This window comes from Triturus cristatus, chromosome 4_2 (assembly GCF_964204655.1).
Source record: "Triturus cristatus chromosome 4_2, aTriCri1.1, whole genome shotgun sequence".
NCBI lineage: Eukaryota > Metazoa > Chordata > Amphibia > Caudata > Salamandridae > Triturus > Triturus cristatus.
Window position 1 is genome coordinate 139,392,714 of NC_140586.1, and position 144,179 is coordinate 139,536,892.

Here is a 144,179-nt window from a genome sequence, read left to right on the forward strand (position 1 = left end):
GAGAAAAAGGCTGTAAAAATGGCAATTTTGGTCACATTGGGGCTTTAAAAAGTAGTTATTCAACACGAGGCCCAATCCAATTGACATTTTTGAATCAATTTTTCTACAGTCCAAAAAATCAATTTTCTGATGAAAAACGATGACCCGTGACCTGTCAAACTTTCTCAAGATGGTCAGAAATGGTAATTTTTTAATGTTTTATTTTTTGACTGTAAATGACTACTGCATGTGAATTATCACTTTTGGAACTAAAATAAGTGTGTTTAGAGTCATTTTAATGCCTGAAATTGGTCGAAATAGAAGCCTCTGAGTAGGAGAAAAAGGCTGTAAAAATGGCAATTTTGGTCACATTGGGGCTTTAAAAAGTAGTTATTCAACACGAGGCCCAATCCAATTGACATTTTGAATCAATTTTTCTACAGTCCAAAAAATCGATTTTCTGATGAAAAACGATGACCCGTGACCTGTCGAACTTTCTCCAGATGGTCAGAAATGGTAATTTTTTAATGTTTTATTTTTTGACTGTAAATGACTACTGCATGTGAATTATCACTTTTGGAACTAAAATAAGTGTGTTTAGAGTCATTTTCATGCCTGAAATTGGTCGAAATAGAAGCTTCTGAGTAGTAGAAAAAGGCTGTAAAAATGGCAATTTTGTTCACATTGGGGCTTTAAAAAGTAGTTATTCAACACGAGGCACAATCCAAATGACATTTTGAATCAATTTTTCTACAGTCCATAAAATCAATTTTCTGATGAAAAACGATGACCCGTGACCTGTCGAACTTTCTCCAGATGGTCAGAAATGGTAATTTTTTAATGTTTTATGTTTTGACTGTAAATGACAACTGCATGTGAATTATCACCTTTGGAACTAAGATAAGTGTGTTTAGAGTCATTTTAATGCCTGAAATTGGTCGAAATAGAAGCTTCTGAGTAGGAGAAAAAGGCTGTAAAAATGGCAATTTTGGTCAAATTGAGGCTTTAAAAAGTACTTATTCAACACGAGGCACAATCCAATTGAAATTTTGAATCAATTTTTCTACAGTCCAAAAAATCTATTTTATGATGAAAAACGATGACCCGTGACCTGTCGAACTTTCTCCAGATGGTCAGAAATGGTAATTTTTTAATGTTTTATTTTTTGACTGTAAATGACTACTGCATGTGAATTATCACTTTTGGAACTAAAATAAGTGTGTTTAGAGTAATTTTAATGCCTGAAATTGGTCGAAATAGAAGCTTCTGAGTAGTTGAAAAAGGCTGTAAAAATGGCAATTTTGGTCACATTGAGGCTTTAAAAAGTACTTATTCAACACGAGGCACAATCCAAATAACATTTTGAATCAATTTTTCGACGGTCCAAAAAATCAATTTTCTGATGATAAACGGTGACCCGTGACCTGTTGAACTTTCTCCAGATGGTTAGAAATGTTAATTTTTTAATGTTTTATTTTTTGACTGTAAATGACTACTGCATGTGAATTATCACTTTTGGAACTAAAATAAGTGTGTTTAGAGTCATTTTAATGCCTGAAATTGGTCGAAATAGAAGCTTCTGAGTAGGAGAAAAAGGCTGTAAAAATGGCAATTTTGGTCACATTGAGGCTTTAAAAAGTACTTATTCAACACGAGGCCCAATCCAATTGACATTTTGAATCAATTTTTCTACAGTCTAAAAAATCAATTTTCTGATGTCGAACTTTCTCCAGATGCTCAGAAATGGTAATTTTTTAATGTTTTATTTTTTGACTGTAAATGACTACTGCATGTGAATTATCACTTTTGGAACTAAAATAAGTGTGTTTAGAGTCATTTTAATGCCTGAAATTGGTCAAAATAGAAGCTTCTGAGTAGGAGAAAAAGGCTGTAAAAATGGCAATTTTGGTCACATTGGGGCTTTAAAAAGTAGTTATTCAACACGAGGCCCAATCCAATTGACATTTTTGAAACAATTTTTCTACAGTCCAAAAAATCAATTTTCTGATGAAAAACGATGACCCGTGACCTGTCAAACTTTCTCAAGATGGTCAGAAATGGTAATTTTTTAATGTTTTATTTTTTGACTGTAAGTGACTACTGCATGTGAATTATCACTTTTGGAACTAAAATAAGTGTGTTTAGAGTCATTTTAATGCCTGAAATTGGTCAAAATAGAAGCCTCTGAGTAGGAGAAAAAGGCTGTAAAAATGGCAATTTTGGTCACATTGGGGCTTTAAAAAGTAGTTATTCAACACGAGGCCCAATCCAATTGACATTTTGAATCAATTTTTCTACAGTCCAAAAAATCGATTTTCTGATGAAAAACGATGACCCGTGACCTGTCGAACTTTCTCCAGATGGTCAGAAATGGTAATTTTTTAATGTTTTATTTTTTGACTGTAAATGACTACTGCATGTGAATTATCACTTTTGGAACTAAAATAAGTGTGTTTAGAGTCATTTTAATGCCTGAAATTCGTCGAAATAGCGCTCTGAGTAGTTGAAAAAGGCTGTAAAAATGGCAATTTTGGTCACATTGAGGCTTTAAAAAGTACTTATTCAACACGAGGCACAATCCAAATGACATTTTGAATGAATTTTTCTACAGTCCAAAAAATCAATTTTCTGATGAAAAACGATGACCCGAGACCTGTCGAACTTTCTCAAGATGATCAAAAGTTGTAATTTTTTAATGTTTTATTTTTGGACTGTAAATGACTACTGCATGTGAATTATCACTTTTGGAACTAAAATAAGTGTGTTTAGAGTCATTTTAATGCCTGAAATTGGTCGAAATAGAAGCTTCTGAGTAGGAGAAAAAGGCTGTAAAAATGGCAATTTTGGTCACATTGGGGCTTTAAAAAGTAGTTATTCAACACGAGGCCCAATCCAATTGACATTTTGAATCAATTTTTCTACAGTCCAAAAAATCAATTTTCTGATGAAAAACGATGACCCGTGACCTGTCGAACTTTCTCCAGATGGTCAGAAATGGTAATTTTTTAATGTTTTATTTTTTGACTGTAAATGACTACTGCATGTGAATTATCACTTTTGGAACTAAAATAAGTGTGTTTAGAGTCATTTTAATGCCTGAAATTGGTTGAAATAGAAGCTTCTGAGTAGGAGAAAAAGGCTGTAAAAATGGCAATTTTGGTCACATTGAGGCTTTAAAAAGTACTTATTCAACACGAGGCACAATCCAAATGACATGTTGAATCAATTTTTCTACAGTCCAAAAAATCAATTTTCTGATGAAAAACGATGACCCGTGACCAGTTGAACTTTCTCCAGATGGTCAGAAATGGTAATTTTTTAATGTTTTACTTTTTGACTGTACATGACTACTGCATGTGAATTATCACTTTTGGAACTAAAATAAGTGTGTTTAGAGTCATTTTAATGCCTGAAATTGGTCGAAATAGAAGCTTCTGAGTAGGAGAAAAAGGCTGTAAAAATGGCAATTTTGGTCACATTGAGGCTTTAAAAAGTGCTTATTCAACACGAGGCACAATCCAATTGACATTTTGAATCAATTTTTCTACAGTCCAAAAAATCTATTTTCTGATGAAAAACGATGACCCGTGACCTGTCGAACTTTCTCCAGATGGTCAGAAACGGTAATTTTTTAATGTTTTATTTTTTGACTGTAAATGACTACTGCATGTGAATTATCACTTTTGGAACTAAAATAAGTGTGTTTAGAGTCATTTTAATGCCTGAAATTGGTCGAAATAGAAGCTTCTGAGTAGGAGAAAAAGGCTGTAAAAATGGCAATTTTGGTCACATTGAGGCTTTAAAAAGTACTTATTCAACACGAGGCACAATCCAATTGACATTTTGAATCAATTTTTCTACAGTCCAAAAAATCTATTTTCTGATGAAAAACGATGACCCGTGACCTGTCGAACTTTCTCCAGATGGTCAGAAATGGTAATTTTTAATGTTTTATTTTTTGACTGTAAATGACTACTGCATGTGAATTATCACTTTTGGAACTAAAATAAGTGTGTTTAGAGTCATTTTAATGCCTGAAATTGGTCGAAATAGAAGCTTCTGAGTAGGAGAAAAAGGCTGTAAAAATGGCAATTTTGGTCACATTGAGGCTTTAAAAAGTACTTATTCAACATGAGGCACAATCCAAATGACATTTTGAATGAATTTTTCTACAGTCTAAAAAATCAATTTTCTGATGAAAAACGATGACCCGTGACCTGTCAAACTTTCTCCAGATGGTCAGAAATGGTAATTTTTTAATGTTTTATTTTTTGACTGTAAATGACTACTGCATGTGAATTATCACTTTTGGAACTAAAATAAGTGTGTTTAGAGTCATTTTAATGCCTGAAATTGGTCAAAATAGAAGCTTCTGAGTAGGCGAAAAAGGCTGTAAAAATGGCAATTTTGGTCACATTGGGGCTTTAAAAAGTAGTTATTCAACACGAGGCCCAATCCAATTGACATTTTTGAATCAATTTTTCTACAGTCCAAAAAATCAATTTTCTGATGAAAAATGATGACCCGTGACCTGTCGAACTTTCTCCAGATGGTCAGACAATGGTAATTTTTTAATGTTTTATTTTTTGACTGTAAATGACTACTGCATGTGAATTATCACTGTTGGAACTAAAATAAGTGTGTTTAGAGTCATTTTCATGCCTGAAATTGGTCGAAATAGAAGCTTCTGAGTAGTAGAAAAAGGCTGTAAAAATGGCAATTTTGTTCACATTGGGGCTTTAAAAAGTAGTTATTCAACACGAGGCACAATCCAAATGACATTTTGAATCAATTTTTCTACAGTCCAAAAAATCAATTTTCTGATGAAAAACGATGACCCGTGACCTGTCGAACTTTCTCCAGATGGTCAGAAATGGTAATTTTTTAATGTTTTATTTTTTGACTGTAAATGACTACTGCATGTGAATTATCACTTTTGGAACTAAAATAAGTTGTTTAGAGTCATTTTAATGCCTGAAATTGGTCGAAATAGAAGCTTCTGAGTAGGAGAAAAAGGCTGTAAAAATGGCAATTTTGGTCACATTGAGGCTTTAAAAAGTACTTATTCAACACGAGGCACAATCCAATTGACATTTTGAATCAATTTTTCTACAGTCCAAAAAATCTATTTTCTGATGAAAAACGATGACCCGTGACCTGTCGAACTTTCTCCAGATGGTCAGAAATGGTAATTTTTTAATGTTTTATTTTTTGACTGTAAATGACTACTGCATGTGAATTATCACTTTTGGAACTAAAATAAGTGTGTTTAGAGTCATTTTAATGCCTGAAATTGGTCGAAATAGAAGCTTCTGAGTAGGAGAAAAAGGCTGTAAAAATGGCAATTTTGGTCACATTGAGGCTTTAAAAAGTACTTATTCAACATGAGGCACAATCCAAATGACATTTTGAATGAATTTTTCTACAGTCTAAAAAATCAATTTTCTGATGAAAAACGATGACCCGTGACCTGTCAAACTTTCTCCAGATGGTCAGAAATGGTAATTTTTTAATGTTTTATTTTTTGACTGTAAATGACTACTGCATGTGAATTATCACTTTGGGAACTAAAATAAGTGTGTTTAGAGTCATTTTAATGCCTGAAATTGGTCAAAATAGAAGCTTCTGAGTAGGCGAAAAAGGCTGTAAAAATGGCAATTTTGGTCACATTGGGGCTTTAAAAAGTAGTTATTCAACACGAGGCCCAATCCAATTGACATTTTTGAATCAATTTTTCTACAGTCCAAAAAATCAATTTTCTGATGAAAAATGATGACCCGTGACCTGTCGAACTTTCTCCAGATGGTCAGAAATGGTAATTTTTTAATGTTTTATTTTTTGACTGTAAATGACTACTGCATGTGAATTATCACTGTTGGAACTAAAATAAGTGTGTTTAGAGTCATTTTCATGCCTGAAATTGGTCGAAATAGAAGCTTCTGAGTAGTAGAAAAAGGCTGTAAAAATGGCAATTTTGTTCACATTGGGGCTTTAAAAAGTAGTTATTCAACACGAGGCACAATCCAAATGACATTTTGAATCAATTTTTCTACAGTCCAAAAAATCAATTTTCTGATGAAAAACGATGACCCGTGACCTGTCGAACTTTCTCCAGATGGTCAAAAATTGTAATTTTTTAATGTTTTATTTTTGGACTGTAAATGACTACTGCATGTGAATTATCACTTTTGGAACTAAAATAAGTGTGTTTAGAGTCATTTTAATGCCTGAAATTGGTCGAAATAGAAGCTTCCAGAGTAGGAGAAAAAGGCTGTAAAAATGGCAATTTTGGTCACATTGGGGCTTTAAAAAGTAGTTATTCAACACGAGGCCCAATCCAATTGACATTTTGAATCAATTTTCTACAGTCTAAAAAATCAATTTTCTGATGAAAAACGATGACCCGTGACCTGTCGAACTTTCTCCAGATGCTCAGAAATGGTAATTTTTTAATGTTTTATTTTTTGACTGTAAATGACTACTGCATGTGAATTATCACTTTTGGAACTAAAATAAGTGTGTTTAGAGTCATTTTAATGCCTGAAATTGGTCAAAATAGAAGCTTCTGAGTAGGAGAAAAAGGCTGTAAAAATGGCAATTTTGGTCACATTGGGGTTTAAAAAGTAGTTATTCAACACGAGGCCCAATCCAATTGACATTTTTTAATCAATTTTTCTAGTCCAAAAAATCTATTTTCTGATGAAAAACGATGACCCGTGACCTGTCGAACTTTCTCCAGATGGTCAGAAATGGTAATTTTTTAATGTTTTATTTTTTGACTGTAAATGACTACTGCATGTGAATTATCACTTTTGCAACTAAAATAAGTGTGTTTAGAGTCATTTTAATGCCTGAAATTGGTCAAAATAGAAGCTTCTGAGTAGGAGAAAAAGGCTGTAAAAATGGCAATTTTGGTCACATTGGGGCTTTAAAAAGTAGTTATTCAACACGAGGCCCAATCCAATTGACATTTTTGAATCAATTTTTCTACAGTCCAAAAAATCAATTTTCTGATGAAAAACGATGACCCGTGACCTGTCAAAATTTCTCAAGATGGTCAGAAATGGTAATTTTTTAATGTTTTATTTTTTGACTGTAAATGACTACTGCATGTGAATTATCACTTTTGGAACTAAAATAAGTGTGTTTAGAGTCATTTTAATGCCTGAAATTGGTCGAAATAGAAGCCTCTGAGTAGGAGAAAAAGGCTGTAAAAATGGCAATTTTGGTCACATTGGGGCTTTAAAAAGTAGTTATTCAACACGAGGCCCAATCCAATTGACATTTTGAATCAATTTTTCTACAGTCCAAAAAATCGATTTTCTGATGAAAAACGATGACCCGTGACCTGTCGAACTTTCTCCAGATGGTCAGAAATGGTAATTTTTTAATGTTTTATTTTTTGACTGTAAATGACTACTGCATGTGAATTATCACTTTTGGAACTAAAATAAGTGTGTTTAGAGTCATTTTAATGCCTGAAATTCGTCGAAATAGCGCTCTGAGTAGTTGAAAAAGGCTGTAAAAATGGCAATTTTGGTCACATTGAGGCTTTAAAAAGTACTTATTCAACACGAGGCACAATCCAAATGACATTTTGAATGAATTTTTCTACAGTCCAAAAAATCAATTTTCTGATGAAAAACGATGACCCGTGACCTGTCGAACTTTCTCAAGATGATCAAAAGTTGTAATTTTTTAATGTTTTATTTTTGGACTGTAAATGACTACTGCATGTGAATTATCACTTTTGGAACTAAAATAAGTGTGTTTAGAGTCATTTTAATGCCTGAAATTGGTCGAAATAGAAGCTTCTGAGTAGGAGAAAAAGGCTGTAAAAATGGCAATTTTGGTCACATTGGGGCTTTAAAAAGTAGTTATTCAACACGAGGCCCAATCCAATTGACATTTTGAATCAATTTTTCTACAGTCCAAAAAATCAATTTTCTGATGAAAAACGATGACCCGTGACCTGTCGAACTTTCTCCAGATGGTCAGAAATGGTAATTTTTTAATGTTTTATTTTTTGACTGTAAATGACTACTGCATGTGAATTATCACTTTTGGAACTAAAATAAGTGTGTTTAGAGTCATTTTAATGCCTGAAATTGGTTGAAATAGAAGCTTCTGAGTAGGAGAAAAAGGCTGTAAAAATGGCAATTTTGGTCACATTGAGGCTTTAAAAAGTACTTATTCAACACGAGGCACAATCCAAATGACATTTTGAATCAATTTTTCTACAGTCCAAAAAATCAATTTTCTGATGAAAAACGATGACCCGTGACCAGTTGAACTTTCTCCAGATGGTCAGAAATGGTAATTTTTTAATGTTTTACTTTTTGACTGTAAATGACTACTGCATGTGAATTATCACTTTTGGAACTAAAATAAGTGTGTTTAGAGTCATTTTAATGCCTGAAATTGGTCGAAATAGAAGCTTCTGAGTAGGAGAAAAAGGCTGTAAAAATGGCAATTTTGGTCACATTGAGGCTTTAAAAAGTACTTATTCAACACGAGGCACAATCCAATTGACATTTTGAATCAATTTTTCTACAGTCCAAAAAATCTATTTTCTGATGAAAAACGATGACCCGTGACCTGTCGAACTTTCTCCAGATGGTCAGAAACGGTAATTTTTTAATGTTTTATTTTTTGACTGTAAATGACTACTGCATGTGAATTATCACTTTTGGAACTAAAATAAGTGTGTTTAGAGTCATTTTAATGCCTGAAATTGGTCGAAATAGAAGCTTCTGAGTAGGAGAAAAAGGCTGTAAAAATGGCAATTTTGGTCACATTGAGGCTTTAAAAAGTACTTATTCAACATGAGGCACAATCCAAATGACATTTTGAATGAATTTTTCTACAGTCTAAAAAATCAATTTTCTGATGAAAAACGATGACCCGTGACCAGTTGAACTTTCTCCAGATGGTCAGAAATGGTAATTTTTTAATGTTTTACTTTTTGACTGTAAATGACTACTGCATGTGAATTATCACTTTTGGAACTAAAATAAGTGTGTTTAGAGTCATTTTAATGCCTGAAATTGGTCGAAATAGAAGCTTCTGAGTAGGAGAAAAAGGCTGTAAAAATGGCAATTTTGGTCACATTGAGGCTTTAAAAAGTACTTATTCAACACGAGGCACAATCCAATTGACATTTTGAATCAATTTTTCTACAGTCCAAAAAATCTATTTTCTGATGAAAAACGATGACCCGTGACCTGTCGAACTTTCTCCAGATGGTCAGAAATGGTAATTTTTTAATGTTTTATTTTTTGACTGTAAATGACTACTGCATGTGAATTATCACTTTTGGAACTAAAATAAGTGTGTTTAGAGTCATTTTAATGCCTGAAATTGGTCGAAATAGAAGCTTCTGAGTAGGAGAAAAAGGCTGTAAAAATGGCAATTTTGGTCACATTGAGGCTTTAAAAAGTACTTATTCAACATGAGGCACAATCCAAATGACATTTTGAATGAATTTTTCTACAGTCTAAAAAATCAATTTTCTGATGAAAAACGATGACCCGTGACCTGTCAAACTTTCTCCAGATGGTCAGAAATGGTAATTTTTTAATGTTTTATTTTTGGACTGTAAATGACTACTGCATGTGAATTATCACTTTTGGAACTAAAATAAGTGTGTTTAGAGTCATTTTAATGCCTGAAATTGGTCAAAATAGAAGCTTCTGAGTAGGCGAAAAAGGCTGTAAAAATGGCAATTTTGGTCACATTGGGGCTTTAAAAAGTAGTTATTCAACACGAGGCCCAATCCAATTGACATTTTTGAGTCAATTTTTCTACAGTCCAAAAAATCAATTTTCTGATGAAAAATGATGACCCGTGACCTGTCGAACTTTCTCCAGATGGTCAGAAATGGTAATTTTTTAATGTTTTATTTTTTGACTGTAAATGACTACTGCATGTGAATTATCACTGTTGGAACTAAAATAAGTGTGTTTAGAGTCATTTTCATGCCTGAAATTGGTCGAAATAGAAGCTTCTGAGTAGTAGAAAAAGGCTGTAAAAATGGCAATTTTGTTCACATTGGGGCTTTAAAAAGTAGTTATTCAACACGAGGCACAATCCAAATGACATTTTGAATCAATTTTTCTACAGTCCAAAAAATCAATTTTCTGATGAAAAACGATGACCTGTGACCTGTCGAACTTTCTCCAGATGGTCAGAAATGGTAATTTTTTAATGTTTTATTTTTTGACTGTAAATGACTACTGCATGTGAATTATCACTTTTGGAACTAAAATAAGTGTGTTTAGAGTCATTTTAATGCCTGAAATTGGTCGAAATAGAAGCTTCTGAGTAGGAGAAAAAGGCTGTAAAAATGGCAATTTTGGTCACATTGAGGCTTTAAAAAGTACTTATTCAACACGAGGCACAATCCAAATGACATTTTGAATCAATTTTTCTACAGTCCAAAAAATCAATTTTCTGATGAAAAACGATGACCCGTGACCTGTCGAACTTTCTCCAGATGGTCAAAAATTGTAATTTTTTAATGTTTTATTTTTGGACTGTAAATGACTACTGCATGTGAATTATCACTTTTGGAACTAAAATAAGTGTGTTTAGAGTCATTTTAATGCCTGAAATTGGTCGAAATAGAAGCTTCCAGAGTAGGAGAAAAAGGCTGTAAAAATGGCAATTTTGGTCACATTGGGGCTTTAAAAAGTAGTTATTCAACACGAGGCACAATCCAAATGACATTTTGAATCAATTTTTCTACAGTCCAAAAAATCAATTTTCTGATGAAAAACGATGACCCGTGACCAGTTGAACTTTCTCCAGATGGTCAGAAATGGTAATTTTTTAATGTTTTACTTTTTGACTGTAAATGACTACTGCATGTGAATTATCACTTTTGCAACTAAAATAAGTGTGTTTAGAGTCATTTTAATGCCTGAAATTGGTCAAAATAGAAGCTTCTGAGTAGGAGAAAAAGGCTGTAAAAATGGCAATTTTGGTCACATTGGGGCTTTAAAAAGTAGTTATTCAACACGAGGCCCAATCCAATTGACATTTTTGAATCAATTTTTCTACAGTCCAAAAAATCAATTTTCTGATGAAAAACGATGACCCGTGACCTGTCAAAATTTCTCAAGATGGTCAGAAATGGTAATTTTTTAATGTTTTATTTTTTGACTGTAAATGACTACTGCATGTGAATTATCACTTTTGGAACTAAAATAAGTGTGTTTAGAGTCATTTTAATGCCTGAAATTGGTCGAAATAGAAGCCTCTGAGTAGGAGAAAAAGGCTGTAAAAATGGCAATTTTGGTCACATTGGGGCTTTAAAAAGTAGTTATTCAACACGAGGCCCAATCCAATTGACATTTTGAATCAATTTTTCTACAGTCCAAAAAATCGATTTTCTGATGAAAAACGATGACCCGTGACCTGTCGAACTTTCTCCAGATGGTCAGAAATGGTAATTTTTTAATGTTTTATTTTTTGACTGTAAATGACTACTGCATGTGAATTATCACTTTTGGAACTAAAATAAGTGTGTTTAGAGTCATTTTAATGCCTGAAATTCGTCGAAATAGCACTCTGAGTAGTTGAAAAAGGCTGTAAAAATGGCAATTTTGGTCACATTGAGGCTTTAAAAAGTACTTATTCAACACGAGGCACAATCCAAATGACATTTTGAATGAATTTTTCTACAGTCCAAAAAATCAATTTTCTGATGAAAAACGATGACCCGTGACCTGTCGAACTTTCTCAAGATGATCAAAAGTTGTAATTTTTTAATGTTTTATTTTTGGACTGTAAATGACTACTGCATGTGAATTATCACTTTTGGAACTAAAATAAGTGTGTTTAGAGTCATTTTAATGCCTGAAATTGGTCGAAATGGAAGCTTCTGAGTAGGAGAAAAAGGCTGTAAAAATGGCAATTTTGGTCACATTGGGGCTTTAAAAAGTAGTTATTCAACACGAGGCCCACTCCAATTGACATTTTGAATCAATTTTTCTACAGTCCAAAAAATCCATTTTCTGATGAAAAACGATGACCCGTGACCTGTCGAACTTTCTCCAGATGGTCAGAAATGGTAATTTTTTAATGTTTTATTTTTTGACTGTAAATGACTACTGCATGTGAATTATCACTTTTGGAACTAAAATAAGTGTGTTTAGAGTCATTTTAATGCCTGAAATTGGTTGAAATAGAAGCTTGTGAGTAGGAGAAAAAGGCTGTAAAAATGGCAATTTTGGTCACATTGGGGCTTTAAAAAGTAGTTATTCAACACGAGGCCCAATCCAATTGACATTTTTTAATCAATTTTTCTAGTCCAAAAAATCTATTTTCTGATGAAAAACGATGACCCGTGACCTGTCGAACTTTCTCCAGATGGTCAGAAATGGTAATTTTTTAATGTTTTATTTTTTGACTGTAAATGACTACTGCATGTGAATTATCACTTTTGGAACTAAAATAAGTGTGTTTAGAGTCATTTTAATGCCTGAAATTGGTCGAAATAGAAGCTTCTGAGTAGGAGAAAAAGGCTGTAAAAATGGCAATTTTGGTCACATTGAGGCTTTAAAAAGTACTTATTCAACATGAGGCACAATCCAAATGACATTTTGAATGAATTTTTCTACAGTCTAAAAAATCAATTTTCTGATGAAAAACGATGACCCGTGACCTGTCAAACTTTCTCCAGATGGTCAGAAATGGTAATTTTTTAATGTTTTATTTTTGGACTGTAAATGACTACTGCATGTGAATTATCACTTTTGGAACTAAAATAAGTGTGTTTAGAGTCATTTTAATGCCTGAAATTGGTCAAAATAGAAGCTTCTGAGTAGGCGAAAAAGGCTGTAAAAATGGCAATTTTGGTCACATTGGGGCTTTAAAAAGTAGTTATTCAACACGAGGCCCAATCCAATTGACATTTTTGAATCAATTTTTCTACAGTCCAAAAAATCAATTTTCTGATGAAAAATGATGACCCGTGACCTGTCGAACTTTCTCCAGATGGTCAGAAATGGTAATTTTTTAATGTTTTATTTTTTGACTGTAAATGACTACTGCATGTGAATTATCACTGTTGGAACTAAAATAAGTGTGTTTAGAGTCATTTTCATGCCTGAAATTGGTCGAAATAGAAGCTTCTGAGTAGTAGAAAAAGGCTGTAAAAATGGCAATTTTGTTCACATTGGGGCTTTAAAAAGTAGTTATTCAACACGAGGCACAATCCAAATGACATTTTGAATCAATTTTTCTACAGTCCAAAAAATCAATTTTCTGATGAAAAACGATGACCTGTGACCTGTCGAACTTTCTCCAGATGGTCAGAAATGGTAATTTTTTAATGTTTTATTTTTTGACTGTAAATGACTACTGCATGTGAATTATCACTTTGGAACTAAAATAAGTGTGTTTAGAGTCATTTTAATGCCTGAAATTGGTCGAAATAGAAGCTTCTGAGTAGGAGAAAAAGGCTGTAAAAATGGCAATTTTGGTCACATTGAGGCTTTAAAAAGTACTTATTCAACACGAGGCACAATCCAAATGACATTTTGAATCAATTTTTCTACAGTCCAAAAAATCAATTTTCTGATGAAAAACGATGACCCGTGACCTGTCGAACTTTCTCAAGATGATCAAAAGTTGTAATTTTTTAATGTTTTATTTTTGGACTGTAAATGACTACTGCATGTGAATTATCACTTTTGGAACTAAAATAAGTGTGTTTAGAGTCATTTTAATGCCTGAAATTGGTCGAAATAGAAGCTTCTGAGTAGGAGAAAAAGGCTGTAAAAATGGCAATTTTGGTCACATTGGGGCTTTAAAAAGTAGTTATTCAACACGAGGCCCAATCCAATTGACATTTTGAATCAATTTTTCTACAGTCCAAAAAATCAATTTTCTGATGAAAAACGATGACCCGTGACCTGTCGAACTTTCTCCAGATGGTCAGAAATGGTAATTTTTTAATGTTTTATTTTTTGACTGTAAATGACTACTGCATGTGAATTATCACTTTTGGAACTAAAATAAGTGTGTTTAGAGTCATTTTAATGCCTGAAATTGGTTGAAATAGAAGCTTGTGAGTAGGAGAAAAAGGCTGTAAAAATGGCAATTTTGGTCACATTGGGGCTTTAAAAAGTAGTTATTCAACACGAGGCCCAATCCAATTGACATTTTTTAATCAATTTTTCTAGTCCAAAAAATCTATTTTCTGATGAAAACGATGACCCGTGACCTGTCGAACTTTCTCCAGATGGTCAGAAATGGTAATTTTTTAATGTTTTATTTTTTGACTGTAAATGACTACTGCATGTGAATTATCACTTTTGGAACTAAAATAAGTGTGTTTAGAGTCATTTTAATGCCTGAAATTGGTCGAAATAGAAGCTTCTGAGTAGGAGAAAAAGGCTGTAAAAATGGCAATTTTGGTCACATTGAGGCTTTAAAAAGTACTTATTCAACATGAGGCACAATCCAAATGACATTTTGAATGAATTTTTCTACAGTCTAAAAAATCAATTTTCTGATGAAAAACGATGACCCGTGACCTGTCAAACTTTCTCCAGATGGTCAGAAATGGTAATTTTTTAATGTTTTATTTTGGACTGTAAATGACTACTGCATGTGAATTATCACTTTTGGAACTAAAATAAGTGTGTTTAGAGTCATTTTAATGCCTGAAATTGGTCAAAATAGAAGCTTCTGAGTAGGCGAAAAAGGCTGTAAAAATGGCAATTTGGTCACATTGGGGCTTTAAAAAGTAGTTATTCAACACGAGGCCCAATCCAATTGACATTTTTGAATCAATTTTTCTACAGTCCAAAAAATCAATTTTCTGATGAAAAATGATGACCCGTGACCTGTCGAACTTTCTCCAGATGGTCAGAAATGGTAATTTTTTAATGTTTTATTTTTTGACTGTAAATGACTACTGCATGTGAATTATCACTGTTGGAACTAAAATAAGTGTGTTTAGAGTCATTTTCATGCCTGAAATTGGTCGAAATAGAAGCTTCTGAGTAGTAGAAAAAGGCTGTAAAAATGGCAATTTTGTTCACATTGGGGCTTTAAAAAGTAGTTATTCAACACGAGGCACAATCCAATTGACATTTTGAATCAATTTTTCTACAGTCCAAAAAATCTATTTTATGATGAAAAACGATGACCCGTCGTGACCTGTCGAACTTTCTCCAGATGGTCAGAAATGGTAATTTTTTAATGTTTTATTTTTTGACTGTAAATGACTACTGCATGTGAATTATCACTTTTGGAACTAAAATAAGTGTGTTTAGAGTCATTTTAATGCCTGAAATTGGTTGAAATAGAAGCTTCTGAGTAGGAGAAAAAGGCTGTAAAAATGGCAATTTTGGTCACATTGAGGCTTTAAAAAGTACTTATTCAACACGAGGCACAATCCAAATGACATTTTGAATCAATTTTTCTACAGTCCAAAAAATCTATTTTCTGATGAAAAACGATGACCCGTGACCTGTCGAACTTTCTCCAGATGGTCAGAAATGGTAATTTTTTAATGTTTTATTTTTTGACTGTAAATGACTACTGCATGTGAATTATCACTTTTGGAACTAAAATAAGTGTGTTTAGAGTCATTTTAATGCCTGAAATTGGTCGAAATAGAAGCTTCTGAGTAGGAGAAAAAGGCTGTAAAAATGGCAATTTTGGTCACATTGAGGCTTTAAAAAGTACTTATTCAACATGAGGCACAATCCAAATGACATTTTGAATGAATTTTTCTACAGTCTAAAAAATCAATTTTCTGATGAAAAACGATGACCCGTGACCTGTCAAACTTTCTCCAGATGGTCAGAAATGGTAATTTTTTAATGTTTTATTTTTGGACTGTAAATGACTACTGCATGTGAATTATCACTTTTGGAACTAAAATAAGTGTGTTTAGAGTCATTTTAATGCCTGAAATTGGTCAAAATAGAAGCTTCTGAGTAGGCGAAAAAGGTTGAAAAAATGGCAATTTTGGTCACATTGGGGCTTTAAAAAGTAGTTATTCAACACGAGGCCCAATCCAATTGACATTTTTGAATCAATTTTTCTACAGTCCAAAAAATCAATTTTCTGATGAAAAATGATGACCCGTGACCTGTCGAACTTTCTCCAGATGGTCAGAAATGGTAATTTATTACTGTTTTATTTTTTGACTGTAAATGACTACTGCATGTGAATTATCACTGTTGGAACTAAAATAAGTGTGTTTAGAGTCATTTTCATGCCTGAAATTGGTCGAAATAGAAGCTTCTGAGTAGTAGAAAAAGGCTGTAAAAATGGCAATTTTGTTCACATTGAGGCTTTAAAAAGTACTTATTCAACACGAGGCACAATCCAATTGACATTTTGAATCAATTTTTCTACAGTCCAAAAAATCTATTTTATGATGAAAAACGATGACCCGTGACCTGTCGAACTTTCTCCAGATGGTCAGAAATGGTAATTTTTTAATGTTTTATGTTTTGACTGTAAATGACTACTGCATGTGAATTATCACTTTTGGAACTAAGATAAGTGTGTTTAGAGTCATTTTAATGCCTGAAATTGGTCGAAATAGAAGCTTCTGAGTAGTTGAAAAAGGCAGTAAAAATGGCAATTTTGGTCACATTGAGGCTTTAAAAAGTACTTATTCAACACGAGGCACAATCCAAATAACATTTTGAATCAATTTTTCGACGGTCCAAAAAATCAATTTTCTGATGATAAACGGTGACCCGTGACCTGTTGAACTTTCTCCAGATGGTTAGAAATGTTAATTTTTTAATGTTTTATTTTTTGACTGTAAATGACTACTGCATGTGAATTATCACTTTTGGAACTAAAATAAGTGTGTTTAGAGTAATTTTAATGCCTGAAATTGGTCGAAATACAAGCTTCCAGAGTAGGAGAAAAAGGCTGTAAAAATGGCAATTTTGCTCACATTGGGGCTTTAAAAAGTAGTTATTCAACACGAGGCCCAATCCAATTGACATTTTGAATAAATTTTTCTACAGTCCAAAAAATCAATTTTCTGATGAAAAACGATGACCCGTGACCTGTCGAACTTTCTCCAGATGGTCAGAAATGGTAATTTTTTAATGTTTTATTTTTTGACTGTAAATGACTACTGCATGTGAATTATCACTTTTGGAACTAAAATAAGTGTGTTTAGAGTCATTTTAATGCCTGAAATTGGTCAAAATAGAAGCTTCTGAGTAGGAGAAAAAGGCTGTAAAAATGGCAATTTTGGTCACATTGGGGCTTTAAAAAGTAGTTATTCAACACGAGGCCCAATCCAATTGACATTTTTGAATCAATTTTTCTACAGTCCAAAAAATCAATTTTCTGATGAAAAACGATGACCCGTGACCTGTCAAACTTTCTCAAGATGGTCAGAAATGGTAATTTTTTAATGTTTTATTTTTTGACTGTAAATGACTACTGCATGTGAATTATCACTTTTGGAACTAAAATAAGTGTGTTTAGAGTCATTTTAATGCCTGAAATTGGTCGAAATAGAAGCCTCTGAGTAGGAGAAAAAGGCTGTAAAAATGGCAATTTTGGTCACATTGGGGCTTTAAAAAGTAGTTATTCAACACGAGGCCCAATCCAATTGACATTTTGAATCAATTTTTCTACAGTCCAAAAAATCGATTTTCTGATGAAAAACGATGACCCGTGACCTGTCGAACTTTCTCCAGATGGTCGGAAATGGCAATTTTGTAATGTTTTATTTTTTGATTGTAAATGACTACTGCATGTGAATTATCACTTTTGGAACTAAAATAAGTGTGTTTAGAGTCATTTTAATGCCTGAAATTGGTCGAAATAGAAGCTTCCAGAGTAGGAGAAAAAGGCTGTAAAAATGGCAATTTTGGTCACATTGAGGCTTTAAAAAGTACTTATTCAACACGAGGCCCAATCCAATTGACATTTTGAATCAATTTTTCTACAGTCTAAAAAATCAATTTTCTGATGTCGAACTTTCTCCAGATGCTCAGAAATGGTAATTTTTTAATGTTTTATTTTTTGACTGTAAATGACTACTGCATGTGAATTATCACTTTTGGAACTAAAATAAGTGTGTTTAGAGTCATTTTAATGCCTGAAATTGGTCAAAATAGAAGCTTCTGAGTAGGAGAAAAAGGCTGTAAAAATGGCAATTTTGGTCACATTGGGGCTTTAAAAAGTAGTTATTCAACACGAGGCCCAATCCAATTGACATTTTTTAATCAATTTTTCTAGTCCAAAAAATCTATTTTCTGATGAAAAACGATGACCCGTGACCTGTCGAACTTTCTCCAGATGGTCAGAAATGGTAATTTTTTAATGTTTTATTTTTTGACTGTAAATGACTACTGCATGTGAATTATCACTTTTGGAACTAAAATAAGTGTGTTTAGAGTCATTTTAATGCCTGAAATTGGTCAAAATAGAAGCTTCTGAGTAGGAGAAAAAGGCTGTAAAAATGGCAATTTTGGTCACATTGGGGCTTTAAAAAGTAGTTATTCAACACGAGGCCCAATCCAATTGACATTTTTGAAACAATTTTTCTACAGTCCAAAAAATCAATTTTCTGATGAAAAACGATGACCCGTGACCTGTCAAACTTTCTCAAGATGGTCAGAAATGGTAATTTTTTAATGTTTTATTTTTTGACTGTAAATGACTACTGCATGTGAATTATCACTTTTGGAACTAAAATAAGTGTGTTTAGAGTCATTTTAATGCCTGAAATTGGTCGAAATAGAAGCCTCTGAGTAGGAGAAAAAGGCTGTAAAAATGGCAATTTTGGTCACATTGGGGCTTTAAAAAGTAGTTATTCAACACGAGGCCCAATCCAATTGACATTTTGAATCAATTTTTCTACAGTCCAAAAAATCGATTTTCTGATGAAAAACGATGACCCGTGACCTGTCGAACTTTCTCCAGATGGTCAGAAATGGTAATTTTTTAATGTTTTATTTTTTGACTGTAAATGACTACTGCATGTGAATTATCACTTTTGGAACTAAAATAAGTGTGTTTAGAGTCATTTTAATGCCTGAAATTCGTCGAAATAGCGCTCTGAGTAGTTGAAAAAGGCTGTAAAAATGGCAATTTTGGTCACATTGAGGCTTTAAAAAGTACTTATTCAACACGAGGCACAATCCAAATGACATTTTGAATGAATTTTTCTACAGTCCAAAAAATCAATTTTCTGATGAAAAACGATGACCCGTGACCTGTCGAACTTTCTCAAGATGATCAAAAGTTGTAATTTTTTAATGTTTTATTTTTGGACTGTAAATGACTACTGCATGTGAATTATCACTTTTGGAACTAAAATAAGTGTGTTTAGAGTCATTTTAATGCCTGAAATTGGTCGAAATAGAAGCTTCTGAGTAGGAGAAAAAGGCTGTAAAAATGGCAATTTTGGTCACATTGGGGCTTTAAAAAGTAGTTATTCAACACGAGGCCCAATCCAATTGACATTTTGAATCAATTTTTCTACAGTACAAAAAATCAATTTTCTGATGAAAAACGATGACCCGTGACCTGTCGAACTTTCTCCAGATGGTCAGAAATGGTAATTTTTTAATGTTTTATTTTTTGACTGTAAATGACTACTGCATGTGAATTATCACTTTTGGAACTAAAATAAGTGTGTTTAGAGTCATTTTAATGCCTGAAATTGGTTGAAATAGAAGCTTGTGAGTAGGAGAAAAAGGCTGTAAAAATGGCAATTTTGGTCACATTGGGGCTTTAAAAAGTAGTTATTCAACACGAGGCCCAATCCAATTGACATTTTTTAATCAATTTTTCTAGTCCAAAAAATCTATTTTCTGATGAAAAACGATGACCCGTGACCTGTCGAACTTTCTCCAGATGGTCAGAAATGGTAATTTTTTAATGTTTTATTTTTTGACTGTAAATGACTACTGCATGTGAATTATCACTTTTGGAACTAAAATAAGTGTGTTTAGAGTCATTTTAATGCCTGAAATTGGTCGAAATAGAAGCTTCTGAGTAGGAGAAAAAGGCTGTAAAAATGGCAATTTTGGTCACATTGAGGCTTTAAAAAGTACTTATTCAACATGAGGCACAATCCAAATGACATTTTGAATGAATTTTTCTACAGTCTAAAAAATCAATTTTCTGATGAAAAACGATGACCCGTGACCTGTCAAACTTTCTCCAGATGGTCAGAAATGGTAATTTTTTAATGTTTTATTTTTGGACTGTAAATGACTACTGCATGTGAATTATCACTTTTGGAACTAAAATAAGTGTGTTTAGAGTCATTTTAATGCCTGAAATTGGTCAAAATAGAAGCTTCTGAGTAGGCGAAAAAGGCTGTAAAAATGGCAATTTTGGTCACATTGGGGCTTTAAAAAGTAGTTATTCAACACGAGGCCCAATCCAATTGACATTTTTGAATCAATTTTTCTATAGTCCAAAAAATCAATTTTCTGATGAAAAATGATGACCCGTGACCTGTCGAACTTTCTCCAGATGGTCAGAAATGGTAATTTTTTAATGTTTTATTTTTTGACTGTAAATGACTACTGCATGTGAATTATCACTGTTGGAACTAAAATAAGTGTGTTTAGAGTCATTTTCATGCCTGAAATTGGTCGAAATAGAAGCTTCTGAGTAGTAGAAAAAGGCTGTAAAAATGGCAATTTTGTTCACATTGGGGCTTTAAAAAGTAGTTATTCAACACGAGGCACAATCCAATTGACATTTTGAATCAATTTTTCTACAGTCCAAAAAATCTATTTTATGATGAAAAACGATGACCCGTTGTGACCTGTCGAACTTTCTCCAGATGGTCAGAAATGGTAATTTTTTAATGTTTTATTTTTTGACTGTAAATGACTACTGCATGTGAATTATCACTTTTGGAACTAAAATAAGTGTGTTTAGAGTAATTTTAATGCCTGAAATTGGTCGAAATAGAAGCTTCTGAGTAGTTGAAAAAGGCTGTAAAAATGACAATTTTGGTCACATTGAGGCTTTAAAAAGTACTTATTCAACACGAGGCACAATCCAAATAACATTTTGAATCAATTTTTCGACGGTCCAAAAAATCAATTTTCTGATGATAAACGGTGACCCGTGACCTGTTGAACTTTCTCCAGATGGTTAGAAATGTTAATTTTTTAATGTTTTATTTTTTGACTGTAAATGACTACTGCATGTGAATTATCACTGTTGGAACTAAAATAAGTGTGTTTAGAGTCATTTTCATGCCTGAAATTGGTCGAAATAGAAGCTTCTGAGTAGTAGAAAAAGGCTGTAAAAAAGGCAATTTTGGTCACATTGGGGCTTTAAAAAGTAGTTATTCAACACGAGGCCCAATCCAATTGACATTTTTTAATCAATTTTTCTACAGTCCAAAAAATCAATTTTCTGATGAAAAACAATGACCCGTGACCTGTCGAACTTTCTCCAGATGGTCAGAAATGGTAATTTTTTAATGTTTTATTTTTTGACTGTAAATGACTACTGCATGTGAATTATCACTGTTGGAACTAAAATAAGTGTGTTTAGAGTCATTTTCATGCCTGAAATTGGTCGAAATAGAAGCTTCTGAGTAGTAGAAAAAGGCTGTAAAAATGGCAATTTTGTTCACATTGGGGCTTTAAAAAGTAGTTATTCAACACGAGGCACAATCCAAATGACATTTTGAATCAATTTTTCTACAGTCCAAAAAATCAATTTTCTGATGAAAAACGATGACCCGTGACCTGTCGAACTTTCTCCAGATGGTCAAAAATTGTAATTTTTTAATGTTTTATTTTTGGACTGTAAATGACTACTGCATGTGAATTATCACTTTTGGAACTAAAATAAGTGTGTTTAGAGTCATTTTAATGCCTGAAATTGGTCGAAATAGAAGCTTCCAGAGTAGGAGAAAAAGGCTGTAAAAATGGCAATTTTGGTCACATTGGGGCTATAAAAAGTAGTTATTCAACACGAGGCCCAATCCAATTGACATTTTGAATCAATTTTCTACAGTCTAAAAAATCAATTTTCTGATGAAAAACGATGACCCGTGACCTGTCGAACTTTCTCCAGATGCTCAGAAATGGTAATTTTTTAATGTTTTATTTTTTGACTGTAAATGACTACTGCATGTGAATTATCACTTTTGGAACTAAAATAAGTGTGTTTAGAGTCATTTTAATGCCTGAAATTGGTCAAAATAGAAGCTTCTGAGTAGGAGAAAAAGGCTGTAAAAATGGCAATTTTGGTCACATTGGGGCTTTAAAAAGTAGTTATTCAACACGAGGCCCAATCCAATTGACATTTTTTAATCAATTTTTCTAGTCCAAAAAATCTATTTTCTGATGAAAAACGATGACCCGTGACCTGTCGAACTTTCTCCAGATGGTCAGAAATGGTAATTTTTTAATGTTTTATTTTTTGACTGTAAATGACTACTGCATGTGAATTATCACTTTTGCAACTAAAATAAGTGTGTTTAGAGTCATTTTAATGCCTGAAATTGGTCAAAATAGAAGCTTCTGAGTAGGAGAAAAAGGCTGTAAAAATGGCAATTTTGGTCACATTGGGGCTTTAAAAAGTAGTTATTCAACACGAGGCCCAATCCAATTGACATTTTTGAATCAATTTTTCTACAGTCCAAAAAATCAATTTTCTGATGAAAAACGATGACCCGTGACCTGTCAAAATTTCTCAAGATGGTCAGAAATGGTAATTTTTTAATGTTTTATTTTTTGACTGTAAATGACTACTGCATGTGAATTATCACTTTTGGAACTAAAATAAGTGTGTTTAGAGTCATTTTAATGCCTGAAATTGGTCGAAATAGAAGCCTCTGAGTAGGAGAAAAAGGCTGTAAAAATGGCAATTTTGGTCACATTGGGGCTTTAAAAAGTAGTTATTCAACACGAGGCCCAATCCAATTGACATTTTGAATCAATTTTTCTACAGTCCAAAAAATCGATTTTCTGATGAAAAACGATGACCCGTGACCTGTCGAACTTTCTCCAGATGGTCAGAAATGGTAATTTTTTAATGTTTTATTTTTTGACTGTAAATGACTACTGCATGTGAATTATCACTTTTGGAACTAAAATAAGTGTGTTTAGAGTCATTTTAATGCCTGAAATTCGTCGAAATAGCGCTCTGAGTAGTTGAAAAAGGCTGTAAAAATGGCAATTTTGGTCACATTGAGGCTTTAAAAAGTACTTATTCAACACGAGGCACAATCCAAATGACATTTTGAATGAATTTTTCTACAGTCCAAAAAATCAATTTTCTGATGAAAAACGATGACCCGTGACCTGTCGAACTTTCTCAAGATGATCAAAAGTTGTAATTTTTTAATGTTTTATTTTTGGACTGTAAATGACTACTGCATGTGAATTATCACTTTTGGAACTAAAATAAGTGTGTTTAGAGTCATTTTAATGCCTGAAATTGGTCGAAATAGAAGCTTCTGAGTAGGAGAAAAAGGCTGTAAAAATGGCAATTTTGGTCACATTGGGGCTTTAAAAAGTAGTTATTCAACACGAGGCCCAATCCAATTGACATTTTGAATCAATTTTTCTAGTCCAAAAAATCTATTTTCTGATGAAAAACGATGACCCGTGACCTGTCGAACTTTCTCCAGATGGTCAGAAATGGTAATTTTTTAATGTTTTATTTTTTGACTGTAAATGACTACTGCATGTGAATTATCACTTTTGCAACTAAAATAAGTGTGTTTAGAGTCATTTTAATGCCTGAAATTGGTCAAAATAGAAGCTTCTGAGTAGGAGAAAAAGGCTGTAAAAATGGCAATTTTGGTCACATTGGGGCTTTAAAAAGTAGTTATTCAACACGAGGCCCAATCCAATTGACATTTTTGAATCAATTTTTCTACAGTCCAAAAAATCAATTTTCTGATGAAAAACGATGACCCGTGACCTGTCAAAATTTCTCAAGATGGTCAGAAATGGTAATTTTTTAATGTTTTATTTTTTGACTGTAAATGACTACTGCATGTGAATTATCACTTTTGGAACTAAAATAAGTGTGTTTAGAGTCATTTTAATGCCTGAAATTGGTCGAAATAGAAGCCTCTGAGTAGGAGAAAAAGGCTGTAAAAATGGCAATTTTGGTCACATTGGGGCTTTAAAAAGTAGTTATTCAACACGAGGCCCAATCCAATTGACATTTTGAATCAATTTTTCTACAGTCCAAAAAATCGATTTTCTGATGAAAAACGATGACCCGTGACCTGTCGAACTTTCTCCAGATGGTCAGAAATGGTAATTTTTTAATGTTTTATTTTTTGACTGTAAATGACTACTGCATGTGAATTATCACTTTTGGAACTAAAATAAGTGTGTTTAGAGTCATTTTAATGCCTGAAATTCGTCGAAATAGCGCTCTGAGTAGTTGAAAAAGGCTGTAAAAATGGCAATTTTGGTCACATTGAGGCTTTAAAAAGTACTTATTCAACACGAGGCACAATCCAAATGACATTTTGAATGAATTTTTCTACAGTCCAAAAAATCAATTTTCTGATGAAAAACGATGACCCGTGACCTGTCGAACTTTCTCAAGATGATCAAAAGTTGTAATTTTTTAATGTTTTATTTTTGGACTGTAAATGACTACTGCATGTGAATTATCACTTTTGGAACTAAAATAAGTGTGTTTAGAGTCATTTTAATGCCTGAAATTGGTCGAAATAGAAGCTTCTGAGTAGGAGAAAAAGGCTGTAAAAATGGCAATTTTGGTCACATTGGGGCTTTAAAAAGTAGTTATTCAACACGAGGCCCAATCCAATTGACATTTTGAATCAATTTTTCTACAGTCCAAAAAATCAATTTTCTGATGAAAAACGATGACCCGTGACCTGTCGAACTTTCTCCAGATGGTCAGAAATGGTAATTTTTTAATGTTTTATTTTTTGACTGTAAATGACTACTGCATGTGAATTATCACTTTTGGAACTAAAATAAGTGTGTTTAGAGTCATTTTAATGCCTGAAATTGGTTGAAATAGAAGCTTCTGAGTAGGAGAAAAAGGCTGTAAAAATGGCAATTTTGGTCACATTGAGGCTTTAAAAAGTACTTATTCAACACGAGGCACAATCCAAATGACATTTTGAATCAATTTTTCTACAGTCCAAAAAATCTATTTTCTGATGAAAAACGATGACCCGTGACCTGTCGAACTTTCTCCAGATGGTCAGAAACGGTAATTTTTTAATGTTTTATTTTTTGACTGTAAATGACTACTGCATGTGAATTATCACTTTTGGAACTAAAATAAGTGTGTTTAGAGTCATTTTAATGCCTGAAATTGGTCGAAATAGAAGCTTCTGAGTAGGAGAAAAAGGCTGTAAAAATGGCAATTTTGGTCACATTGAGGCTTTAAAAAGTACTTATTCAACATGAGGCACAATCCAAATGACATTTTGAATGAATTTTTCTACAGTCTAAAAAATCAATTTTCTGATGAAAAACGATGACCCGTGACCAGTTGAACTTTCTCCAGATGGTCAGAAATGGTAATTTTTTAATGTTTTACTTTTTGACTGTAAATGACTACTGCATGTGAATTATCATTTTTGGAACTAAAATAAGTGTGTTTAGAGTCATTTTAATGCCTGAAATTGGTCGAAATAGAAGCTTCTGAGTAGGAGAAAAAGGCTGTAAAAATGGCAATTTTGGTCACATTGAGGCTTTAAAAAGTACTTATTCAACACGAGGCACAATCCAATTGACATTTTGAATCAATTTTTCTACAGTCCAAAAAATCTATTTTCTGATGAAAAACGATGACCCGTGACCTGTCGAACTTTCTCCAGATGGTCAGAAATGGTAATTTTTTAATGTTTTATTTTTTGACTGTAAATGACTACTGCATGTGAATTATCACTTTTGGAACTAAAATAAGTGTGTTTAGAGTCATTTTAATGCCTGAAATTGGTCGAAATAGAAGCTTCTGAGTAGGAGAAAAAGGCTGTAAAAATGGCAATTTTGGTCACATTGAGGCTTTAAAAAGTACTTATTCAACATGAGGCACAATCCAAATGACATTTTGAATGAATTTTTCTACAGTCTAAAAAATCAATTTTCTGATGAAAAACGATGACCCGTGACCTGTCAAACTTTCTCCAGATGGTCAGAAATGGTAATTTTTTAATGTTTTATTTTTGGACTGTAAATGACTACTGCATGTGAATTATCACTTTTGGAACTAAAATAAGTGTGTTTAGAGTCATTTTAATGCCTGAAATTGGTCAAAATAGAAGCTTCTGAGTAGGCGAAAAAGGCTGTAAAAATGGCAATTTTGGTCACATTGGGGCTTTAAAAAGTAGTTATTCAACACGAGGCCCAATCCAATTGACATTTTTGAGTCAATTTTTCTACAGTCCAAAAAATCAATTTTCTGATGAAAAATGATGACCCGTGACCTGTCGAACTTTCTCCAGATGGTCAGAAATGGTAATTTTTTAATGTTTTATTTTTTGACTGTAAATGACTACTGCATGTGAATTATCACTGTTGGAACTAAAATAAGTGTGTTTAGAGTCATTTTCATGCCTGAAATTGGTCGAAATAGAAGCTTCTGAGTAGTAGAAAAAGGCTGTAAAAATGGCAATTTTGTTCACATTGGGGCTTTAAAAAGTAGTTATTCAACACGAGGCACAATCCAAATGACATTTTGAATCAATTTTTCTACAGTCCAAAAAATCAATTTTCTGATGAAAAACGATGACCTGTGACCTGTCGAACTTTCTCCAGATGGTCAGAAATGGTAATTTTTTAATGTTTTATTTTTTGACTGTAAATGACTACTGCATGTGAATTATCACTTTTGGAACTAAAATAAGTGTGTTTAGAGTCATTTTAATGCCTGAAATTGGTCGAAATAGAAGCTTCTGAGTAGGAGAAAAAGGCTGTAAAAATGGCAATTTTGGTCACATTGAGGCTTTAAAAAGTACTTATTCAACACGAGGCACAATCCAAATGACATTTTGAATCAATTTTTCTACAGTCCAAAAAATCAATTTTCTGATGAAAAACGATGACCCGTGACCTGTCGAACTTTCTCCAGATGGTCAAAAATTGTAATTTTTTAATGTTTTATTTTTGGACTGTAAATGACTACTGCATGTGAATTATCACTTTTGGAACTAAAATAAGTGTGTTTAGAGTCATTTTAATGCCTGAAATTGGTCGAAATAGAAGCTTCCAGAGTAGGAGAAAAAGGCTGTAAAAATGGCAATTTTGGTCACATTGGGGCTTTAAAAAGTAGTTATTCAACACGAGGCACAATCCAAATGACATTTTGAATCAATTTTTCTACAGTCCAAAAAATCAATTTTCTGATGAAAAACGATGACCCGTGACCAGTTGAACTTTCTCCAGATGGTCAGAAATGGTAATTTTTTAATGTTTTACTTTTTGACTGTAAATGACTACTGCATGTGAATTATCACTTTTGGAACTAAAATAAGTGTGTTTAGAGTCATTTTAATGCCTGCAATTGGTCGAAATAGAAGCTTCTGAGTAGGAGAAAAAGGCTGTAAAAATGGCAATTTTGGTCACATTGAGGCTTTAAAAAGTACTTATTCAACACGAGGCACAATCCAATTGACATTTTGAATCAATTTTTCTACAGTCCAAAAAATCTATTTTCTGATGAAAAACGATGACCCGTGACCTGTCGAACTTTCTCCAGATGGTCAGAAATGGTAATTTTTTAATGTTTTATTTTTTGACTGTAAATGACTACTGCATGTGAATTATCACTTTTGCAACTAAAATAAGTGTGTTTAGAGTCATTTTAATGCCTGAAATTGGTCAAAATAGAAGCTTCTGAGTAGGAGAAAAAGGCTGTAAAAATGGCAATTTTGGTCACATTGGGGCTTTAAAAATTAGTTATTCAACACGAGGCCCAATCCAATTGACATTTTTGAATCAATTTTTCTACAGTCCAAAAAATCAATTTTCTGATGAAAAACGATGACCCGTGACCTGTCAAAATTTCTCAAGATGGTCAGAAATGGTAATTTTTTAATGTTTTATTTTTTGACTGTAAATGACTACTGCATGTGAATTATCACTTTTGGAACTAAAATAAGTGTGTTTAGAGTCATTTTAATGCCTGAAATTGGTCGAAATAGAAGCCTCTGAGTAGGAGAAAAAGGCTGTAAAAATGGCAATTTTGGTCACATTGGGGCTTTAAAAAGTAGTTATTCAACACGAGGCCCAATCCAATTGACATTTTGAATCAATTTTTCTACAGTCCAAAAAATCGATTTTCTGATGAAAAACGATGACCCGTGACCTGTCGAACTTTCTCCAGATGGTCAGAAATGGTAATTTTTTAATGTTTTATTTTTTGACTGTAAATGACTACTGCATGTGAATTATCACTTTTGGAACTAAAATAAGTGTGTTTAGAGTCATTTTAATGCCTGAAATTGGTCGAAATAGAAGCTTCTGAGTAGGAGAAAAAGGCTGTAAAAATGGCAATTTTGGTCACATTGAGGCTTTAAAAAGTACTTATTCAACATGAGGCACAATCCAAATGACATTTTGAATGAATTTTTCTACAGTCTAAAAAATCAATTTTCTGATGAAAAACGATGACCCGTGACCAGTTGAACTTTCTCCAGATGGTCAGAAATGGTAATTTTTTAATGTTTTACTTTTTGACTGTAAATGACTACTGCATGTGAATTATCATTTTTGGAACTAAAATAAGTGTGTTTAGAGTCATTTTAATGCCTGAAATTGGTCGAAATAGAAGCTTCTGAGTAGGAGAAAAAGGCTGTAAAAATGGCAATTTTGGTCACATTGAGGCTTTAAAAAGTACTTATTCAACACGAGGCACAATCCAATTGACATTTTGAATCAATTTTTCTACAGTCCAAAAAATCTATTTTCTGATGAAAAACGATGACCCGTGACCTGTCGAACTTTCTCCAGATGGTCAGAAATGGTAATTTTTTAATGTTTTATTTTTTGACTGTAAATGACTACTGCATGTGAATTATCACTTTTGGAACTAAAATAAGTGTGTTTAGAGTCATTTTAATGCCTGAAATTGGTCGAAATAGAAGCTTCTGAGTAGGAGAAAAAGGCTGTAAAAATGGCAATTTTGGTCACATTGAGGCTTTAAAAAGTACTTATTCAACATGAGGCACAATCCAAATGACATTTTGAATGAATTTTTCTACAGTCTAAAAAATCAATTTTCTGATGAAAAACGATGACCCGTGACCTGTCAAACTTTCTCCAGATGGTCAGAAATGGTAATTTTTTAATGTTTTATTTTTGGACTGTAAATGACTACTGCATGTGAATTATCACTTTTGGAACTAAAATAAGTGTGTTTAGAGTCATTTTAATGCCTGAAATTGGTCAAAATAGAAGCTTCTGAGTAGGCGAAAAAGGCTGTAAAAATGGCAATTTTGGTCACATTGGGGCTTTAAAAAGTAGTTATTCAACACGAGGCCCAATCCAATTGACATTTTTGAGTCAATTTTTCTACAGTCCAAAAAATCAATTTTCTGATGAAAAATGATGACCCGTGACCTGTCGAACTTTCTCCAGATGGTCAGAAATGGTAATTTTTTAATGTTTTATTTTTTGACTGTAAATGACTACTGCATGTGAATTATCACTGTTGGAACTAAAATAAGTGTGTTTAGAGTCATTTTCATGCCTGAAATTGGTCGAAATAGAAGCTTCTGAGTAGTAGAAAAAGGCTGTAAAAATGGCAATTTTGTTCACATTGGGGCTTTAAAAAGTAGTTATTCAACACGAGGCACAATCCAAATGACATTTTGAATCAATTTTTCTACAGTCCAAAAAATCAATTTTCTGATGAAAAACGATGACCTGTGACCTGTCGAACTTTCTCCAGATGGTCAGAAATGGTAATTTTTTAATGTTTTATTTTTTGACTGTAAATGACTACTGCATGTGAATTATCACTTTTGGAACTAAAATAAGTGTGTTTAGAGTCATTTTAATGCCTGAAATTGGTCGAAATAGAAGCTTCTGAGTAGGAGAAAAAGGCTGTAAAAATGGCAATTTTGGTCACATTGAGGCTTTAAAAAGTACTTATTCAACACGAGGCACAATCCAAATGACATTTTGAATCAATTTTTCTACAGTCCAAAAAATCAATTTTCTGATGAAAAACGATGACCCGTGACCTGTCGAACTTTCTCCAGATGGTCAAAAATTGTAATTTTTTAATGTTTTATTTTTGGACTGTAAATGACTACTGCATGTGAATTATCACTTTTGGAACTAAAATAAGTGTGTTTAGAGTCATTTTAATGCCTGAAATTGGTCGAAATAGAAGCTTCCAGAGTAGGAGAAAAAGGCTGTAAAAATGGCAATTTTGGTCACATTGGGGCTTTAAAAAGTAGTTATTCAACACGAGGCACAATCCAAATGACATTTTGAATCAATTTTTCTACAGTCCAAAAAATCAATTTTCTGATGAAAAACGATGACCCGTGACCAGTTGAACTTTCTCCAGATGGTCAGAAATGGTAATTTTTTAATGTTTTACTTTTTGACTGTAAATGACTACTGCATGTGAATTATCACTTTTGGAACTAAAATAAGTGTGTTTAGAGTCATTTTAATGCCTGCAATTGGTCGAAATAGAAGCTTCTGAGTAGGAGAAAAAGGCTGTAAAAATGGCAATTTTGGTCACATTGAGGCTTTAAAAAGTACTTATTCAACACGAGGCACAATCCAATTGACATTTTGAATCAATTTTTCTACAGTCCAAAAAATCTATTTTCTGATGAAAAACGATGACCCGTGACCTGTCGAACTTTCTCCAGATGGTCAGAAATGGTAATTTTTTAATGTTTTATTTTTTGACTGTAAATGACTACTGCATGTGAATTATCACTTTTGCAACTAAAATAAGTGTGTTTAGAGTCATTTTAATGCCTGAAATTGGTCAAAATAGAAGCTTCTGAGTAGGAGAAAAAGGCTGTAAAAATGGCAATTTTGGTCACATTGGGGCTTTAAAAATTAGTTATTCAACACGAGGCCCAATCCAATTGACATTTTTGAATCAATTTTTCTACAGTCCAAAAAATCAATTTTCTGATGAAAAACGATGACCCGTGACCTGTCAAAATTTCTCAAGATGGTCAGAAATGGTAATTTTTTAATGTTTTATTTTTTGACTGTAAATGACTACTGCATGTGAATTATCACTTTTGGAACTAAAATAAGTGTGTTTAGAGTCATTTTAATGCCTGAAATTGGTCGAAATAGAAGCCTCTGAGTAGGAGAAAAAGGCTGTAAAAATGGCAATTTTGGTCACATTGGGGCTTTAAAAAGTAGTTATTCAACACGAGGCCCAATCCAATTGACATTTTGAATCAATTTTTCTACAGTCCAAAAAATCGATTTTCTGATGAAAAACGATGACCCGTGACCTGTCGAACTTTCTCCAGATGGTCAGAAATGGTAATTTTTTAATGTTTTATTTTTTGACTGTAAATGACTACTGCATGTGAATTATCACTTTTGGAACTAAAATAAGTGTGTTTAGAGTCATTTTAATGCCTGAAATTCGTCGAAATAGCACTCTGAGTAGTTGAAAAAGGCTGTAAAAATGGCAATTTTGGTCACATTGAGGCTTTAAAAAGTACTTATTCAACACGAGGCACAATCCAAATGACATTTTGAATGAATTTTTCTACAGTCCAAAAAATCAATTTTCTGATGAAAAACGATGACCCGTGACCTGTCGAACTTTCTCAAGATGATCAAAAGTTGTAATTTTTTAATGTTTTATTTTTGGACTGTAAATGACTACTGCATGTGAATTATCACTTTTGGAACTAAAATAAGTGTGTTTAGAGTCATTTTAATGCCTGAAATTGGTCGAAATAGAAGCTTCTGAGTAGGAGAAAAAGGCTGTAAAAATGGCAATTTTGGTCACATTGGGGCTTTAAAAAGTAGTTATTCAACACGAGGCCCAATCCAATTGACATTTTGAATCAATTTTTCTACAGTCCAAAAAATCAATTTTCTGATGAAAAACGATGACCCGTGACCTGTCGAACTTTCTCCAGATGGTCAGAAATGGTAATTTTTTAATGTTTTATTTTTTGACTGTAAATGACTACTGCATGTGAATTATCACTTTTGGAACTAAAATAAGTGTGTTTAGAGTCATTTTAATGCCTGAAATTGGTCGAAATAGAAGCTTCTGAGTAGGAGAAAAAGGCTGTAAAAATGGCAATTTTGGTCACATTGAGGCTTTAAAAAGTACTTATTCAACATGAGGCACAATCCAAATGACATTTTGAATGAATTTTTCTACAGTCTAAAAAATCAATTTTCTGATGAAAAACGATGACCCGTGACCTGTCAAACTTTCTCCAGATGGTCAGAAATGGTAATTTTTTAATGTTTTATTTTTGGACTGTAAATGACTACTGCATGTGAATTATCACTTTTGGAACTAAAATAAGTGTGTTTAGAGTCATTTTAATGCCTGAAATTGGTCAAAATAGAAGCTTCTGAGTAGTAGAAAAAGGCTGTAAAAATGGCAATTTTGTTCACATTGGGGCTTTAAAAAGTAGTTATTCAACACGAGGCACAATCCAATTGACATTTTGAATCAATTTTTCTACAGTCCAAAAAATCTATTTTATGATGAAAAACGATGACCCGTCGTGACCTGTCGAACTTTCTCCAGATGGTCAGAAATGGTAATTTTTTAATGTTTTATTTTTTGACTGTAAATGACTACTGCATGTGAATTATCACTTTTGGAACTAAAATAAGTGTGTTTAGAGTAATTTTAATGCCTGAAATTGGTCGAAATAGAAGCTTCTGAGTAGTTGAAAAAGGCTGTAAAAATGGCAATTTTGGTCACATTGAGGCTTTAAAAAGTACTTATTCAACACGAGGCACAATCCAAATAACATTTTGAATCAATTTTTCGACGGTCCAAAAAATCAATTTTCTGATGATAAACGGTGACCCGTGACCTGTTGAACTTTCTCCAGATGGTTAGAAATGTTAATTTTTTAATGTTTTATTTTTTGACTGTAAATGACTACTGCATGTGAATTATCACTGTTGGAACTAAAATAAGTGTGTTTAGAGTCATTTTCATGCCTGAAATTGGTCGAAATAGAAGCTTCTGAGTAGTAGAAAAAGGCTGTAAAAATGGCAATTTTGGTCACATTGGGGCTTTAAAAAGTAGTTATTCAACACGAGGCCCAATCCAATTGACATTTTGAATAAATTTTTCTACAGTCCAAAAAATCAATTTTCTGATGAAAAACGATGACCCGTGACCTGTCGAACTTTCTCCAGATGGTCAGAAATGGTAATTTTTTAATGTTTTATTTTTTGACTGTAAATGACTACTGCATGTGAATTATCACTTTTGGAACTAAAATAAGTGTGTTTAGAGTCATTTTAATGCCTGAAATTGGTCAAAATAGAAGCTTCTGAGTAGGAGAAAAAGGCTGTAAAAATGGCAATTTTGGTCACATTGGGGCTTTAAAAAGTAGTTATTCAACACGAGGCTCAATCCAATTGACATTTTTGAATCAATTTTTCTACAGTCCAAAAAATCAATTTTCTGATGAAAAACGATGACCCGTGACCTGTCGAACTTTCTCCAGATGGTCAGAAACGGTAATTTTTTAATGTTTTATTTTTTGACTGTAAATGACTACTGCATGTGAATTATCACTTTTGGAACTAAAATAAGTGTGTTTAGAGTCATTTTAATGCCTGAAATTGGTCGAAATAGAAGCTTCTGAGTAGGAGAAAAAGGCTGTAAAAATGGCAATTTTGGTCACATTGAGGCTTTAAAAAGTACTTATTCAACACGAGGCACAATCCAAATGACATTTTGAATCAATTTTTCTACAGTCCAAAAAATCAATTTTCTGATGAAAAACGATGACCCGTGACCAGTTGAACTTTCTCCAGATGGTCAGAAATGGTAATTTTTTAATGTTTTACTTTTTGACTGTAAATGACTACTGCATGTGAATTATCACTTTTGGAACTAAAATAAGTGTGTTTAGAGTCATTTTAATGCCTGAAATTGGTCGAAATAGAAGCTTCTGAGTAGGAGAAAAAGGCTGTAAAAATGGCAATTTTGGTCACATTGGGGCTTTAAAAAGTAGTTATTCAACACGAGGCCCAATCCAATTGAAATTTTGAATCAATTTTTCTACAGTCCAAAAAATCAATTTTCTGATGAAAAACGATGACCCGTGACCTGTCGAACTTTCTCCAGATGGTCAGAAATGGTAATTTTTTAATGTTTTATTTTTTGACTGTAAATGACTACTGCATGTGAATTATCACTTTTGGAACTAAAATAAGTGTGTTTAGAGTCATTTTAATGCCTGAAATTGGTTGAAATAGAAGCTTCTAAGTAGGAGAAAAAGGCTGTAAAAATGGCAATTTTGGTCACATTGAGGCTTTAAAAAGTACTTATTCAACACGAGGCACAATCCAAATGACATTTTGAATCAATTTTTCTACAGTCCAAAAAATCAATTTTCTGATGAAAAACGATGACCCGTGACCAGTTGAACTTTCTCCAGATGGTCAGAAATGGTAATTTTTTAATGTTTTACTTTTTGACTGTAAATGACTACTGCATGTGAATTATCACTTTTGGAACTAAAATAAGTGTGTTTAGAGTCATTTTAATGCCTGAAATTGGTCGAAATAGAAGCTTCTGAGTAGGAGAAAAAGGCTGTAAAAATGGCAATTTTGGTCACATTGAGGCTTTAAAAAGTACTTATTCAACATGAGGCACAATCCAAATGACATTTTGAATGAATTTTTCTACAGTCTAAAAAATCAATTTTCTGATGAAAAACGATGACCCGTGACCTGTCGAACTTTCTCCAGATGGTCAGAAATGGTAATTTTTTAATGTTTTATGTTTTGACTGTAAATGACTACTGCATGTGAATTATCACTTTTGGAACTAAGATAAGTGTGTTTAGAGTCATTTTAATGCCTGAAATTGGTCGAAATAGAAGCTTCTGAGTAGTTGAAAAAGGCAGTAAAAATGGCAATTTTGGTCACATTGAGGCTTTAAAAAGTACTTATTCAACACGAGGCACAATCCAAATAACATTTTGAATCAATTTTTCGACGGTCCAAAAAATCAATTTTCTGATGATAAACGGTGACCCGTGACCTGTTGAACTTTCTCCAGATGGTTAGAAATGTTAATTTTTTAATGTTTTATTTTTTGACTGTAAATGACTACTGCATGTGAATTATCACTGTTGGAACTAAAATAAGTGTGTTTAGAGTCATTTTCATGCCTGAAATTGGTCGAAATAGAAGCTTCTGAGTAGTAGAAAAAGGCTGTAAAAATGGCAATTTTGGTCACATTGGGGCTTTAAAAAGTAGTTATTCAACACGAGGCCCAATCCAATTGACATTTTTGAATCAATTTTTCTACAGTCCAAAAAATCAATTTTCTGATGAAAAACAATGACCCGTGACCTGTCGAACTTTCTCCAGATGGTCAGAAATGGCAATTTTGTAATGTTTTATTTTTTGATTGTAAATGACTACTGCATGTGAATTATCACTTTTGGAACTAAAATAAGTGTGTTTAGAGTAATTTTAATGCCTGAAATTGGTCGAAATAGAAGCTTCCAGAGTAGGAGAAAAAGGCTGTAAAAATGGCAATTTTGGTCACATTGGGGCTTTACAAAGTAGTTATTCAACACGAGGCCCAATCCAATTGACATTTTGAATAAATTTTTCTACAGTCCAAAAAATCAATTTTCTGATGAAAAACGATGACCCGTGACCTGTCGAACTTTCTCCAGATGGTCAGAAATGGTAATTTTTTAATGTTTTATTTTTTGACTGTAAATGACTACTGCATGTGAATTATCACTTTTGGAACTAAAATAAGTGTGTTTAGAGTCATTTTAATGCCTGAAATTGGTCAAAATAGAAGCTTCTGAGTAGGAGAAAAAGGCTGTAAAAATGGCAATTTTGGTCACATTGGGGCTTTAAAAAGTAGTTATTCAACACGAGGCCCAATCCAATTGACATTTTTGAATCAATTTTTCTACAGTCCAAAAATCAATTTTCTGATGAAAAACGATGACCCGTGACCTGTCAAACTTTCTCAAGATGGTCAGAAATGGTAATTTTTTAATGTTTTATTTTTTGACTGTAAATGACTACTGCATGTGAATTATCACTTTTGGAACTAAAATAAGTGTGTTTAGAGTCATTTTAATGCCTGAAATTGGTCGAAATAGAAGCCTCTGAGTAGGAGAAAAAGGCTGTAAAAATGGCAATTTTGGTCACATTGGGGCTTTAAAAAGTAGTTATTCAACACGAGGCCCAATCCAATTGACATTTTGAATCAATTTTTCTACAGTCCAAAAAATCGATTTTCTGATGAAAAACGATGACCCGTGACCTGTCGAACTTTCTCCAGATGGTCGGAAATGGCAATTTTGTAATGTTTTATTTTTTGATTGTAAATGACTACTGCATGTGAATTATCACTTTTGGAACTAAAATAAGTGTGTTTAGAGTAATTTTAATGCCTGAAATTGGTCGAAATAGAAGCTTCCAGAGTAGGAGAAAAAGGCTGTAAAAATGGCAATTTTGGTCACATTGGGGCTTTAAAAAGTAGTTATTCAACACGAGGCCCAATCCAATTGACATTTTGAATACATTTTTCTACAGTCCAAAAAATCAATTTTCTGATGAAAAACGATGACCCGTGACCTGTCGAACTTTCTCCAGATGGTCAGAAATGGTAATTTTTTAATGTTTTATTTTTTGACTGTAAATGACTACTGCATGTGAATTATCACTTTTGGAACTAAAATAAGTGTGTTTAGAGTCATTTTAATGCCTGAAATTGGTCGAAATAGAAGCTTCTGAGTAGGAGAAAAAGGCTGTAAAAATGGCAATTTTGGTCACATTGAGGCTTTAAAAAGTACTTATTCAACACGAGGCCCAATCCAATTGACATTTTGAATCAATTTTTCTACAGTCTAAAAAATCAATTTTCTGATGTCGAACTTTCTCCAGATGCTCAGAAATGGTAATTTTTTAATGTTTTATTTTTGGACTGTAAATGACTACTGCATGTGAATTATCACTTTTGGAACTAAAATAAGTGTGTTTAGAGTCATTTTAATGCCTGAAATTGGTCGAAATAGAAGCTTCTGAGTAGGAGAAAAAGGCTGTAAAAATGGCAATTTTGGTCACATTGGGGCTTTAAAAAGTAGTTATTCAACACGAGGCCCAATCCAATTGACATTTTGAATCAATTTTTCTACAGTCCAAAAAATCAATTTTCTGATGAAAAACGATGACCCGTGACCTGTCGAACTTTCTCCAGATGGTCAGAAATGGTAATTTTTTAATGTTTTATTTTTTGACTGTAAATGACTACTGCATGTGAATTATCACTTTTGGAACTAAAATAAGTGTGTTTAGAGTCATTTTAATGCCTGAAATTGGTTGAAATAGAAGCTTGTGAGTAGGAGAAAAAGGCTGTAAAAATGGCAATTTTGGTCACATTGGGGCTTTAAAAAGTAGTTATTCAACACGAGGCCCAATCCAATTGACATTTTTTAATCAATTTTTCTAGTCCAAAAAATCTATTTTCTGATGAAAAACGATGACCCGTGACCTGTCGAACTTTCTCCAGATGGTCAGAAATGGTAATTTTTTAATGTTTTATTTTTTGACTGTAAATGACTACTGCATGTGAATTATCACTTTTGGAACTAAAATAAGTGTGTTTAGAGTCATTTTAATGCCTGAAATTGGTCGAAATAGAAGCTTCTGAGTAGGAGAAAAAGGCTGTAAAAATGGCAATTTTGGTCACATTGAGGCTTTAAAAAGTACTTATTCAACATGAGGCACAATCCAAATGACATTTTGAATGAATTTTTCTACAGTCTAAAAAATCAATTTTCTGATGAAAAACGATGACCCGTGACCTGTCAAACTTTCTCCAGATGGTCAGAAATGGTAATTTTTTAATGTTTTATTTTTGGACTGTAAATGACTACTGCATGTGAATTATCACTTTTGGAACTAAAATAAGTGTGTTTAGAGTCATTTTAATGCCTGAAATTGGTCAAAATAGAAGCTTCTGAGTAGGCGAAAAAGGCTGTAAAAATGGCAATTTTGGTCACATTGGGGCTTTAAAAAGTAGTTATTCAACACGAGGCCCAATCCAATTGACATTTTTGAATCAATTTTTCTACAGTCCAAAAAATCAATTTTCTGATGAAAAATGATGACCCGTGACCTGTCGAACTTTCTCCAGATGGTCAGAAATGGTAATTTTTTAATGTTTTATTTTTTGACTGTAAATGACTACTGCATGTGAATTATCACTGTTGGAACTAAAATAAGTGTGTTTAGAGTCATTTTCATGCCTGAAATTGGTCGAAATAGAAGCTTCTGAGTAGTAGAAAAAGGCTGTAAAAATGGCAATTTTGTTCACATTGGGGCTTTAAAAAGTAGTTATTCAACACGAGGCACAATCCAATTGACATTTTGAATCAATTTTTCTACAGTCCAAAAAATCTATTTTATGATGAAAAACGATGACCCGTCGTGACCTGTCGAACTTTCTCCAGATGGTCAGAAATGGTAATTTTTTAATGTTTTATTTTTTGACTGTAAATGACTACTGCATGTGAATTATCACTTTTGGAACTAAAATAAGTGTGTTTAGAGTAATTTTAATGCCTGAAATTGGTCGAAATTAAAGCTTCTGAGTAGTTGAAAAAGGCTGTAAAAATGGCAATTTTGGTCACATTGAGGCTTTAAAAAGTACTTATTCAACACGAGGCACAATCCAAATAACATTTTGAATCAATTTTTCGACGGTCCAAAAAATCAATTTTCTGATGATAAACGGTGACCCGTGACCTGTTGAACTTTCTCCAGATGGTTAGAAATGTTAATTTTTTAATGTTTTATTTTTTGACTGTAAATGACTACTGCATGTGAATTATCACTGTTGGAACTAAAATAAGTGTGTTTAGAGTCATTTTCATGCCTGAAATTGGTCGAAATAGAAGCTTCTGAGTAGTAGAAAAAGGCTGTAAAAAAGGCAATTTTGGTCACATTGGGGCTTTAAAAAGTAGTTATTCAACACGAGGCCCAATCCAATTGACATTTTTTAATCAATTTTTCTACAGTCCAAAAAATCAATTTTCTGATGAAAAACAATGACCCGTGACCTGTCGAACTTTCTCCAGATGGTCAGAAATGGCAATTTTGTAATGTTTTATTTTTTGATTGTAAATGACTACTGCATGTGAATTATCACTTTTGGAACTAAAATAAGTGTGTTTAGAGTAATTTTCATGCCTGAAATTGGTCGAAATAGAAGCTTCCAGAGTAGGAGAAAAAGGCTGTAAAAATGGCAATTTTGGTCACATTGGGGCTTTAAAAAGTAGTTATTCAACACGAGGCCCAATCCAATTGACATTTTGAATAAATTTTTCTACAGTCCAAAAAATCAATTTTCTGATGAAAAACGATGACCCGTGACCTGTCGAACTTTCTCCAGATGGTCAGAAATGGTAATTTTTTAATGTTTTATTTTTTGACTGTAAATGACTACTGCATGTGAATTATCACTTTTGGAACTAAAATAAGTGTGTTTAGAGTCATTTTAATGCCTGAAATTGGTCAAAATAGAAGCTTCTGAGTAGGAGAAAAAGGCTGTAAAAATGGCAATTTTGGTCACATTGGGGCTTTAAAAAGTAGTTATTCAACACGAGGCTCAATCCAATTGACATTTTTGAATCAATTTTTCTACAGTCCAAAAAATCAATTTTCTGATGAAAAACGATGACCCGTGACCTGTCGAACTTTCTCCAGATGGTCAGAAACGGTAATTTTTTAATGTTTTATTTTTTGACTGTAAATGACTACTGCATGTGAATTATCACTTTTGGAACTAAAATAAGTGTGTTTAGAGTCATTTTAATGCCTGAAATTGGTCGAAATAGAAGCTTCTGAGTAGGAGAAAAAGGCTGTAAAAATGGCAATTTTGGTCACATTGAGGCTTTAAAAAGTACTTATTCAACACGAGGCACAATCCAAATGACATTTTGAATCAATTTTTCTACAGTCCAAAAAATCAATTTTCTGATGAAAAACGATGACCCGTGACCAGTTGAACTTTCTCCAGATGGTCAGAAATGGTAATTTTTTAATGTTTTACTTTTTGACTGTAAATGACTACTGCATGTGAATTATCACTTTTGGAACTAAAATAAGTGTGTTTAGAGTCATTTTAATGCCTGAAATTGGTCGAAATAGAAGCTTCTGAGTAGGAGAAAAAGGCTGTAAAAATGGCAATTTTGGTCACATTGGGGCTTTAAAAAGTAGTTATTCAACACGAGGCCCAATCCAATTGAAATTTTGAATCAATTTTTCTACAGTCCAAAAAATCAATTTTCTGATGAAAAACGATGACCCGTGACCTGTCGAACTTTCTCCAGATGGTCAGAAATGGTAATTTTTTAATGTTTTATTTTTTGACTGTAAATGACTACTGCATGTGAATTATCACTTTTGGAACTAAAATAAGTGTGTTTAGAGTCATTTTAATGCCTGAAATTGGTTGAAATAGAAGCTTCTAAGTAGGAGAAAAAGGCTGTAAAAATGGCAATTTTGGTCACATTGAGGCTTTAAAAAGTACTTATTCAACACGAGGCACAATCCAAATGACATTTTGAATCAATTTTTCTACAGTCCAAAAAATCAATTTTCTGATGAAAAACGATGACCCGTGACCAGTTGAACTTTCTCCAGATGGTCAGAAATGGTAATTTTTTAATGTTTTACTTTTTGACTGTAAATGACTACTGCATGTGAATTATCACTTTTGGAACTAAAATAAGTGTGTTTAGAGTCATTTTAATGCCTGAAATTGGTCGAAATAGAAGCTTCTGAGTAGGAGAAAAAGGCTGTAAAAATGGCAATTTTGGTCACATTGAGGCTTTAAAAAGTACTTATTCAACATGAGGCACAATCCAAATGACATTTTGAATGAATTTTTCTACAGTCTAAAAAATCAATTTTCTGATGAAAAACGATGACCCGTGACCTGTCGAACTTTCTCCAGATGGTCAGAAATGGTAATTTTTTAATGTTTTATGTTTTGACTGTAAATGACTACTGCATGTGAATTATCACTTTTGGAACTAAGATAAGTGTGTTTAGAGTCATTTTAATGCCTGAAATTGGTCGAAATAGAAGCTTCTGAGTAGTTGAAAAAGGCAGTAAAAATGGCAATTTTGGTCACATTGAGGCTTTAAAAAGTACTTATTCAACACGAGGCACAATCCAAATAACATTTTGAATCAATTTTTCGACGGTCCAAAAAATCAATTTTCTGATGATAAACGGTGACCCGTGACCTGTTGAACTTTCTCCAGATGGTTAGAAATGTTAATTTTTTAATGTTTTATTTTTTGACTGTAAATGACTACTGCATGTGAATTATCACTGTTGGAACTAAAATAAGTGTGTTTAGAGTCATTTTCATGCCTGAAATTGGTCGAAATAGAAGCTTCTGAGTAGTAGAAAAAGGCTGTAAAAATGGCAATTTTGGTCACATTGGGGCTTTAAAAAGTAGTTATTCAACACGAGGCCCAATCCAATTGACATTTTTGAATCAATTTTTCTACAGTCCAAAAAATCAATTTTCTGATGAAAAACAATGACCCGTGACCTGTCGAACTTTCTCCAGATGGTCAGAAATGGCAATTTTGTAATGTTTTATTTTTTGATTGTAAATGACTACTGCATGTGAATTATCACTTTTGGAACTAAAATAAGTGTGTTTAGAGTAATTTTAATGCCTGAAATTGGTCGAAATAGAAGCTTCCAGAGTAGGAGAAAAAGGCTGTAAAAATGGCAATTTTGGTCACATTGGGGCTTTAAAAAGTAGTTATTCAACACGAGGCCCAATCCAATTGACATTTTGAATAAATTTTTCTACAGTCCAAAAAATCAATTTTCTGATGAAAAACGATGACCCGTGACCTGTCGAACTTTCTCCAGATGGTCAGAAATGGTAATTTTTTAATGTTTTATTTTTTGACTGTAAATGACTACTGCATGTGAATTATCACTTTTGGAACTAAAATAAGTGTGTTTAGAGTCATTTTAATGCCTGAAATTGGTCAAAATAGAAGCTTCTGAGTAGGAGAAAAAGGCTGTAAAAATGGCAATTTTGGTCACATTGGGGCTTTAAAAAGTAGTTATTCAACACGAGGCCCAATCCAATTGACATTTTTGAATCAATTTTTCTACAGTCCAAAAAATCAATTTTCTGATGAAAAACGATGACCCGTGACCTGTCAAACTTTCTCAAGATGGTCAGAAATGGTAATTTTTTAATGTTTTATTTTTTGACTGTAAATGACTACTGCATGTGAATTATCACTTTTGGAACTAAAATAAGTGTGTTTAGAGTCATTTTAATGCCTGAAATTGGTCGAAATAGAAGCCTCTGAGTAGGAGAAAAAGGCTGTAAAAATGGCAATTTTGGTCACATTGGGGCTTTAAAAAGTAGTTATTCAACACGAGGCCCAATCCAATTGACATTTTGAATCAATTTTTCTACAGTCCAAAAAATCGATTTTCTGATGAAAAACGATGACCCGTGACCTGTCGAACTTTCTCCAGATGGTCGGAAATGGCAATTTTGTAATGTTTTATTTTTTGATTGTAAATGACTACTGCATGTGAATTATCACTTTTGGAACTAAAATAAGTGTGTTTAGAGTAATTTTAATGCCTGAAATTGGTCGAAATAGAAGCTTCCAGAGTAGGAGAAAAAGGCTGTAAAAATGGCAATTTTGGTCACATTGGGGCTTTAAAAAGTAGTTATTCAACACGAGGCCCAATCCAATTGACATTTTGAATACATTTTTCTACAGTCCAAAAAATCAATTTTCTGATGAAAAACGATGACCCGTGACCTGTCGAACTTTCTCCAGATGGTCAGAAATGGTAATTTTTTAATGTTTTATTTTTTGACTGTAAATGACTACTGCATGTGAATTATCACTTTTGGAACTAAAATAAGTGTGTTTAGAGTCATTTTAATGCCTGAAATTGGTCGAAATAGAAGCTTCTGAGTAGGAGAAAAAGGCTGTAAAAATGGCAATTTTGGTCACATTGAGGCTTTAAAAAGTACTTATTCAACACGAGGCCCAATCCAATTGACATTTTGAATCAATTTTTCTACAGTCTAAAAAATCAATTTTCTGATGTCGAACTTTCTCCAGATGCTCAGAAATGGTAATTTTTTAATGTTTTATTTTTTGACTGTAAATGACTACTGCATGTGAATTATCACTTTTGGAACTAAAATAAGTGTGTTTAGAGTCATTTTAATGCCTGAAATTGGTCAAAATAGAAGCTTCTGAGTAGGAGAAAAAGGCTGTAAAAATGGCAATTTTGGTCACATTGGGGCTTTAAAAAGTAGTTATTCAACACGAGGCCCAATCCCAATTGACATTTTTTAATCAATTTTCTAGTCCAAAAAATCTATTTTCTGATGAAAAACGATGACCCGTGACCTGTCGAACTTTCTCCAGATGGTCAGAAATGGTAATTTTTTAATGTTTTATTTTTTGACTGTAAATGACTACTGCATGTGAATTATCACTTTTGGAACTAAAATAAGTGTGTTTAGAGTCATTTTAATGCCTGAAATTGGTCAAAATAGAAGCTTCTGAGTAGGAGAAAAAGGCTGTAAAAATGGCAATTTTGGTCACATTGGGGCTTTAAAAAGTAGTTATTCAACACGAGGCCCAATCCAATTGACATTTTTGAAACAATTTTTCTACAGTCCAAAAAATCGATTTTCTGATGAAAAACGATGACCCGTGACCTGTCGAACTTTCTCCAGATGGTCAGAAATGGTAATTTTTTAATGTTTTATTTTTTGACTGTAAATGACTACTGCATGTGAATTATCACTTTTGGAACTAAAATAAGTGTGTTTAGAGTCATTTTAATGCCTGAAATTCGTCGAAATAGCGCTCTGAGTAGTTGAAAAAGGCTGTAAAAATGGCAATTTTGGTCACATTGAGGCTTTAAAAAGTACTTATTCAACACGAGGCACAATCCAAATGACATTTTGAATGAATTTTTCTACAGTCCAAAAAATCAATTTTCTGATGAAAAACGATGACCCGTGACCTGTCGAACTTTCTCAAGATGATCAAAAGTTGTAATTTTTTAATGTTTTATTTTTGGACTGTAAATGACTACTGCATGTGAATTATCACTTTTGGAACTAAAATAAGTGTGTTTAGAGTCATTTTAATGCCTGAAATTGGTCGAAATAGAAGCTTCTGAGTAGGAGAAAAAGGCTGTAAAAATGGCAATTTTGGTCACATTGGGGCTTTAAAAAGTAGTTATTCAACACGAGGCCCAATCCAATTGACATTTTGAGTCAATTTTTCTACAGTACAAAAAATCAATTTTCTGATGAAAAACGATGACCCGTGACCTGTCGAACTTTCTCCAGATGGTCAGAAATGGTAATTTTTTAATGTTTTATTTTTTGACTGTAAATGACTACTGCATGTGAATTATCACTTTTGGAACTAAAATAAGTGTGTTTAGAGTCATTTTAATGCCTGAAATTGGTTGAAATAGAAGCTTGTGAGTAGGAGAAAAAGGCTGTAAAAATGGCAATTTTGGTCACATTGGGGCTTTAAAAAGTAGTTATTCAACACGAGGCCCAATCCAATTGACATTTTTTAATCAATTTTTCTAGTCCAAAAAATCTATTTTCTGATGAAAACGATGACCCGTGACCTGTCGAACTTTCTCCAGATGGTCAGAAATGGTAATTTTTTAATGTTTTATTTTTTGACTGTAAATGACTACTGCATGTGAATTATCACTTTTGGAACTAAAATAAGTGTGTTTAGAGTCATTTAATGCCTGAAATTGGTCGAAATAGAAGCTTCTGAGTAGGAGAAAAAGGCTGTAAAAATGGCAATTTTGGTCACATTGAGGCTTTAAAAAGTACTTATTCAACATGAGGCACAATCCAAATGACATTTTGAATGAATTTTTCTACAGTCTAAAAAATCAATTTTCTGATGAAAAACGATGACCCGTGACCTGTCAAACTTTCTCCAGATGGTCAGAAATGGTAATTTTTTAATGTTTTATTTTTGGACTGTAAATGACTACTGCATGTGAATTATCACTTTTGGAACTAAAATAAGTGTGTTTAGAGTCATTTTAATGCCTGAAATTGGTCAAAATAGAAGCTTCTGAGTAGGCGAAAAAGGCTGTAAAAATGGCAATTTTGGTCAGATTGGGGCTTTAAAAAGTAGTTATTCAACACGAGGCCCAATCCAATTGACATTTTTGAATCAATTTTTCTACAGTCCAAAAAATCAATTTTCTGATGAAAAATGATGACCCGTGACCTGTCGAACTTTCTCCAGATGGTCAGAAATGGTAATTTTTTAATGTTTTATTTTTTGACTGTAAATGACTACTGCATGTGAATTATCACTGTTGGAACTAAAATAAGTGTGTTTAGAGTCATTTTCATGCCTGAAATTGGTCGAAATAGAAGCTTCTGAGTAGTAGAAAAAGGCTGTAAAAATGGCAATTTTGTTCACATTGGGGCTTTAAAAAGTAGTTATTCAACACGAGGCACAATCCAATTGACATTTTGAATCAATTTTTCTACAGTCCAAAAAATCTATTTTATGATGAAAAACGATGACCCGTCGTGACCTGTCGAACTTTCTCCAGATGGTCAGAAATGGTAATTTTTTAATGTTTTATTTTTTGACTGTAAATGACTACTGCATGTGAATTATCACTTTTGGAACTAAAATAAGTGTGTTTAGAGTAATTTTAATGCCTGAAATTGGTCGAAATAGAAGCTTCTGAGTAGTTGAAAAAGGCTGTAAAAATGGCAATTTTGGTCACATTGAGGCTTTAAAAAGTACTTATTCAACACGAGGCACAATCCAAATAACATTTTGAATCAATTTTTCGACGGTCCAAAAAATCAATTTTCTGATGATAAACGGTGACCCGTGACCTGTTGAACTTTCTCCAGATGGTTAGAAATGTTAATTTTTTAATGTTTTATTTTTTGACTGTAAATGACTACTGCATGTGAATTATCACTGTTGGAACTAAAATAAGTGTGTTTAGAGTCATTTTCATGCCTGAAATTGGTCGAAATAGAAGCTTCTGAGTAGTAGAAAAAGGCTGTAAAAAAGGCAATTTTGGTCACATTGGGGCTTTAAAAAGTAGTTATTCAACACGAGGCCAATCCAATTGACATTTTTTAATCAATTTTTCTACAGTCCAAAAAATCAATTTTCTGATGAAAAACAATGACCCGTGACCTGTCGAACTTTCTCCAGATGGTCAGAAATGGCAATTTTGTAATGTTTTATTTTTGATTGTAAATGACTACTGCATGTGAATTATCACTTTTGGAACTAAAATAAGTGTGTTTAGAGTAATTTTCATGCCTGAAATTGGTCGAAATAGAAGCTTCCAGAGTAGGAGAAAAAGGCTGTAAAAATGGCAATTTTGGTCACATTGGGGCTTTAAAAAGTAGTTATTCAACACGAGGCCCAATCCAATTGACATTTTGAATAAAATTTTTCTACAGTCCAAAAAAATCAATTTTCTGATGAAAAACGATGACCCGTGACCTGTCGAACTTTCTCCAGATGGTCAGAAATGGTAATTTTTTAATGTTTTATTTTTTGACTGTAAATGACTACTGCATGTGAATTATCACTTTTGGAACTAAAATAAGTGTGTTTAGAGTCATTTTAAATGCCTGAAATTGGTCAAAATAGAAGCTTCTGAGTAGGAGAAAAAGGCTGTAAAAATGGCAATTTTGGTCACATTGGGGCTTTAAAAAGTAGTTATTCAACACGAGGCTCAATCCAATTGACATTTTTGAATCAATTTTTCTACAGTCCAAAAAATCTATTTTCTGATGAAAAACGATGACCCGTGACCTGTCGAACTTTCTCCAGATGGTCAGAAACGGTAATTTTTTTATGTTTTATTTTTTGACTGTAAATGACTACTGCATGTGAATTATCACTTTTGGAACTAAAATAAGTGTGTTTAGAGTCATTTTAATGCCTGAAATTGGTCGAAATAGAAGCTTCTGAGTAGGAGAAAAAGGCTGTAAAAATGGCAATTTTGGTCACATTGAGGCTTTAAAAAGTACTTATTCAACACGAGGCACAATCCAAATGACATTTTGAATCAATTTTTCTACAGTCCAAAAATCAATTTTCTGATGAAAAACAATGACCCGTGACCAGTTGAACTTTCTCCAGATGGTCAGAAATGGTAATTTTTTAATGTTTTACTTTTTGACTGTAAATGACTACTGCATGTGAATTATCACTTTTGGAACTAAAATAAGTGTGTTTAGAGTCATTTTAATGCCTGAAATTGGTCGAAATAGAAGCTTCTGAGTAGGAGAAAAAGGCTGTAAAGATGGCAATTTTGGTCACATTGGGGCTTTAAAAAGTAGTTATTCAACACGAGGCCCAATCCAATTGACATTTTGAATCAATTTTTCTACAGTCCAAAAAATCAATTTTCTGATGAAAAACGATGACCCGTGACCTGTCGAACTTTCTCCAGATGGTCAGAAATGGTAATTTTTTAATGTTTTATTTTTTGACTGTGAATGACTACTGCATGTGAATTATCACTTTTGGAACTAAAATAAGTGTGTTTAGAGTCATTTTAATGCCTGAAATTGGTTGAAATAGAAGCTTCTGAGTAGGAGAAAAAGGCTGTAAAAATGGCAATTTTGGTCACATTGAGGCTTTAAAAAGTACTTATTCAACACGAGGCACAATCCAAATGACATTTTGAATCAATTTTTCTACAGTCCAAAAAATCAATTTTCTGATGAAAAACGATGACCCGTGACCAGTTGAACTTTCTCCAGATGGTCAGAAATGGTAATTTTTTAATGTTTTACTTTTTGACTGTAAATGACTACTGCATGTGAATTATCACTTTTGGAACTAAAATAAGTGTGTTTAGAGTCATTTTAATGCCTGAAATTGGTCGAAATAGAAGCTTCTGAGTAGGAGAAAAAGGCTGTAAAAATGGCAATTTTGGTCACATTGAGGCTTTAAAAAGTACTTATTCAACACGAGGCACAATCCAATTGACATTTTGAATCAATTTTTCTACAGTCCAAAAAAATCTATTTTCTGATGAAAAACGATGACCCGTGCGTGACCTGTCGAACTTTCTCCAGATGGTCAGAAATGGTAATTTTTTAATGTTTTATTTTTTGACTGTAAATGACTACTGCATGTGAATTATCACTTTTGGAACTAAAATAAGTGTGTTTAGAGTCATTTTAATGCCTGAAATTGGTCGAAATAGAAGCTTCTGAGTAGGAGAAAAAGGCTGTAAAAATGGCAATTTTGGTCACATTGAGGCTTTAAAAAGTACTTATTCAACATGAGGCACAATCCAAATGACATTTTGAATGAATTTTTCTACAGTCTAAAAAATCAATTTTCTGATGAAAAACGATGACCCGTGACCTGTCGAACTTTCTCCAGATGGTCAGAAATGGTAATTTTTTAATGTTTTATTTTTTGACTGTAAATGACTACTGCATGTGAATTATCACTTTTGGAACTAAAATAAGTGTGTTTAGAGTCATTTTAATGCCTGAAATTGGTTGAAATAGAAGCTTGTGAGTATGAGAAAAAGGCTGTAAAAATGGCAATTTTGGTCACATTGGGGCTTTAAAAAGTAGTTATTCAACACGAGGCCCAATCCAATTGACATTTTTTAATCAATTTTTCTAGTCCAAAAAATCTATTTTCTGATGAAAAACGATGACCCGTGACCTGTCGAACTTTCTCCAGATGGTCAGAAATGGTAATTTTTTAATGTTTTATTTTTTGACTGTAAATGACTACTGCATGTGAATTATCACTTTTGGAACTAAAATAAGTGTGTTTAGAGTCATTTTAATGCCTGAAATTGGTCGAAATAGAAGCTTCTGAGTAGGAGAAAAAGGCTGTAAAAATGGCAATTTTGGTCACATTGAGGCTTTAAAAAGTACTTATTCAACATGAGGCACAATCCAAATGACATTTTGAATGAATTTTTCTACAGTCTAAAAAATCAATTTTCTGATGAAAAACGATGACCCGTGACCTGTCAAACTTTCTCCAGATGGTCAGAAATGGTAATTTTTTAATGTTTTATTTTTGGACTGTAAATGACTACTGCATGTGAATTATCACTTTTGGAACTAAAATAAGTGTGTTTAGAGTCATTTTAATGCCTGAAATTGGTCAAAATAGAAGCTTCTGAGTAGGCGAAAAAGGCTGTAAAAATGGCAATTTTGGTCAGATTGGGGCTTTAAAAAGTAGTTATTCAACACGAGGCCCAATCCAATTGACATTTTTGAATCAATTTTTCTACAGTCCAAAAAATCAATTTTCTGATGAAAAATGATGACCCGTGACCTGTCGAACTTTCTCCAGATGGTCAGAAATGGTAATTTTTTAATGTTTTATTTTTTGACTGTAAATGACTACTGCATGTGAATTATCACTGTTGGAACTAAAATAAGTGTGTTTAGAGTCATTTTCATGCCTGAAATTGGTCGAAATAGAAGCTTCTGAGTAGTAGAAAAAGGCTGTAAAAATGGCAATTTTGTTCACATTGGGGCTTTAAAAAGTAGTTATTCAACACGAGGCACAATCCAATTGACATTTTGAATCAATTTTTCTACAGTCCAAAAAATCTATTTTATGATGAAAAACGATGACCCGTCGTGACCTGTCGAACTTTCTCCAGATGGTCAGAAATGGTAATTTTTTAATGTTTTATTTTTTGACTGTAAATGACTACTGCATGTGAATTATCACTTTTGGAACTAAAATAAGTGTGTTTAGAGTAATTTTAATGCCTGAAATTGGTCGAAATAGAAGCTTCTGAGTAGTTGAAAAAGGCTGTAAAAATGGCAATTTTGGTCACATTGAGGCTTTAAAAAGTACTTATTCAACACGAGGCACAATCCAAATAACATTTTGAATCAATTTTTCGACGGTCCAAAAAATCAATTTTCTGATGATAAACGGTGACCCGTGACCTGTTGAACTTTCTCCAGATGGTTAGAAATGTTAATTTTTTAATGTTTTATTTTTTGACTGTAAATGACTACTGCATGTGAATTATCACTGTTGGAACTAAAATAAGTGTGTTTAGAGTCATTTTCATGCCTGAAATTGGTCGAAATAGAAGCTTCTGAGTAGTAGAAAAAGGCTGTAAAAAAGGCAATTTTGGTCACATTGGGGCTTTAAAAAGTAGTTATTCAACACGAGGCCCAATCCAATTGACATTTTTTAATCAATTTTTCTACAGTCCAAAAAATCAATTTTCTGATGAAAAACAATGACCCGTGACCTGTCGAACTTTCTCCAGATGGTCAGAAATGGCAATTTTGTAATGTTTTATTTTTTGATTGTAAATTACTACTGCATGTGAATTATCACTTTTGGAACTAAAATAAGTGTGTTTAGAGTAATTTTCATGCCTGAAATTGGTCGAAATAGAAGCTTCCAGAGTAGGAGAAAAAGGCTGTAAAAATGGCAATTTTGGTCACATTGGGGCTTTAAAAAGTAGTTATTCAACACGAGGCCCAATCCAATTGACATTTTGAATAAATTTTTCTACAGTCCAAAAAATCAATTTTCTGATGAAAAACGATGACCCGTGACCTGTCGAACTTTCTCCAGATGGTCAGAAATGGTAATTTTTTAATGTTTTATTTTTTGACTGTAAATGACTACTGCATGTGAATTATCACTTTTGGAACTAAAATAAGTGTGTTTAGAGTCATTTTAATGCCTGAAATTGGTCAAAATAGAAGCTTCTGAGTAGGAGAAAAAGGCTGTAAAAATGGCAATTTTGGTCACATTGGGGCTTTAAAAAGTAGTTATTCAACACGAGGCTCAATCCAATTGACATTTTTGAATCAATTTTTCTACAGTCCAAAAAATCTATTTTCTGATGAAAAACGATGACCCGTGACCTGTCGAACTTTCTCCAGATGGTCAGAAACGGTAATTTTTTAATGTTTTATTTTTTGACTGTAAATGACTACTGCATGTGAATTATCACTTTTGGAACTAAAATAAGTGTGTTTAGAGTCATTTTAATGCCTGAAATTGGTCGAAATAGAAGCTTCTGAGTAGGAGAAAAAGGCTGTAAAAATGGCAATTTTGGTCACATTGAGGCTTTAAAAAGTACTTATTCAACACGAGGCACAATCCAAATGACATTTTGAATCAATTTTTCTACAGTCCAAAAAATCAATTTTCTGATGAAAAACGATGACCCGTGACCAGTTGAACTTTCTCCAGATGGTCAGAAATGGTAATTTTTTAATGTTTTACTTTTTGACTGTAAATGACTACTGCATGTGAATTATCACTTTTGGAACTAAAATAAGTGTGTTTAGAGTCATTTTAATGCCTGAAATTGGTCGAAATAGAAGCTTCTGAGTAGTTGAAAAAGGCAGTAAAAATGGCAATTTTGGTCACATTGAGGCTTTAAAAAGTACTTATTCAACACGAGGCACAATCCAAATAACATTTTGAATCAATTTTTCGACGGTCCAAAAAATCAATTTTCTGATGATAAACGGTGACCCGTGACCTGTTGAACTTTCTCCAGATGGTTAGAAATGTTAATTTTTTAATGTTTTATTTTTTGACTGTAAATGACTACTGCATGTGAATTATCACTGTTGGAACTAAAATAAGTGTGTTTAGAGTCATTTTCATGCCTGAAATTGGTCGAAATAGAAGCTTCTGAGTAGTAGAAAAAGGCTGTAAAAATGGCAATTTTGGTCACATTGGGGCTTTAAAAAGTAGTTATTCAACACGAGGCCCAATCCAATTGACATTTTTGAATCAATTTTTCTACAGTCCAAAAAATCAATTTTCTGATGAAAAACAATGACCCGTGACCTGTCGAACTTTCTCCAGATGGTCAGAAATGGCAATTTTGTAATGTTTTATTTTTTGATTGTAAATGACTACTGCATGTGAATTATCACTTTTGGAACTAAAATAAGTGTGTTTAGAGTCATTTTAATGCCTGAAATTGGTCGAAATAGAAGCCTCTGAGTAGGAGAAAAAGGCTGTAAAAATGGCAATTTTGGTCACATTGGGGTTTTAAAAAGTAGTTATTCAACACGAGGCCCAATCCAATTGACATTTTGAATCAATTTTTCTACAGTCCAAAAAATCGATTTTCTGATGAAAAACGATGACCCGTGACCTGTCGAACTTTCTCCAGACGGTCGGAAATGGCAATTTTGTAATGTTTTATTTTTTGATTGTAAATGACTACTGCATGTGAATTATCACTTTTGGAACTAAAATAAGTGTGTTTAGAGTAATTTTAATGCCTGAAATTGGTCGAAATAGAAGCTTCCAGAGTAGGAGAAAAAGGCTGTAAAAATGGCAATTTTGGTCACATTGGGGCTTTAAAAAGTAGTTATTCAACACGAGGCCCAATCCAATTGACATTTTGAATACATTTTTCTACAGTCCAAAAAATCAATTTTCTGATGAAAAACGATGACCCGTGACCTGTCGAACTTTCTCCAGATGGTCAGAAATGGTAATTTTTTAATGTTTTATTTTTTGACTGTAAATGACTACTGCATGTGAATTATCACTTTTGGAACTAAAATAAGTGTGTTTAGAGTCATTTTAATGCCTGAAATTGGTCGAAATAGAAGCTTCTGAGTAGGAGAAAAAGGCTGTAAAAATGGCAATTTTGGTCACATTGAGGCTTTAAAAAGTACTTATTCAACACGAGGCCCAATCCAATTGACATTTTGAATCAATTTTTCTACAGTCTAAAAAATCAATTTTCTGATGTCGAACTTTCTCCAGATGCTCAGAAATGGTAATTTTTTCATGTTTTATTTTTTGACTGTAAATGACTACTGCATGTGAATTATCACTTTTGGAACTAAAATAAGTGTGTTTAGAGTCATTTTAATGCCTGAAATTGGTCAAAATAGAAGCTTCTGAGTAGGAGAAAAAGGCTGTAAAAATGGCAATTTTGGTCACATTGGGGCTTTAAAAAGTAGTTATTCAACACGAGGCCCAATCCAATTGACATTTTTTAATCAATTTTTCTAGTCCAAAAAATCTATTTTCTGATGAAAAACGATGACCCGTGACCTGTCGAACTTTCTCCAGATGGTCAGAAATGGTAATTTTTTAATGTTTTATTTTTTGACTGTAAATGACTACTGCATGTGAATTATCACTTTTGGAACTAAAATAAGTGTGTTTAGAGTCATTTTAATGCCTGAAATTGGTCAAAATAGAAGCTTCTGAGTAGGAGAAAAAGGCTGTAAAAATGGCAATTTTGGTCACATTGGGGCTTTAAAAAGTAGTTATTCAACACGAGGCCCAATCCAATTGACATTTTTGAAACAATTTTTCTACAGTCCAAAAAATCAATTTTCTGATGAAAAACGATGACCCGTGACCTGTCAAACTTTCTCAAGATGGTCAGAAATGGTAATTTTTTAATGTTTTATTTTTTGACTGTAAATGACTACTGCATGTGAATTATCACTTTTGGAACTAAAATAAGTGTGTTTAGAGTCATTTTAATGCCTGAAATTGGTCGAAATAGAAGCCTCTGAGTAGGAGAAAAAGGCTGTAAAAATGGCAATTTTGGTCACATTGGGGCTTTAAAAAGTAGTTATTCAACACGAGGCCCAATCCAATTGACATTTTGAATCAATTTTTCTACAGTCCAAAAAATCGATTTTCTGATGAAAAACGATGACCCGTGACCTGTCGAACTTTCTCCAGATGGTCAGAAATGGTAATTTTTTAATGTTTTATTTTTTGACTGTAAATGACTACTGCATGTGAATTATCACTTTTGGAACTAAAATAAGTGTGTTTAGAGTCATTTTAATGCCTGAAATTCGTCGAAATAGCGCTCTGAGTAGTTGAAAAAGGCTGTAAAAATGGCAATTTTGGTCACATTGAGGCTTTAAAAAGTACTTATTCAACACGAGGCACAATCCAAATGACATTTTGAATGAATTTTTCTACAGTCCAAAAAATCAATTTTCTGATGAAAAACGATGACCCGTGACCTGTCGAACTTTCTCAAGATGATCAAAAGTTGTAATTTTTTAATGTTTTATTTTTGGACTGTAAATGACTACTGCATGTGAATTATCACTTTTGGAACTAAAATAAGTGTGTTTAGAGTCATTTTAATGCCTGAAATTGGTCGAAATAGAAGCTTCTGAGTAGGAGAAAAAGGCTGTAAAAATGGCAATTTTGGTCACATTGGGGCTTTAAAAAGTAGTTATTCAACACGAGGCCCAATCCAATTGACATTTTGAATCAATTTTTCTACAGTACAAAAAATCAATTTTCTGATGAAAAACGATGACCCGTGACCTGTCGAACTTTCTCCAGATGGTCAGAAATGGTAATTTTTTAATGTTTTATTTTTTGACTGTAAATGACTACTGCATGTGAATTATCACTTTTGGAACTAAAATAAGTGTGTTTAGAGTCATTTTAATGCCTGAAATTGGTTGAAATAGAAGCTTCTGAGTAGGAGAAAAAGGCTGTAAAAATGGCAATTTTGGTCACATTGAGGCTTTAAAAAGTACTTATTCAACACGAGGCACAATCCAAATGACATGTTGAATCATTTTTTCTACAGTCCAAAAAATCAATTTTCTGATGAAAAACGATGACCCGTGACCAGTTGAACTTTCTCCAGATGGTCAGAAATGGTAATTTTTTAATGTTTTACTTTTTGACTGTAAATGACTACTGCATGTGAATTATCACTTTTGGAACTAAAATAAGTGTGTTTAGAGTCATTTTAATGCCTGAAATTGGTCGAAATAGAAGCTTCTGAGTAGGAGAAAAAGGCTGTAAAAATGGCAATTTTGGTCACATTGAGGCTTTAAAAAGTGCTTATTCAACACGAGGCACAATCCAATTGACATTTTGAATCAATTTTTCTACAGTCCAAAAAATCTATTTTCTGATGAAAAACGATGACCCGTGACCTGTCGAACTTTCTCCAGATGGTCAGAAACGGTAATTTTTTAATGTTTTATTTTTTGACTGTAAATGACTACTGCATGTGAATTATCACTTTTGGAACTAAAATAAGTGTGTTTAGAGTCATTTTAATGCCTGAAATTGGTCGAAATAGAAGCTTCTGAGTAGGAGAAAAAGGCTGTAAAAATGGCAATTTTGGTCACATTGAGGCTTTAAAAAGTACTTATTCAACATGAGGCACAATCCAAATGACATTTTGAATCAATTTTTCTACAGTCCAAAAAATCTATTTTCTGATGAAAAACGATGACCCGTGACCTGTCGAACTTTCTCCAGATGGTCAGAAACGGTAATTTTTTAATGTTTTATTTTTTGACTGTAAATGACTACTGCATGTGAATTATCACTTTTGGAACTAAAATAAGTGTGTTTAGAGTCATTTTAATGCCTGAAATTGGTCGAAATAGAAGCTTCTGAGTAGGAGAAAAAGGCTGTAAAAATGGCAATTTTGGTCACATTGAGGCTTTAAAAAGTACTTATTCAACACGAGGCACAATTCAATTGACATTTTGAATCAATTTTTCTACAGTCCAAAAAATCTATTTTCTGATGAAAAACGATGACCCGTGACCTGTCGAACTTTCTCCAGATGGTCAGAAATGGTAATTTTTTAATGTTTTATTTTTTGACTGTAAATGACTACTGCATGTGAATTATCACTTTTGGAACTAAAATAAGTGTGTTTAGAGTCATTTTAATGCCTGAAATTGGTCGAAATAGAAGCTTCTGAGTAGGAGAAAAAGGCTGTAAAAATGGCAATTTTGGTCACATTGAGGCTTTAAAAAGTACTTATTCAACATGAGGCACAATCCAAATGACATTTTGAATGAATTTTTCTACAGTCTAAAAAATCAATTTTCTGATGAAAAACGATGACCCGTGACCTGTCAAACTTTCTCCAGATGGTCAGAAATGGTAATTTTTTAATGTTTTATTTTTTGACTGTAAATGACTACTGCATGTGAATTATCACTTTTGGAACTAAAATAAGTGTGTTTAGAGTCATTTTAATGCCTGAAATTGGTCAAAATAGAAGCTTCTGAGTAGGCGAAAAAGGCTGTAAAAATGGCAATTTTGGTCACATTGGGGCTTTAAAAAGTAGTTATTCAACACGAGGCCCAATCCAATTGACATTTTTGAATCAATTTTTCTACAGTCCAAAAAATCAATTTTCTGATGAAAAATGATGACCCGTGACCTGTCGAACTTTCTCCAGATGGTCAGAAATGGTAATTTTTTAATGTTTTATTTTTTGACTGTAAATGACTACTGCATGTGAATTATCACTGTTGGAACTAAAATAAGTGTGTTTAGAGTCATTTTCATGCCTGAAATTGGTCGAAATAGAAGCTTCTGAGTAGTAGAAAAAGGCTGTAAAAATGGCAATTTTGTTCACATTGGGGCTTTAAAAAGTAGTTATTCAACACGAGGCACAATCCAAATGACATTTTGAATCAATTTTTCTACAGTCCAAAAAATCAATTTTCTGATGAAAAACGATGACCCGTGACCTGTCGAACTTTCTCCAGATGGTCAGAAATGGTAATTTTTTAATGTTTTATTTTTTGACTGTAAATGACTACTGCATGTGAATTATCACTTTTGGAACTAAAATAAGTGTGTTTAGAGTCATTTTAATGCCTGAAATTGGTCGAAATAGAAGCTTCTGAGTAGGAGAAAAAGGCTGTAAAAATGGCAATTTTGGTCACATTGAGGCTTTAAAAAGTACTTATTCAACATGAGGCACAATCCAAATGACATTTTGAATGAATTTTTCTACAGTCTAAAAAATCAATTTTCTGATGAAAAACGATGACCCGTGACCTGTCAAACTTTCTCCAGATGGTCAGAAATGGTAATTTTTTAATGTTTTATTTTTTGACTGTAAATGACTACTGCATGTGAATTATCACTTTTGGAACTAAAATAAGTGTGTTTAGAGTCATTTTAATGCCTGAAATTGGTCGAAATAGAAGCTTCTGAGTAGGAGAAAAAGGCTGTAAAAATGGCAATTTTGGTCACATTGAGGCTTTAAAAAATACTTAATCTACATGAGGCACAATCCAAATGACATTTTGAATGAATTTTTCTACAGTCTAAAAAATCAATTTTCTGATGAAAAACGATGACCCGTGACCTGTCAAACTTTCTCCAGATGGTCAGAAATGGTAATTTTTTAATGTTTTATTTTTTGACTGTAAATGACTACTGCATGTGAATTATCACTTTTGGAACTAAAATAAGTGTGTTTAGAGTCATTTTAATGCCTGAAATTGGTCAAAATAGAAGCTTCTGAGTAGGCGAAAAAGGCTGTAAAAATGGCAATTTTGGTCACATTGGGGCTTTAAAAAGTAGTTATTCAACACGAGGCCCAATCCAATTGACATTTTTGAATCAATTTTTCTACAGTCCAAAAAATCAATTTTCTGATGAAAAATGATGACCCGTGACCTGTCGAACTTTCTCCAGATGGTCAGAAATGGTAATTTTTTAATGTTTTATTTTTTGACTGTAAATGACTACTGCATGTGAATTATCACTGTTGGAACTAAAATAAGTGTGTTTAGAGTCATTTTCATGCCTGAAATTGGTCGAAATAGAAGCTTCTGAGTAGTAGAAAAAGGCTGTAAAAATGGCAATTTTGTTCACATTGGGGCTTTAAAAAGTAGTTATTCAACACAAGGCACAATCCAAATGACATTTTGAATCAATTTTTCTACAGTCCAAAAAATCAATTTTCTGATGAAAAACGATGACCCGTGACCTGTCGAACTTTCTCCAGATGGTCAGAAATGGTAATTTTTTAATGTTTTATTTTTTGACTGTAAATGACTACTGCATGTGAATTATCACTTTTGGAACTAAAATAAGTGTGTTTAGAGTCATTTTAATGCCTGAAATTGGTCGAAATAGAAGCTTCTGAGTAGGAGAAAAAGGCTGTAAAAATGGCAATTTTGGTCACATTGAGGCTTTAAAAAGTATTTATTCAACACGAGGCACAATCCAATTGACATTTTGAATCAATTTTTCTACAGTCCAAAAAATCTATTTTCTGATGAAAAACGATGACCCGTGACCTGTCGAACTTTCTCCAGATGGTCAGAAATGGTAATTTTTTAATGTTTTATTTTTTGACTGTAAATGACTACTGCATGTGAATTATCACTTTTGGAACTAAAATAAGTGTGTTTAGAGTCATTTTAATGCCTGAAATTGGTCAAAATAGAAGCTTCTGAGTAGGCGAAAAAGGCTGTAAAAATGGCAATTTTGGTCACATTGGGGCTTTAAAAAGTAGTTATTCAACACGAGGCCCAATCCAATTGACATTTTTGAATCAATTTTTCTACAGTCCAAAAAATCAATTTTCTGATGAAAAATGATGACCCGTGACCTGTCGAACTTTCTCCAGATGGTCAGAAATGGTAATTTTTTAATGTTTTATTTTTTGACTGTAAATGACTACTGCATGTGAATTATCACTGTTGGAACTAAAATAAGTGTGTTTAGAGTCATTTTCATGCCTGAAATTGGTCGAAATAGAAGCTTCTGAGTAGTAGAAAAAGGCTGTAAAAATGGCAATTTTGTTCACATTGGGGCTTTAAAAAGTAGTTATTCAACACGAGGCACAATCCAAATGACATTTTGAATCAATTTTTCTACAGTCCAAAAAATCAATTTTCTGATGAAAAACGATGACCCGTGACCTGTCGAACTTTCTCCAGATGGTCAGAAATGGTAATTTTTTAATGTTTTATTTTTTGACTGTAAATGACTACTGCATGTGAATTATCACTTTTGGAACTAAAATAAGTGTGTTTAGAGTCATTTTAATGCCTGAAATTGGTCGAAATAGAAGCTTCTGAGTAGGAGAAAAAGGCTGTAAAAATGGCAATTTTGGTCACATTGAGGCTTTAAAAAGTACTTATTCAACATGAGGCACAATCCAAATGACATTTTGAATGAATTTTTCTACAGTCTAAAAAATCAATTTTCTGATGAAAAACGATGACCCGTGACCTGTCAAACTTTCTCCAGATGGTCAGAAATGGTAATTTTTTAATGTTTTATTTTTTGACTGTAAATGACTACTGCATGTGAATTATCACTTTTGGAACTAAAATAAGTGTGTTTAGAGTCATTTTAATGCCTGAAATTGGTCGAAATAGAAGCTTCTGAGTAGGAGAAAAAGGCTGTAAAAATGGCAATTTTGGTCACATTGAGGCTTTAAAAAGTACTTATTCAACATGAGGCACAATCCAAATGACATTTTGAATGAATTTTTCTACAGTCTAAAAAATCAATTTTCTGATGAAAAACGATGACCCGTGACCTGTCAAACTTTCTCCAGATGGTCAGAAATGGTAATTTTTTAATGTTTTATTTTTTGACTGTAAATGACTACTGCATGTGAATTATCACTTTTGGAACTAAAATAAGTGTGTTTAGAGTCATTTTAATGCCTGAAATTGGTCAAAATAGAAGCTTCTGAGTAGGCGAAAAAGGCTGTAAAAATGGCAATTTTGGTCACATTGGGGCTTTAAAAAGTAGTTATTCAACACGAGGCCCAATCCAATTGACATTTTTGAATCAATTTTTCTACAGTCCAAAAAATCAATTTTCTGATGAAAAATGATGACCCGTGACCTGTCGAACTTTCTCCAGATGGTCAGAAATGGTAATTTTTTAATGTTTTATTTTTTGACTGTAAATGACTACTGCATGTGAATTATCACTGTTGGAACTAAAATAAGTGTGTTTAGAGTCATTTTCATGCCTGAAATTGGTCGAAATAGAAGCTTCTGAGTAGTAGAAAAAGGCTGTAAAAATGGCAATTTTGTTCACATTGGGGCTTTAAAAAGTAGTTATTCAACACGAGGCACAATCCAAATGACATTTTGAATCAATTTTTCTACAGTCCAAAAAATCAATTTTCTGATGAAAAACGATGACCCGTGACCTGTCGAACTTTCTCCAGATGGTCAGAAATGGTAATTTTTTAATGTTTTATTTTTTGACTGTAAATGACTACTGCATGTGAATTATCACTTTTGGAACTAAAATAAGTGTGTTTAGAGTCATTTTAATGCCTGAAATTGGTCGAAATAGAAGCTTCTGAGTAGGAGAAAAAGGCTGTAAAAATGGCAATTTTGGTCACATTGAGGCTTTAAAAAGTATTTATTCAACACGAGGCACAATCCAATTGACATTTTGAATCAATTTTTCTACAGTCCAAAAAATCTATTTTCTGATGAAAAACGATGACCCGTGACCTGTCGAACTTTCTCCAGATGGTCAGAAATGGTAATTTTTTAATGTTTTATTTTTTGACTGTAAATGACTACTGCATGTGAATTATCACTTTTGGAACTAAAATAAGTGTGTTTAGAGTCATTTTAATGCCTGAAATTGGTCGAAATAGAAGCTTCTGAGTAGGAGAAAAAGGCTGTAAAAATGGCAATTTTGGTCACATTGAGGCTTTAAAAAGTACTTATTCAACATGAGGCACAATCCAAATGACATTTTGAATGAATTTTTCTACAGTCTAAAAAATCAATTTTCTGATGAAAAACGATGACCCGTGACCTGTCAAACTTTCTCCAGATGGTCAGAAATGGTAATTTTTTAATGTTTTATTTTTTGACTGTAAATGACTACTGCATGTGAATTATCACTTTTGGAACTAAAATAAGTGTGTTTAGAGTCATTTTAATGCCTGAAATTGGTCAAAATAGAAGCTTCTGAGTAGGCGAAAAGGCTGTAAAAATGGCAATTTTGGTCACATTGGGGCTTTAAAAAGTAGTTATTCAACACGAGGCCCAATCCAATTGACATTTTTGAATCAATTTTTCTACAGTCCAAAAAATCAATTTTCTGATGAAAAATGATGACCCGTGACCTGTCGAACTTTCTCCAGATGGTCAGAAATGGTAATTTTTTAATGTTTTATTTTTTGACTGTAAATGACTACTGCATGTGAATTATCACTGTTGGAACTAAAATAAGTGTGTTTAGAGTCATTTTAATGCCTGAAATTGGTCGAAATAGAAGCTTCTGAGTAGGAGAAAAAGGCTGTAAAAATGGCAATTTTGGTCACATTGAGGCTTTAAAAAGTATTTATTCAACACGAGGCACAATCCAATTGACATTTTGAATCAATTTTTCTACAGTCCAAAAAATCTATTTTCTGATGAAAAACGATGACCCGTGACCTGTCGAACTTTCTCCAGATGGTCAGAAATGGTAATTTTTTAATGTTTTATTTTTTGACTGTAAATGACTACTGCATGTGAATTATCACTTTTGGAACTAAAATAAGTGTGTTTAGAGTCATTTTAATGCCTGAAATTGGTCGAAATAGAAGCTTCTGAGTAGGAGAAAAAGGCTGTAAAAATGGCAATTTTGGTCACATTGAGGCTTTAAAAAGTACTTATTCAACATGAGGCACAATCCAAATGACATTTTGAATGAATTTTTCTACAGTCTAAAAAATCAATTTTCTGATGAAAAACGATGACCCGTGACCTGTCAAACTTTCTCCAGATGGTCAGAAATGGTAATTTTTTAATGTTTTATTTTTTGACTGTAAATGACTACTGCATGTGAATTATCACTTTTGGAACTAAAATAAGTGTGTTTAGAGTCATTTTAATGCCTGAAATTGGTCAAAATAGAAGCTTCTGAGTAGGCGAAAAGGCTGTAAAAATGGCAATTTTGGTCACATTGGGGCTTTAAAAAGTAGTTATTCAACACGAGGCCCAATCCAATTGACATTTTTGAATCAATTTTTCTACAGTCCAAAAAATCAATTTTCTGATGAAAAATGATGACCCGTGACCTGTCGAACTTTCTCCAGATGGTCAGAAATGGTAATTTTTTAATGTTTTATTTTTTGACTGTAAATGACTACTGCATGTGAATTATCACTGTTGGAACTAAAATAAGTGTGTTTAGAGTCATTTTCATGCCTGAAATTGGTCGAAATAGAAGCTTCTGAGTAGTAGAAAAAGGCTGTAAAAATGGCAATTTTGGTCACATTGGGGCTTTAAAAAGTAGTTATTCAACACGAGGCCCAATCCAATTGACATTTTGAATCAATTTTCTACAGTCTAAAAAATCAATTTTCTGATGAAAAACGATGACCCGTGACCTGTCGAACTTTCTCCAGATGCTCAGAAATGGTAATTTTTTAATGTTTTATTTTTTGACTGTAAATGACTACTGCATGTGAATTATCACTTTTGGAACTAAAATAAGTGTGTTTAGAGTCATTTTAATGCCTGAAATTGGTCAAAATAGAAGCTTCTGAGTAGGAGAAAAAGGCTGTAAAAATGGCAATTTTGGTCACATTGGGGCTTTAAAAAGTAGTTATTCAACACGAGGCCCAATCCAATTGACATTTTTTAATCAATTTTTCTAGTCCAAAAAATCTATTTTCTGATGAAAAACGATGACCCGTGACCTGTCGAACTTTCTCCAGATGGTCAGAAATGGTAATTTTTTAATGTTTTATTTTTTGACTGTAAATGACTACTGCATGTGAATTATCACTTTTGCAACTAAAATAAGTGTGTTTAGAGTCATTTTAATGCCTGAAATTGGTCGAAATAGAAGCCTCTGAGTAGGAGAAAAAGGCTGTAAAAATGGCAATTTTGGTCACATTGGGGCTTTAAAAAGTAGTTATTCAACACGAGGCCCAATCCAATTGACATTTTGAATCAATTTTTCTACAGTCCAAAAAATCGATTTTCTGATGAAAAACGATGACCCGTGACCTGTCGAACTTTCTCCAGATGGTCAGAAATGGTAATTTTTTAATGTTTTATTTTTTGACTGTAAATGACTACTGCATGTGAATTATCACTTTTGGAACTAAAATAAGTGTGTTTAGAGTCATTTTAATGCCTGAAATTCGTCGAAATAGCGCTCTGAGTAGTTGAAAAAGGCTGTAAAAATGGCAATTTTGGTCACATTGAGGCTTTAAAAAGTACTTATTCAACACGAGGCACAATCCAAATGACATTTTGAATGAATTTTTCTACAGTCCAAAAAATCAATTTTCTGATGAAAAACGATGACCCGTGACCTGTCGAACTTTCTCAAGATGATCAAAAGTTGTAATTTTTTAATGTTTTATTTTTGGACTGTAAATGACTACTGCATGTGAATTATCACTTTTGGAACTAAAATAAGTGTGTTTAGAGTCATTTTAATGCCTGAAATTGGTCGAAATAGAAGCTTCTGAGTAGGAGAAAAAGGCTGTAAAAATGGCAATTTTGGTCACATTGGGGCTTTAAAAAGTAGTTATTCAACACGAGGCCCAATCCAATTGACATTTTGAATCAATTTTTCTACAGTCCAAAAAATCAATTTTCTGATGAAAAACGATGACCCGTGACCTGTCGAACTTTCTCCAGATGGTCAGAAATGGTAATTTTTTAATGTTTTATTTTTTGACTGTAAATGACTACTGCATGTGAATTATCACTTTTGGAACTAAAATAAGTGTGTTTAGAGTCATTTTAATGCCTGAAATTGGTTGAAATAGAAGCTTCTGAGTAGGAGAAAAAGGCTGTAAAAATGGCAATTTTGGTCACATTGAGGCTTTAAAAAGTACTTATTCAACACGAGGCACAATCCAAATGACATTTTGAATCAATTTTTCTACAGTCCAAAAAATCAATTTTCTGATGAAAAACGATGACCCGTGACCAGTTGAACTTTCTCCAGATGGTCAGAAATGGTAATTTTTTAATGTTTTACTTTTTGACTGTAAATGACTACTGCATGTGAATTATCACTTTTGGAACTAAAATAAGTGTGTTTAGAGTCATTTTAATGCCTGAAATTGGTCGAAATAGAAGCTTCTGAGTAGGAGAAAAAGGCTGTAAAAATGGCAATTTTGGTCACATTGAGGCTTTAAAAAGTACTTATTCAACACGAGGCACAATCCAATTGACATTTTGAATCAATTTTTCTACAGTCCAAAAAATCTATTTTCTGATGAAAAACGATGACCCGTGACCTGTCGAACTTTCTCCAGATGGTCAGAAACGGTAATTTTTTAATGTTTTATTTTGTGACTGTAAATGACTACTGCATGTGAATTATCACTTTTGGAACTAAAATAAGTGTGTTTAGAGTCATTTTAATGCCTGAAATTGGTCGAAATAGAAGCTTCTGAGTAGGAGAAAAAGGCTATAAAATTGGCAATTTTGGTCACATTGAGGCTTTAAAAAGTACTTATTCAACATGAGGCACAATCCAAATGACATTTTGAATGAATTTTTCTACAGTCTAAAAAATCAATTTTCTGATGAAAAACGATGACCCGTGACCAGTTGAACTTTCTCCAGATGGTCAGAAATGGTAATTTTTTAATGTTTTATTTTTTGACTGTAAATGACTACTGCATGTGAATTATCACTTTTGCAACTAAAATAAGTGTGTTTAGAGTCATTTTAATGCCTGAAATTGGTCGAAATAGAAGCCTCTGAGTAGGAGAAAAAGGCTGTAAAAATGGCAATTTTGGTCACATTGGGGCTTTAAAAAGTAGTTATTCAACACGAGGCCCAATCCAATTGACATTTTGAATCAATTTTTCTACAGTCCAAAAAATCGATTTTCTGATGAAAAACGATGACCCGTGACCTGTCGAACTTTCTCCAGATGGTCAGAAATGGTAATTTTTTAATGTTTTATTTTTTGACTGTAAATGACTACTGCATGTGAATTATCACTTTTGGAACTAAAATAAGTGTGTTTAGAGTCATTTTAATGCCTGAAATTCGTCGAAATAGCGCTCTGAGTAGTTGAAAAAGGCTGTAAAAATGGCAATTTTGGTCACATTGAGGCTTTAAAAGTACTTATTCAACACGAGGCACAATCCAAATGACATTTTGAATGAATTTTTCTACAGTCCAAAAAATCAATTTTCTGATGAAAAACGATGACCCGTGACCTGTCGAACTTTCTCAAGATGATCAAAAGTTGTAATTTTTTCATGTTTTATTTTTGGACTGTAAATGACTACTGCATGTGAATTATCACTTTTGGAACTAAAATAAGTGTGTTTAGAGTCATTTTAATGCCTGAAATTGGTCGAAATAGAAGCTTCTGAGTAGGAGAAAAAGGCTGTAAAAATGGCAATTTTGGTCACATTGGGGCTTTAAAAAGTAGTTATTCAACACGAGGCCCAATCCAATTGACATTTTGAATCAATTTTTCTACAGTCCAAAAAATCAATTTTCTGATGAAAAACGATGACCCGTGACCTGTCGAACTTTCTCCAGATGGTCAGAAATGGTAATTTGTTAATGTTTTATTTTTGACTGTAAATGACTACTGCATGTGAATTATCACTTTTGGAACTAAAATAAGTGTGTTTAGAGTCATTTTAATGCCTGAAATTGGTTGAAATAGAAGCTTCTGAGTAGGAGAAAAAGGCTGTAAAAATGGCAATTTTGGTCACATTGAGGCTTTAAAAAGTACTTATTCAACACGAGGCACAATCCAAATGACATTTTGAATCAATTTTTCTACAGTCCAAAAAATCAATTTTCTGATGAAAAACGATGACCCGTGACCAGTTGAACTTTCTCCAGATGGTCAGAAATGGTAATTTTTTTATGTTTTACCTTTTTGACTGTAAATGACTACTGCATGTGAATTATCACTTTTGGAACTAAAATAAGTGTGTTTAGAGTCATTTTAATGCCTGAAATTGGTCGAAATAGAAGCTTCTGAGTAGGAGAAAAAGGCTGTAAAAATGGCAATTTTGGTCACATTGAGGCTTTAAAAAGTACTTATTCAACACGAGGCACAATCCAATTGACATTTTGAATCAATTTTTCTACAGTCCAAAAAATCTATTTTCTGATGAAAAACGATGACCCGTGACCTGTCGAACTTTCTCCAGATGGTCAGAAACGGTAATTTTTTAATGTTTTATTTTGTGACTGTAAATGACTACTGCATGTGAATTATCACTTTTGGAACTAAAATAAGTGTGTTTAGAGTCATTTTAATGCCTGAAATTGGTCGAAATAGAAGCTTCTGAGTAGGAGAAAAAGGCTATAAAATTGGCAATTTTGGTCACATTGAGGCTTTAAAAAGTACTTATTCAACATGAGGCACAATCCAAATGACATTTTGAATGAATTTTTCTACAGTCTAAAAAATCAATTTTCTGATGAAAAACGATGACCCGTGACCAGTTGAACTTTCTCCAGATGGTCAGAAATGGTAATTTTTTAATGTTTTACTTTTTGACTGTAAATGACTACTGCATGTGAATTATCACTTTTGGAACTAAAATAAGTGTGTTTAGAGTCATTTTAATGCCTGAAATTGGTCGAAATAGAAGCTTCTGAGTAGGAGAAAAAGGCTGTAAAAATGGCAATTTTGGTCACATTGAGGCTTTAAAAAGTACTTATTCAACACGAGGCACAATCCAATTGACATTTTGAATCAATTTTTCTACAGTCCAAAAAATCTATTTTCTGATGAAAAACGATGACCCGTGACCTGTCGAACTTTCTCCAGATGGTCAGAAATGGTAATTTTTTAATGTTTTATTTTTTGACTGTAAATGACTACTGCATGTGAATTATCACTTTTGGAACTAAAATAAGTGTGTTTAGAGTCATTTTAATGCCTGAAATTGGTCGAAATAGAAGCTTCTGAGTAGGAGAAAAAGGCTGTAAAAATGGCAATTTTGGTCACATTGAGGCTTTAAAAAGTACTTATTCAACATGAGGCACAATCCAAATGACATTTTGAATGAATTTTTCTACAGTCTAAAAAATCAATTTTCTGATGAAAAACGATGACCCGTGACCTGTCAAACTTTCTCCAGATGGTCAGAAATGGTAATTTTTTAATGTTTTATTTTTGGACTGTAAATGACTACTGCATGTGAATTATCACTTTTGGAACTAAAATAAGTGTGTTTAGAGTCATTTTAATGCCTGAAATTGGTCAAAATAGAAGCTTCTGAGTAGGCGAAAAAGGCTGTAAAAATGGCAATTTTGGTCACATTGGGGCTTTAAAAAGTAGTTATTCAACACGAGGCCCAATCCAATTGACATTTTTGAGTCAATTTTTCTACAGTCCAAAAAATCAATTTTCTGATGAAAAATGATGACCCGTGACCTGTCGAACTTTCTCCAGATGGTCAGAAATGGTAATTTTTTAATGTTTTATTTTTTGACTGTAAATGACTACTGCATGTGAATTATCACTGTTGGAACTAAAATAAGTGTGTTTAGAGTCATTTTCATGCCTGAAATTGGTCGAAATAGAAGCTTCTGAGTAGTAGAAAAAGGCTGTAAAAATGGCAATTTTGTTCACATTGGGGCTTTAAAAAGTAGTTATTCAACACGAGGCACAATCCAAATGACATTTTGAATCAATTTTCTACAGTCCATAAAATCAATTTTCTGATGAAAAACGATGACCCGTGACCTGTCGAACTTTCTCCAGATGGTCAGAAATGGTAATTTTTTAATGTTTTATGTTTTGACTGTAAATGACAACTGCATGTGAATTATCACCTTTGGAACTAAGATAAGTGTGTTTAGAGTCATTTTAATGCCTGAAATTGGTCGAAATAGAAGCTTCTGAGTAGGAGAAAAAAGGCTGTAAAAATGGCAATTTTGGTCAAATTGAGGCTTTAAAAAGTACTTATTCAACACGAGGCACAATCCAAATGACATTTTGAATACAATTTTTCTACAGTCCAAAAAATCAATTTTCTGATGAAAAACGATGACCCGTGACCTGTCGAACTTTCTCCAGATGGTCAAAAATTGTAATTTTTTAATGTTTTATTTTTGGACTGTAAATGACTACTGCATGTGAATTATCACTTTTGGAACTAAAATAAGTGTGTTTAGAGTCATTTTAATGCCTGAAATTGGTCGAAATAGAAGCTTCCAGAGTAGGAGAAAAAGGCTGTAAAAATGGCAATTTTGGTCACATTGGGGCTTTAAAAAGTAGTTATTCAACACGAGGCACAATCCAAATGACATTTTGAATCAATTTTTCTACAGTCCAAAAAATCAATTTTCTGATGAAAAACGATGACCCGTGACCAGTTGAACTTTCTCCAGATGGTCAGAAATGGTAATTTTTAATGTTTTACTTTTTGACTGTAAATGACTACTGCATGTGAATTACCACTTTTGGAACTAAAATAAGTGTGTTTAGAGTCATTTTAATGCCTGCAATTGGTCGAAATAGAAGCTTCTGAGTAGGAGAAAAAGGCTGTAAAAATGGCAATTTTGGTCACATTGAGGCTTTAAAAAGTACTTATTCAACACGAGGCACAATCCAATTGACATTTTGAATCAATTTTTCTACAGTCCAAAAAATCTATTTTCTGATGAAAAACGATGACCCGTGACCTGTCGAACTTTCTCCAGATGGTCAGAAATGGTAATTTTTTAATGTTTTATTTTTTGACTGTAAATGACTACTGCATGTGAATTATCACTTTTGCAACTAAAATAAGTGTGTTTAGAGTCATTTTAATGCCTGAAATTGGTCAAAATAGAAGCTTCTGAGTAGGAGAAAAAGGCTGTAAAAATGGCAATTTTGGTCACATTGGGGCTTTAAAAAGTAGTTATTCAACACGAGGCCCAATCCAATTGACATTTTTGAATCAATTTTTCTACAGTCCAAAAAATCAATTTTCTGATGAAAAACGATGACCCGTGACCTGTCAAAATTTCTCAAGATGGTCAGAAATGGTAATTTTTTAATGTTTTATTTTTTGACTGTAAATGACTACTGCATGTGAATTATCACTTTTGGAACTAAAATAAGTGTGTTTAGAGTCATTTTAATGCCTGAAATTGGTCGAAATAGAAGCCTCTGAGTAGGAGAAAAAGGCTGTAAAAATGGCAATTTTGGTCACATTGGGGCTTTAAAAAGTAGTTATTCAACACGAGGCCCAATCCAATTGACATTTTGAATCAATTTTTCTACAGTCCAAAAAATCGATTTTCTGATGAAAAACGATGACCCGTGACCTGTCGAACTTTCTCCAGATGGTCAGAAATGGTAATTTTTTAATGTTTTATTTTTTGACTGTAAATGACTACTGCATGTGAATTATCACTTTTGGAACTAAAATAAGTGTGTTTAGAGTCATTTTAATGCCTGAAATTCGTCGAAATAAAAGCTTCTGAGTAGGAGAAAAAGGCTGTAAAAATGGCAATTTTGGTCACATTGGGGCTTTAAAAAGTAGTTATTCAACACGAGGCCCAATCCAATTGACATTTTGAATCAATTTTTCTACAGTCCAAAAAATCAATTTTCTGATGAAAAACGATGACCCGTGACCTGTCGAACTTTCTCCAGATGGTCAGAAATGGTAATTTTTTAATGTTTTATTTTTTGACTGTAAATGACTACTGCATGTGAATTATCACTTTTGGAACTAAAATAAGTGTGTTTAGAGTCATTTTAATGCCTGAAATTGGTTGAAATAGAAGCTTCTGAGTAGGAGAAAAAGGCTGTAAAAATGGCAATTTTGGTCACATTGAGGCTTTAAAAAGTACTTATTCAACACGAGGCACAATCCAAATGACATTTTGAATCAATTTTTCTACAGTCCAAAAAATCAATTTTCTGATGAAAAACGATGACCCGTGACCAGTTGAACTTTCTCCAGATGGTCAGAAATGGTAATTTTTTAATGTTTTACTTTTTGACTGTAAATGACTACTGCATGTGAATTATCACTTTTGGAACTAAAATAAGTGTGTTTAGAGTCATTTTAATGCCTGAAATTGGTCGAAATAGAAGCTTCTGAGTAGGAGAAAAAGGCTGTAAAAATGGCAATTTTGGTCACATTGAGGCTTGAAAAAGTACTTATTCAACACGAGGCACAATCCAATTGACATTTTGAATCAATTTTTCTACAGTCCAAAAAATCTATTTTCTGATGAAAAACGATGACCCGTGACCTGTCGAACTTTCTCCAGATGGTCAGAAATGGTAATTTTTTAATGTTTTATTTTTTGACTGTAAATGACTACTGCATGTGAATTATCACTTTTGGAACTAAAATAAGTGTGTTTAGAGTCATTTTAATGCCTGAAATTGGTCGAAATAGAAGCTTCTGAGTAGGAGAAAAAGGCTGTAAAAATGGCAATTTTGGTCACATTGAGGCTTTAAAAAGTACTTATTCAACATGAGGCACAATCCAAATGACATTTTGAATGAATTTTTCTACAGTCTAAAAAATCAATTTTCTGATGAAAAACGATGACCCGTGACCTGTCAAACTTTCTCCAGATGGTCAGAAATGGTAATTTTTTAATGTTTTATTTTTGGACTGTAAATGACTACTGCATGTGAATTAACACTTTTGGAACTAAAATAAGTGTGTTTAGAGTCATTTTAATGCCTGAAATTGGTCAAAATAGAAGCTTCTGAGTAGGCGAAAAAGGCTGTAAAAATGGCAATTTTGGTCACATTGGGGCTTTAAAAAGTAGTTATTCAACACGAGGCCCAATCCAATTGACATTTTTGAATCAATTTTTCTACAGTCCAAAAAATCAATTTTCTGATGAAAAATGATGACCCGTGACCTGTCGAACTTTCTCCAGATGGTCAGAAATGGTAATTTTTTAATGTTTTATTTTTTGACTGTAAATGACTACTGCATGTGAATTATCACTGTTGGAACTAAAATAAGTGTGTTTAGAGTGATTTTCATGCCTGAAATTGGTCGAAATAGAAGCTTCTGAGTAGTAGAAAAAGGCTGTAAAAATGGGCAATTTTGTTCACATTGGGGCTTTAAAAAGTAGTTATTCAACACGAGGCACAATCCAAATGACATTTTGAATCAATTTTTCTACAGTCCATAAAATCAATTTTCTGATGAAAAACGATGACCCGTGACCTGTCGAACTTTCTCCAGATGGTCAGAAATGGTAATTTTTAATGTTTTATTTTTTGACTGTAAATGACTACTGCATGTGAATTATCACTTTTGGAACTAAAATAAGTGTGTTTAGAGTAATTTTAATGCCTGAAATTGGTCGAAATAGAAGCTTCTGAGTAGTTGAAAAAGGCTGTAAAAATGGCAATTTTGGTCACATTGAGGCTTTAAAAAGTACTTATTCAACACGAGGCACAATCCAAATAACATTTTGAATCAATTTTTCGACGGTCCAAAAAATCAATTTTCTGATGATAAACGGTGACCCGTGACCTGTTGAACTTTCTCCAGATGGTTAGAAATGTTAATTTTTTAATGTTTTATTTTTTGACTGTAAATGACTACTGCATGTGAATTATCACTGTTGGAACTAAAATAAGTGTGTTTAGAGTCATTTTCATGCCTGAAATTGGTCGAAATAGAAGCTTCTGAGTAGTAGAAAAAGGCTGTAAAAATGGCAATTTTGGTCACATTGGGGCTTTAAAAAGTAGTTATTCAACACGAGGCCCAATCCAATTGACATTTTTGAATCAATTTTTCTACAGTCCAAAAAATCAATTTTCTGATGAAAAACAATGACCCGTGACCTGTCGAACTTTCTCCAGATGGTCAGAAATGGTAATTTTGTAATGTTTTATTTTTTGATTGTAAATGACTACTGCATGTGAATTATCACTTTTGGAACTAAAATAAGTGTGTTTAGAGTAATTTTAATGCCTGAAATTGGTCGAAATAGAAGCTTCCAGAGTAGGAGAAAAAGGCTGTAAAAATGGCAATTTTGGTCACATTGGGGCTTTAAAAAGTAGTTATTCAACACGAGGCCCAATCCAATTGACATTTTGAATCAATTTTTCTACAGTCCAAAAAAACAATTTTCTGATGAAAAACGATGACCCGTGACCTGTCGAACTTTCTCCAGATGGTCAGAAATGGTAATTTTTTAATGTTTTATTTTTTGACTGTAAATGACTACTGCATGTGAATTATCACTTTTGGAACTAAAATAAGTGTGTTTAGAGTCATTTTAATGCCTGAAATTGGTTGAAATAGAAGCTTCTGAGTAGGAGAAAAAGGCTGTAAAAATGGCAATTTTGGTCACATTGAGGCTTTAAAAAGTACTTATTCAACACGAGGCACAATCCAAATGACATTTTGAATCAATTTTTCTACAGTCCAAAAAATCAATTTTCTGATGAAAAACGATGACCCGTGACCAGTTGAACTTTCTCCAGATGGTCAGAAATGGTAATTTTTTAATGTTTTACTTTTTGACTGTAAATGACTACTGCATGTGAATTATCACTTTTGGAACTAAAATAAGTGTGTTTAGAGTCATTTTAATGCCTGAAATTGGTCAAAATAGAAGCTTCTGAGTAGGAGAAAAAGGCTGTAAAAATGGCAATTTTGGTCACATTGGGGCTTTAAAAAGTAGTTATTCAACACGCGGCCCAAACCAATTGACATTTTGAATAAATTTTTCTACAGTCCAAAAAATCAATTTTCTGATGAAAAACGATGACCCGTGACCTGTCGAACTTTCTCCAGATGGTCAGAAATGGTAATTTTTTAATGTTTTATTTTTTGACTGTAAATGACTACTGCATGTGAATTATCACTTTTGGAACTAAAATAAGTGTGTTTAGAGTCATTTTATGCCTGAAATTGGTCAAAATAGAAGCTTCTGAGTAGGAGAAAAAGGCTGTAAAAATGGCAATTTTGGTCACATTGGGGCTTTAAAAAGTAGTTATTCAACACGAGGCCCAATCCAATTGACATTTTTGAATCAATTTTTCTACAGTCCAAAAAATCAATTTTCTGATGAAAAACGATGACCCGTGACCTGTCAAACTTTCTCAAGATGGTCAGAAATGGTAATTTTTTAATGTTTTATTTTTTGACTGTAAATGACTACTGCATGTGAATTATCACTTTTGGAACTAAAATAAGTGTGTTTTAGAGTCATTTTAATGCCTGAAATTGGTCGAAATAGAAGCCTCTGAGTAGGAGAAAAAGGCTGTAAAAATGGCAATTTTGGTCACATTGGGGCTTTAAAAAGTAGTTATTCAACACGAGGCCCAATCCAATTGACATTTTGAATCAATTTTTCTACAGTCCAAAAAATCGATTTTCTGATGAAAAACGATGACCCGTGACCTGTCGAACTTTCTCCAGATGGTCAGAAATGGTAATTTTTTAATGTTTTATTTTTTGACTGTAAATGACTACTGCATGTGAATTATCACTTTTGGAACTAAAATAAGTGTGTTTAGAGTCATTTTAATGCCTGAAATTCGTCGAAATAGCGCTCTGAGTAGTTGAAAAAGGCTGTAAAAATGGCAATTTTGGTCACATTGAGCTTTAAAAAGTACTTATTCAACACGAGGCACAATCCAAATGACATTTTGAATGAATTTTTCTACAGTCCAAAAAATCAATTTTCTGATGAAAAACGATGACCCGTGACCTGTCGAACTTTCTCAAGATGATCAAAAGTTGTAATTTTTTAATGTTTTATTTTTGGACCGTAAATGACTACTGCATGTGAATTATCACTTTTGGAACTAAAATAAGTGTGTTTAGAGTCATTTTAATTTCTGAAATTGGTCGAAATAGAAGCTTCTGAGTAGGAGAAAAAGGCTGTAAAAATGGCAATTTTGGTCACATTGGGGCTTTAAAAAGTAGTTATTCAACACGAGGCCCAATCCAATTGACATTTTGAATCAATTTTTCTACAGTCCAAAAAATCAATTTTCTGATGAAAAACGATGACCCGTGACCTGTCGAACTTTCTCCAGATGGTCAGAAATGGTAATTTTTTAATGTTTTATTTTTTGACTGTAAATGACTACTGCATGTGAATTATCACTTTTGGAACTAAAATAAGTGTGTTTAGAGTCATTTTAATGCCTGAAATTGGTTGAAATAGAAGCTTCTGAGTAGGAGAAAAAGGCTGTAAAAATGGCAATTTTGGTCACATTGAGGCTTTAAAAAGTACTTATTCAACACGAGGCACAATCCAAATGACATTTTGAATCAATTTTTCTACAGTCCAAAAAATCAATTTTCTGATGAAAAACGATGACCCGTGACCAGTTGAACTTTCTCCAGATGGTCAGAAATGGTAATTTTTTAATGTTTTACTTTTTGACTGTAAATGACTACTGCATGTGAATTATCACTTTTGGAACTAAAATAAGTGTGTTTAGAGTCATTTTAATGCCTGAAATTGGTCGAAATAGAAGCTTCTGAGTAGGAGAAAAAGGCTGTAAAAATGGCAATTTTGGTCACATTGAGGCTTTAAAAAGTACTTATTCAACACGAGGCACAATCCAATTGACATTTTGAATCAATTTTTCTACAGTCCAAAAAATCTATTTTCTGATGAAAAACGATGACCCGTGACCTGTCGAACTTTCTCCAGATGGTCAGAAATGGTAATTTTTTAATGTTTTATTTTTTGACTGTAAATGACTACTGCATATGAATTATCACTTTTGGAACTAAAATAAGTGTGTTTAGAGTCATTTTAATGCCTGAAATTGGTCAAATAGAAGCTTCTGAGTAGGAGAAAAAGGCTGTAAAAATGGCAATTTTGGTCACATTGGGGCTTTAAAAAGTAGTTATTCAACACGAGGCCCAATCCAATTGACATTTTTGAATCAATTTTTCTACAGTCCAAAAAATCAATTTTCTGATGAAAAACGATGACCCGTGACCTGTCAAACTTTCTCAAGATGGTCAGAAATGGTAATTTTTTAATGTTTTATTTTTTGACTGTAAATGACTACTGCATGTGAATTATCACTTTTGGAAATAAAATAAGTGTGTTTAGAGTCATTTTAATGCCTGAAATTGGTCGAAATAGAAGCCTCTGAGTAGGAGAAAAAGGCTGTAAAAATGGCAATTTTGGTCACATTGGGGCTTTAAAAAGTAGTTATTCAACACGAGGCCCAATCCAATTGACATTTTGAATCAATTTTTCTACAGTCCAAAAAATCGATTTTCTGATGAAAAACGATGACCCGTGACCTGTCGAACTTTCTCAAGATGATCAAAAGTTGTAATTTTTTAATGTTTTATTTTTGGACTGTAAATGACTACTGCATGTGAATTATCACTTTTGGAACTAAAATAAGTGTGTTTAGAGTCATTTTAATTTCTGAAATTGGTCGAAATAGAAGCTTCTGAGTAGGAGAAAAAGGCTGTAAAAATGGCAATTTTGGTCACATTGGGGCTTTAAAAAGTAGTTATTCAACACGAGGCCCAATCCAATTGACATTTTGAATCAATTTTTCTACAGTCCAAAAAATCAATTTTCTGATGAAAAACGATGACCCGTGACCTGTCGAACTTTCTCCAGATGGTCAGAAATGGTAATTTTTTTATGTTTTTTATTTTTTGACTGTAAATGACTACTGCAGTGAATTATCACTTTTGGAACTAAAATAGGTGTGTTTAGAGTCATTTTAATGCCTGAAATTGGTTGAAATAGAAGCTTCTGAGTAGGAGAAAAAGGCTGTAAAAATGGCAATTTTGGTCACATTGAGGCTTTAAAAAGTACTTATTCAACACGAGGCACAATCCAAATGACATTTTGAATCAATTTTTCTACAGTCCAAAAAATCAATTTTCTGATGAAAAACGATGACCCGTGACCAGTTGAACTTTCTCCAGATGGTCAGAAATGGTAATTTTTTAATGTTTTACTTTTTGACTGTAAATGACTACTGCATGTGAATTATCACTTTTGGAACTAAAATAAGTGTGTTTAGAGTCATTTTAATGCCTGAAATTGGTCGAAATAGAAGCTTCTGAGTAGGAGAAAAAGGCTGTAAAAATGGCAATTTTGGTCACATTGAGGCTTTAAAAAGTACTTATTCAACATGAGGCACAATCCAAATGACATTTTGAATGAATTTTTCTACAGTCTAAAAAATCAATTTTCTGATGAAAAACGATGACCCGTGACCAGTTGAACTTTCTCCAGATGGTCAGAAATGGTAATTTTTTAATGTTTTACTTTTTGACTGTAAATGACTACTGCATGTGAATTATCACTTTTGGAACTAAATTAAGTGTGTTTAGAGTCATTTTAATGCCTGAAATTGGTCGAAATAGAAGCTTCTGAGTAGGAGAAAAAGGCTGTAAAAATGGCAATTTTGGTCACATTGAGGCTTTAAAAAGTACTTATTCAACATGAGGCACAATCCAAATGACATTTTGAATGAATTTTTCTACAGTCTAAAAAATCAATTTTCTGATGAAAAACGATGACCCGTGACCTGTCAAACTTTCTCCAGATGGTCAGAAATGGTAATTTTTTAATGTTTTATTTTTGGACTGTAAATGACTACTGCATGTGAATTATCACTTTTGGAACTAAAATAAGTGTGTTTAGAGTCATTTTAATGCCTGAAATTGGTCAAAATAGAAGCTTCTGAGTAGGCGAAAATGGCTGTAAAAATGGCAATTTTGGTCACATTGGGGCTTTAAAAAGTAGTTATTCAACACGAGGCCCAATCCAATTGACATTTTTGAATCAATTTTTCTACAGTCCAAAAAATCAATTTTCTGATGAAAAATGATGACCCGTGACCTGTCGAACTTTCTCCAGATGGTCAGAAATGGTAATTTTTTTAATGTTTTATTTTTTGACTGTAAATGACTACAGCATGTGAATTATCACTTTTGGAACTAAAATAAGTGTGTTTAGAGTAATTTTAATGCCTGAAATTGGTCGAAATAGAAGCTTCTGAGTAGTTGAAAAAGGCTGTAAAAATGGCAATTTTGATCACATTGAGGCTTTAAAAAGTACTTATCAACACGAGGCACAATCCAAATAACATTTTGAATCAATTTTTCTACGGTCCAAAAAATCAATTTTCTGATGAAAAACGATGACCCGTGACCTGTTGAACTTTCTCCAGATGGTCAGAAATGGTAATTTTTTAATGTTTTATTTTTTGACTGTAAATGACTACTGCATGTGAATTATCACTGTTGGAACTAAAATAAGTGTGTTTAGAGTGATTTTCATGCCTGAAATTGGTCGAAATAGAAGCTTCTGAGTAGTAGAAAAAGGCTGTAAAAATGGCAATTTTGTTCACATTGGGGCTTTAAAAAGTAGTTATTCAACACGAGGCACAATCCAAATGACATTTTGAATCAATTTTTCTACAGTCCATAAAATCAATTTTCTGATGAAAAACGATGACCTGTGACCTGTCGAACTTTCTCCAGATGGTCAGAAATGGTAATTTTTTAATGTTTTATGTTTTGACTGTAAATGACAACTGCATGTGAATTATCACCTTTGGAACTAAGATAAGTGTGTTTAGAGTCATTTTAATGCCTGAAATTGGTCGAAATAGAAGCTTCTGAGTAGGAGAAAAAGGCTGTAAAAATGGCAATTTTGGTCAAATTAAGGCTTTAAAAAGTACTTATTCAACACGAGGCACAATCCAATTGACATTTTGAATCAATTTTTCTACAGTCCAAAAAATCTATTTTATGATGAAAAACGATGACCCGTGACCTGTCGAACTTTCTCCAGATGGTCAGAAATGGTAATTTTTTAATGTTTTATTTTTTGACTGTAAATGACTACTGCATGTGAATTATCACTTTTGGAACTAAAATAAGTGTGTTTAGAGTAATTTTAATGCCTGAAATTGGTCGAAATAGAAGCTTCTGAGTAGTTGAAAAAGGCTGTAAAAATGGCAATTTTGGTCACATTGAGGCTTTAAAAAGTACTTATTCAACACGAGGCACAATCCAAATAACATTTTGAATCAATTTTTCGACGGTCCAAAAAATCAATTTTCTGATGATAAACGGTGACCCGTGACCTGTTGAACTTTCTCCAGATGGTTAGAAATGTTAATTTTTTAATGTTTTATTTTTTGACTGTAAATGACTACTGCATGTGAATTATCACTGTTGGAACTAAAATAAGTGTGTTTAGAGTCATTTTCATGCCTGAAATTGGTCGAAATAGAAGCTTCTGAGTAGTAGAAAAAGGCTGTAAAAATGGCAATTTTGGTCACATTGGGGCTTTAAAAAGTAGTTATTCAACACGAGGCCAAATCCAATTGACATTTTTGAATCAATTTTTCTACAGTCCAAAAAATCAATTTTCTGATGAAAAACAATGACCCGTGACCTGTCGAGCTTTCTCCAGATGGTCAGAAATGGCAATTTTGTAATGTTTTATTTTTTGATTGTAAATGACTACTGCATGTGAATTATCACTTTTGGAACTAAAATAAGTGTGTTTAGAGTAATTTTAATGCCTGAAATTGGTCGAAATAGAAGCTTCCAGAGTAGGAGAAAAAGGCTGTAAAAATGGCAATTTTGGTCACATTGGGGCTTTAAAAAGTAGTTATTCAACACGAGGCCCAATCCAATTGACATTTTGAATAAATTTTTCTACAGTCCAAAAAATCAATTTTCTGATGAAAAACGATGACCCGTGACCTGTCGAACTTTCTCCAGATGGTCAGAAATGGTAATTTTTTAATGTTTTATTTTTTGACTGTAAATGACTACTGCATGTGAATTATCACTTTTGGAACTAAAATAAGTGTGTTTAGAGTCATTTTAATGCCTGAAATTGGTCGAAATAGAAGCTTCTGAGTAGGAGAAAAAGGCTGTAAAAATGGCAATTTTGGTCACATTGAGGCTTTAAAAAGTACTTATTCAACACGAGGCACAATCCAAATGACATTTTGAATCAATTTTTCTACAGTCCAAAAAATCAATTTTCTGATGAAAAACGATGACCCGTGACCTGTCGAACTTTCTCCAGATGGTCAAAAATTGTAATTTTTTAATGTTTTATTTTTGGACTGTAAATGACTACTGCATGTGAATTATCACTTTTGGAACTAAAATAAGTGTGTTTAGAGTCATTTTAATGCCTGAAATTGGTCGAAATAGAAGCTTCCAGAGTAGGAGAAAAAGGCTGTAAAAATGGCAATTTTGGTCACATTGGGGCTTTAAAAAGTAGTTATTCAACACGAGGCCCAATCCAATTGACATTTTGAATCAATTTTTCTACAGTCTAAAAAATCAATTTTCTGATGAAAAACGATGACCCGTGACCTGTCGAACTTTCTCCAGATGCTCAGAAATGGTAATTTTTTAATGTTTTATTTTTTGACTGTAAATGACTACTGCATGTGAATTATCACTTTTGGAACTAAAATAAGTGTGTTTAGAGTCATTTTAATGCCTGAAATTGGTCAAAATAGAAGCTTCTGAGTAGGAGAAAAAGGCTGTAAAAATGGCAATTTTGGTCACATTGGGGCTTTAAAAAGTAGTTATTCAACACGAGGCCCAATCCAATTGACATTTTTGAATCAATTTTTCTAGTCCAAAAAATCTATTTTCTGATGAAAAACGATGACCCGTGACCTGTCGAACTTTCTCCAGATGGTCAGAAATGGTAATTTTTTAATGTTTTATTTTTTGACTGTAAATGACTACTGCATGTGAATTATCACTTTTGGAACTAAAATAAGTGTGTTTAGAGTCATTTTAATGCCTGAAATTGGTCAAAATAGAAGCTTCTGAGTAGGAGAAAAAGGCTGTAAAAATGGCAATTTTGGTCACATTGGGGCTTTAAAAAGTAGTTATTCAACACGAGGCCCAATCCAATTGACATTTTTGAATCAATTTTTCTACAGTCCAAAAAATCAATTTTCTGATGAAAAACGATGACCCGTGACCTGTCAAACTTTCTCAAGATGGTCAGAAATGGTCATTTTTTAATGTTTTATTTTTTGACTGTAAATGACTACTGCATGTGAATTATCACTGTTGGAACTAAAATAAGTGTGTTTAGAGTCATTTTCATGCCTGAAATTGGTCGAAATAGAAGCTTCTGAGTAGTAGAAAAAGGCTGTAAAAATGGCAATTTTGTTCACATTGGGGCTTTAAAAAGTAGTTATTCAACACGAGGCACAATCAAAATGACATTTTGAATCAATTTTTCTACAGTCCATAAAATCAATTTTCTGATGAAAAACGATGACCCGTGACCTGTCGAACTTTCTCCAGATGGTCAGAAATGGTAATTTTTTTATGTTTTATGTTTTGACTGTAAATGACAACTGCATGTGAATTATCACCTTTGGAACTAAGATAAGTGTGTTTAGAGTCATTTTAATGCCTGAAATTGGTCGAAATAGAAGCTTCTGAGTAGGAGAAAAAGGCTGTAAAAATGGCAATTTTGGTCAAATTAAGGCTTTAAAAAGTACTTATTCAACACGAGGCACAATCCAATTGACATTTTGAATCAATTTTTCTACAGTCCAAAAAATCTATTTTATGATGAAAAACGATGACCCGTGACCTGTCGAACTTTCTCCAGATGGTCAGAAATGGTAATTTTTTAATGTTTTATTTTTTGACTGTAAAGACTACTGCATGTGAATTATCACTTTTGGAACTAAAATAAGTGTGTTTAGAGTAATTTTAATGCCTGAAATTGGTCGAAATAGAAGCTTCTGAGTAGTTGAAAAAGGCTGTAAAAATGGCAATTTTGGTCACATTGAGGCTTTAAAAAGTACTTATTCAACACGAGGCACAATCCAAATAACATTTTGAATCAATTTTTCGACGGTCCAAAAAATCAATTTTCTGATGATAAACGGTGACCCGTGACCTGTTGAACTTTCTCCAGATGGTTAGAAATGTTAATTTTTTAATGTTTTATTTTTTGACTGTAAATGACTACTGCATGTGAATTATCACTGTTGGAACTAAAATAAGTGTGTTTAGAGTCATTTTCATGCCTGAAATTGGTCGAAATAGAAGCTTCTGAGTAGTAGAAAAAGGCTGTAAAAATAGCAATTTTGGTCACATTGGGGCTTTAAAAAGTAGTTATTCAACACGAGGCCCAATCCAATTGACATTTTTGAATCAATTTTTCTACAGTCCAAAAAATCAATTTTCTGATGAAAAACAATGACCCGTGACCTGTCGAACTTTCTCCAGATGGTCAAAAATGGCAATTTTGTAATGTTTTATTTTTTGATTGTAAATGACTACTGCATGTGAATTATCACTTTTGGAACTAAAATAAGTGTGTTTAGAGTAATTTTAATGCCTGAAATTGGTCGAAATAGAAGCTTCCAGAGTAGGAGAAAAAGGCTGTAAAAATGGCAATTTTGGTCACATTGGGGCTTTAAAAAGTAGTTATTCAACACGAGGCCCAATCCAATTGACATTTTGAATAAATTTTTCTACAGTCCAAAAAATCAATTTTCTGATGAAAAACGATGACCCGTGACCTGTCGAACTTTCTCCAGATGGTCAGAAATGGTAATTTTTTAATGTTTTATTTTTTGACTGTAAATGACTACTGCATGTGAATTATCACTTTTGGAACTAAAATAAGTGTGTTTAGAGTCATTTTAATGCCTGAAATTGGTCGAAATAGAAGCTTCTGAGTAGGAGAAAAAGGCTGTAAAAATGGCAATTTTGGTCACATTGAGGCTTTAAAAAGTACTTATTCAACACGAGGCACAATCCAAATGACATTTTGAATCAATTTTTCTACAGTCCAAAAAATCAATTTTCTGATGAAAAACGATGACCCGTGACCTGTCGAACTTTCTCCAGATGGTCAAAAATTGTAATTTTTTAATGTTTTATTTTTGGACTGTAAATGACTACTGCATGTGAATTATCACTTTTGGAACTAAAATAAGTGTGTTTAGAGTCATTTTAATGCCTGAAATTGGTCGAAATAGAAGCTTCCAGAGTAGGAGAAAAAGGCTGTAAAAATGGCAATTTTGGTCACATTGGGGCTTTAAAAAGTAGTTATTCAACACGAGGCCCAATCCAATTGACATTTTGAATCAATTTTTCTACAGTCTAAAAAATCAATTTTCTGATGAAAAACGATGACCCGTGACCTGTCGAACTTTCTCCAGATGCTCAGAAATGGTAATTTTTTAATGTTTTATTTTTTGACTGTAAATGACTACTGCATGTGAATTATCACTTTTGGAACTAAAATAAGTGTGTTTAGAGTCATTTTAATGCCTGAAATTGGTCAAAATAGAAGCTTCTGAGTAGGAGAAAAAGGCTGTAAAAATGGCAATTTTGGTCACATTTGGGGCTTTAAAAAGTAGTTATTCAACACGAGGCCCAATCCAATTGACATTTTTGAATCAATTTTTCTAGTCCAAAAAATCGATTTTCTGATGAAAAACGATGACCCGTGACCTGTCGAACTTTCTCCAGATGGTCAGAAATGGTAATTTTTTAATGTTTTATTTTTTGACTGTAAATGACTACTGCATGTGAATTATCACTTTTGGAACTAAAATAAGTGTGTTTAGAGTCATTTTAATGCCTAAAATTCGTCGAAATAGCGCTCTGAGTAGTTGAAAAAGGCTGTAAAAATGGCAATTTTGGTCACATTGAGGCTTTAAAAAGTACTTATTCAACACGAGGCACAATCCAAATGACATTTTGAATCAATTTTTCTACAGTCCAAAAAATCAATTTTCTGATGAAAAACGATGACCCGTGACCTGTTGAACTTTCTCCAGATGGTCAGAAATGGTAATTTTTTAATGTTTTACTTTTTGACTGTAAATGACTACTGCATGTGAATTATCACTGTTGGAACTAAAATAAGTGTGTTTAGAGTCATTTTCATGCCTGAAATTGGTCGAAATAGAAGCTTCTGAGTAGGAGAAAAAGGCTGTAAAAATGGCAATTTTGGTCACATTGGGGCTTTAAAAAGTAGTTATTCAACACGAGGCCCAATCCAATTGACATTTTTGAATCAATTTTTCTACAGTCCAAAAAATCAATTTTCTGATGAAAAACAATGACCCGTGACCTGTCGAACTTTCTCCAGATGGTCAGAAATGGCAATTTTGTAATGTTTTATTTTTTGATTGTAAATGACTACTGCATGTGAATTATCACTTTTGGAACTAAAATAAGTGTGTTTAGAGTAATTTTAATGCCTGAAATTGGTCGAAATAGAAGCTTCCAGAGTAGGAGAAAAAGGCTGTAAAAATGGCAATTTTGGTCACATTGGGGCTTTAAAAAGTAGTTATTCAACACGAGGCCCAATCCAATTGACATTTTGAATAAATTTTTCTACAGTCCAAAAAATCAATTTTCTGATGAAAAACGATGACCCGTGACCTGTCGAACTTTCTCCAGATGGTCAGAAATGGTAATTTTTTAATGTTTTATTTTTTGACTGTAAATGACTACTGCATGTGAATTATCACTTTTGGAACTAAAATAAGTGTGTTTAGAGTCATTTTAATGCCTGAAATTGGTCGAAATAGAAGCTTCTGAGTAGGAGAAAAAGGCTGTAAAAATGGCAATTTTGGTCACATTGAGGCTTTAAAAAGTACTTATTCAACACGAGGCACAATCCAAATGACATTTTGAATCAATTTTTCTACAGTCCAAAAAATCAATTTTCTGATGAAAAACGATGACCCGTGACCTGTCGAACTTTCTCCAGATGGTCAAAAATTGTAATTTTTTAATGTTTTATTTTTGGACTGTAAATGACTACTGCATGTGAATTATCACTTTTGGAACTAAAATAAGTGTGTTTAGAGTCATTTTAATGCCTGAAATTGGTCGAAATAGAAGCTTCCAGAGTAGGAGAAAAAGGCTGTAAAAATGGCAATTTTGGTCACATTGGGGCTTTAAAAAGTAGTTATTCAACACGAGGCCCAATCCAATTGACATTTTGAATCAATTTTTCTACAGTCTAAAAAATCAATTTTCTGATGAAAAACGATGACCCGTGACCTGTCGAACTTTCTCCAGATGCTCAGAAATGGTAATTTTTTAATGTTTTATTTTTTGACTGTAAATGACTACTGCATGTGAATTATCACTTTTGGAACTAAAATAAGTGTGTTTAGAGTCATTTTAATGCCTGAAATTGGTCAAAATAGAAGCTTCTGAGTAGGAGAAAAAGGCTGTAAAAATGGCAATTTTGGTCACATTGGGGCTTTAAAAAGTAGTTATTCAACACGAGAACCAATCCAATTGACATTTTGAATCAATTTTTCTACAGTCTAAAAAATCAATTTTCTGATGAAAAACGATGACCCGTGACCTGTCGAACTTTCTCCAGATGCTCAGAAATGGTAATTTTTTAATGTTTTATTTTTTGACTGTAAATGACTACTGCATGTGAATTATCACTTTTGGAACTAAAATAAGTGTGTTTAGAGTCATTTTAATGCCTGAAATTGGTCAAAATAGAAGCTTCTGAGTAGGAGAAAAAGGCTGTAAAAATGGCAATTTTGGTCACATTTGGGGCTTTAAAAAGTAGTTATTCAACACGAGGCCCAATCCAATTGACATTTTTGAATCAATTTTTCTAGTCCAAAAAATCTATTTTCTGATGAAAAACGATGACCCGTGACCTGTCGAACTTTCTCCAGATGGTCAGAAATGGTAATTTTTTAATGTTTTATTTTTTGACTGTAAATGACTACTGCATGTGAATTATCACTTTTGGAACTAAAATAAGTGTGTTTAGAGTCATTCTAATGCCTGAAATTGGTCAAAATAGAAGCTTCTGAGTAGGAGAAAAAGGTTGTAAAAATGGCAATTTTGGTCACATTGGGGCTTTAAAAAGTAGTTATTCAACACGAGGCCCAATCCAATTGACATTTTTTAATCAATTTTTCTACAGTCCAAAAAATCAATTTTCTGATGAAAAACGATGACCCGTGACCTGTCAAACTTTCTCAAGATGGTCAGAAATGGTAATTTTTTAATGTTTTATTTTTTGACTGTAAATGACTACTGCATGTGAATTATCACTTTTGGAACTAAAATAAGTGTGTTTAGAGTCATTTTAATGCCTGAAATTGGTCGAAATAGAAGCCTCTGAGTAGGAGAAAAAGGCTGTAAAAATGGCAATTTTGGTCACATTGGGGCTTTAAAAAGTAGTTATTCAACACGAGGCCCAATCCAATTGACATTTTGAATCAATTTTTCTACAGTCCAAAAAATCGATTTTCTGATGAAAAACGATGACCCGTGACCTGTCGAACTTTCTCCAGATGGTCAGAAATGGTAATTTTTTAATGTTTTATTTTTTGACTGTAAATGACTACTGCATGTGAATTATCACTTTTGGAACTAAAATAAGTGTGTTTAGAGTCATTTTAATGCCTAAAATTCGTCGAAATAGCGCTCTGAGTAGTTGAAAAAGGCTGTAAAAATGGCAATTTTGGTCACATTGAGGCTTTAAAAAGTACTTATTCAACACGAGGCACAATCCAAATGACATTTTGAATCAATTTTTCTACAGTCCAAAAAATCAATTTTCTGATGAAAAACGATGACCCGTGACCTGTTGAACTTTCTCCAGATGGTCAGAAATGGTAATTTTTTAATATTTTACTTTTTGACTGTAAATGACTACTGCATGTGAATTATCACTGTTGGAACTAAAATAAGTGTGTTTAGAGTCATTTTCATGCCTGAAATTGGTCGAAATAGAAGCTTCTGAGTAGGAGAAAAAGGCTGTAAAAATGGCAATTTTGGTCACATTGGGGCTTTAAAAAGTAGTTATTCAACACGAGGCCCAATCCAATTGACATTTTTGAATCAATTTTTCTACAGTCCAAAAAATCAATTTTCTGATGAAAAACAATGACCCGTGACCTGTCGAACTTTCTCCAGATGGTCAGAAATGGCAATTTTGTAATGTTTTATTTTTTGATTGTAAATGACTACTGCATGTGAATTATCACTTTTGGAACTAAAATAAGTGTGTTTAGAGTAATTTTAATGCCTGAAATTGGTCGAAATAGAAGCTTCCAGAGTAGGAGAAAAAGGCTGTAAAAATGGCAATTTTGGTCACATTGGGGCTTTAAAAAGTAGTTATTCAACACGAGGCCCAATCCAATTGACATTTTGAATAAATTTTTCTACAGTCCAAAAAATCAATTTTCTGATGAAAAACGATGACCCGTGACCTGTCGAACTTTCTCCAGATGGTCAGAAATGGTAATTTTTTAATGTTTTATTTTTTGACTGTAAATGACTACTGCATGTGAATTATCACTTTTGGAACTAAAATAAGTGTGTTTAGAGTCATTTTAATGCCTGAAATTGGTCGAAATAGAAGCTTCTGAGTAGGAGAAAAAGGCTGTAAAAATGGCAATTTTGGTCACATTGAGGCTTTAAAAAGTACTTATTCAACACGAGGCACAATCCAAATGACATTTTGAATCAATTTTTCTACAGTCCAAAAAATCAATTTTCTGATGAAAAACGATGACCCGTGACCTGTCGAACTTTCTCCAGATGGTCAAAAATTGTAATTTTTTAATGTTTTATTTTTGGACTGTAAAGGACTACTGCATGTGAATTATCACTTTTGGAACTAAAATAAGTGTGTTTAGAGTCATTTTAATGCCTGAAATTGGTCGAAATAGAAGCTTCCAGAGTAGGAGAAAAAGGCTGTAAAAATGGCAATTTTGGTCACATTGGGGCTTTAAAAAGTAGTTATTCAACACGAGGCCCAATCCAATTGACATTTTGAATCAATTTTTCTACAGTCTAAAAAATCAATTTTCTGATGAAAAACGATGACCCGTGACCTGTCGAACTTTCTCCAGATGCTCAGAAATGGTAATTTTTTAATGTTTTATTTTTTGACTGTAAATGACTACTGCATGTGAATTATCACTTTTGGAACTAAAATAAGTGTGTTTAGAGTCATTTTAATGCCTGAAATTGGTCAAAATAGAAGCTTCTGAGTAGGAGAAAAAGGCTGTAAAAATGGCAATTTTGGTCACATTGGGGCTTTAAAAAGTAGTTATTCAACACGAGAACCAATCCAATTGACATTTTTGAATCAATTTTTCTAGTCTAAAAAATCTATTTTCTGATGAAAAACGATGACCCGTGACCTGTCGAACTTTCTCCAGATGGTCAGAAATGGTAATTTTTTAATGTTTGATTTTTTGACTGTAAATGACTACTGCATGTGAATTATCACTTTTGGAACTAAAATAAGTGTGTTTAGAGTCATTTTAATGCCTGAAATTGGTCAAAATAGAAGCTTCTGAGTAGGAGAAAAAGGCTGTAAAAATGGCAATTTTGGTCACATTGGGGCTTTAAAAAGTAGTTATTCAACACGAGGCCCAATCCAATTGACATTTTTGAATCAATTTTTCTACAGTCCAAAAAATCAATTTTCTGATGAAAAACGATGACCCGTGACCTGTCAAACTTTCTCAAGATGGTCAGAAATGGTAATTTTTTAATGTTTTATTTTTTGACTGTAAATGACTACTGCATGTGAATTATCACTTTTGGAACTAAAATAAGTGTGTTTAGAGTCATTTTAATGCCTGAAATTGGTCGAAATAGAAGCCTCTGAGTAGGAGAAAAAGGCTGTAAAAATGGCAATTTTGGTCACATTGGGGCTTTAAAAAGTAGTTATTCAACACGAGGCCCAATCCAATTGACATTTTGAATCAATTTTTCTACAGTCCAAAAAATCGATTTTCTGATGAAAAACGATGACCCGTGACCTGTCGAACTTTCTCCAGATGGTCAGAAATGGTAATTTTTTAATGTTTTATTTTTTGACTGTAAATGACTACTGCATGTGAATTATCACTTTTGGAACTAAAATAAGTGTGTTTAGAGTCATTTTAATGCCTGAAATTCGTCAAAATAGCGCTCTGAGTAGTTGAAAAAGGCTGTAAAAATGGCAATTTTGGTCACATTGAGGCTTTAAAAAGTACTTATTCAACACGAGGCACAATCCAAATGACATTTTGAATGAATTTTTCTACAGTCCAAAAAATCAATTTTCTGATGAAAAACGATGACCCGTGACCTGTCGAACTTTCTCAAGATGATCAAAAGTTGTAATTTTTTAATGTTTTATTTTTGGACTGTAAATGACTACTGCATGTGAATTATCACTTTTGGAACTAAAATAAGTGTGTTTAGAGTCATTTTAATGCCTGAAATTGGTCAAAATAGAAGCTTCTGAGTAGGAGAAAAAGGCTGTAAAAATGGCAATTTTGGTCACATTGGGGCTTTAAAAAGTAGTTATTCAACACGAGGCCCAATCCAATTGACATTTTTGAATCAATTTTTCTACAGTCCCAAAAATCAATTTTCTGATGAAAAACGATGACCCGTGACCTGTCAAACTTTCTCAAGATGGTCAGAAATGGTCATTTTTTAATGTTTTATTTTTTGACTGTAAATGACTACTGCATGTGAATTATCACTGTTGGAACTAAAATAAGTGTGTTTAGAGTCATTTTCATGCCTGAAATTGGTCGAAATAGAAGCTTCTGAGTAGTAGAAAAAGGCTGTAAAAATGGCAATTTTGTTCACATTGGGGCTTTAAAAAGTAGTTATTCAACACGAGGCACAATCAAAATGACATTTTGAATCAATTTTTCTACAATCCATAAAATCAATTTTCTGATGAAAAACGATGACCCGTGACCTGTCGAACTTTGTCCAGATGGTCAGAAATGGTAATTTTTTTATGTTTTATGTTTTGACTGTAAATGACAACTGCATGTGAATTATCACCTTTGGAACTAAGATAAGTGTGTTTAGAGTCATTTTAATGCCTGAAATTGGTCGAAATAGAAGCTTCTGAGTAGGAGAAAAAGGCTGTAAAAATGGCAATTTTGGTCAAATTAAGGCTTTAAAAAGTACTTATTCAACACGAGGCACAATCCAATTGACATTTTGAATCAATTTTTCTACAGTCCAAAAAATCTATTTTATGATGAAAAACGATGACCCGTGACCTGTCGAACTTTCTCCAGATGGTCAGAAATGGTAATTTTTTAATGTTTTATTTTTTGACTGTAAAGACTACTGCATGTGAATTATCACTTTTGGAACTAAAATAAGTGTGTTTAGAGTAATTTTAATGCCTGAAATTGGTCGAAATAGAAGCTTCTGAGTAGTTGAAAAAGGCTGTAAAAATGGCAATTTTGGTCACATTGAGGCTTTAAAAAGTACTTATTCAACACGAGGCACAATCCAAATAACATTTTGAATCAATTTTTCGACGGTCCAAAAAATCAATTTTCTGATGATAAACGGTGACCCGTGACCTGTTGAACTTTCTCCAGATGGTTAGAAATGTTAATTTTTTAATGTTTTATTTTTTGACTGTAAATGACTACTGCATGTGAATTATCACTGTTGGAACTAAAATAAGTGTGTTTAGAGTCATTTTCATGCCTGAAATTGGTCGAAATAGAAGCTTCTGAGTAGTAGAAAAAGGCTGTAAAAATGGCAATTTTGGTCACATTGGGGCTTTAAAAAGTAGTTATTCAACACGAGGCCCAATCCAATTGACATTTTTGAATCAATTTTTCTACAGTCCAAAAAATCAATTTTCTGATGAAAAACAATGACCCGTGACCTGTCGAACTTTCTCCAGATGGTCAGAAATGGCAATTTTGTAATGTTTTATTTTTTGATTGTAAATGACTACTGCATGTGAATTATCACTTTTGGAACTAAAATAAGTGTGTTTAGAGTAATTTTAATACCTGAAATTGGTCGAAATAGAAGCTTCCAGAGTAGGAGAAAAAGGCTGTAAAAATGGCAATTTTGGTCACATTGGGGCTTTAAAAAGTAGTTATTCAACACGAGGCCCAATCCAATTGACATTTTGAATAAATTTTTCTACAGTCCAAAAAATCAATTTTCTGATGAAAAACGATGACCCGTGACCTGTCGAACTTTCTCCAGATGGTCAGAAATGGTAATTTTTTAATGTTTTATTTTTTGACTGTAAATGACTACTGCATGTGAATTATCACTTTTGGAACTAAAATAAGTGTGTTTAGAGTCATTTTAATGCCTGAAATTGGTCGAAATAGAAGCTTCTGAGTAGGAGAAAAAGGCTGTAAAAATGGCAATTTTGGTCACATTGAGGCTTTAAAAAGTACTTATTCAACACGAGGCACAATCCAAATGACATTTTGAATCAATTTTTCTACAGTCCAAAAAATCAATTTTCTGATGAAAAACGATGACCCGTGACCTGTCGAACTTTCTCCAGATGGTCAAAAATTGTAATTTTTTAATGTTTTATTTCTGGACTGTAAATGACTACTGCATGTGAATTATCACTTTTGGAACTAAAATAAGTGTGTTTAGAGTCATTTTAATGCCTGAAATTGGTCGAAATAGAAGCTTCCAGAGTAGGAGAAAAAGGCTGTAAAAATGGCAATTTTGGTCACATTGGGGCTTTAAAAAGTAGTTATTCAACACGAGGCCCAATCCAATTGACATTTTGAATCAATTTTTCTACAGTCTAAAAAATCAATTTTCTGATGAAAAACGATGACCCGTGACCTGTCGAACTTTCTCCAGATGGTCAGAAATGGTAATTTTTTAATGTTTTATTTTTTGACTGTAAATGACTACTGCATGTGAATTATCACTTTTGGAACTAAAATAAGTGTGTTTAGAGTCATTTTAATGCCTGAAATTGGTCAAAATAGAAGCTTCTGAGTAGGAGAAAAAGGCTGTAAAAATGGCAATTTTGGTCACATTGGGGCTTTAAAAAGTAGTTATTCAACACGAGGCCCAATCCAATTGACATCTTTGAATCAATTTTTCTACAGTCCAAAAAATCAATTTTCTGATGAAAAACGATGACCCGTGACCTGTCAAACTTTCTCAAGATGGTCAGAAATGGTAATTTTTTAATGTTTTATTTTTTGACTGTAAATGACTACTGCATGTGAATTATCACTTTTGGAACTAAAATAAGTGTGTTTAGAGTCATTTTAATGCCTGAAATTGGTCGAAATAGAAGCCTCTGAGTAGGAGAAAAAGGCTGTAAATATGGCAATTTTGGTCACATTGGGGCTTTAAAAAGTAGTTATTCAACACGAGGGGTAATCCAATTGACATTTTGAATCAATTTTTCTACAGTCCAAAAAATCGATTTTCTGATGAAAAACGATGACCCGTGACCTGTCGAACTTTCTCCAGATGGTCAGAAATGGTAATTTTTTAATGTTTTATTTTTTGACTGTAAATGACTACTGCATGTGAATTATCACTTTTGGAACTAAAATAAGTGTGTTTAGAGTCATTTTAATGCCTGAAATTCGTCGAAATAGCGCTCTGAGTAGTTGAAAAAGGCTGTAAAAATGGCAATTTTGGTCACATTGAGGCTTTAAAAAGTCCTTATTCAACACGAGGCACAATCCAAATGACATTTTGAATCAATTTTTCTACAGTCCAAAAAATCAATTTTCTGATGAAAAACGATGACCCGTGACCTGTTGAACTTTCTCCAGATGGTCAGAAATGGTAATTTTTTAATGTTTTACTTTTTGACTGTAAATGACTACTGCATGTGAATTATCACTGTTGGAACTAAAATAAGTGTGTTTAGAGTCATTTTCATGCCTGAAATTGGTCGAAATAGAAGCTTCTGAGTAGGAGAAAAAGGCTGTAAAAATGGCAATTTTGGTCACATTGGGGCTTTAAAAAGTAGTTATTCAACACGAGGCCCAATCCAATTGACATTTTTGAATCAATTTTTCTACAGTCCAAAAAATCAATTTTCTGATGAAAAACAATGACCCGTGACCTGTCGAACTTTCTCCAGATGGTCAGAAATGGTAATTTTTTAATGTTTTATTTTTTGACTGTAAATGACTACTGCATGTGAATTATCACTTTTGGAACTAAAATAAGTGTGTTTAGAGTCATTTTAATGCCTGAAATTGGTCGAAATAGAAGCTTCTGAGTAGGAGAAAAAGGCTGTAAAAATGGCAATTTTGGTCACATTGAGGCTTTAAAAAGTACTTATTCAACACGAGGCACAATCCAAATGACATTTTGAATCAATTTTTCTACAGTCCAAAAAATCAATTTTCTGATGAAAAACGATGACCCGTGACCTGTCGAACTTTCTCCAGATGGTCAAAAATTGTAATTTTTTAATGTTTTATTTTTGGACTGTAAATGACTACTGCATGTGAATTATCACTTTTGGAACTAAAATAAGTGTGTTTAGAGTCATTTTAATGCCTGAAATTGGTCGAAATAGAAGCTTCCAGAGTAGGAGAAAAAGGCTGTAAAAATGGCAATTTTGGTCACATTGGGGCTTTAAAAAGTAGTTATTCAACACGAGGCCCAATCCAATTGACATTTTGAATCAATTTTTCTACAGTCTAAAAAATCAATTTTCTGATGAAAAACGATGACCCGTGACCTGTCGAACTTTCTCCAGATGCTCAGAAATGGTAATTTTTTAATGTTTTATTTTTTGACTGTAAATGACTACTGCATGTGAATTATCACTTTTGGAACTAAAATAAGTGTGTTTAGAGTCATTTTAATGCCTGAAATTGGTCAAAATAGAAGCTTCTGAGTAGGAGAAAAAGGCTGTAAAAATGGCAATTTTGGTCACATTGGGGCTTTAAAAAGTAGTTATTCAACACGAGAACCAATCCAATTGACATTTTTGAATCAATTTTTCTAGTCCAAAAAATCTATTTTCTGATGAAAAACGATGACCCGTGACCTGTCGAACTTTCTCCAGATGGTCAGAAATGGTAATTTTTTAATGTTTTATTTTTTGACTGTAAATGACTACTGCATGTGAATTATCACTTTTGGAACTAAAATAAGTGTGTTTAGAGTCATTTTAATGCCTGAAATTGGTCAAAATAGAAGCCTCTGAGTAGGAGAAAAAGGCTGTAAAAATGGCAATTTTGGTCACATTGGGGCTTTAAAAAGTAGTTATTCAACACGAGGCCCAATCCAATTGACATTTTGAATCAATTTTTCTACAGTCCAAAAAATCAATTTTCTGATGAAAAACGATGACCCGTGACCTGTCGAACTTTCTCCAGATGGTCAGAAATGGTAATTTTTTAATGTTTTATTTTTTGACTGTAAATGACTACTGCATGTGAATTATCACTTTTGGAACTAAAATAAGTGTGTTTAGAGTCATTTTAATGCCTGAAATTCGTCAAAATAGCGCTCTGAGTAGTTGAAAAAGGCTGTAAAAATGGCAATTTTGGTCACATTGAGGCTTTAAAAAGTACTTATTCAACACGAGGCACAATCCAAATGACATTTTGAATGAATTTTTCTACAGTCCAAAAAATCAATTTTCTGATGAAAAACGATGACCCGTGACCTGTCGAACTTTCTCAAGATGATCAAAAGTTGTAATTTTTTAATGTTTTATTTTTGGACTGTAAATGACTACTGCATGTGAATTATCACTTTTGGAACTAAAATAAGTGTGTTTAGAGTCATTTTAATGCCTGAAATTGGTCGAAATAGAAGCTTCTGAGTAGGAGAAAAAGGCTGTAAAAATGGCAATTTTGGTCACATTGGGGCTTTAAAAAGTAGTTATTCAACACGAGGCCCAATCCAATTGACATTTTGAATCAATTTTTCTACAGTCCAAAAAATCAATTTTCTGATGAAAAACGATGACCCGTGACCTGTCGAACTTTCTCCAGATGGTCAGAAATGGTAATTTTTTAATGTTTTATTTTTTGACTGTAAATGACTACTGCATGTGAATTATCACTTTTGGAACTAAAATAAGTGTGTTTAGAGTCATTTTAATGCCTGAAATTGGTTGAAATAGGAGCTTCTGAGTAGGAGAAAAAGGCTGTAAAAATGGCAATTTTGGTCACATTGAGGCTTTAAAAAGTACTTATTCAACACGAGGCACAATCCAAATGACATTTTGAATCAATTTTTCTACAATCCAAAAAATCAATTTTCTGATGAAAAACGATGACCCGTGACCTGTCGAACTTTCTCAAGATGATCAAAAGTTGTAATTTTTTAATGTTTTATTTTTGGACTGTAAATGACTACTGCATGTGAATTATCACTTTTGGAACTAAAATAAGTGTGTTTAGAGTCATTTTCATGCCTGAAATTGGTCGAAATAGAAGCTTCTGAGTAGTAGAAAAAGGCTGTAAAAATGGCAATTTTGGTCACATTGGGGCTTTAAAAAGTAGTTATTCAACACGAGGCCCAATCCAATTGACATTTTTGAATCAATTTTTCTACAGTCCAAAAAATCAATTTTCTGATGAAAAACAATGACCCGTGACCTGTCGAACTTTCTCCAGATGGTCAGAAATGGCAATTTTGTAATGTTTTATTTTTTGATTGTAAATGACTACTGCATGTGAATTATCACTTTTGGAACTAAAATAAGTGTGTTTAGAGTAATTTTAATGCCTGAAATTGGTCGAAATAGAAGCTTCCAGAGTAGGAGAAAAAGGCTGTAAAAATGGCAATTTTGGTCACATTGGGGCTTTAAAAAGTAGTTATTCAACACGAGGCCCAATCCAATTGACATTTTGAATAAATTTTTCTACAGTCCAAAAAATCAATTTTCTGATGAAAAACGATGACCCGTGACCTGTCGAACTTTCTCCAGATGGTCAGAAATGGTAATTTTTTAATGTTTTATTTTTTGACTGTAAATGACTACTGCATGTGAATTATCACTTTTGGAACTAAAATAAGTGTGTTTAGAGTCATTTTAATGCCTGAAATTGGTCGAAATAGAAGCTTCTGAGTAGGAGAAAAAGCCTGTAAAAATGGCAATTTTGGTCACATTGAGGCTTTAAAAAGTACTTATTCAACACGAGGCACAATCCAAATGACATTTTGAATCAATTTTTCTACAGTCCAAAAAATCAATTTTCTGATGAAAAACGATGACCCGTGACCTGTCGAACTTTCTCCAGATGGTCAAAAATTGTAATTTTTTAATGTTTTATTTTTGGACTGTAAATGACTACTGCATGTGAATTATCACTTTTGGAACTAAAATAAGTGTGTTTAGAGTCATTTTAATGCCTGAAATTGGTCGAAATAGAAGCTTCCAGAGTAGGAGAAAAAGGCTGTAAAAATGGCAATTTTGGTCACATTGGGGCTTTAAAAAGTAGTTATTCAACACGAGAACCAATCCAATTGACATTTTTGAATCAATTTTTCTAGTCCAAAAAATCTATTTTCTGATGAAAAACGATGACCTGTCGAACTTTCTCCAGATGGTAATGGTAATTTTTTAATGTTTTATTTTTTGACTGTAAATGACTACTGCATGTGAATTATCACTTTTGGAACTAAAATAAGTGTGTTTAGAGTCATTTTAATGCCTGAAATTGGTCAAAATAGAAGCTTCTGAGTAGGAGAAAAAGGCTGTAAATATGGCAATTTTGGTCACATTGGGGCTTTAAAAAGTAGTTATTCAACACGAGGCCCAATCCAATTGACATTTTTGAATCAATTTTTCTACAGTCCAAAAAATCAATTTTCTGATGAAAAACGATGACCCGTGACCTGTCAAACTTTCTCAAGATGGTCAGAAATGGTAATTTTTTAATGTTTTATTTTTTGACTGTAAATGACTACTGCATGTGAATTATCACTTTTGGAACTAAAATAAGTGTGTTTAGAGTCATTTTAATGCCTGAAATTGGTCGAAATAGAAGCCTCTGAGTAGGAGAAAAAGGCTGTAAAAATGGCAATTTTGGTCACATTGGGGCTTTAAAAAGTAGTTATTCAACACGAGGCCCAATCCAATTGACATTTTGAATCAATTTTTCTACAGTCCAAAAAATCGATTTTCTGATGAAAAACGATGACCCGTGACCTGTCGAACTTTTTCCAGATGGTCAGAAATGGTAATTTTTTAATGTTTTATTTTTTGACTGTAAATGACTACTGCATGTGAATTATCACTTTTGGAACTAAAATAAGTGTGTTTAGAGTCATTTTAATGCCTGAAATTGGTCGAAATAGAAGCTTCTGAGTAGGAGAAAAAGGCTGTAAAAATGGCAATTTTGGTCACATTGAGGCTTTAAAAAGTACTTATTCAACACGAGGCACAATCCAAATGACATTTTGAATGAATTTTTCTACAGTCCAAAAAATCAATTTTCTGATGAAAAACGATGACCCGTGACCTGTCGAACTTTCTCAAGATGATCAAAAGTTGTAATTTTTTAATGTTTTATTTTTGGACTGTAAATGACTACTGCATGTGAATTATCACTTTTGGAACTAAAATAAGTGTGTTTAGAGTCATTTTAATGCCTGAAATTGGTCGAAATAGAAGCTTCTGAGTAGGAGAAAAAGGCTGTAAAAATGGCAATTTTGGTCACATTGGGGCTTTAAAAAGTAGTTATTCAACACGAGGCCCAATCCAATTGACATTTTGAATCAATTTTTCTACAGTCCAAAAAATCAATTTTCTGATGAAAAACGATGACCCGTGACCTGTCGAACTTTCTCCAGATGGTCAGAAATGGTAATTTTTTAATGTTTTATTTTTTGACTGTAAATGACTACTGCATGTGAATTATCACTTTTGGAACTAAAATAAGTGTGTTTAGAGTCATTTTAATGCCTGAAATTGGTTGAAATAGGAGCTTCTGAGTAGGAGAAAAAGGCTGTAAAAATGGCAATTTTGGTCACATTGGGGCTTTAAAAAGTAGTTATTCAACACGAGAACCAATCCAATTGACATTTTTGAATCAATTTTTCTAGTCCAAAAAATCTATTTTCTGATGAAAAACGATGACCCGTGACCTGTCGAACTTTCTCCAGATGGTCAGAAATGGTAATTTTTTAATGTTTTATTTTTTGACTGTAAATGACTACTGCATGTGAATTATCACTTTTGGAACTAAAATAAGTGTGTTTAGAGTCATTTTAATGCCTGAAATTGGTCAAAATAGAAGCTTCTGAGTAGGAGAAAAAGGCTGTAAAAATGGCAATTTTGGTCACATTGGGGCTTTAAAAAGTAGTTATTCAACACGAGGCCCAATCCAATTGACATTTTTGAATCAATTTTTCTACAGTCCAAAAAATCAATTTTCTGATGAAAAACGATAACCCGTGACCTGTCAAACTTTCTCAAGATGGTCAGAAATGGTAATTTTTTAATGTTTTATTTTTTGACTGTAAATGACTACTGCATGTGAATTATCACTTTTGGAACTAAAATAAGTGTGTTTAGAGTCATTTTAATGCCTGAAATTGGTCGAAATAGAAGCCTCTGAGTAGGAGAAAAAGGCTGTAAAAATGGCAATTTTGGTCACATTGGGGCTTTAAAAAGTAGTTATTCAACACGAGGCCCAATCCAATTGACATTTTGAATCAATTTTTGTACAGTCCAAAAAATCGATTTTCTGATGAAAAACGATGACCCGTGACCTGTCGAACTTTCTCCAGATGGTCAGAAATGGTAATTTTTTAATGTTTTATTTTTTGACTGTAAATGACTACTGCATGTGAATTATCACTTTTGGAACTAAAATAAGTGTGTTTAGAGTCATTTTAATGCCTGAAATTCGTCAAAATAGCGCTCTGAGTAGTTGAAAAAGGCTGTAAAAATGGCAATTTTGGTCACATTGAGGCTTTAAAAAGTACTTATTCAACACGAGGCACAATCCAAATGACATTTTGAATGAATTTTTCTACAGTCCAAAAAATCAATTTTCTGATGAAAAACGATGACCCGTGACCTGTCGAACTTTCTCAAGATGATCAAAAGTTGTAATTTTTTAATGTTTTATTTTTGGACTGTAAATGACTACTGCATGTGAATTATCACTTTTGGAACTAAAATAGGTGTGTTTAGAGTCATTTTAATGCCTGAAATTGGTCGAAATAGAAGCTTCTGAGTAGGAGAAAAAGGCTGTAAAAATGGCAATTTTGGTCACATTGGGGCTTTAAAAAGTAGTTATTCAACACGAGGCCCAATCCAATTGACATTTTGAATCAATTTTTCTACAGTCCAAAAAATCAATTTTCTGATGAAAAACGATGACCCGTGACCTGTCGAACTTTCTCCAGATGGTCAGAAATGGTAATTTTTTAATGTTTTATTTTTTGACTGTAAATGACTACTGCATGTGAATTATCACTTTTGGAACTAAAATAAGTGTGTTTAGAGTCATTTTAATGCCTGAAATTGGTTGAAATAAGAGCTTCTGAGTAGGAGAAAAAGGCTGTAAAAATGGCAATTTTGGTCACATTGGGGCTTTAAAAAGTAGTTATTCAACACGAGAACCAATCCAATTGACATTTTTGAATCAATTTTTCTAGTCCAAAAAATCTATTTTCTGATGAAAAACGATGACCCGTGACCTGTCGAACTTTCTCCAGATGGTCAGAAATGGTAATTTTTTAATGTTTTATTTTTTGACTGTAAATGACTACTGCATGTGAATTATCACTTTTGGAACTAAAATAAGTGTGTTTAGAGTCATTTTAATGCCTGAAATTGGTCAAAATAGAAGCTTCTGAGTAGGAGAAAAAGGCTGTAAAAATGGCAATTTTGGTCACATTGGGGCTTTAAAAAGTAGTTATTCAACACGAGGCCCAATCCAATTGACATTTTTGAATCAATTTTTCTACAGTCCAAAAAATCAATTTTCTGATGAAAAACGATAACCCGTGACCTGTCAAACTTTCTCAAGATGGTCAGAAATGGTAATTTTTTAATGTTTTATTTTTTGACTGTAAATGACTACTGCATGTGAATTATCACTTTTGGAACTAAAATAAGTGTGTTTAGAGTCATTTTAATGCCTGAAATTGGTCGAAATAGAAGCCTCTGAGTAGGAGAAAAAGGCTGTAAAAATGGCAATTTTGGTCACATTGGGGCTTTAAAAAGTAGTTATTCAACACGAGGCCCAATCCAATTGACATTTTGAATCAATTTTTGTACAGTCCAAAAAATCGATTTTCTGATGAAAAACGATGACCCGTGACCTGTCGAACTTTCTCCAGATGGTCAGAAATGGTAATTTGAAAAATTGATTCAAAATGTCATTTGGATTGTGCCTCGTGTTGAATAAGTACTTTTTAAAGCCTCAATGTGACCAAAATTGCCATTTTTACAGCCTTTTTCTCCTACTCAGAAGCTCCTATTTCAACCAATTTCAGGCATTAAAATGACTCTAAACACACTTATTTTAGTTCCAAAAGTGATAATTCACATGCAGTAGTCATTTACAGTCAAAAAATAAAACATTAAAAAATTACCATTTCTGACCATCTGGAGAAAGTTCGACAGGTCACGGGTCATCGTTTTTCATCAGAAAATTGATTTTTTGGACTGTAGAAAAATTGATTCAAAATGTCAATTGGATTGGGCCTCGTGTTGAATAACTACTTTTTAAAGCCCCAATGTGACCAAAATTGCCATTTTTACAGCCTTTTTCTCCTACTCAGAAGCTTCTATTTCGACCAATTTCAGGCATTAAAATGACTCTAAACACACTTATTTTAGTTCCAAAAGTGATAATTCACATGCAGTAGTCATTTACAGTCCAAAAATAAAACATTAAAAAATTACAACTTTTGATCATCTTGAGAAAGTTCGACAGGTCACGGGTCATCGTTTTTCATCAGAAAATTGATTTTTTGGACTGTAGAAAAATTCATTCAAAATGTCATTTGGATTGTGCCTCGTGTTGAATAAGTACTTTTTAAAGCCTCAATGTGACCAAAATTGCCATTTTTACAGCCTTTTTCAACTACTCAGAGCGCTATTTTGACGAATTTCAGGCATTAAAATGACTCTAAACACACTTATTTTAGTTCCAAAAGTGATAATTCACATGCAGTAGTCATTTACAGTCAAAAAATAAAACATTAAAAAATTACCATTTCTGACCATCTGGAGAAAGTTCGACAGGTCACGGGTCATCGTTTTTCATCAGAAAATCGATTTTTTGGACTGTACAAAAATTGATTCAAAATGTCAATTGGATTGGGCCTCGTGTTGAATAACTACTTTTTAAAGCCCCAATGTGACCAAAATTGCCATTTTTATAGCCTTTTTCTCCTACTCAGAGGCTTCTATTTCGACCAATTTCAGGCATTAAAATGACTCTAAACACACTTATTTTAGTTCCAAAAGTGATAATTCACATGCAGTAGTCATTTACAGTCAAAAAATAAAACATTAAAAAATTACCATTTCTGACCATCTTGAGAAAGTTTGACAGGTCACGGGTTATCGTTTTTCATCAGAAAATTGATTTTTTGGACTGTAGAAAAATTGATTCAAAAATGTCAATTGGATTGGGCCTCGTGTTGAATAACTACTTTTTAAAGCCCCAATGTGACCAAAATTGCCATTTTTACAGCCTTTTTCTCCTACTCAGAAGCTTCTATTTTGACCAATTTCAGGCATTAAAATGACTCTAAACACACTTATTTTAGTTCCAAAAGTGATAATTCACATGCAGTAGTCATTTACAGTCAAAAAATAAAACATTAAAAAATTACCATTTCTGACCATCTGGAGAAAGTTCGACAGGTCACGGGTCATCGTTTTTCATCAGAAAATAGATTTTTTGATGAAAAACGATGACCCGTGACCTGTCGAACTTTCTCAAGATGATCAAAAGTTGTAATTTTTTAATGTTTTATTTTTGGACTGTAAATGACTACTGCATGTGAATTATCACTTTTGGAACTAAAATAAGTGTGTTTAGAGTCATTTTCATGCCTGAAATTGGTCGAAATAGAAGCTTCTGAGTAGTAGAAAAAGGCTGTAAAAATGGCAATTTTGGTCACATTGGGGCTTTAAAAAGTAGTTATTCAACACGAGGCCCAATCCAATTGACATTTTTGAATCAATTTTTCTACAGTCCAAAAAATCAATTTTCTGATGAAAAACAATGACCCGTGACCTGTCGAACTTTCTCCAGATGGTCAGAAATGGCAATTTTGTAATGTTTTATTTTTTGATTGTAAATGACTACTGCATGTGAATTATCACTTTTGGAACTAAAATAAGTGTGTTTAGAGTAATTTTAATGCCTGAAATTGGTCGAAATAGAAGCTTCCAGAGTAGGAGAAAAAGGCTGTAAAAATGGCAATTTTGGTCACATTGGGGCTTTAAAAAGTAGTTATTCAACACGAGGCCCAATCCAATTGACATTTTGAATAAATTTTTCTACAGTCCAAAAAATCGATTTTCTGATGAAAAACGATGACCCGTGACCTGTCGAACTTTCTCCAGATGGTCAGAAATGGTAATTTTTTAATGTTTTATTTTTTGACTGTAAATGACTACTGCATGTGAATTATCACTTTTGGAACTAAAATAAGTGTGTTTAGAGTCATTTTAATGCCTGAAATTCGTCGAAATAGCGCACTGAGTAGTTGAAAAAGGCTGTAAAAATGGCAATTTTGGTCACATTGAGGCTTTAAAAAGTACTTATTCAACACGAGGCACAATCCAAATGACATTTTGAATGAATTTTTCTACAGTCCAAAAAATCAATTTTCTGATGAAAAACGATGACCCGTGACCTGTCGAACTTTCTCAAGATGATCAAAAGTTGTAATTTTTTAATGTTTTATTTTTGGACTGTAAATGACTACTGCATGTGAATTATCACTTTTGGAACTAAAATAAGTGTGTTTAGAGTCATTTTAATGCCTGAAATTGGTTGAAATAGGAGCTTCTGAGTAGGAGAAAAAGGCTGTAAAAATGGCAATTTTGGTCACATTGGGGGGGATCATACCTTGCGGAGCAAACATCGCGCCACGCCAAATCTCTTTCTTGGCTCCAGGGCTCCAGGACAGAGAGTCGCCAGTAGTCTCCCTCGCCGCCTCCCACCACATCGAGGCCGCAGTGGAGGAGGACTACAGTCCCCAGCAGCCCTCCAGTACCCGCCCACATCCGCCGGAAAGCGCGCCGGAGGCGCTACTTCAGTAGAGGTTCCCCCCGCGTCGCCGGGCTGAGCCCGGGCAGAGGGCGGGCCGTCTGTGGCCGTCCGGGGCAGGACGAGGCTGGGCTGGGCCCCCCCCCCTTTTGCATCGCCAAGCCGTACAGGTATTCACATAAACTATGGGGAAACGCACGATGAAGCCTATAGCTGTTAATACTGCTACCCCTATCGAGCTGCCATCATCGATTGATGTATTACTGGCTAATGCCCTTACCATGGTTACCAACGAGATTGCGGACACCGAACGCAGGATGTCCTTCGGACTTCCCACTACTACTACCTTGTCATGCTCCCAGCCCCTTAATGAATTACCTACTTTGGGTCTCCCCCTCTCCCCTACAGTAACAGTTATTAAACCATCAGCCCAATCTGACATTGTAACTTCTATTACTGATACAACCAGCTTGGTGACTGTACCTGTAACTGTCCAATTAGCGGAATCCGCACCAGACAAAACAACACGTCCCATCACAATAACAAGGGAGAAACGTAAGAGAGGCCCAGTGAAATGTTCCATAAACAAAAGGAAGCAACCAAATCACTGTAGAAACCAACCAACCCCACAAAGTTTATGGAACAAAAATAAAGGAGATGACTGTGAAATAGTGTTATCAGGCTCCATTGTGGACTTATCATCGCAACTGTCACCATCGGATGAAGGAGCGGGAAGACCCACCGTCTCTGTTTGTAGACTAGAGTCTCCTGCCCGGGATAAGGGTATATGTGAGGCCCCTAGACTATGCGATGAGATCTTTGACAATTCGGTCAGTACCCAGACCGAGCATACTGACCGTAATAACCAATTCAAAGTCAATGGCAATCTGATTGAGACTATCGTTGATACCATTTTTAAGCAAGTTGAAATTCAAATAGCTAAGCAATTTAATATTGTTTTTAAAAGATTGGACAAAATCGAAACCCTTGTAAAAAAAGAGGAAATTAAAAGGAAAGGCACTATGAGTGTGGATGTCGCCCGGGGTGAAAAAATTATGAACAAATTAGAATCATTATGTAATGATCTGAGGGAGGGAGGTTTGGCCACTATTGATGACTCTGGCCACAGTTACACTAAAAGCTTAACAGCGGTTAAAGCCGTCCCATCTAGCAGTACCTTAACCAATATCCAACCCGCACTGACTAAGGGCCCAAATCATGACTCTTTTGGAGCAGCAGGAAGAGCTACTACTAATATTGTGAGCTCGGACGCTAATCCTACTATCACTCCATCAGTAACCCGAAAAGATAGGACAGGCAATAAATCGGAGAGTGTAAGCGCAAGCAGAGGTGCGACAGTAAGAAATAGCACCATTAACAATCTAGGACCATCACTCCACTTACCCCCAGAAGCCTGCCCATATGTTCTTGTGCTAGCTGGTGTACCAGCCCTTAATGAAAACCAAAGCGAGTCATGGCAACAATTGCACAATAAATGCATTGATTGGCTGACTAAACATAAAGGGGCAAGATGGAACATATCTAATGAGATTATATCAACCCGTCGGGTAAGCTGGGTGGGCCCACAACAGAAAAATATCAGTGGGGACTGCATAGTGATTAACTTCCGACACCCGAGCTCAGTAAGATTCTTTTTAGACACACACAATACCTATGCCAGTACATCGACTGTCATAACTCTTCACCCACTGGGCCATTTTTATAGGCCCCCACACAGAATATTTCAAACGGCCCCTAAAACAATTCCTTTATTCAACAGATTCTCCGCTCTATCTGAATTAGGTAGCTTAGATTGACCACTATTAACTTCCTCCACTACACCGGATAAAGTTACTAGTACAATGTCTTTGGAAAGGGCAAAATTTATAAACACTCCTGAGCCCTGTCCAGATGGATTAACTTCACCCCTTGTAGTATGCCCCGACCTTCCCATTGCCCACTCTTCTCGCACCACCATTCCACCAATTGACACTCTTAGTATCATTAGTTGGAACATTGCTGGGCTCTCAAGCAAGATGAAAATTAAAGAGTGGGTTACATGGATAAGTCACTTTGATGTGGTAATGCTGCAGGAAACATGGTGCACATGTCCTCAATTACTGGAGGGTTTTTTCGCCCATAATCTTACTGCTTTGCCCTCCGTTTCGGGGCGACCAAGTGGTGGTTTATCCATCTGGGCAAAAGTTTCTAAAGACGTGAAAATTGAACCTTTACATGTGGTCAGTAAACATCTGATAGCTGTGAAATATGTTGCAAGGTTAAGAATTTGTCTTATAAATTTTTATAATAATGATTTTATTAACCATCCAAATCCTACTTTTTTGGAATTGTTTAATTTTATTGATGAAGTTGCAAATGGGGAAAAGTTTGGCCAATTTGATGGCATTTGTGTTGGTGGAGATTTTAATGCCCACATCCACCATACATCCCCGCCCTGTAGACGAGGTGTTGAATTATTGGATTTATTACATAGCAGGGATCTAGATGATGTAATGAGCCTATGTGGATCCCCTGAGGGAATTGAGCCGGCCCCTACTTACATTGGCCGTGGTAGTTCAACTACGATTGACTATGTGTTTACCTCTTCCCTCCTTAGTGAAGTGTTATTTAGCTCTGAGGTTGTTAGTAGCCCATATAGCGATCATCTGCCCATAGTAATCCAACTTAAATCTATTAATAAACCTATAGGCCCTTATGAGACAGGAGCCCAAAATATTACTGTTTCTACAGATGGGCTCAGGATTGTCTGGAGAGGGATCGACAACCAAGAGATCCTATCTACTGTGATCAGGAATAATCCTCTGTTGATCTCCAAATGTTTAGCATTCGGTGGCCCCGACATAATTAAGTCTTTTTGTGATTTATGCACAGTTATAAAAAGGGCAATATCTAGACCGTCAAAAGAACACAATGTAACCGATCAAAGATGGTTTGATACTAATTGCTCGAGGGCCAATAGAGAACTCAGAAAGGCCTTGGCAGTAAAACCTCGAGATGTGTCCCTTGTCAGTTCACTACGCTTTAAATATAAACACGCACTAAAAGTTAGAACTGAAGAGCTTTTAATAAGCCACTGGGATAATTTAACTAAATCTGCTGCCCTAAAAGATTCAACTGGGTTTTGGAGAAACGTAAAGAACTTGAGAGCCCTGGGAAGTAACATCACCCCGATTAACTGCAATATCACAGGAGACTCTTGGGTCACCCACTTTTCGAAATTATATGCGGAAGTTGGAGACCATACCGAGGATAGTTTCCCAGATAGCACCATAGCTATAACACTAGAGGAGGTAGAGGAAGCTATTGGAAATAGTGCCGGTAACAAGGCACCAGGCCCGGATGGTCTGTCTATCGACCAGATTAAATCCAACATAAGCTTCTGGGCCCCCTTACTCTGTAATCTTTTTAACAACTTGAGTAAGAAATCTATTCCCTCGACTTGGTCCAGTAGTACTATCGTACCTATTTTCAAAAAGGGAAATAGGTTGGACCCGGGGTGTTATCGACCAATATCATTGATCGATAATACCCTGAAGGTCCTTGGCAGGGTCTTATTTGATAGAATTAGCACATGGGCAGATGACAACTCTATCATCCACCGCTGCCAGTTAGGCTTTAGGAGCAAACTTGGCACGGTGGAACAATGTTTGAACCTCAACCTTATAATGGCTAAATACACAAGAGCTAAACAATCCCCTCTGTATTTTGGGTTCATGGACCTAAGCTCGGCATTTGATTTTGTAAATCGTTCCCGCTTATGGTCCATTCTTTTAAATTACGGCTTAGATGAACCATTAGTCCACTTTTTGGCCAACCTCCATTGCAACCTGAAGGCCCGCGTCCGAATAAATAATGAAGGCGAGGTCTCAAATGAAATTTTAATAGGCAAGGGGGTCAGACAGGGCTGCGTTCTGGCCCCCTTGCTTTTTATATTATACATCAATGAATTAACCCACTCTTTATGTAACCTGACAAAAGACATCCCTATGATTAACAAGAAACCAATCCCGGCGTTACTTTACGCGGATGATGCGGTACTTATAGGCCGCACCCCGAACGCTCTACGTATTTTAATCTCGGGATTTGTTGACTACATGTCTGACTTAGGTTTGTGCACTAATTACAGTAAATCTTTTATAATGACCTGTGGTCCTAAAAACTACAAAATCCCAAAGATTGTGATAGGCCAAAACTCCCTAAAAAGCACTTGCACTTTCCCATATTTGGGCCTGCTATTTTCTAATAGCGGTTCGTGGCAACCCCACGTTGCAGTGGGGAGAAATAAACTCTCAAAATCGATTAACTCTGTTATCTCTCTCCGTCAACCGCGCCAGGCGGACGTGGTTTCCAGCTTATTACAAATTTATCGGAGCCAATGTCTCCCAACTGGCACATACGGGGCTGAAGTTTGGGGGTTTTCGAACTGTTCCGAACTACAGAGAGAAGAGAACAGATTTTGCCGGAAAATTTTGGGGGGAGTCATTAGTGCACCAACTACTGTATGCCATAATGAATTAAAACTACATTATGTTGAGGATTTTATAAGAGCAAGACCCGCACTGTTCTGGTTAAGGGTCTGGAAAAACCCGGCAGCTTCCTTGTCCCGCAAGATTATTTTGGACTGTCTGAATTGCGAGAATGTCGACTTAATTCCCTGGATTAATGCGGTAGAAAAGAGCCTTATGAGTGTTAATTATGGTCATCTTTTTACATACCCCGACCAGATTGATGGCTCCCACAAAAATGTAGTGAGAAGGGCACTCTATCAGCATTACCACAAAGAGAGGGAAAGAGTAGATTCTGTGAAACCATCTATTATCAATTATTTACAAATCCAGGAATCATCTCTTGAATTCTCGACGTTACCTCAGCCCTATTTACGTAAAAAATTGGGCAGATGGAAGAGGACCTTACTCTTCAGATTCAGGGACCGGAGTATTATTAATCTTATCTGTTTTCCATTGGGTTACATCAAAAATCTGGAAAAATTAAATTGCCCATGTGACCATGGTGGAACCCAGAGTATGTTACACTTTATCTTTGGCTGTGGTTTTTACATGAAGTTTACAAGGCACTATTTAATCCCCTATTGTAGAAAACATGATTTGACCGACCTCAATCATGCTTATAGACATTTTTTAATGTTGGGATCTGATGAATTAATTTTTAGAGTTAGCAATTTTCTTAATGCTATTGTATGCTCACGCAGGTCCTTGAGAATTGATTAATTTTATACCAAGATATGCACTTTGCACTTTAAAACATGATCTGCACTAACCTAATGTGTTATAACGTATTTGTCTTGTTTTCATAATACTTATGTTTATCCTTTGCTATACACTGCTATATATTGTATCTAAGGTGGTTTTATGCATTGTACAGTATAAAGGTCATTTGAGTTTTCATTGCTGTTTTTATAAATTATATTTGTAAATGATAACTTGTGGCCCAAAATTGCAGTATTATATGTGTATTTTTAAAATTTATTTTGTGCTTTTATGGATGGTTTTTGAAATCCGAATAAAGTCTATTTGAATTGAATTGAATGTGAATTATCACTTTTGGAACTAAAATAAGTGTGTTTAGAGTCATTTTAATGCCTGAAATTGGTCGAAATAGAAGCTTCTGAGTAGGAGAAAAAGGCTGTAAAAATGGCAATTTTGGTCACATTGGGGCTTTAAAAAGTAGTTATTCAACACGAGGCCCAATCCAATTGACATTTTGAATCAATTTTTCTACAGTCCAAAAAATCAATTTTCTGATGAAAAACGATGACCCGTGACCTGTCGAACTTTCTCCAGATGGTCAGAAATGGTAATTTTTTAATGTTTTATTTTTTGACTGTAAATGACTACTGCATGTGAATTATCACTTTTGGAACTAAAATAAGTGTGTTTAGAGTCATTTTAATGCCTGAAATTGGTTGAAATAGGAGCTTCTGAGTAGGAGAAAAAGGCTGTAAAAATGGCAATTTTTGTCACATTGAGGCTTTAAAAAGTACTTATTCAACACGAGGCACAATCCAAATGACATTTTGAATCAATTTTTCTACAGTCCAAAAAATCAATTTTCTGATGAAAAACGATGACCCGTGACCTGTTGAACTTTCTCCAGATGGTCAGAAATGGTAATTTTTTAATGTTTTACTTTTTGACTGTAAATGACTACTGCATGTGAATTATCACTGTTGGAACTAAAATAAGTGTGTTTAGAGTCATTTTCATGCCTGAAATTGGTCGAAATAGAAGCTTCTGAGTAGTAGAAAAAGGCTGTAAAAATGGCAATTTTGGTCACATTGGGGCTTTAAAAAGTAGTTATTCAACACGAGGCCCAATCCAATTGACATTTTTGAATCAATTTTTCTACAGTCCAAAAAATCAATTTTCTGATGAAAAACAATGACCCGTGACCTGTCGAACTTTCTCCAGATGGTCAGAAATGGCAATTTTGTAATGTTTTATTTTTTGATTGTAAATGACTACTGCATGTGAATTATCACTTTTGGAACTAAAATAAGTGTGTTTAGAGTAATTTTAATGCCTGAAATTGGTCGAAATAGAAGCTTCCAGAGTAGGAGAAAAAGGCTGTAAAAATGGCAATTTTGGTCACATTGGGGCTTTAAAAAGTAGTTATTCAACACGAGGCCCAATCCAATTGACATTTTGAATAAATTTTTCTACAGTCCAAAAAATCAATTTTCTGATGAAAAACGATGACCCGTGACCTGTCGAACTTTCTCCAGATGGTCAGAAATGGTAATTTTTTAATGTTTTATTTTTTGACTGTAAATGACTACTGCATGTGAATTATCACTTTTGGAACTAAAATAAGTGTGTTTAGAGTCATTTTAATGCCTGAAATTGGTCGAAATAGAAGCTTCTGAGTAGGAGAAAAAGGCTGTAAAAATGGCAATTTTGGTCACATTGAGGCTTTAAAAAGTACTTATTCAACACGAGGCACAATCCAAATGACATTTTGAATCAATTTTTCTACAGTCCAAAAAATCAATTTTCTGATGAAAAACGATGACCCGTGACCTGTCGAACTTTCTCCAGATGGTCAAAAATTGTAATTTTTTAATGTTTTATTTTTGGACTGTAAATGACTACTGCATGTGAATTATCACTTTTGGAACTAAAATAAGTGTGTTTAGAGTCATTTTAATGCCTGAAATTGGTCGAAATAGAAGCTTCCAGAGTAGGAGAAAAAGGCTGTAAAAATGGCAATTTTGGTCACATTGGGGCTTTAAAAAGTAGTTATTCAACATGAGGCCCAATCCAATTGACATTTTGAATCAATTTTTCTACAGTCTAAAAAATCAATTTTCTGATGAAAAACGATGACCCGTGACCTGTCGAACTTTCTCCAGATGCTCAGAAATGGTAATTTTTTAATGTTTTATTTTTTGACTGTAAATGACTACTGCATGTGAATTATCACTTTTGGAACTAAAATAAGTGTGTTTAGAGTCATTTTAATGCCTGAAATTGGTCAAAATAGAAGCTTCTGAGTAGGAGAAAAAGGCTGTAAAAATGGCAATTTTGGTCACATTGGGGCTTTAAAAAGTAGTTATTCAACACGAGAACCAATCCAATTGACATTTTTGAATCAATTTTTCTAGTCCAAAAAATGTATTTTCTGATGAAAAACGATGACCCGTGACCTGTCGAACTTTCTCCAGATGGTCAGAAATGGTAATTTTTTAATGTTTTATTTTTTGACCGTAAATGACTACTGCATGTGAATTATCACTTTTGGAACTAAAATAAGTGTGTTTAGAGTCATTTTAATGCCTGAAATTGGTCAAAATAGAAGCTTCTGAGTAGGAGAAAAAGGCTGTAAAAATGGCAATTTTGGTCACATTGGGGCTTTAAAAAGTAGTTATTCAACACGAGGCCCAATCCAATTGACATTTTTGAATCAATTTTTCTACAGTCCAAAAAATCAATTTTCTGATGAAAAACGATGACCCGTGACCTGTCAAACTTTCTCAAGATGGTCAGAAATGGTAATTTTTTAATGTTTTATTTTTTGACTGTAAATGACTACTGCATGTGAATTATCACTTTTGGAACTAAAATAAGTGTGTTTAGAGTCATTTTAATGCCTGAAATTGGTCGAAATAGAAGCCTCTGAGTAGGAGAAAAAGGCTGTAAAAATGGCAATTTTGGTCACATTGGGGCTTTAAAAAGTAGTTATTCAACACGAGGCCCAATCCAATTGACATTTTGAATCAATTTTTCTACAGTCCAAAAAATCGATTTTCTGATGAAAAACGATGACCCGTGACCTGTCGAACTTTCTCCAGATGGTCAGAAATGGTAATTTTTTAATGTTTTATTTTTTGACTGTAAATGACTACTGCATGTGAATTATCACTTTTGGAACTAAAATAAGTGTGTTTAGAGTCATTTTAATGCCTGAAATTCGTCAAAATAGCGCTCTGAGTAGTTGAAAAAGGCTGTAAAAATGGCAATTTTGGTCACATTGAGGCTTTAAAAAGTACTTATTCAACACGAGGCACAATCCAAATGACATTTTGAATGAATTTTTCTACAGTCCAAAAAATCAATTTTCTGATGAAAAACGATGACCCGTGACCTGTCGAATTTTCTCAAGATGATCAAAAGTTGTAATTTTTTAATGTTTTATTTTTGGACTGTAAATGACTACTGCATGTGAATTATCACTTTTGGAACTAAAATAAGTGTGTTTAGAGTCATTTTAATGCCTGAAATTGGTCGAAATAGAAGCTTCTGAGTAGGAGAAAAAGGCTGTAAAAATGGCAATTTTGGTCACATTGGGGCTTTAAAAAGTAGTTATTCAACACGAGGCCCAATCCAATTGACATTTTGAATCAATTTTTCTACAGTCCAAAAAATCAATTTTCTGATGAAAAACGATGACCCGTGACCTGTCGAACTTTCTCCAGATGGTCAGAAATGGTAATTTTTTAATGTTTTATTTTTTGACTGTAAATGACTACTGCATGTGAATTATCACTTTTGGAACTAAAATAAGTGTGTTTAGAGTCATTTTAATGCCTGAAATTGGTTTGAGCTTCTGAGTAGGAGAAAAAGGCTGTAAAAATGGCAATTTTGGTCACATTGAGGCTTTAAAAAGTACTTATTCAACACGAGGCACAATCCAAATGACATTTTGAATCAATTTTTCTACAGTCCAAAAAATCAATTTTCTGATGAAAAACGATGACCCGTGACCTGTTGAACTTTCTCCAGATGGTCAGAAATGGTAATTTTTTAATGTTTTACTTTTTGACTGTAAATGACTACTGCATGTGAATTATCACTGTTGGAACTAAAATAAGTGTGTTTAGAGTCATTTTCATGCCTGAAATTGGTCGAAATAGAAGCTTCTGAGTAGTAGAAAAAGGCTGTAAAAATGGCAATTTTGGTCACATTGGGGCTTTAAAAAGTAGTTATTCAACACGAGGCCCAATCCAATTGACATTTTTGAATCAATTTTTCTACAGTCCAAAAAATCAATTTTCTGATGAAAAACAATAACCCGTGACCTGTCGAACTTTCTCCAGATGGTCAGAAATGGCAATTTTGTAATGTTTTATTTTTTGATTGTAAATGACTACTGCATGTGAATTATCACTTTTGGAACTAAAATAAGTGTGTTTAGAGTAATTTTAATGCCTGAAATTGGTCGAAATAGAAGCTTCCAGAGTAGGAGAAAAAGGCTGTAAAAATCTCAATTTTGGTCACATTGGGTCTTTAAAAAGTAGTTATTCAACAGGAGGCCCAATCCAATTGACATTTTGAATACATTTTTCTACAGTCCAAAAAATCAATTTTCTGATGAAAAACGATGACCCGTGACCTGTCGAACTTTCTCCAGATGGTCAGAAATGGTAATTTTTTAATGTTTTATTTTTTGACTGTAAATGACTACTGCATGTGAATTATCACTTTTGGAACTAAAATAAGTGTGTTTAGAGTCATTTTAATGCCTGAAATTGGGCAAAATAGAAGCTTCTGAGTAGGAGAAAAAGGCTGTAAAAATGGCAATTTTGGTCACATTGGGGCTTTAAAAAGTAGTTATTCAACACGAGGCCCAATCCAATTGACATTTTTGAATCAATTTTTCTACAGTCCAAAAAATCAATTTTCTGATGAAAAACGATGACCCGTGACCTGTCGAACTTTCTCAAGATGATCAAAAGTTGTAATTTTTTAATGTTTTATTTTTGGACTGTAAATGACTACTGCATGTGAATTATCACTTTTGGAACTAAAATAAGTGTGTTTAGAGTCATTTTAATTTCTGAAATTGGTCGAAATAAAAGCTTCTGAGTAGGAGAAAAAGGCTGTAAAAATGGCAATTTTGGTCACATTGGGGCTTTAAAAAGTAGTTATTCAACACGAGGCCCAATCCAATTGACATTTTGAATCAATTTTTCTACAGTCCAAAAAATCAATTTTCTGATGAAAAACGATGACCCGTGACCTGTCGAACTTTCTCCAGATGGTCAGAAATGGTAATTTTTTAATGTTTTATTTTTTGACTGTAAATGACTACTGCATGTGAATTATCACTTTTGGAACTAAAATAAGTGTGTTTAGAGTCATTTTAATGCCTGAAATTGGTCGAAATAGAAGCTTCTGAGTAGGAGAAAAAGGCTGTAAAAATGGCAATTTTGGTCACATTGAGGCTTTAAAAAGTACTTATTCAACACGAGGCACAATCCAATTGACATTTTGAATCAATTTTTCTACAGTCCAAAAAATCAATTTTCTGATGAAAAACGATGACCCGTGACCTGTCGAACTTTCTCCAGATGGTCAGAAATGGTAATTTTTTAATGTTTTATTTTTTGACTGTAAATGACTACTGCATGTGAATTATCACTTTTGGAACTAAAATAAGTGTGTTTAGAGTCATTTTAATGCCTGAAATTGGTCGAAATAGAAGCTTCTGAGTAGGAGAAAAAGGCTGTAAAAATGGCAATTTTGGTCACATTGAGGCTTTAAAAAGTACTTATTCAACATGAGGCACAATCCAAATGACATTTTGAATGAATTTTTCTACAGTCTAAAAAATCAATTTTCTGATGAAAAACGATGACCCGTGACCTGTCAAACTTTCTCCAGATGGTCAGAAATGGTAATTTTTTAATGTTTTATTTTTGGACTGTAAATGACTACTGCATGTGAATTATCACTTTTGGAACTAAAATAAGTGTGTTTAGAGTCATTTTAATGCCTGAAATTGGTCAAAATAGAAGCTTCTGAGTAGGCGAAAAAGGCTGTAAAAATGGCAATTTTGGTCACATTGGGGCTTTAAAAAGTACTTATTCAACACGAGGCCCAATCCAATTGACATTTTTGAATCAATTTTTCTACAGTCCAAAAAATCAATTTTCTGATGAAAAATGATGACCCGTGACCTGTCGAACTTTCTCCAGATGGTCAGAAATGGTAATTTTTTAATGTTTTATTTTTTGACTGTAAATGACTACTGCATGTGAATTATCACTGTTGGAACTAAAATAAGTGTGTTTAGAGTCATTTTCATGCCTGAAATTGGTCGAAATAGAAGCTTCTGAGTAGTAGAAAAAGGCTGTAAAAATGGCAATTTTGTTCACATTGGGGCTTTAAAAAGTAGTTATTCAACACGAGGCACAATCCAAATGACATTTTGAATCAATTTTTCTACAGTCCATAAAATCAATTTTCTGATGAAAAACGATGACCCGTGACCTGTCGAACTTTCTCCAGATGGTCAGAAATGGTAATTTTTTAATGTTTTATGTTTTGACTGTAAATGACAACTGCATGTGAATTATCACCTTTGGAACTAAGATAAGTGTGTTTAGAGTCATTTTAATGCCTGAAATTGGTCGAAATAGAAGCTTCTGAGTAGGAGAAAAAGGCTGTAAAAATGGCAATTTTGGTCAAATTGAGGCTTTAAAAAGTACTTATTCAACACGAGGCACAATCCAATTGACATTTTGAATCAATTTTTCTACAGTCCAAAAAATCTATTTTATGATGAAAAACGATGACCCGTGACCTGTCGAACTTTCTCCAGATGGTCAGAAATGGCAATTTTGTAATGTTTTATTTTTTGATTGTAAATGACTACTGCATGTGAATTATCACTTTTGGAACTAAAATAAGTGTGTTTAGAGTAATTTTAATGCCTGAAATTGGTCGAAATAGAAGCTTCCAGAGTAGGAGAAAAAGGCTGTAAAAATCTCAATTTTGGTCACATTGGGGCTTTAAAAAGTAGTTATTCAACACGAGGCCCAATCCAATTGACATTTTGAATACATTTTTCTACAGTCCAAAAAATCAATTTTCTGATGAAAAACGATGACCCGTGACCTGTCGAACTTTCTCCAGATGGTCAGAAATGGTAATTTTTTAATGTTTTATTTTTTGACTGTAAATGACTACTGCATGTGAATTATCACTTTTGGAACTAAAATAAGTGTGTTTAGAGTCATTTTAATGCCTGAAATTGGGCAAAATAGAAGCTTCTGAGTAGGAGAAAAAGGCTGTAAAAATGGCAATTTTGGTCACATTGGGGCTTTAAAAAGTAGTTATTCAACACGAGGCCCAATCCAATTGACATTTTTGAATCAATTTTTCTACAGTCCAAAAAATCAATTTTCTGATGAAAAACGATGACCCGTGACCTGTCGAACTTTCTCAAGATGATCAAAAGTTGTAATTTTTTAATGTTTTATTTTTGGACTGTAAATGACTACTGCATGTGAATTATCACTTTTGGAACTAAAATAAGTGTGTTTAGAGTCATTTTAATTTCTGAAATTGGTCGAAATAAAAGCTTCTGAGTAGGAGAAAAAGGCTGTAAAAATGGCAATTTTGGTCACATTGGGGCTTTAAAAAGTAGTTATTCAACACGAGGCCCAATCCAATTGACATTTTGAATACATTTTTCTACAGTCCAAAAAATCAATTTTCTGATGAAAAACGATGACCCGTGACCTGTCGAACTTTCTCCAGATGGTCAGAAATGGTAATTTTTTAATGTTTTATTTTTTGACTGTAAATGACTACTGCATGTGAATTATCACTTTTGGAACTAAAAAAAGTGTGTTTAGAGTCATTTTAATGCCTGAAATTGGGCAAAATAGAAGCTTCTGAGTAGGAGAAAAAGGCTGTAAAAATGGCAATTTTGGTCACATTGGGGCTTTAAAAAGTAGTTATTCAACACGAGGCCCAATCCAATTGACATTTTTGAATCAATTTTTCTACAGTCCAAAAAATCAATTTTCTGATGAAAAACGATGACCCGTGACCTGTCGAACTTTCTCAAGATGATCAAAAGTTGTAATTTTTTAATGTTTTATTTTTGGACTGTAAATGACTACTGCATGTGAATTATCACTTTTGGAACTAAAATAAGTGTGTTTAGAGTCATTTTAATTTCTGAAATTGGTCGAAATAAAAGCTTCTGAGTAGGAGAAAAAGGCTGTAAAAATGGCAATTTTGGTCACATTGGGGCTTTAAAAAGTAGTTATTCAACACGAGGCCCAATCCAATTGACATTTTGAATCAATTTTTCTACAGTCCAAAAAATCAATTTTCTGATGAAAAACGATGACCCGTGACCTGTCGAACTTTCTCCAGATGGTCAGAAATGGTAATTTTTTAATGTTTTATTTTTTGACTGTAAATGACTACTGCATGTGAATTATCACTTTTGGAACTAAAATAAGTGTGTTTAGAGTCATTTTAATGCCTGAAATTGGTCGAAATAGAAGCTTCTGAGTAGGAGAAAAAGGCTGTAAAAATGGCAATTTTGGTCACATTGAGGCTTTAAAAAGTACTTATTCAACACGAGGCACAATCCAATTGACATTTTGAATCAATTTTTCTACAGTCCAAAAAATCAATTTTCTGATGAAAAACGATGACCCGTGACCTGTCGAACTTTCTCCAGATGGTCAGAAATGGTAATTTTTTAATGTTTTATTTTTTGACTGTAAATGACTACTGCATGTGAATTATCACTTTTGGAACTAAAATAAGTGTGTTTAGAGTCATTTTAATGCCTGAAATTGGTCGAAATAGAAGCTTCTGAGTAGGAGAAAAAGGCTGTAAAAATGGCAATTTTGGTCACATTGAGGCTTTAAAAAGTACTTATTCAACATGAGGCACAATCCAAATGACATTTTGAATGAATTTTTCTACAGTCTAAAAAATCAATTTTCTGATGAAAAACGATGACCCGTGACCTGTCAAACTTTCTCCAGATGGTCAGAAATGGTAATTTTTTAATGTTTTATTTTTGGACTGTAAATGACTACTGCATGTGAATTATCACTTTTGGAACTAAAATAAGTGTGTTTAGAGTCATTTTAATGCCTGAAATTGGTCAAAATAGAAGCTTCTGAGTAGGCGAAAAAGGCTGTAAAAATGGCAATTTTGGTCACATTGGGGCTTTAAAAAGTACTTATTCAACACGAGGCCCAATCCAATTGACATTTTTGAATCAATTTTTCTACAGTCCAAAAAATCAATTTTCTGATGAAAAATGATGACCCGTGACCTGTCGAACTTTCTCCAGATGGTCAGAAATGGTAATTTTTTAATGTTTTTTTTTTTGACTGTAAATGACTACTGCATGTGAATTATCACTGTTGGAACTAAAATAAGTGTGTTTAGAGTCATTTTCATGCCTGAAATTGGTCGAAATAGAAGCTTCTGAGTAGTAGAAAAAGGCTGTAAAAATGGCAATTTTGTTCACATTGGGGCTTTAAAAAGTAGTTATTCAACACGAGGCACAATCCAAATGACATTTTGAATCAATTTTTCTACAGTCCATAAAATCAATTTTCTGATGAAAAACGATGACCCGTGACCTGTCGAACTTTCTCCAGATGGTCAGAAATGGTAATTTTTTAATGTTTTATGTTTTGACTGTAAATGACAACTGCATGTGAATTATCACCTTTGGAACTAAGATAAGTGTGTTTAGAGTCATTTTAATGCCTGAAATTGGTCGAAATAGAAGCTTCTGAGTAGGAGAAAAAGGCTGTAAAAATGGCAATTTTGGTCAAATTGAGGCTTTAAAAAGTACTTATTCAACACGAGGCACAATCCAATTGACATTTTGAATCAATTTTTCTACAGTCCAAAAAATCTATTTTATGATGAAAAACGATGACCCGTGACCTGTCGAACTTTCTCCAGATGGTCAGAAATGGTAATTTTTTAATGTTTTATTTTTTGACTGTAAATGACTACTGCATGTGAATTATCACTTTTGGAACTAAAATAAGTGTGTTTAGAGTAATTTTAATGCCTGAAATTGGTCGAAATAGAAGCTTCTGAGTAGTTGAAAAAGGCTGTAAAAATGGCAATTTTGGTCACATTGAGGCTTTAAAAAGTACTTATTCAACACGAGGCACAATCCAAATAACATTTTGAATCAATTTTTCGACGGTCCAAAAAATCAATTTTCTGATGATAAACGGTGACCCGTGACCTGTTGAACTTTCTCCAGATGGTTAGAAATGTTAATTTTTTAATGTTTTTTTTTTTGACTGTAAATGACTACTGCATGTGAATTATCACTGTTGGAACTAAAATAAGTGTGTTTAGAGTCATTTTCATGCCTGAAATTGGTCGAAATAGAAGCTTCTGAGTAGTAGAAAAAGGCTGTAAAAATGGCAATTTTGGTCACATTGGGGCTTTAAAAAGTAGTTATTCAACACGAGGCCCAATCCAATTGACATTTTTGAATCAATTTTTCTACAGTCCAAAAAATCAATTTTCTGATGAAAAACAATGACCCGTGACCTGTCGAACTTTCTCCAGATGGTCAGAAATGGCAATTTTGTAATGTTTTATTTTTTGATTGTAAATGACTACTGCATGTGAATTATCACTTTTGGAACTAAAATAAGTGTGTTTAGAGTAATTTTAATGCCTGAAATTGGTCGAAATAGAAGCTTCCAGAGTAGGAGAAAAAGGCTGTAAAAATGGCAATTTTGGTCACATTGGGGCTTTAAAAAGTAGTTATTCAACACGAGGCCCAATCCAATTGACATTTTGAATAAATTTTTCTACAGTCCAAAAAATCAATTTTCTGATGAAAAACGATGACCCGTGACCTGTCGAACTTTCTCCAGATGGTCAGAAATGGTAATTTTTTAATATTTTATTTTTTGACTGTAAATGACTACTGCATGTGAATTATCACTTTTGGAACTAAAATAAGTGTGTTTAGAGTCATTTTAATGCCTGAAATTGGTCAAAATAGAAGCTTCTGAGTAGGAGAAAAAGGCTGTAAAAATGGCACTTTTGGTCACATTGGGGCTTTAAAAAGTAGTTATTCAACACGAGGCCCAATCCAATTGACATTTTTGAATCAATTTTTCTACAGTCCAAAAAATCAATTTTCTGATGAAAAACGATGACCCGTGACCTGTCAAACTTTCTCAAGATGGTCAGAAATGGTAATTTTTTAATGTTTTATTTTTTGACTGTAAATGACTACTGCATGTGAATTATCACTTTTGGAACTAAAATAAGTGTGTTTAGAGTCATTTTAATGCCTGAAATTGGTCGAAATAGAAGCCTCTGAGTAGGAGAAAAAGGCTGTAAAAATGGCAATTTTGGTCACATTGGGGCTTTAAAAAGTAGTTATTCAACACGAGGCCCAATCCAATTGACATTTTGAATCAATTTTTCTACAGTCCAAAAAATCGATTTTCTGATGAAAAACGATGACCCGTGACCTGTCGAACTTTCTCCAGATGGTCAGAAATGGTAATTTTTTAATGTTTTATTTTTTAACTGTAAATGACTACTGCATGTGAATTATCACTTTTGGAACTAAAATAAGTGTGTTTAGAGTCATTTTAATGCCTGAAATTCGTCGAAATAGCGCTCTGAGTAGTTGAAAAAGGCTGTAAAAATGGCAATTTTGGTCACATTGAGGCTTTAAAAAGTACTTATTCAACACGAGGCACAATCCAAATGACATTTTGAATGAATTTTTCTACAGTCCAAAAAATCAATTTTCTGATGAAAAACGATGACCCGTGACCTGTCGAACTTTCTCAAGATGATCAAAAGTTGTAATTTTTTAATGTTTTATTTTTGGACTGTAAATGACTACTGCATGTGAATTATCACTTTTGGAACTAAAATAAGTGTGTTTAGAGTCATTTTAATTTCTGAAATTGGTCGAAATAGAAGCTTCTGAGTAGGAGAAAAAGGTTAAAAATGGCAATTTTGGTCACATTGGGGCTTTAAAAAGTAGTTATTCAACACGAGGCCCAATCCAATTGACATTTTGAATCAATTTTTCTACAGTCCAAAAAATCAATTTTCTGATGAAAAACGATGACCCGTGACCTGTCGAACTTTCTCCAGATGGTCAGAAATGGTAATTTTTTAATGTTTTATTTTTTGACTGTAAATGACTACTGCATGTGAATTATCACTTTTGGAACTAAAATAAGTGTGTTTAGAGTCATTTTAATGCCTGAAATTGGTTGAAATAGAAGCTTCTGAGTAGGAGAAAAAGGCTGTAAAAATGGCAATTTTGGTCACATTGAGGCTTTAAAAAGTACTTATTCAACACGAGGCACAATCCAAATGATATTTTGAATCAATTTTTCTACAGTCCAAAAAATCAATTTTCTGATGAAAAACGATGACCCGTGACCAGTTGAACTTTCTCCAGATGGTCAGAAATGGTAATTTTTTAATGTTTTACTTTTTGACTGTAAATGACTACTGCATGTGAATTATCACTTTTGGAACTAAAATAAGTGTGTTTAGAGTCATTTTAATGCCTGAAATTGGTCGAAATAGAAGCTTCTGAGTAGGAGAAAAAGGCTGTAAAAATGGCAATTTTGGTCACATTGGGGCTTTAAAAAGTAGTTATTCAACACGAGGCCCAATCCAATTGACATTTTTGAATCAATTTTTCTACAGTCCAAAAAAATCAATTTTCTGATGAAAAACGATGACCCGTGACCTGTCAAACTTTCTCAAGATGGTCAGAAATGGTAATTTTTTAATGTTTTATTTTTTGACTGTAAATGACTACTGCATGTGAATTATCACTTTTGGAACTAAAATAAGTGTGTTTAGAGTCATTTTAATGCCTGAAATTGGTCGAAATAGAAGCCTCTGAGTAGGAGAAAAAGGCTGTAAAAATGGCAATTTTGGTCACATTGGGGCTTTAAAAAGTAGTTATTCAACACGAGGCCCAATCCAATTGACATTTTGAATAAATTTTTCTACAGTCCAAAAAATCAATTTTCTGATGAAAAACGATGACCCGTGACCTGTCGAACTTTCTCCAGATGGTCAGAAATGGTAATTTTTTAATATTTTATTTTTTGACTGTAAATGACTACTGCATGTGAATTATCACTTTTGGAACTAAAATAAGTGTGTTTAGAGTCATTTTAATGCCTGAAATTGGTCAAAATAGAAGCTTCTGAGTAGGAGAAAAAGGCTGTAAAAATGGCACTTTTGGTCACATTGGGGCTTTAAAAAGTAGTTATTCAACACGAGGCCCAATCCAATTGACATTTTTGAATCAATTTTTCTACAGTCCAAAAAATCAATTTTCTGATGAAAAACGATGACCCGTGACCTGTCAAACTTTCTCAAGATGGTCAGAAATGGTAATTTTTTAATGTTTTATTTTTTGACTGTAAATGACTACTGCATGTGAATTATCACTTTTGGAACTAAAATAAGTGTGTTTAGAGTCATTTTAATGCCTGAAATTGGTCGAAATAGAAGCCTCTGAGTAGGAGAAAAAGGCTGTAAAAATGGCAATTTTGGTCACATTGGGGCTTTAAAAAGTAGTTATTCAACACGAGGCCCAATCCAATTGACATTTTGAATCAATTTTTCTACAGTCCAAAAAATCGATTTTCTGATGAAAAACGATGACCCGTGACCTGTCGAACTTTCTCCAGATGGTCAGAAATGGTAATTTTTTAATGTTTTATTTTTTGACTGTAAATGACTACTGCATGTGAATTATCACTTTTGGAACTAAAATAAGTGTGTTTAGAGTCATTTTAATGCCTGAAATTCGTCGAAATAGCGCTCTGAGTAGTTGAAAAAGGCTGTAAAAATGGCAATTTTGGTCACATTGAGGCTTTAAAAAGTACTTATTCAACACGAGGCACAATCCAAATGACATTTTGAATGAATTTTTCTACAGTCCAAAAAATCAATTTTCTGATGAAAAACGATGACCCGTGACCTGTCGAACTTTCTCAAGATGATCAAAAGTTGTAATTTTTTAATGTTTTATTTTTGGACTGTAAATGACTACTGCATGTGAATTATCACTTTTGGAACTAAAATAAGTGTGTTTAGAGTCATTTTAATTTCTGAAATTGGTCGAAATAGAAGCTTCTGAGTAGGAGAAAAAGGCTGTAAAAATGGCAATTTTGGTCACATTGGGGCTTTAAAAAGTAGTTATTCAACACGAGGCCCAATCCAATTGACATTTTGAATCAATTTTTCTACAGTCCAAAAAATCAATTTTCTGATGAAAAACGATGACCCGTGACCTGTCGAACTTTCTCCAGATGGTCAGAAATGGTAATTTTTTAATGTTTTATTTTTTGACTGTAAATGACTACTGCATGTGAATTATCACTTTTGGAACTAAAATAAGTGTGTTTAGAGTCATTTTAATGCCTGAAATTGGTTGAAATAGAAGCTTCTGAGTAGGAGAAAAAGGCTGTAAAAATGGCAATTTTGGTCACATTGAGGCTTTAAAAAGTACTTATTCAACACGAGGCACAATCCAAATGACATTTTGAATCAATTTTTCTACAGTCCAAAAAATCAATTTTCTGATGAAAAACGATGACCCGTGACCAGTTGAACTTTCTCCAGATGGTCAGAAATGGTAATTTTTTAATGTTTTACTTTTTGACTGTAAATGACTACTGCATGTGAATTATCACTTTTGGAACTAAAATAAGTGTGTTTAGAGTCATTTTAATGCCTGAAATTGGTCGAAATAGAAGCTTCTGAGTAGGAGAAAAAGGCTGTAAAAATGGCAATTTTGGTCACATTGGGGCTTTAAAAAGTAGTTATTCAACACGAGGCCCAATCCAATTGACATTTTTGAATCAATTTTTCTACAGTCCAAAAAAATCAATTTTCTGATGAAAAACGATGACCCGTGACCTGTCAAACTTTCTCAAGATGGTCAGAAATGGTAATTTTTTAATGTTTTATTTTTTGACTGTAAATGACTACTGCATGTGAATTATCACTTTTGGAACTAAAATAAGTGTGTTTAGAGTCATTTTAATGCCTGAAATTGGTCGAAATAGAAGCCTCTGAGTAGGAGAAAAAGGCTGTAAAAATGGCAATTTTGGTCACATTGGGGCTTTAAAAAGTAGTTATTCAACACGAGGCCCAATCCAATTGACATTTTGAATAAATTTTTCTACAGTCCAAAAAATCAATTTTCTGATGAAAAACGATGACCCGTGACCTGTCGAACTTTCTCCAGATGGTCAGAAATGGTAATTTTTTAATATTTTATTTTTTGACTGTAAATGACTACTGCATGTGAATTATCACTTTTGGAACTAAAATAAGTGTGTTTAGAGTCATTTTAATGCCTGAAATTGGTCAAAATAGAAGCTTCTGAGTAGGAGAAAAAGGCTGTAAAAATGGCACTTTTGGTCACATTGGGGCTTTAAAAAGTAGTTATTCAACACGAGGCCCAATCCAATTGACATTTTTGAATCAATTTTTCTACAGTCCAAAAAATCAATTTTCTGATGAAAAACGATGACCCGTGACCTGTCAAACTTTCTCAAGATGGTCAGAAATGGTAATTTTTTAATGTTTTATTTTTTGACTGTAAATGACTACTGCATGTGAATTATCACTTTTGGAACTAAAATAAGTGTGTTTAGAGTCATTTTAATGCCTGAAATTGGTCGAAATAGAAGCCTCTGAGTAGGAGAAAAAGGCTGTAAAAATGGCAATTTTGGTCACATTGGGGCTTTAAAAGTAGTTATTCAACACGAGGCCCAATCCAATTGACATTTTGAATCAATTTTTCTACAGTCCAAAAAATCGATTTTCTGATGAAAAACGATGACCCGTGACCTGTCGAACTTTCTCCAGATGGTCAGAAATGGTAATTTTTTAATGTTTTATTTTTTGACTGTAAATGACTACTGCATGTGAATTATCACTTTTGGAACTAAAATAAGTGTGTTTAGAGTCATTTTAATGCCTGAAATTCGTCGAAATAGCGCTCTGAGTAGTTGAAAAAGGCTGTAAAAATGGCAATTTTGGTCACATTGAGGCTTTAAAAAGTACTTATTCAACACGAGGCACAATCCAAATGACATTTTGAATGAATTTTTCTACAGTCCAAAAATCAATTTTCTGATGAAAAACGATGACCCGTGACCTGTCGAACTTTCTCAAGATGATCAAAAGTTGTAATTTTTTAATGTTTTATTTTTGGACTGTAAATGACTACTGCATGTGAATTATCACTTTTGGAACTAAAATAAGTGTGTTTAGAGTCATTTTAATTTCTGAAATTGGTCGAAATAGAAGCTTCTGAGTAGGAGAAAAAGGCTGTAAAAATGGCAATTTTGGTCACATTGGGGCTTTAAAAAGTAGTTATTCAACACGAGGCCCAATCCAATTGACATTTTGAATCAATTTTTCTACAGTCCAAAAAATCAATTTTCTGATGAAAAACGATGACCCGTGACCTGTCGAACTTTCTCCAGATGGTCAGAAATGGTAATTTTTTAATGTTTTATTTTTTGACTGTAAATGACTACTGCATGTGAATTATCACTTTTGGAACTAAAATAAGTGTGTTTAGAGTCATTTTAATGCCTGAAATTGGTTGAAATAGAAGCTTCTGAGTAGGAGAAAAAGGCTGTAAAAATGGCAATTTTGGTCACATTGAGGCTTTAAAAAGTACTTATTCAACACGAGGCACAATCCAAATGATATTTTGAATCAATTTTTCTACAGTCCAAAAAATCAATTTTCTGATGAAAAACGATGACCCGTGACCAGTTGAACTTTCTCCAGATGGTCAGAAATGGTAATTTTTTAATGTTTTACTTTTTGACTGTAAATGACTACTGCATGTGAATTATCACTTTTGGAACTAAAATAAGTGTGTTTAGAGTCATTTTAATGCCTGAAATTGGTCGAAATAGAAGCTTCTGAGTAGGAGAAAAAGGCTGTAAAAATGGCAATTTTGGTCACATTGGGGCTTTAAAAAGTAGTTATTCAACACGAGGCCCAATCCAATTGACATTTTTGAATCAATTTTTCTACAGTCCAAAAAATCAATTTTCTGATGAAAAACGATGACCCGTGACCTGTCAAACTTTCTCAAGATGGTCAGAAATGGTAATTTTTTAATGTTTTATTTTTTGACTGTAAATGACTACTGCATGTGAATTATCACTTTTGGAACTAAAATAAGTGTGTTTAGAGTCATTTTAATGCCTGAAATTGGTTGAAATAGAAGCCTCTGAGTAGGAGAAAAAGGCTGTAAAAATGGCAATTTTGGTCACATTGAGGCTTTAAAAAGTACTTATTCAACACGAGGCACAATCCAAATGATATTTTGAATCAATTTTTCTACAGTCCAAAAAATCAATTTTCTGATGAAAAACGATGACCCGTGACCAGTTGAACTTTCTCCAGATGGTCAGAAATGGTAATTTTTTAATGTTTTACTTTTTGACTGTAAATGACTACTGCATGTGAATTATCACTTTTGGAACTAAAATAAGTGTGTTTAGAGTCATTTTAATGCCTGAAATTGGTCGAAATAGAAGCTTCTGAGTAGGAGAAAAAGGCTGTAAAAATGGCAATTTTGGTCACATTGGGGCTTTAAAAAGTAGTTATTCAACACGAGGCCCAATCCAATTGACATTTTTGAATCAATTTTTCTACAGTCCAAAAAATCAATTTTCTGATGAAAAACGATGACCCGTGACCTGTCGAACTTTCTCCAGATGGTCAGAAATGGTAATTTTTTAATGTTTTATTTTTTGACTGTAAATGACTACTGCATGTGAATTATCACTTTTGGAACTAAAATAAGTGTGTTTAGAGTCATTTTAATGCCTGAAATTGGTTGAAATAGAAGCTTCTGAGTAGGAGAAAAGGCTGTAAAAATGGCAATTTTGGTCACATTGAGGCTTTAAAAAGTACTTATTCAACACGAGGCACAATCCAAATGATATTTTGAATCAATTTTTCTACAGTCCAAAAAATCAATTTTCTGATGAAAAACGATGACCCGTGACCAGTTGAACTTTCTCCAGATGGTCAGAAATGGTAATTTTTTAATGTTTTACTTTTTGACTGTAAATGACTACTGCATGTGAATTATCACTTTTGGAACTAAAATAAGTGTGTTTAGAGTCATTTTAATGCCTGAAATTGGTCGAAATAGAAGCTTCTGAGTAGGAGAAAAAGGCTGTAAAAATGGCAATTTTGGTCACATTGGGGCTTTAAAAAGTAGTTATTCAACACGAGGCCCAATCCAATTGACATTTTTGAATCAATTTTTCTACAGTCCAAAAAATCAATTTTCTGATGAAAAACGATGACCCGTGACCTGTCAAACTTTCTCAAGATGGTCAGAAATGGTAATTTTTTAATGTTTTATTTTTTGACTGTAAATGACTACTGCATGTGAATTATCACTTTTGGAACTAAAATAAGTGTGTTTAGAGTCATTTTAATGCCTGAAATTCGTCGAAATAGCGCTCTGAGTAGTTGAAAAAGGCTGTAAAAATGGCAATTTTGGTCACATTGAGGCTTTAAAAAGTACTTATTCAACACGAGGCACAATCCAAATGACATTTTGAATGAATTTTTCTACAGTCCAAAAAATCAATTTTCTGATGAAAAACGATGACCCGTGACCTGTCGAACTTTCTCAAGATGATCAAAAGTTGTAATTTTTTAATGTTTTATTTTTGGACTGTAAATGACTACTGCATGTGAATTATCACTTTTGGAACTAAAATAAGTGTGTTTAGAGTCATTTTAATTTCTGAAATTGGTCGAAATAGAAGCTTCTGAGTAGGAGAAAAAGGCTGTAAAATGGCAATTTTGGTCACATTGGGGCTTTAAAAAGTAGTTATTCAACACGAGGCCCAATCCAATTGACATTTTGAATCAATTTTTCTACAGTCCAAAAAATCAATTTTCTGATGAAAAACGATGACCCGTGACCTGTCGAACTTTCTCCAGATGGTCAGAAATGGTAATTTTTTAATGTTTTATTTTTTGACTGTAAATGACTACTGCATGTGAATTATCACTTTTGGAACTAAAATAAGTGTGTTTAGAGTCATTTTAATGCCTGAAATTGGTTGAAATAGAAGCTTCTGAGTAGGAGAAAAAGGCTGTAAAAATGGCAATTTTGGTCACATTGAGGCTTTAAAAAGTACTTATTCAACACGAGGCACAATCCAAATGATATTTTGAATCAATTTTTCTACAGTCCAAAAAATCAATTTTCTGATGAAAAACGATGACCCGTGACCAGTTGAACTTTCTCCAGATGGTCAGAAATGGTAATTTTTTAATGTTTTACTTTTTGACTGTAAATGACTACTGCATGTGAATTATCACTTTTGGAACTAAAATAAGTGTGTTTAAAGTCATTTTAATGCCTGAAATTGGTCGAAATAGAAGCTTCTGAGTAGGAGAAAAAGGCTGTAAAAATGGCAATTTTGGTCACATTGGGGCTTTAAAAAGTAGTTATTCAACACGAGGCCCAATCCAATTGACATTTTTGAATCAATTTTTCTACAGTCCAAAAAATCAATTTTCTGATGAAAAACGATGACCCGTGACCTGTCAAACTTTCTCAAGATGGTCAGAAATGGTAATTTTTTAATGTTTTATTTTTTGACTGTAAATGACTACTGCATGTGAATTATCACTTTTGGAACTAAAATAAGTGTGTTTAGAGTCATTTTAATGCCTGAAATTGGTCGAAATAGAAGCCTCTGAGTAGGAGAAAAAGGCTGTAAAAATGGCAATTTTGGTCACATTGGGGCTTTAAAAAGTAGTTATTCAACACGAGGCCCAATCCAATTGACATTTTGAATCAATTTTTCTACAGTCCAAAAAATCGATTTTCTGATGAAAAACGATGACCCGTGACCTGTCGAACTTTCTCCAGATGGTCAGAAATGGTAATTTTTTAATGTTTTATTTTTTGACTGTAAATGACTACTGCATGTGAATTATCACTTTTGGAACTAAAATAAGTGTGTTTAGAGTCATTTTAATGCCTGAAATTCGTCGAAATAGCGCTCTGAGTAGTTGAAAAAGGCTGTAAAAATGGCAATTTTGGTCACATTGAGGCTTTAAAAAGTACTTATTCAACACGAGGCACAATCCAAATGACATTTTGAATGAATTTTTCTACAGTCCAAAAAATCAATTTTCTGATGAAAAACGATGACCCGTGACCTGTCGAACTTTCTCAAGATGATCAAAAGTTGTAATTTTTTAATGTTTTATTTTGGACTGTAAATGACTACTGCATGTGAATTATCACTTTGGAACTAAAATAAGTGTGTTTAGAGTCATTTTAATTTCTGAAATTGGTCGAAATAGAAGCTTCTGAGTAGGAGAAAAAGGCTGTAAAAATGGCAATTTTGGTCACATTGGGGCTTTAAAAAGTAGTTATTCAACACGAGGCCCAATCCAATTGACATTTTGAATCAATTTTTCTACAGTCCAAAAAATCAATTTTCTGATGAAAAACGATGACCCGTGACCTGTCAAACTTTCTCCAGATGGTCAGAAATGGTAATTTTTTAATGTTTTATTTTTGGACTGTAAATGACTACTGCATGTGAATTATCACTTTTGGAACTAAAATAAGTGTGTTTAGAGTCATTTTAATGCCTGAAATTGGTCAAAATAGAAGCTTCTGAGTAGGCGAAAAAGGCTGTAAAAATGGCAATTTTGGTCACATTGGGGCTTTAAAAAGTACTTATTCAACACGAGGCCCAATCCAATTGACATTTTTGAATCAATTTTTCTACAGTCCAAAAAATCAATTTTCTGATGAAAAATGATGACCCGTGACCTGTCGAACTTTCTCCAGATGGTCAGAAATGGTAATTTTTTAATGTTTTATTTTTTGACTGTAAATGACTACTGCATGTGAATTATCACTTTTGGAACTAAAATAAGTGTGTTTAGAGTCATTTTAATGCCTGAAATTGGTTGAAATAGAAGCTTCTGAGTAGGAGAAAAAGGCTGTAAAAATGGCAATTTTGGTCACATTGAGGCTTTAAAAAGTACTTATTCAACACGAGGCACAATCCAAATGATATTTTGAATCAATTTTTCTACAGTCCAAAAAATCAATTTTCTGATGAAAAACGATGACCCGTGACCAGTTGAACTTTCTCCAGATGGTCAGAAATGGTAATTTTTTAATGTTTTACTTTTTGACTGTAAATGACTACTGCATGTGAATTATCACTTTTGGAACTAAAATAAGTGTGTTTAGAGTCATTTTAATGCCTGAAATTGGTCGAAATAAAAGCTTCTGAGTAGGAGAAAAAGGCTGTAAAAATGGCAATTTTGGTCACATTGGGGCTTTAAAAAGTAGTTATTCAACACGAGGCCCAATCCAATTGACATTTTTGAATCAATTTTTCTACAGTCCAAAAAATCAATTTTCTGATGAAAAACGATGACCCGTGACCTGTCAAACTTTCTCAAGATGGTCAGAAATGGTAATTTTTTAATGTTTTATTTTTTGACTGTAAATGACTACTGCATGTGAATTATCACTTTGGAACTAAAATAAGTGTGTTTAGAGTCATTTTAATGCCTGAAATTGGTCGAAATAGAAGCCTCTGAGTAGGAGAAAAAGGCTGTAAAAATGGCAATTTTGGTCACATTGGGGCTTTAAAAAGTAGTTATTCAACACGAGGCCCAATCCAATTGACATTTTGAATCAATTTTTCTACAGTCCAAAAAATCGATTTTCTGATGAAAAACGATGACCCGTGACCTGTCGAACTTTCTCCAGATGGTCAGAAATGGTAATTTTTTAATGTTTTATTTTTTGACTGTAAATGACTACTGCATGTGAATTATCACTTTTGGAACTAAAATAAGTGTGTTTAGAGTCATTTTAATGCCTGAAATTCGTCGAAATAGCGCTCTGAGTAGTTGAAAAAGGCTGTAAAAATGGCAATTTTGGTCACATTGAGGCTTTAAAAAGTACTTATTCAACACGAGGCACAATCCAAATGACATTTTGAATGAATTTTTCTACAGTCCAAAAAATCAATTTTCTGATGAAAAACGATGACCCGTGACCTGTCGAACTTTCTCAAGATGATCAAAAGTTGTAATTTTTTAATGTTTTATTTTTGGACTGTAAATGACTACTGCATGTGAATTATCACTTTTGGAACTAAAATAAGTGTGTTTAGAGTCATTTTAATTTCTGAAATTGGTCGAAATAGAAGCTTCTGAGTAGGAGAAAAAGGCTGTAAAAATGGCAATTTTGGTCACATTGGGGCTTTAAAAAGTAGTTATTCAACACGAGGCCCAATCCAATTGACATTTTGAATCAATTTTTCTACAGTCCAAAAAATCAATTTTCTGATGAAAAACGATGACCCGTGACCTGTCAAACTTTCTCCAGATGGTCAGAAATGGTAATTTTTTAATGTTTTATTTTTGGACTGTAAATGACTACTGCATGTGAATTATCACTTTTGGAACTAAAATAAGTGTGTTTAGAGTCATTTTAATGCCTGAAATTGGTCAAAATAGAAGCTTCTGAGTAGGCGAAAAAGGCTGTAAAAATGGCAATTTTGGTCACATTGGGGCTTTAAAAAGTACTTATTCAACACGAGGCCCAATCCAATTGACATTTTTGAATCAATTTTTCTACAGTCCAAAAAATCAATTTTCTGATGAAAAATGATGACCCGTGACCTGTCGAACTTTCTCCAGATGGTCAGAAATGGTAATTTTTTAATGTTTTATTTTTTGACTGTAAATGACTACTGCATGTGAATTATCACTGTTGGAACTAAAATAAGTGTGTTTAGAGTCATTTTCATGCCTGAAATTGGTCGAAATAGAAGCTTCTGAGTAGTAGAAAAAGGCTGTAAAAATGGCAATTTTGTTCACATTGGGGCTTTAAAAAGTAGTTATTCAACACGAGGCACAATCCAAATGACATTTTGAATCAATTTTTCTACAGTCCATAAAATCAATTTTCTGATGAAAAACGATGACCCGTGACCTGTCGAACTTTCTCCAGATGGTCAGAAATGGTAATTTTTTAATGTTTTATGTTTTGACTGTAAATGACAACTGCATGTGAATTATCACCTTTGGAACTAAGATAAGTGTGTTTAGAGTCATTTTAATGCCTGAAATTGGTCGAAATAGAAGCTTCTGAGTAGGAGAAAAAGGCTGTAAAAATGGCAATTTTGGTCAAATTGAGGCTTTAAAAAGTACTTATTCAACACGAGGCACAATCCAATTGACATTTTGAATCAATTTTTCTACAGTCCAAAAAATCTATTTTATGATGAAAAACGATGACCCGTGACCTGTCGAACTTTCTCCAGATGGTCAGAAATGGTAATTTTTTAATGTTTTATTTTTTGACTGTAAATGACTACTGCATGTGAATTATCACTTTTGGAACTAAAATAAGTGTGTTTAGAGTAATTTTAATGCCTGAAATTGGTCGAAATAGAAGCTTCTGAGTAGTTGAAAAGGCTGTAAAAATGGCAATTTTGGTCACATTGAGGCTTTAAAAAGTACTTATTCAACACGAGGCACAATCCAAATAACATTTTGAATCAATTTTTCGACGGTCCAAAAAATCAATTTTCTGATGATAAACGGTGACCCGTGACCTGTTGAACTTTCTCCAGATGGTTAGAAATGTTAATTTTTTAATGTTTTATTTTTTGACTGTAAATGACTACTGCATGTGAATTATCACTGTTGGAACTAAAATAAGTGTGTTTAGAGTCATTTTCATGCCTGAAATTGGTCGAAATAGAAGCTTCTGAGTAGTAGAAAAAGGCTGTAAAAATGGCAATTTTGGTCACATTGGGGCTTTAAAAAGTAGTTATTCAACACGAGGCCCAATCCAATTGACATTTTTGAATCAATTTTTCTACAGTCCAAAAAATCAATTTTCTGATGAAAAACAATGACCCGTGACCTGTCGAACTTTCTCCAGATGGTCAGAAATGGCAATTTTGTAATGTTTTATTTTTTGATTGTAAATGACTACTGCATGTGAATTATCACTTTTGGAACTAAAATAAGTGTGTTTAGAGTAATTTTAATGCCTGAAATTGGTCGAAATAGAAGCTTCCAGAGTAGGAGAAAAAGGCTGTAAAAATGGCAATTTTGGTCACATTGGGGCTTTAAAAAGTAGTTATTCAACACGAGGCCCAATCCAATTGACATTTTGAATAAATTTTTCTACAGTCCAAAAAATCAATTTTCTGATGAAAAACGATGACCCGTGACCTGTCGAACTTTCTCCAGATGGTCAGAAATGGTAATTTTTAATATTTTATTTTTTGACTGTAAATGACTACTGCATGTGAATTATCACTTTTGGAACTAAAATAAGTGTGTTTAGAGTCATTTTAATGCCTGAAATTGGTCAAAATAGAAGCTTCTGAGTAGGAGAAAAAGGCTGTAAAAATGGCACTTTTGGTCACATTGGGGCTTTAAAAAGTAGTTATTCAACACGAGGCCCAATCCAATTGACATTTTTGAATCAATTTTTCTACAGTCCAAAAAATCAATTTTCTGATGAAAAACGATGACCCGTGACCTGTCAAACTTTCTCAAGATGGTCAGAAATGGTAATTTTTTAATGTTTTATTTTTTGACTGTAAATGACTACTGCATGTGAATTATCACTTTTGGAACTAAAATAAGTGTGTTTAGAGTCATTTTAATGCCTGAAATTGGTCGAAATAGAAGCCTCTGAGTAGGAGAAAAAGGCTGTAAAAATGGCAATTTTGGTCACATTGGGGCTTTAAAAAGTAGTTATTCAACACGAGGCCCAATCCAATTGACATTTTGAATCAATTTTTCTACAGTCCAAAAAATCGATTTTCTGATGAAAAACGATGACCCGTGACCTGTCGAACTTTCTCCAGATGGTCAGAAATGGTAATTTTTTAGTGTTTTATTTTTTGACTGTAAATGACTACTGCATGTGAATTATCACTTTTGGAACTAAAATAAGTGTGTTTAGAGTCATTTTAATGCCTGAAATTCGTCGAAATAGCGCTCTGAGTAGTTGAAAAAGGCTGTAAAAATGGCAATTTTGGTCACATTGAGGCTTTAAAAAGTACTTATTCAACACGAGGCACAATCCAAATGACATTTTGAATGAATTTTTCTACAGTCCAAAAAATCAATTTTCTGATGAAAAACGATGACCCGTGACCTGTCGAACTTTCTCAAGATGATCAAAAGTTGTAATTTTTTAATGTTTTATTTTTGGACTGTAAATGACTACTGCATGTGAATTATCACTTTTGGAACTAAAATAAGTGTGTTTAGAGTCATTTTAATTTCTGAAATTGGTCGAAATAGAAGCTTCTGAGTAGGAGAAAAAGGCTGTAAAAATGGCAATTTTGGTCACATTGGGGCTTTAAAAAGTAGTTATTCAACACGAGGCCCAATCCAATTGACATTTTGAATCAATTTTTCTACAGTCCAAAAAATCAATTTTCTGATGAAAAACGATGACCCGTGACCTGTCGAACTTTCTCCAGATGGTCAGAAATGGTAATTTTTTAATGTTTTATTTTTTGACTGTAAATGACTACTGCATGTGAATTATCACTTTTGGAACTAAAATAAGTGTGTTTAGAGTCATTTTAATGCCTGAAATTGGTTGAAATAGAAGCTTCTGAGTAGGAGAAAAAGGCTGTAAAAATGGCAATTTTGGTCACATTGAGGCTTTAAAAAGTACTTATTCAACACGAGGCACAATCCAAATGACATTTTGAATCAATTTTTCTACAGTCCAAAAAATCAATTTTCTGATGAAAAACGATGACCCGTGACCAGTTGAACTTTCTCCAGATGGTCAGAAATGGTAATTTTTTAATGTTTTACTTTTTGACTGTAAATGACTACTGCATGTGAATTATCACTTTTGGAACTAAAATAAGTGTGTTTAGAGTCATTTTAATGCCTGAAATTGGTCGAAATAGAAGCTTCTGAGTAGGAGAAAAAGGCTGTAAAAATGGCAATTTTGGTCACATTGAGGCTTTAAAAAGTACTTATTCAACACGAGGCACAATCCAATTGACATTTTGAATCAATTTTTCTACAGTCCAAAAAATCTATTTTCTGATGAAAAACGATGACCCGTGACCTGTCGAACTTTCTCCAGATGGTCAGAAATGGTAATTTTTTTATGTTTTATTTTTTGACTGTAAATGACTACTGCATGTGAATTATCACTTTTGGAACTAAAATAAGTGTGTTTAGAGTCATTTTAATGCCTGAAATTGGTCAAAATAGAAGCTTCTGAGTAGGAGAAAAAGGGCTGTAAAAATGGCAATTTTGGTCACATTGGGGCTTTAAAAAGTAGTTATTCAACACGAGGCCCAATCCAATTGACATTTTTGAATCAATTTTTCTAGTCCAAAAAATCTATTTTCTGATGAAAAACGATGACCCGTGACCTGTCAAACTTTCTCAAGATGGTCAGAAATGGTAATTTTTTAATGTTTTATTTTTTGACTGTAAATGACTACTGCATGTGAATTATCACTTTTGGAACTAAAATAAGTGTGTTTAGAGTCATTTTAATGCCTGAAATTGGTCGAAATAGAAGCCTCTAAGTAGGAGAAAAAGGCTGTAAAAATGGCAATTTTGGTCACATTGGGGCTTTAAAAAGTAGTTATTCAACACGAGGCCCAATCCAATTGACATTTTGAATCAATTTTTCTACAGTCCAAAAAATCGATTTTCTGATGAAAAACGATGACCCGTGACCTGTCGAACTTTCTCCAGATGGTCAGAAATGGTAATTTTTTAATGTTTTATTTTTGACTGTAAATGACTACTGCATGTGAATTATCACTTTTGGAACTAAAATAAGTGTGTTTAGAGTCATTTTAATGCCTGAAATTCGTCGAAATAGCGCTCTGAGTAGTTGAAAAAGGCTGTAAAAATGGCAATTTTGGTCACATTGAGGCTTTAAAAAGTACTTATTCAACACGAGGCACAATCCAAATGACATTTTGAATGAATTTTTCTACAGTCCAAAAAAATCAATTTTCTGATGAAAAACGATGACCCGTGACCTGTCGAACTTTCTCAAGATGATCAAAAGTTGTAATTTTTTAATGTTTTATTTTTGGACTGTAAATGACTACTGCATGTGAATTATCACTTTTGGAACTAAAATAAGTGTGTTTAGAGTCATTTTAATTTCTGAAATTGGTCGAAATAGAAGCTTCTGAGTAGGAGAAAAAGGCTGTAAAAATGGCAATTTGGTCACATTGGGGCTTTAAAAAGTAGTTATTCAACACGAGGCCCAATCCAATTGACATTTTGAATCAATTTTTCTACAGTCCAAAAAATCAATTTTCTGATGAAAAACGATGACCCGTGACCTGTCGAACTTTCTCCAGATGGTCAGAAATGGTAATTTTTTAATGTTTTATTTTTTGACTGTAAATGACTACTGCATGTGAATTATCACTTTTGGAACTAAAATAAGTGTGTTTAGAGTCATTTTAATGCCTGAAATTGGTTGAAATAGAAGCTTCTGAGTAGGAGAAAAAGGCTGTAAAAATGGCAATTTTGGTCACATTGAGGCTTTAAAAAGTACTTATTCAACACGAGGCACAATCCAAATGACATTTTGAATCAATTTTTCTACAGTCCAAAAAATCAATTTTCTGATGAAAAACGATGACCCGTGACCAGTTGAACTTTCTCCAGATGGTCAGAAATGGTAATTTTTTAATGTTTTACTTTTTGACTGTAAATGACTACTGCATGTGAATTATCACTTTTGGAACTAAAATAAGTGTGTTTAGAGTCATTTTAATGCCTGAAATTGGTCGAAATAGAAGCTTCTGAGTAGGAGAAAAAGGCTGTAAAAATGGCAATTTTGGTCACATTGAGGCTTTAAAAAGTACTTATTCAACACGAGGCACAATCCAATTGACATTTTGAATCAATTTTTCTACAGTCCAAAAAATCTATTTTCTGATGAAAAACGATGACCCGTGACCTGTCGAACTTTCTCCAGATGGTCAGAAATGGTAATTTTTTAATGTTTTATTTTTTGACTGTAAATGACTACTGCATGTGAATTATCACTTTTGGAACTAAAATAAGTGTGTTTAGAGTCATTTTAATGCCTGAAATTGGTCAAAATAGAAGCTTCTGAGTAGGAGAAAAAGGCTGTAAAAATGGCAATTTTGGTCACATTGGGGCTTTAAAAAGTAGTTATTCAACACGAGGCCCAATCCAATTGACATTTTGAATCAATTTTTCTACAGTCCAAAAAATCGATTTTCTGATGAAAAACGATGACCCGTGACCTGTCGAACTTTCTCCAGATGGTCAGAAATGGTAATTTTTTAATGTTTTATTTTTTGACTGTAAATGACTACTGCATGTGAATTATCACTTTTGGAACTAAAATAAGTGTGTTTAGAGTCATTTTAATGCCTGAAATTCGTCGAAATAGCGCTCTGAGTAGTTGAAAAAGGCTGTAAAAATGGCAATTTTGGTCACATTGAGGCTTTAAAAAGTACTTATTCAACACGAGGCACAATCCAAATGACATTTTGAATGAATTTTTCTACAGTCCAAAAAATCAATTTTCTGATGAAAAACGATGACCCGTGACCTGTCGAACTTTCTCAAGATGATCAAAAGTTGTAATTTTTTAATGTTTTATTTTTGGACTGTAAATGACTACTGCATGTGAATTATCACTTTTGGAACTAAAATAAGTGTGTTTAGAGTCATTTTAATTTCTGAAATTGGTCGAAATAGAAGCTTCTGAGTAGGAGAAAAAGGCTGTAAAAATGGCAATTTTGGTCACATTGGGGCTTTAAAAAGTAGTTATTCAACACGAGGCCCAATCCAATTGACATTTTGAATCAATTTTTCTACAGTCCAAAAAATCAATTTTCTGATGAAAAACGATGACCCGTGACCTGTCGAACTTTCTCCAGATGGTCAGAAATGGTAATTTTTTAATGTTTTATTTTTGGACTGTAAATGACTACTGCATGTGAATTATCACTTTTGGAACTAAAATAAGTGTGTTTAGAGTCATTTTAATGCCTGAAATTGGTTGAAATAGAAGCTTCTGAGTAGGAGAAAAAGGCTGTAAAAATGGCAATTTTGGTCACATTGAGGCTTTAAAAAGTACTTATTCAACATGAGGCACAATCCAAATGACATTTTGAATCAATTTTTCTACAGTCCAAAAAATCAATTTTCTGATGAAAAACGATGACCCGTGACCAGTTGAACTTTCTCCAGATGGTCAGAAATGGTAATTTTTTAATGTTTTACTTTTTGACTGTAAATGACTACTGCATGTGAATTATCACTTTTGGAACTAAAATAAGTGTGTTTAGAGTCATTTTAATGCCTGAAATTGGTCAAAATAGAAGCTTCTGAGTAGGAGAAAAAGGCTGTAAAAATGGCAATTTTGGTCACATTGGGGCTTTAAAAAGTAGTTATTCAACACGAGGCCCAATCCAATTGACATTTTTGAATCAATTTTTCTAGTCCAAAAAATCTATTTTCTGATGAAAAACGATGACCCGTGACCTGTCAAACTTTCTCAAGATGGTCAGAAATGGTAATTTTTTAATGTTTTATTTTTTGACTGTAAATGACTACTGCATGTGAATTATCACTTTTGGAACTAAAATAAGTGTGTTTAGAGTCATTTTAATGCCTGAAATTGGTCGAAATAGAAGCCTCTGAGTAGGAGAAAAAGGCTGTAAAAATGGCAATTTTGGTCACATTGGGGCTTTAAAAAGTAGTTATTCAACACGAGGCCCAATCCAATTGACATTTTGAATCAATTTTTCTACAGTCCAAAAAATCGATTTTCTGATGAAAAACGATGACCCGTGACCTGTCGAACTTTCTCCAGATGGTCAGAAATGGTAATTTTTTAATGTTTTATTTTTTGACTGTAAATGACTACTGCATGTGAATTATCACTTTTGGAACTAAAATAAGTGTGTTTAGAGTCATTTTAATGCCTGAAATTCGTCGAAATAGCGCTCTGAGTAGTTGAAAAAGGCTGTAAAAATGGCAATTTTGGTCACATTGAGGCTTTAAAAAGTACTTATTCAACACGAGGCACAATCCAAATGACATTTTGAATGAATTTTTCTACAGTCCAAAAAATCAATTTTCTGATGAAAAACGATGACCCGTGACCTGTCGAACTTTCTCAAGATGATCAAAAGTTGTAATTTTTTAATGTTTTATTTTTGGACTGTAAATGACTACTGCATGTGAATTATCACTTTTGGAACTAAAATAAGTGTGTTTAGAGTCATTTTAATTTCTGAAATTGGTCGAAATAGAAGCTTCTGAGTAGGAGAAAAAGGCTGTAAAAATGGCAATTTTGGTCACATTGGGGCTTTAAAAAGTAGTTATTCAACACGAGGCCCAATCCAATTGACATTTTGAATCAATTTTTCTACAGTCCAAAAAATCAATTTTCTGATGAAAAACGATGACCCGTGACCTGTCGAACTTTCTCCAGATGGTCAGAAATGGTAATTTTTTAATGTTTTATTTTTTGACTGTAAATGACTACTGCATGTGAATTATCACTTTTGGAACTAAAATAAGTGTGTTTAGAGTCATTTTAATGCCTGAAATTGGTTGAAATAGAAGCTTCTGAGTAGGAGAAAAAGGCTGTAAAAATGGCAATTTTTGTCACATTGAGGCTTTAAAAAGTACTTATTCAACACGAGGCACAATCCAAATGACATTTTGAATCAATTTTTCTACAGTCCAAAAAATCAATTTTCTGATGAAAAACGATGACCCGTGACCAGTTGAACTTTCTCCAGATGGTCAGAAATGGTAATTTTTTAATGTTTTACTTTTTGACTGTAAATGACTACTGCATGTGAATTATCACTTTTGGAACTAAAATAAGTGTGTTTAGAGTCATTTTAATGCCTGAAATTGGTCGAAATAGAAGCTTCTGAGTAGGAGAAAAAGGCTGTAAAAATGGCAATTTTGGTCACATTGGGGCTTTAAAAAGTAGTTATTCAACACGAGGCCCAATCCAATTGACATTTTTGAATCAATTTTTCTACAGTCCAAAAAAATCAATTTTCTGATGAAAAACGATGACCCGTGACCTGTCAAACTTTCTCAAGATGGTCAGAAATGGTAATTTTTTAATGTTTTTTTTTTTGACTGTAAATGACTACTGCATGTGAATTATCACTTTTGGAACTAAAATAAGTGTGTTTAGAGTCATTTTAATGCCTGAAATTGGTCGAAATAGAAGCCTCTGAGTAGGAGAAAAAGGCTGTAAAAATGGCAATTTTGGTCACATTGGGGCTTTAAAAAGTAGTTATTCAACACGAGGCCCAATCCAATTGACATTTTGAATAAATTTTTCTACAGTCCAAAAAATCAATTTTCTGATGAAAAACGATGACCCGTGACCTGTCGAACTTTCTCCAGATGGTCAGAAATGGTAATTTTTTAATATTTTATTTTTTGACTGTAAATGACTACTGCATGTGAATTATCACTTTTGGAACTAAAATAAGTGTGTTTAGAGTCATTTTAATGCCTGAAATTGGTCAAAATAGAAGCTTCTGAGTAGGAGAAAAAGGCTGTAAAAATGGCACTTTTGGTCACATTGGGGCTTTAAAAAGTAGTTATTCAACACGAGGCCCAATCCAATTGACATTTTTGAATCAATTTTTCTACAGTCCAAAAAATCAATTTTCTGATGAAAAACGATGACCCGTGACCTGTCAAACTTTCTCAAGATGGTCAGAAATGGTAATTTTTTAATGTTTTATTTTTTGACTGTAAATGACTACTGCATGTGAATTATCACTTTTGGAACTAAAATAAGTGTGTTTAGAGTCATTTTAATGCCTGAAATTGGTCGAAATAGAAGCCTTTGAGTAGGAGAAAAAGGCTGTAAAAATGGCAATTTTGGTCACATTGGGGCTTTAAAAAGTAGTTATTCAACACGAGGCCCAATCCAATTGACATTTTGAATCAATTTTTCTACAGTCCAAAAAATCGATTTTCTGATGAAAAACGATGACCCGTGACCTGTCGAACTTTCTCCAGATGGTCAGAAATGGTAATTTTTTAATGTTTTATTTTTTGACTGTAAATGACTACTGCATGTGAATTATCACTTTTGGAACTAAAATAAGTGTGTTTAGAGTCATTTTAATGCCTGAAATTCGTCGAAATAGCGCTCTGAGTAGTTGAAAAAGGCTGTAAAAATGGCAATTTTGGTCACATTGAGGCTTTAAAAAGTACTTATTCAACACGAGGCACAATCCAAATGACATTTTGAATGAATTTTTCTACAGTCCAAAAAATCAATTTTCTGATGAAAAACGATGACCCGTGACCTGTCGAACTTTCTCAAGATGATCAAAAGTTGTAATTTTTTAATGTTTTATTTTTGGACTGTAAATGACTACTGCATGTGAATTATCACTTTTGGAACTAAAATAAGTGTGTTTAGAGTCATTTTAATTTCTGAAATTGGTCGAAATAGAAGCTTCTGAGTAGGAGAAAAAGGCTGTAAAAATGGCAATTTTGGTCACATTGGGGCTTTAAAAAGTAGTTATTCAACACGAGGCCCAATCCAATTGACATTTTGAATCAATTTTTCTACAGTCCAAAAAATCAATTTTCTGATGAAAAACGATGACCCGTGACCTGTCGAACTTTCTCCAGATGGTCAGAAATGGTAATTTTTTAATGTTTTATTTTTTGACTGTAAATGACTACTGCATGTGAATTATCACTTTTGGAACTAAAATAAGTGTGTTTAGAGTCATTTTAATGCCTGAAATTGGTTGAAATAGAAGCTTCTGAGTAGGAGAAAAAGGCTGTAAAAATGGCAATTTTGGTCACATTGAGGCTTTAAAAAGTACTTATTCAACACGAGGCACAATCCAAATGATATTTTGAATCAATTTTTCTACAGTCCAAAAAATCAATTTTCTGATGAAAAACGATGACCCGTGACCAGTTGAACTTTCTCCAGATGGTCAGAAATGGTAATTTTTTAATGTTTTACTTTTTGACTGTAAATGACTACTGCATGTGAATTATCACTTTTGGAACTAAAATAAGTGTGTTTAGAGTCATTTTAATGCCTGAAATTGGTCGAAATAGAAGCTTCTGAGTAGGAGAAAAAGGCTGTAAAAATGGCAATTTTGGTCACATTGGGGCTTTAAAAAGTAGTTATTCAACACGAGGCCCAATCCAATTGACATTTTTGAATCAATTTTTCTACAGTCCAAAAAATCAATTTTCTGATGAAAAACGATGACCCGTGACCTGTCAAACTTTCTCAAGATGGTCAGAAATGGTAATTTTTTAATGTTTTATTTTTTGACTGTAAATGACTACTGCATGTGAATTATCACTTTTGGAACTAAAATAAGTGTGTTTAGAGTCATTTTAATGCCTGAAATTGGTCGAAATAGAAGCCTCTGAGTAGGAGAAAAAGGCTGTAAAAATGGCAATTTTGGTCACATTGGGGCTTTAAAAAGTAGTTATTCAACACGAGGCCCAATCCAATTGACATTTTGAATCAATTTTTCTACAGTCCAAAAAATCGATTTTCTGATGAAAAACGATGACCCGTGACCTGTCGAACTTTCTCCAGATGGTCAGAAATGGTAATTTTTTAATGTTTTATTTTTTGACTGTAAATGACTACTGCATGTGAATTATCACTTTTGGAACTAAAATAAGTGTGTTTAGAGTCATTTTAATGCCTGAAATTCGTCGAAATAGCGCTCTGAGTAGTTGAAAAAGGCTGTAAAAATGGCAATTTTGGTCACATTGAGGCTTTAAAAAGTACTTATTCAACACGAGGCACAATCCAAATGACATTTTGAATGAATTTTTCTACAGTCCAAAAAATCAATTTTCTGATGAAAAACGATGACCCGTGACCTGTCGAACTTTCTCAAGATGATCAAAAGTTGTAATTTTTTAATGTTTTATTTTTGGACTGTAAATGACTACTGCATGTGAATTATCACTTTTGGAACTAAAATAAGTGTGTTTAGAGTCATTTTAATTTCTGAAATTGGTCGAAATAGAAGCTTCTGAGTAGGAGAAAAAGGCTGTAAAAATGGCAATTTTGGTCACATTGGGGCTTTAAAAAGTAGTTATTCAACACGAGGCCCAATCCAATTGACATTTTGAATCAATTTTTCTACAGTCCAAAAAATCAATTTTCTGATGAAAAACGATGACCCGTGACCTGTCAAACTTTCTCCAGATGGTCAGAAATGGTAATTTTTTAATGTTTTATTTTTGGACTGTAAATGACTACTGCATGTGAATTATCACTTTTGGAACTAAAATAAGTGTGTTTAGAGTCATTTTAATGCCTGAAATTGGTCAAAATAGAAGCTTCTGAGTAGGCGAAAAAGGCTGTAAAAATGGCAATTTTGGTCACATTGGGGCTTTAAAAAGTACTTATTCAACACGAGGCCCAATCCAATTGACATTTTTGAATCAATTTTTCTACAGTCCAAAAAATCAATTTTCTGATGAAAAATGATGACCCGTGACCTGTCGAACTTTCTCCAGATGGTCAGAAATGGTAATTTTTTAATGTTTTATTTTTTGACTGTAAATGACTACTGCATGTGAATTATCACTTTTGGAACTAAAATAAGTGTGTTTAGAGTCATTTTAATGCCTGAAATTGGTTGAAATAGAAGCTTCTGAGTAGGAGAAAAAGGCTGTAAAAATGGCAATTTTGGTCACATTGAGGCTTTAAAAAGTACTTATTCAACACGAGGCACAATCCAAATGATATTTTGAATCAATTTTTCTACAGTCCAAAAAATCAATTTTCTGATGAAAAACGATGACCCGTGACCAGTTGAACTTTCTCCAGATGGTCAGAAATGGTAATTTTTTAATGTTTTACTTTTTGACTGTAAATGACTACTGCATGTGAATTATCACTTTTGGAACTAAAATAAGTGTGTTTAGAGTCATTTTAATGCCTGAAATTGGTCGAAATAGAAGCTTCTGAGTAGGAGAAAAAGGCTGTAAAAATGGCAATTTTGGTCACATTGGGGCTTTAAAAAGTAGTTATTCAACACGAGGCCCAATCCAATTGACATTTTTGAATCAATTTTTCTACAGTCCAAAAAATCAATTTTCTGATGAAAAACGATGACCCGTGACCTGTCAAACTTTCTCAAGATGGTCAGAAATGGTAATTTTTTAATGTTTTATTTTTTGACTGTAAATGACTACTGCATGTGAATTATCACTTTTGGAACTAAAATAAGTGTGTTTAGAGTCATTTTAATGCCTGAAATTGGTCGAAATAGAAGCCTCTGAGTAGGAGAAAAAGGCTGTAAAAATGGCAATTTTGGTCACATTGGGGCTTTAAAAAGTAGTTATTCAACACGAGGCCCAATCCAATTGACATTTTGAATCAATTTTTCTACAGTCCAAAAAATCGATTTTCTGATGAAAAATGATGACCCGTGACCTGTCGAACTTTCTCCAGATGGTCAGAAATGGTAATTTTTTAATGTTTTATTTTTTGACTGTAAATGACTACTGCATGTGAATTATCACTTTTGGAACTAAAATAAGTGTGTTTAGAGTCATTTTAATGCCTGAAATTCGTCGAAATAGCGCTCTGAGTAGTTGAAAAAGGCTGTAAAAATGGCAATTTTGGTCACATTGAGGCTTTAAAAAGTACTTATTCAACACGAGGCACAATCCAAATGACATTTTGAATGAATTTTTCTACAGTCCAAAAAATCAATTTTCTGATGAAAAACGATGACCCGTGACCTGTCGAACTTTCTCAAGATGATCAAAAGTTGTAATTTTTTAATGTTTTATTTTTGGACTGTAAATGACTACTGCATGTGAATTATCACTTTTGGAACTAAAATAAGTGTGTTTAGAGTCATTTTAATTTCTGAAATTGGTCGAAATAGAAGCTTCTGAGTAGGAGAAAAAGGCTGTAAAAATGGCAATTTTGGTCACATTGGGGCTTTAAAAAGTAGTTATTCAACACGAGGCCCAATCCAATTGACATTTTGAATCAATTTTTCTACAGTCCAAAAAATCAATTTTCTGATGAAAAACGATGACCCGTGACCTGTCAAACTTTCTCCAGATGGTCAGAAATGGTAATTTTTTAATGTTTTATTTTTGGACTGTAAATGACTACTGCATGTGAATTATCACTTTTGGAACTAAAATAAGTGTGTTTAGAGTCATTTTAATGCCTGAAATTGGTCAAAATAGAAGCTTCTGAGTAGGCGAAAAAGGCTGTAAAAATGGCAATTTTGGTCACATTGGGGCTTTAAAAAGTACTTATTCAACACGAGGCCCAATCCAATTGACATTTTTGAATCAATTTTTCTACAGTCCAAAAAATCAATTTTCTGATGAAAAATGATGACCCGTGACCTGTCGAACTTTCTCCAGATGGTCAGAAATGGTAATTTTTTAATGTTTTATTTTTTGACTGTAAATGACTACTGCATGTGAATTATCACTGTTGGAACTAAAATAAGTGTGTTTAGAGTCATTTTCATGCCTGAAATTGGTCGAAATAGAAGCTTCTGAGTAGTAGAAAAAGGCTGTAAAAATGGCAATTTTGTTCACATTGGGGCTTTAAAAAGTAGTTATTCAACACGAGGCACAATCCAAATGACATTTTGAATCAATTTTTCTACAGTCCATAAAATCAATTTTCTGATGAAAAACGATGACCCGTGACCTGTCGAACTTTCTCCAGATGGTCAGAAATGGTAATTTTTTAATGTTTTATGTTTTGACTGTAAATGACAACTGCATGTGAATTATCACCTTTGGAACTAAGATAAGTGTGTTTAGAGTCATTTTAATGCCTGAAATTGGTCGAAATAGAAGCTTCTGAGTAGGAGAAAAAGGCTGTAAAAATG